The 144,179-nt window shown below is 34.9% G+C and overlaps 2 protein-coding genes across 2 annotated transcripts in view; both read right to left on the bottom strand.

Moving 5' to 3' along the window:
• Nucleotides 1-32,662: 32,662 nt before the first annotated feature.
• LOC129228330 (uncharacterized) lies at nucleotides 32,663-93,398 on the bottom strand. The gene is made up of 12 exons (XM_054863007.1): nucleotides 93,205-93,398; nucleotides 90,638-90,779; nucleotides 86,768-86,895; nucleotides 85,230-85,348; nucleotides 80,410-80,600; nucleotides 78,653-78,751; nucleotides 76,872-76,993; nucleotides 54,205-54,255; nucleotides 51,857-51,914; nucleotides 50,995-51,021; nucleotides 44,455-44,613; nucleotides 32,663-32,881 (listed from the first exon to the last, which is right to left on the bottom strand). Exons 1-12 carry the CDS (start codon nucleotides 93,396-93,398, stop codon nucleotides 32,663-32,665), a joined length of 1,509 nt encoding a protein of 502 aa, XP_054718982.1.
• A 37,427-nt stretch (nucleotides 93,399-130,825) lies between these two features.
• Nucleotides 130,826-144,179, bottom strand: part of LOC129228331 (uncharacterized) — a 38,408-nt gene continuing 25,054 nt past the window's right edge. Inside the window, exons 4-6 of the mRNA XM_054863008.1 lie at nucleotides 143,820-143,854; nucleotides 136,736-136,811; nucleotides 130,826-131,053 (exon numbers count right to left, since the gene is read on the bottom strand). Coding sequence (XP_054718983.1) covers nucleotides 130,826-131,053; nucleotides 136,736-136,811; nucleotides 143,820-143,854 — 339 coding nt within the window. The remainder of the gene's footprint in view (nucleotides 131,054-136,735; nucleotides 136,812-143,819; nucleotides 143,855-144,179) is intronic.

Consider the following 144,179-nt stretch of genomic DNA (forward strand, 5'->3'; position numbering starts at 1 on the left):
TTAGTGGTCCGGCAATTATTCGAAAAGGAAGTTCCAGAAAAACAATTTTAGACCATCTTCAATGAAATAAAGCACAAGGTGTTTCATGATTCTCCTCAAATTGGGGACAATCAGTATTTTTATTTATTTATTTATTTATTTTATTTTATTCATTTTATTTATTTATTTATTTATTTTTTGAGAGGTGAGAGGCATCCAAGACTAGTTATTTTGAAGATTTTCTTATTTGAACACAAATTAAGAAGGGTTTAAAAAAAATGGATTGAAATAAAGACAAATAAATTGTCTATAGTTCTTTTATTATTTTATGCGCAAATAGTTAAAGAAAAGGGGAGAGGGGAGGGGAATAATCGAGTAATTGTGGTTAAGTCGTTACTTTTCGTAACTAAAAAGTTAACCTTTTTTTTTTTTTTTTTTTCAATATGTAAATATTACGCATAAGTAAATAATATGTAAATGGGCTTACCTTATTTTTTATGTATGATAACATGAAACAGCATATTTATCAGGAACAATAGTTAAAATCACAAAAAGACATATTGTACAAATTATAATACAACATATTCATCGCAATAACCAAAATGGGGGGTAGCAAAATTTGCTGCGCCTCGTGTGCTCAGCCTTAGGTATGGGACAGACTACCTTAATAGCACTCACGGTTCGCATTAGGAAGAAAAATGCTAAAGTATGCATTAATCAGTATTACGTGTTTTTAGTGTAAAAGATTACGCTTCTAAATAGCATGTTTAGACACAACAAGGTAATATTTTTTTCCTTTTATATAGACAGTGAGACGGATTGCTTGTTTCAATGAGCAGTTTAAGTTCACCGTCACCATTAGGTTTTTTGAAATAATTGCTTATTGTTCTCACTTGACGGTTTTGAATTGCTATGATTTTATTTTCCCACCTTCTCCCTCTGTAGCACCGCCGTCAGCCGGCCTCACGATGCTGCTCCTCTAGCAAAAACAGTCTCCAGGTTGTGTCAATATCCTACACTTACACGCATACATACGCGCACCTACACACACGCACACATACAGACACCTACACATACACACACACACCTACACATACCCACAATTACCCAAACACTCATGCCTGCACACAAGCATACATGTCTACATACATACTCATACACACCCTACACAAACACACATACACACAACTACCCACACACAAATACACATGCCTACATACACATACCCTCCCACACACACAAACGTACCCCCCCCCACACAAACGTACCCCCTCTCCACACACACAAACACACACGCCTACATACACACACACTTGTGATTGCGAAAAACATAATTTGAATTCGAGATGTCAAAGTTCAAATTAAGTTTTTTTTTCCTTTATTTTGAGCCTTTTTGAACGGTAGGGCTCGGAGCCTTTTTCACTCTGGCACCGTCATGGGCCGCACGACCTTGCACATAGGGACGGCGCGGGCCTGCGCTGTTCCTAGTATTTATAAATACGTTATAACATTTGGTGGTTGCTATGTCGTAAAAAAATTGATGTTCTGTTGAGTAAAATCTCGCTTTAAGGAAATCTAGAACAATAATTTAATTCACAAGTTCAACAAAAATGTTTCGGGAAATGTTAACTATAATGAACATTATTTCCACACCTGATTTGTTTTTTAACTTGTATTAATTAAATCTTTTTCATTTATAGAAGAAAATAATCAACCATCAATCGGACAACTCAGCTAAAGCTTGGCCACTAGTTTTCTGCAAAGAGGATTTTTTTTATAAAAACTAATTTTGTGCACCTGCAATTTTGGAACCAAAATATCGGATACGTCAGCTCCCCTTAGTGGCCTAATCCGTGATCACTCATACGACGGGCTGTCTCTCTTTCATTTTGAGCTGCATATGTGTCCATAGCTTTGGTTGCTACGTTCCAATACCCAAACATACGGCAGAGATTAATAACAATGTGTTTTCAACTAACATTTTCCTACTGTTTTCATGCAACACAAGTGTACAAAAATCAATATTGTCGCATATCGGTCAAATTTGCCGAGTTTTATTTATTTATTTATTTATTTTATTTTATTTTATTTTTTTTTTTTTTTTTTTGCTCCAATTTCAAGTAGATGTAGTTTCGAATAAACACGAAAGAAAATAACCTGGTAAAACCATAAGTCAGCACTTAAAACACTAATTCTGTTGAAAATCTACGAGGAAAGAAACTCGCAAAAAACGCATTCATCATTAAAAAATGGCAAGCGTCGAGAAATAATTAGAACATAGATTAAAACATCAATATCTGGCGTTAGCGTAAACAAAGAATTTCAAAGAGTCGTTGTTTTTCGAGAAAATTCTTTTCTAAGACAAGAAGGTGATACAAGAAATTCCAAAAAGGATTGATTACTTAGTCCTAATAAATATTCGAAACAAACTAGAACACGTGCCTTCAAAAACAGGAAATTTTCTCAGAAGCAGAGAAATGGTCAACACGTTACTCTGAATAAGTTCTATTTGTTTCCGTGACCACATTAATATTCAAGTTTGTCACGATTATTTAAACAAAGGACATTCCAGAATAACTTTCATGTTGTAAATGCAGTCAAATCGTCAAATGTCCTTCCAGTTTTATGTAACAAGTTTCGAATTTAGTTACAAAAATATTGGAAATTCATATTGCAAATAAAAATTTCTTTTTAGTAAATAGTAAATTTTAAATATTTATATCCCCAGTAAACAGATTTTTTTCTATAGTTTGCGGCGCAGTTTTAAAAACCCAAAAATAGTCTGCAAGCTAAGCTAGCATTAGATTAATCACCATGAAATGCCTGAAAACAATATTCTATTTTTTATTACGAATAAAACAAAGGTTAAAGGCTTCAAAAATGAATGGGAAAACTGGCAGGTTGCTGCGGACCAAGTGCTTTTGAGCGCTCAGCCATTGAGGCTCCCGTAAAGACTTAAACACCTTTTCTGCTTTTACTCTGTTTCATTCTCTACTGTATTTTTCTACTTGTGATTTGACGGATTTGTGCAGAAAGGGGAAAAGAATATTTGAAATTCAGAAATATCAGACTGCAGAATCCTCCAGAACCTGCGACGGGCGTCGTAGCGCCACGCTGTTTCTGCTACCAGGGTTTAAAATACATATTTCTCCCATTGTATGATTATTTCTATAGTGTCTCATAAATTGTGCAAAAACGCTTTTCTTTCATACCATGTTCCATTATAGCATGCCTTTGATATGCATTTTTTTTTGGTTGGTTGATTTGGTGCATTTGATTTTACTGGTACAAGAGCCCATGAGGACTATACTATACGCCAAACGATTCCTTATATCACATCATTTATTTTTATTTAGTATAAAAGCAGGAGATGTGAAAAATTAAAAGTAAATGTATTTTCAAGTGAAACGATTTTTTTTATGCACGTAAAAATAAATTTGAGTCCATTTCAAGCGAAAATTATGGCTATTGCAAGCATAACTGCATTGTATAACTTTCCTACCTTTATCCATTCTTTAAATATTCTTGATAGAAGAATAATCAAACTTGCCACTTACATCGAAAAGAGAGAACGACTAATAGAGAGAGAGAGAGAACAAACTTTTTTAAAAAATAATAATAATAAGTAGATAAAATAATAATAATTAAAACAATTTACGCAAAAAATCTTGTGAATTTTTTAACTCCCAATTAGTGAGGCATAACTGTTTCTTTTGAGACTGAATTTGATTAATAGAATAGTGAAACAACGACGATATTGGTTTAGCTACCTACGATACCTGTATCGGATTTCCCCGCAGCTGAAATAAACTGAAAATAAGACTGAAAGGGAGGCTCCCCCCGCCTCCCTCCTGTGTGGCTTCGTTCCCCCCCCCCACCCCCCGCTCTCAAACCTAACTCAAGAGTCAAGGTTAGCGCCCTCTTGGGGAACCCACTCTACCCTTGCTAAGAACTATAAATTAGAGTAAATCTATGAAAATTTCATACACAAGCAAATGTCCATATGAAGAAAAGTTTTTACTCTACAGTAGCTGCGCAAAGGACAGGCCCATCATTTCTAATTTTCCCAGGGTGGGGGGCAAAAGGTACACACTCAATGTAAATCAAGGGCGGATACAGGAATTCTTCAATGGAGGGGCGAAATTGCAATTTTAAAACTTCAATTTAAAAATAAATTAGAGAATTTCCGAACCCTCTCCCCCTAACATAATCGAATATCGTTTAAAATTGCATTTCCTAGAACTGTAGTTTCGAAAAATTAGCATTGGAAAGTGCTTGAAACTCTTTCCTTTCTCTAACGTTAACAAAGATGGTTTCAAATCACGTCTTCAAGACGTCAAGTTTGAAAATCTCCAAAACACTTCTGGTTGAGAGCCCCAATAAATTCATTACAGGTTGTCTAAAATATACTCAGGGCCCATTAACATCTGAAGTTAGGGGAAACTAAGTCTCATTTCAGGTCCCTATCTTTTGTTTTCAGTATATATTTTCTAAAAATGTTATCAACATTGAAATAAAACTCACTAATGCTATATGTATTATTTCCAAAATCAGCCAAGCAGACTTCTAAATAAAGTTTATCCCCCCCCCCCCCCGATGTATTGAACTTTTGTACACTACTTATTTTCACTCCTATTTGCAGCAGATAAGTTGGTGTTTCAGATTTATCACTTCATAAAATTGATCAAGTGACAAAAAGTATATTGTAGCACATTGGAGCAAATTCCACAGATGAAAATTGTTTACTACCACAGATGAAAATCTTGTCATGAACTGTATCCTCACTTTTAAAATTCTTCCAAAATCTTCATTCAACGAGTTCCAAGGTTTGAATACATTAAAAAATACATCCAAAATCAGAAACTGAGAATTTTAAGTCATTTTTGAGCCTCTGTTAATTCTGAGGAGAAGCTTCCTGAGCCGTTTGGGTAATCAGGCCCTGAATATACTTTTGCAATTTCAATAATTTTGAAATATTGTCGATAGAGTCCCTCAAGGGAGAAGTGATTGCTCCCCTCCCCCCGTTGTATCCGTCCATGATATAAATTATACAAAAAAAAAAAAAAAACAGCAAAAACTAAGGCCACTTACATGTAAACTCATTAATATCTGAAAGCCAGGGGAGAGAGCAACTGTCCCCTCCATATGACGGGCAAAATAATCATACGATATACCACATGTATGCTGCCGTGTGCAGGTAAACGGTAGTATCTGCAGAAATGAGTTTTATAGGGAAATCTTGGAATTAGATGTTTTTTTCGCGCTTTTTTTTTCAGCGGAAACCAAATAAGCAAGCTATACAATAAAGCTAAAGTACAATAGATGACAAAAATGCAAAAAAAAAAAAATAAATAAATAAATAAATAAATAAAATAAAAATAAAAATAAAAGTTTGCAGTTACCGCCCGTTATCTGCACATGGCAGTATGTGACAGGTGACCTATGCGTTCCGTTTTGAACGCGATAATTATGTGTTCATGTAGGCTGTCCCGTTGTCCCCACACATGATTTCGGGACATTAGATCGCCTTTATTTTCAATAAACACTTCCTCAGGGATGCCCCAAACATACATTTTTGGGAGGGGGGAAACTCTCAATTTGCCAAAGGAACTCCAAATTTTGCCGAATAATGATAATTTCGCCTCATCGTCAGACAAAATTTGCCGAATAGGGAAATTTTTGGAAGGTAGCAGTGACCTCCCATTGGAGCGCCCCATGCATTTACTGTATTTGTTCCCCCTTCCAAGATTTGATAAGCAGTTCTAGAAGAATTTTACTGCATTCGAAAATGCAAAAGGAACAGTTATTTCATCATCGCGCAGTCAGGAAACGAGCCACCTGTTTCTCTGTGAGGAAAACATGCCTCCAGCTAGCATATAAAAATCAGATATTAATAACAACTTCCTTTTCCATCCGATATGCCTCGAGCCGAGCTTTTGATAGAAACAGAAACGAGGCCACGAATTCGAATTCCGAGGAGAGTGCCGCCGCTTTTGTCGCACATCGGTAACCCGAACAACAAAAGAAAGTTAGACAAATCTCTCATCGGAGAAGGAATCGAAAAAGAAACACTTCTACTTCTTCCAATTCAAGGTCGGCGTGCGGTCATCTTTCCTCTCGAAAGCTTCCAGTGGTGGCGCTAGGAAATCCCCGACGGAGGGGCAAGCTTTCCCGACAGGGGGGCATAGCCAAATTTTAGTTTGCAAGATTCCCCCACCCCCTACAATTTAGGTGATAAAGAAACTAATCATTCTTGGCGTCTAACAACACGAATTCCCCATAAAAATAAAAGCAAACAGTAAAAGTTTTAATAAAGATAAAATAAAACAATTAGAAAAATAAAATTAAATTTAAAATTAAAAACATGAAACTAGACTTTTGTGAGCAGGTTCATATCGCGAGATCAATAAACTAGAACACTGTAAGAAGCAAAATTTGACGAAAAATCTGAATATGATGTAAAATCATTAAAAATGTGTGCTCTACATAATTTATGCAGAGAAAGAAACTTAACAACATTAATGTAGTTGTGAATGTAATGTTGCTCTTACAGAAATAAGGAGGGTCGGGGGGGGGGGAGTCCTCCCCCGGAAAATTTTCGAAATTGTAGCTCTGAAAACGCAATTTTAAATGATCTTCAGTGATTTCATGCAGACAAGGGTTTTGGATGCTCACCTCCAAATAATTTTAAGAAATTGAAGTCCAATAAACGAGATTTTAGTCGATCTGTAATGGTATTTTGTAGGGAGTGAGAGTCGAGGTGCACAACCGAAAAAGTTCCAAAATTAAAGAAACAAAATTGTAGGCCATGTTTTGTAACGTTAGGGTGATGGGGTTAATGACCAATTAAGATATTCAGTGTTCCTCCCCCTCCTTCTTCCGTAATCAAACCTTATAAACACACAAATTTACGGGATGGAAACTCTAGGGCTCAAGAGTATAGTGGTGCTCATCCACTAGCTCATCAACATATTTATTGGGGAGCAGAGAAATCCACATCTTAAGTAAGCAGAAGAACAGTAACTAATATTAAGTTAAAAAATTCAAAAGAAACTTGAGCCCGATGCTTAGCTTTATATTAAGATAAACCTCGCGAGTCAGAACATGTATAAAATTAAATTTATTTATATTTTCTTTCATTATTTTATTTTTCCGAGATAACTTGGGAAAGCACGAAAAAGGGAATACAATCACAACTACTAAGTTTTGCTATTGCAAAAGCAGAATCAAGAGAAAAAAAATGAATATCTTTTGAAGAGCCTTGCTTGCTAAAACCAATTACAAGTATTTTATTTGATAACAAATAGAAACTGGAAACGGATAAAAATTTTGCGCTAAAAAAATTAGAAAAGATGCAAATTTTTACGGATTTTAATTATTTTCTATGGTAATAATAGGTCTACATCGATTAGGCCTAGCTGGTGGTGGATGGAACCGGCGGACCGCATTGGATTTTGCAATTAAATAGTATAAAAATAAATCCATGATTTTTCCTTCCTTTCTTTCTTTTGATCATATGAATAATCATGATAGTTTCATAGGGGCCGCCAACATATTTCATTCCTAGATTTTTAAAATTATCATCCTGCAAATCACAGATTATTTGGAAGAAAATGTGTGGGCCGCCGAAGCATGTTTGAAATAGAAAATAAAAGTTAAAATGTAGTGAGCGAGATTCAAATTATACAAATGAATAGTCACACCATAGTTCTGAGCAGGACTGAGGAGTCGGAAGAAAAATGACCGACTCCAACTTCGGGAATTTTAAAGCCTTCGACTCCGATTCCACAAGAACTGGCAGGGTTGCAGATTTTAATTGAAAATGATCGACCCCGACTCTTGAAGTTTTAAACTTTCGACTCCTGACTCCGACTTCTTTACCTCAAAATCAGTCCGACTCCAACTTCTCAGACTTGGTTCTAAGTTTTGAATGCACAAAACGAAAGTAATGTGTGTGTGTTGTGCAATCAAAAAAAAAAAAATAATAATAATAATAATAATAATAATTAAAAAAAAAAAAAGATACGAAACTTAATAGTATGGTCAGCACCATGCTAAACTTAATAAACAAACGAAGGTGAAAAATCGCGAATCTCGTTTTTTAAATTCAATGGTTTGCCGCAGTACTGAAAAAAGGCTATTACTACTTCGAACAATAAATTTTACTTAAAGTTATCTATAAAAATTAATACATTGAAAATAACTAAACGCGTCTAATGGACAAAATTTTGTTTTGGCTCTCCTGAAAAGAGCCAATTTTCAGATTCGTTAGTTCAGCATGGTGCCGACGATATTACGCAATCAACAAATTTATTAAGTATCAAAGTGATTAACATTAATTGCACCAATTTTATCTTGTGTAAGGTTTTTTTTCTTTTTTTTTTTTTAATTTACTATATATCTACCTTATTTTATTTTTAAAATTTTTTGAAGCACTTTTCATAATTCGAAAATGCATAACCATTAGTTTCAAACTTTTTATTGATCATGTCAGTTGAAATCTGTCACACTTTCAAATTTTAAGTTTGCACTCACTTTCCAGACCAAGAGGAAAAAGTGTAAATTCTAAGTCTTACCCCAAAATTTCCAAACATGGAGCTTTTTTGCAGATCTACGGAGTCGGAGGGAAAATGGTCGACTCCAACTTCAAAAATTTTAGAGCATTCAACTCCGACTCCTTTACCCTAACGTCAGTTCGATTCCAACTCTCACTCCGACCCAGCAATCACTGGCAGTGTTACGGGCATTGAGGGAAAATGACTCCAACTCTTGTCATTATTAACCAACAAATTCCGATTCAGACTCCTTCTCTCCAAAATCAGTCCGACTCCGACTTCGCAGCACTGCTTTTTTTACACTATTTTAGCACTTGAAAAAAACCGTATTAAAAAAAAAAAAAAATAGAACATAACTTGCAAAAAAAAAAAAAAAAACTTAAACAAGACTGAGTCTGGTACTAGTTTGTAAGTTGGTTTGATCGATTTCGAAGGAGCAATGTTGACTTTTGAATTAGACCTGGTCCAATCAAATAATTACAGCTGTATGGACTAAGCGCAGCTTATTGCAGGCTTTACTTTAAGTTAGAAACATGAGTTTCGACTACATGATAACATCTGAAAAAATGAAATTTGGAAGCAAAATGTATATTTTCAATTGCCTTTATCACATGATTTATTTATTTATTTAATTTGGCCTTTTCCAAAAGGTTCGCCCCTCCCCCTCCTCCAGACATTTTTCTCAAAAAGTACCCAAACCCGATGCAATACCACCAACCCGACGCTTAATAATCCAATGATTGTTTAGTTGTGTCAAACCCGATGTTTAGTAAATCATTCTCATTTCTTCTTCATTCCCAGCAAAACTATTATGCCCCCTAGTATGCAGCCCCCTAGTATGATCCCCTTATCCCCCAGTATGCAGCCTACAAACAAGATCAATATAAGTTTTTGAGAAAGTATTTAAAATGTTAAACATGTATTTGCTTTTATTACATTAGTCAAAAGAATTTTTTTCTTGCGTTTAGCATTTGCCGACAAGACATCATTACACTAAAAAATTAAATCTACTTTAGTACACTTCCTTGTATGAGGTAAAAGGATCGTTTACTCATCGATATGTTTTGTTGTTGAATAATCCAACAATAATCAGATAAATTGTAAATAACTATAGTAATAACTTACTTGTAACTACAGAGTGAAAATGAAAGATAATATTGCAGTTATTTACCCAGAGAAGTATTTTAAAACGCATCAATAGTGTGTCTGCACACTTGACATGCTGAAGGGCTGTTTAGCAAATGTAATAGAAAAGGAAAAATCTCCGAAGCATGTTTTTTCTCTGATGACCCCCCCCCCCCCCCCCGTCTCATCCTGGCTGTTGTCATTCGGTACGTATTTGTCTCGTAACCCGATAACCAGAACCAGATGACGACGCCTTAGGTCTGACCGGAAATCACCACTACATTCGGCAGGGACGTGGATAGTCAAAGGGAGATTGTACTCTTTTATTAGTCGTCGTCACCCTGAGGTGTCGAAACCAGCTCATCGATAAATAGAAATTTCAAGGATGAAAAACACACCATTTCCCCCGTAGCAATAGCTATCCCTTATTTTATCACCATCTGGGCGACAAGGGGACTTACGGACTCGGGCTAAATTGCGAGTGTCAAGGTGGGTGGCCCCGAAGGGAATTGATTATTTTTTTTCCTGTTTTTTAATATTTAAGATACTTCTACTTTTTTCTACTAATGTTTTTCGAGTTCATATCCGAGAAAAAAAATTTTCATTTACGATAAACGCCAAAGCAAACAGATTCCCCGACGAAATACAAAATTTTCCCCGACCGGGGGGCAAGACGTTTCCGACAGGGGGGCAATTGCCCCCCCTGCCCCTCCCTTGGAGCCACGTCTGTATATTGAAAAAACCGTCTAGTCCTTAATTTTTGCACACCTGTGTATATTAACTACCAGTTTGTTTCGCTCTCTTGGCTTTCTTAAGAGGTTTTCCACCTCCAGCTCAGTTATTTCCTATTCCGGGCTGACGAGTGCTAGTAAGCACGAAACTGCAGTCCTCGGATGGAATAACTTGAGCTGGCGGTGTATTTTTTGTATGTCGTTCTTGTTTAAATATGAGTTTATGATAGTTAAAATTTAAATTTTTCATTTATGTTTACTTCATTATGATATTGATAATTATTTTTCGAATCTACTAAGAAATCATTCGGATATGATACAATGAGCTGAAAATTTTGGTTACTGTAATCTTGTTATTCCCCACATTCTTTCTTATATATTTACTCAATTTAAAGAAAAAACAGAGCGTTAACTTAGAAAATAAACTTTTGATTTCTCCTTTCATCAATGTTAATATGTTTGGTGATCTACTTTCTCAAAATAATAGCTTTAGTATGTTAAGAGACATAAATTTAAGCGATTTTCATCGGGAAGTTTCCTCTGAGTCAGGCCCTTTCGGTCACGTGACGAAACAAGTGATAGGGCTTTCTATGTAGGAGGTGAGCCTCTCAAGAACGGTTTTTTGACGTAGCAAAAAAGTTTTTTCTCTCTCAAGTTACAGCTTTTAAAAATTGAAAGCGCACGATTTGATCAACATCTCTTTGTTAAACATTAAAGGGGAGCTATTTAATTCTTTTTATTTTTTTAAAATAGGATTTTTAAGTTATATCAGTTTGAAAATCGTAACAATTGAAAATTTTGATTTTCAAATTGAATTTCCAACATTGTATGCACCTTAAGTTTAGAATAAAATACAACGCGAAAACTTCAGGAAAAAAAGGAGTTTATTTCAATCTCTGTTTTGAGGTTTCCCCCCTCCGATGAGGAATTAAAATTGAAAAATATAACTAATTAATTAAATAGGCTGGAGTCGGAGTCGGACGTTTCAGAATCCAGGAGTCGAAGTCGGCTATTTTCCTACCGACTTCGCAATCCTGGTAAAATTACCGGGGAAAAAGTTAGGAGCATTTTTAAGCCTAAAAGGAACAGCATTTTCATCATTTACGATTTTCAATAAAATACGCCATTATCCATTCGTTAAAATTACTATTTTGGAATGGGTATTTAATTATAAGATCTATGATCTATTTTCAATAAAACTACATCAACAACAGCTTTTAAACGTCTGGGAGTAGATTTCATTTTTTTTCTTTCTGTTTTAGTGCAATTTCTGAGTAAGTGTTCAGCCGCAGTTCGCTTTTCGTTTCAATGGTGTACTTTCGTAATCTAGCCACCAGATATCTCCAAATATGTTCTATTAAGTTTAAATCTAACGATTGAGGAGATATTTCGAAGCTTAAGGGCAATTTTTGAGGCACCAAACGCAAACATGTGCTTCTTATCATGCAACACAAAGTTGTTTCCGATTGCCAAATTTCGTACTTCTCCGATTACCAAATTTCGTACTGATAGTATAAAATTGTTTTTTTAAACATTTAAATGAACAGCATGATTCTTTATTTCATCAAAAAATTCCAAACCTCCTAGTCCTGATGCTGATGTGCACCTTCACACAAAAACACCTTCGCCGTCCTGATTAACTGATCCAACTAAGTTCTTAAGATTAAATTCCTCATTTCTTTTTCTTTTTATACAACAATTTAACCCAAAATATTGAATTTATTTTCATTTATAAGTAAGATGTTGTTCCAAAACGTTTTGAGCTTATTTATCATTGATTTTACGACAAAAAGCGCAAAAACTTTCTGTTTTTCCCACAAACAAGAAAATTTCTGCGGGAAGAGGTCCATTTAATCCAGCTAATCAGAGAACTTGGCAAACAATTTTAGGTAAAAAATTAAAGGTAAAATGTTTCATTCAATTCTGCAGAAAAATTTTCAGCACGCAAATGTGTATTTTTCATGATTTTTTTAACTATAAATCTCCGATCACACTTGGTTAACTTTGCCAGTTGACATCTTCTTACCTTGCTTTCGATCCGATTCTTGTCTTTAAAGCATTTTATCAAGCACTTCACTATAGAATGCTATAAATTTACGAATTTAGAGACATTTCAAACCAATTTACGGCTACTGTGAGGGAAAAATAAATAAATTTCGAATCATGTTTTTTTGTTTTTTACACATACCTGCCATTTTAAAACAATAAGCAGATTAGTAGGGAATAAATGAACAAAAAACTGAAGCCAAATGACTTCACAGTGTCATCACAATGAAAAAATAATTTAAAAAATGATGATTTTAGTCAAGAATTTATTCGAAAATATTTCAGTGTACGATGATTTTGTGGCGTATTTTTTATCTGTCGCTTCGTTTTTTGACAAATTTCAAAAATAAAATCTGGCAATATTGTGAAAAAAAACTATAGGGCGGTAACTTACTGAATATACTGGGTTTGGTTTTATTCAGAATGGCATAGGAATTGTGTGGAAAGAATTTGAACTTCATATTCGAATTCAGTTTCGCGTTATTTTGGTTTTACTACGAAATTTCAAGGTGTACGAACACTTTTGGGAACCACTGTATGTGTTCTTTCCTGGGAGACTCAACACAGTGTAAGATGTGGCCCCTGAGAAAAAAAAGGTTCGACACCATTTGGTCAATTTATTTTTCACTTATAGAATAATAAGCATGACTGTCAAAAATTATCACATTTAATATATAATGTCAATAAAGTTAACTAGTGGTGCACAACCTACTGACTGTTTGCAAACCCCGATTAGAATGCTGTCACAAATTTGGAGGTGCATACTCATAAATTGGTTCCTGGAAAACAGTTGGAATTAATAAAATAAGCATCAAGACATGACAATTCTTGGTTTATAATTTTCTTTTCTTGTCCATATTTTGAAATTTTATTTACGCTCCAACCGATACCGTCTCTCTGGCGACGGTAATACTCAAATCCGTGAGGATTATTTTAGTATGAGGTGCGGCCCTCTGATACATAAAACAAAAGATTGGGCACCTACTGAACTTAACGAACACTACTTGTAATGTGAATAAAGTTTATCAAAACTCCGATTTAAAAAACAACTTTTAAAAACGAAAGTAGCAATTGAGTGCTTTCAAGCAGTAAATACTTTATTTGTAGAGGTAATAATTTTAAATTTAAGTCTCAAAATGTACTTACGAGTTTATTTTTCGGGAAAATATCCCACACAATTCGACAATATTCAAGAACATTTTCTACCGTACAAGTCCAAATAGATTTTCTTAATGGAGCCAGTGGAATAACGCCATCTTGATCTTTGCAAACATCGAATTCAAAAAGCTCAGGTGATGATTCTACAAAATTTGAGCTGTGATCCAACACAAAAACAGTTTTATGGTTGATATTAAACGACATTTTGTTGTTTGTTTTCCAACGAATTAATTTTACTCCAATTGAAAAACTTCGGGCAGGGTTGCCAGATCGTTACGAAAATAAGCCAAAAGAAGAAGGGGGCCAAGGGGGAAGAAAACAAATCGTCAATCTATACATAAAGATGACCATTATTTGCCCCTTCAAAACGAGACATTTCTATTTTCAGACATTTGCAGGTGTATAGTTTTTAAAAATAACAATAAACTAGTTAAAACAAGAAAAGAAAATTTTTAAGAAATGCATACAAAACAGAAGAAAACAAAAAATTAATTTGAATTTTTGGCATCTTGAATTTGAATTATGTTTTTCGCAATCACGAGCGTGTGTGTTTGTGTAGGCGCATGTGTGTGGGTGCGTAAATGTATGTATGCATGTGTGTGAGTGAGTGTTGTGTACGTGCGTGTGCGTGTAGGTGTTCGTGTGTGTGTGTGTGTGTGGGCGTTCGTGTGTGTGTGTGTGTAGGCGTTCGTGTGTGTGTGTGTGTAGGCGTTCGTGTGTGTGTGTGTGTAGGCGTTCGTGTGTGTGGGACATGGACGCCACCGCCCAGCAAAAGTGGATTTCGGGGGACAGTGCTCAGGACCAGCCGCGCCGCCGCCGGTGGACAGTGGTGCTGCAGCCCTGGTCCAAGCTGAAAAAGGCACGGACGCCAAAAACGGTCAAGTGAGAACAATAAGCAATCGTGATTGCTCAAAAAAGATGTGTTCCTTACAAACACACGATAGAAGTGAATTTTTTATCTTTTCTCTTTCTTTACATCCTGAGCGGTCAGTTAACTAAGCCGCACGTTTTCTCTCACGCCACGCTCTTGTTCTTTTTGCGCCTGACTTAGACATATTCACAACAAAATTACATATTAATGAAGAAAGTAGATTATAAACAATAAGGAAACAACACCGTACTGGAAATAAAACTTTTTAATTAATGCCAGAAGCAATGAAAAAGAATTATATGGCGCTATGCAAGTTAACAAACAAATTTCTGAATTGAACTTAAACAATACGGATTACGCTTTCAAATTGATTCACGCTTTCCTAAGTTCAGTCCTGAAATTAATTTGTTAAATTTATTAACAAAACTAACTTTATAATTGCTAATATGTTTTCTTGTTTATGGCAACAATTTAACCGCGGAGGTATTTTAACTTTATAATTGCTACTATTTTTCATTGTTTTTGGCAATAATTAAAAAACAACTACATAGTGATGTGAACTGTGTGAATTGGGTAAATATCCAGTGGGAAAGAAACAATTTTTTGAGGCCCGGGTAATTACCCCAAAACTGGGTATTTGTAAAAAAACAGTAAAAGAGGTGAATAAGTGATAAATTTTTATCTAAAACGAAATAAAATGTGAAAAATTGAATAATACATATGCAGTATACAGTTATACTATTTTTATTGAAAAATTTGATGGGTTTATTGAAAAATAAATTGTGACTCTATTCACTTGCAGTGTAAAAAAAATGTTTGTATTTGAATTCACCTTGCCGATTTTAAATTCAATGCATGCTACCTATTTGATGTTTTGCCTTTTGTTATTAAAGGACAGAAGCATTTGAAATTATATATTGTTCAGCTGAAGACATTATAGTTTTGTTCATAAGATTGTGGGAAAATTAAGAGAGCATGAGTTTATTTGTATGGTGGAGAAGTTTGTGAGGAACAAGATTTATAAAGTAGCTTAGCACATTTTAAATGCATCAGTTACATCTACTGCAGAAGATAGAAAGCACTTTCAGTCAGGGCGGACTGGTCCGTCGGACTATCGGTCCACTGACCGATGCGCCTTCGAACGTCATCTGCCCGCCTTCGTTCCCCCCCCCCCCCCCCCGCCTTTGAACTTGAGTGCCTTTTTTTTTTTTTTTTGAGCAATCACGATTGCTTATTGTTCTCATTTGACCGTTTTTGGTGTCTGTGCCTTTTTCAAATTGAACCAGAAGCCTTTGCAGCACCACTGCCCACCGTCCTCTGCTGGCGGCGCGGCTGCTCCGGTTTTGAGCTATCCGCTTCTCCTGGTCGGAGGCATCCATGTCCTAAACACACGCACGTTCACACACATACACACACACGACTTCACACACATACACTCACACACGCCTACGTGCATACACACAGGTCTACGCACACACACAACTATGCACAAGTAACCGCCCAGGCGGAGAGGCAGACTTGGGGGGGACAGTAGCTGTTTCTAGAAACAATAACTCCAATGAGTAGGGTCCTGTCTCAGTTCGTGATTGCGAAAAAACATAATTTGAATTCAAAATTTCAGAGTTCAAATTAATTTTCTTTTTTTATTTTTTATTTTTTTTACCCCTCCCTCTAACGTGTGGGTCTTCATTTTTGTTCTTTTTTTTCTTTTTTTTGCGCCCTTGATCCTGAGTTCCCCCCCCCCCCTTTTTTCCCCCCCGCCCTCAAGCTTGTGCGACTTCGTTTTTTTTTTCTTGCGGTCTCAAACCGGAGTATCTTTGGTTTTTTTTGTTTTGTTTTTTTGGTGCCTCGAATCTTCACCTTTTTTTTTTCTTTTACCTCTCTCTTAAACTGAACGTCTCTGCTTTTTTTTTTTTTTTTTTTTTTTTTTGTAGCCTCCACACCTGTTCTTTTTCTCTTTTGCACCTTAGAACCTGAGCTCCTTCGGTTTTCTTTTGCGCCTTCAGGAGTGTGGACCTTCCCCCCCCCCCCCGCTCTCGAGTCTTTTTTCAATTTTAAATTCTATTTTATTTTACTTTATCGTTGTCTTCGAAAGTGTGGGCCTCCGTTTTTTATGCGCTCTCAAGCCTGTGCGGTATCGTTGTTTTTTTTTTTTTTTTTTGCTTTTCGGGTTTATGCGCCTTTTGTGTTTTTGTGTCGTCGTAGGTTTCTTTTTTTTTTTAATGCGCCTTCATTTTTTTTAAATTGTTCATTTCATTTTATTTTATTTATATTTATTTATATTTTTTCACTTTGTTTTTTTTTTTAAATTTATTTATTTATTTTATTTTATTTATTTTTTTTTTTGTTGTTGCGCTTTTGTTTTTTTTTTTTCTTTTTTTTTTCGCTCCCATTGGGAGTCAAGATTGGCGCCCTCTTGGGGGACCCAGTCCGCCCCTGCTTTCAGTTAGATTCACAATAAAAAAGGTTTTCAAAAATCTGACGCAGTTGGAAGTAGCGAAAAAATTATGAAATGGGAAACAAAACATAAGGAATAAGAACTAGAAATGAATGAAAGAGCTATTACACAAAAAAAAGAGCAATTATTTATAAGTGGCGAATTTCTTAGCCTAAAAATAGATAACTTGCGCAATTCAGATCACGATTCAAAATCAAAATTTGACTCTGAAATGTTTGATTGAATCCATAGTTTTCTCTTAAAGTGAGCAAAAACTAGTAAGTTTCATTTTCTTTCAGAACGATACATTTTAATATAAGATACAAACTTCCCTGCATTTACTTTATTTGCATCTTAGCTTTTTTAATGTTGTTTTAAGAATTTTTCAAACAGGGTTGTTCTTGCAATGTTTTCAGGTACTTGTGAAACAGCATCACATTTCCCTCTTTAGTTCTTGTTTTATTGATTCTGGTTTTCAATATCAATTATCCCCATTGAAAAGCCAAACTTAACATTCTTTCATTTTGAATTGACCACAACTGTTCTTATTTTTGAAGTTGGCAATTATATATTGACAAAAAAGAGTAGATATTTAAATCAAGTACTGCATGACGGGCATGATCCATTACTGATAAGGGCATTTTACATTACTGATTGGGAGCTTAGTCAATCTGCATGGCCCGATATACTTAATAAATAAGCTTAATCAATTTTTAAACTGGTACCCAAAAATATTTTTCACACCAGTGTGATGTGTGCATTCGTGCTACTTGTAGCAATTCAGGAATTTTTTTCGCTAGGATTTTTTTTAGTATAGCATGGAAATGTTGACACTTGACGCTTTTTTCGCTCTTTATTTTCAGCGGAAAGCAAAATGAACAAGCTCGTGCAATAAAGCTAAAGGACAATAAATGACAGAACTGAAAAATAAAAGAAGTATTTGCACATACTATCTGACCACGGATTGTATGGAAAGACAAACATCCGTTTTATAGCCGAAAATGGACAAATCTATTATTTTTAGCGATGTCAGCTTTTGAGGAAGCAGAGTCTCATTCTAATGAGCGGAATACACGCATCAAATTTTTACTTTTCCCCCTCATTCAGATATATTCGTCTCATCTGGACTTTTGAAAATTCCATACAATCCGTGGTTGGACAGTACTGCCCTTTACCTTCCCACGGCAGTGTGACTTTCAGCAAGTTTATGACATGAGTAGGTTCTCTCATTAAATTAATTTTTGTGTTATATTGTGACAGCATATTAATGAGTGCAATTTTAGTATGTTTCTAACAAGTGAACCAATTCAACAATAACAAAATAAATAAATAAATAAAATAATATCTCATAAGTATGTTTCAGTGTGCTTACAGCAAAAGCAGATCCTGTTACTAGAATACCTTCTGCCCTATATTGCTATAGGATGTTCAAGAAAAGCAATTTTTATTATTTTTGCAACCAAATAAGAATATTTCATTAGAACAACGAATTCCAATTTAGGCCCAAATTTCACGTAAATTGCCTATTATTGGCTATTAAAGAGGTGAAAAATTTCTTGCACATATTAATATAATATATCGTTGAAAAGGGTAGAATTTTCCGCGTTCTAAGCAATTTGTTTCGATGCTCTAACTTCATTACGCCGGGAATAATTTGCGTTTTTATCTCGAACTTTTTTAAGCTTAGCTGAAATTTAGGCACTACTTTCTTCATTAATTCTATCAATAAAAAGTGAAGGAATTGTCCCACAGTTTTCTTTTTGACACCATTGAAAAAAGCGAAATTTTGTACACCAGAAATATTTCGACCTATGGTCGAAAAAATTAGTTTCTATCTTCAAAGGAAAAAAAGTTACAAGCGTTTTTAAATCAATTTCGAAATATGTCATTTTGATTCAGGTTGTCAACTATTTTATACTATAGCGTAACGTTTCCACGGTTACGCTTTTTGAATCCATTGTTTATTTCCTCAGTTTGCATTTAATATCTTAAACTTATTTTATTTCATGTTTCCATGGTTACGCTTTCAAAACCAATCTTTCGCATTTTAATTTCTTAAAAGTATTTTAATACCTGTTTGGAAGGGTAATTTTGCATGTTGTTTTTTTTTTCCTTTTATTTAAGCCTGATTGTTGAATATATGTCACTTGACACAATTTTTATTCTCAAGGTAGACCGGGCAAAGCCGGGAAACGCAGCTCTTAATATATAAAGATGTGAAAGCTACTGTTAATGTGATCATATACCTTTTTGTTTGATCAAGGTTTCACTCCATGCGCGTCTTATCAGGCTCAGTCATTTCTCAAAAGATCAAAGGCGCCGACTTGCCCACATGAGTGCGCTGTAGTATAACCGGGCGATCCTTTGTTTACATTAGTTAACGTATTATTTCTGCTGTTAAAAGGGACGTTTTTTCTATCTTTAACGTAAAATTTCATTGATATGATTAACAGATGAGTAGTACAGGGGGAATTGATGCCGGAACGGCGTATCAGTCCTGTTTTTCCAGGGGAATTTTCTTTTTCTTTTCAGGTAAAGCTGATCCCAACTCAATATTCAACTATTTCTCATTGGCTTTCGCTTTTGGGAAAAGATACGGATTCATCCCTGAAGCTTATGTCTTATTTTAAATTAAACTAACTAAATACTATTTGCATTTTTTGGGATTACGCAGGGCCTGATTACCGCACAGGCATCCTAGGCCTGGGTCTGGGGCCCCCTCGTCCTTAGGTGTCCAAATGTTTTTAAAAACTTATGCATCGCAATGAAAAATCATGTATTTTTGTGAAAATAATCAAATTCCTCTTTTGGATAAATGTTAAACATTATGTTATCATTATTTCGCTTTAACTGAAAGTGATGAATACAAGGGCGCCTTCAAAGCATTGTGAGCCTTGGGCCTCACGTTTAGTTAGTCGGGCCCTGGGATTACGTCTAACATTTTTGAGACATTTAATGTGAGTTAATATCGAGAACGGTTTAAACATTACTCTTCTAGGAAGTAATCCTTGCTGTTTATAAATTATACTAGCAAAAATACCCGGCGTTGCCTGGGTCAGTAATAATTATTAGAAAAAATCGTTACTTGCTTTTGTTTTCTGTTTTAAGTGAAAGAATTTAAAACACATCTTTTTGACGTGATTAAAAATCGAGTTTCTTCCTTACCCATAAAACTAAAATAGCAATAAGTATAAAGAACAAAGTAGTATTGATTTAGAAACGAAAGCACTATATTTAAGCATATACAAATTTAAAAAACATGAAATTAATCTTCTCATGTTTAAAAAGATTAATCTGTTGATACTTTTTTTTTAACATGGAGTCTAAAACCTTCTCTGTATGGCTAATGAAGTACGAAGTGATTAAAAAAAAGTAGCTGCGCTCGTAATCCCTTTATACTTGCTTTAGTTATTTCGGGAAATTTCAATCATTGTGGCTCTTGGTGCGATTTTACCGAATTTGCGAAAGTCGTTTCGGGGTACCTTCGATGATGCTCCCCCATTCTTTCCTTAGTTTGTAAAACGATATGATATTAATTTTCGTTACAGAGATATCGTCGCCAGATGCTGAGATATTTTTGGTCACCATAAAATGGCGCTAAACGGTTTCATCCGAAATGTTACCAAAATAAGTAATAAAATTTGGTGATTGTTTGAAATTGTGCTAAAAGGAAAATTAATGGAAGTTTTTGTGCTATTTATGGATTTGCCTAATTTAGTTGCTGGATTATTTAACACAGTAAAAAAAGTCTTTTGAAAATTCTTTGATTGGCGATATTTTGTTTACATGGTGAAAGCTGAGAAACATTATGACGTAGTCTTCGGCTTCAAAAACAGCAACGTTGAAAAAACTGCCAAATGCATCAGCTACGGAAATCTTTCTGCAAAAATTTTGGCGATCTGCTGGTTGTTTGGATAATGAGTAAGTGTTCAATCAGCATAAATAATAATAAAAACCATTAATTACATTAAAGTTCCGTTTAAATGGAAAATCATCAGCCAAATCATGTATTATTTGCCAATCTTGTGCAAAACTCTTACTTCAAGATTTGACTTGAGAAAAGCCTTGAACAATCACGAAAAGCAAAGAAAGTCAACAATACAACAATTGTCGCTGTCGACTGGGAGTTGAGATGATACACTAAATACTGTATTGAGTTGAGGAAAGCCTTCGAACATGGATCTAAAAAGCTCATAACTCGTTTTTTATTCTACTTAGAAATTTCGAACAGGTGCCATCTTCAGCAGAAAAATCAGAGCTTTCGATGGACATATAATGTAAATATGTGCAAGTATTTTTTCATCCCAATATTAGAGAATTTATACAAAAATTGTGTCTTATTGCCCCTTAGGGGGTTTTGCCCCCCATAACGGGACGAAAACTACCCTATGTGTTATTCTGATGCATAAGCTATATTATTGTAAAGTTTCATCAAAATCCGTTCAGTAGTTTTTGCGTGAAAGAGTAACAAACATCCATACATCCATCCATACATCCATCCATACATCCATACAGACAAACTTTCGCATATATATTAGTAAGATTGTCTTTTACTGCATATTTAAAAGAGGTATTTAATTTCACAATCCCCAAGATTTTGACAATAATAATTTTATTTCACAATATCGGTATGAATGCAATACATATTTTCTCTTTGGATATTATTTCGTTTTAGACACGTCACTTGACTTGGTGAGTTTTCTCTGTACCTTGGCGAAAACTGAAAAAAATTACACTTACATCATCGTCGGCGAAAATTAAAAAGTAAAGCTTGCATAGTCATTCCCATGTTATGAATGCTCCTTTTTCTAATTTTAAAAATGTACACACTTTTAATTTCTATTTATGACTCGGTTAACTTATTCAGCTGGTTATGTCACATAATGATGGAGAACTTAAATTGATTTGGCGAAATATTTTAACGAGATTTCTGATGTTATTTTAAAAGCTCGTTTTTTATTTGGCGAATTATTTTACTTCGTTTTGATTAAAGATCCAAGAAAAAGACAAAATAGCATATTGTTCCGACAAATAAATAAATTAAATCATCAAAAAGCATTCGAAGTTTTATTACATAATAATCCCAACAAATGAAACGAGACACGAAACGACAAAAAGTAACGACATTTCAGTAAAATGTAGAATAATCCGCTAAACAATGTTTGACAATAAAAAAAAAGCTTCATTTTATTGAAACCAAAAAACCAAATACGGAGGCAACAAATAAAATGAAAAATAATCGCCAAGATTTGAAATGCATCGTGACGTACATTTACATATGTAATTCTTTGGCGTCACAAAATTTGACAGCATTATATTTCTTGCCATTTAATATTCACATTAAAATCATGCGGAATTATTTCCTCGCGGAACATGTGAAATTGGCGTAAACTTTTTCTATTGCTTAAATTGCTGCCGCCAATGTTAGTTCTTCTGATACTTTGATGGAACTTTTACTGTTTTGTAATTAATTGATATTTCCCGTTTGTTCTAGATGGGTAGTTAGTTTGTTACACTTAATATCTGAGGACGCTTTTTATCCTTTGAATATGGCTGAAGGAACAAACCACCAAATACAGGAGAAAAAATAGTTAATAAAACAACTTCTCAGTGGGCATTAGATAAATCAAGTTGTAATAAATATACGCATTCTGACACCAAGAGCTTAAAACATTTTCTGTTTACTTTTTTCTTTTCAACAAAACGGTTCAAACACTTGATAGTTGATAGCAGAACAGCGTCTGCCGGGTCTTCTAGTTACTCAAATAATTTTGGAAATGCTTCATTTCGAAGAGTTGGAATAATTTATCACAAAATTTTTTCATACACGGAATTTACATTGATTTAACTAGATGAACGTTCTCCTCAGCTTCTATTCATGTGATTTTGTTTCAAACATTTTTCTTGAAAACAAAGTTTCATATTTTTTCACTTTTAACCTAAAATATCTTTTCAAACACTTTTCTTCAGGAAGAAAAAATCCGCTTTTAAATTAACTCAAATCTTTTGAACTCAATTTTGAATATCTATTCTGTTTAAAAAATAAACTATCTGATGTTTTATACGTTAAAAGTTGCTACAAAATTCAACAGATGTCGCGGGAGTCTGACCGGGTTTTTTGTTTGATTGATTGATTATTATACTACAACTTTTATTGAAATGACTGAGCCTGATAAGACGCGTCGAGTGAAGCCTTGGTTTGTTTGGAGAAACATTTATTATTGCTAAAGAAAAATGATCCGCTCCATTCGCAAAAGGACTGACTTCCGGTAGCGTGGTCGCTTGGCGCGTTATGCCCTGAGCAGTTCAGTCTAGGATTATTGTTTTAAGGCAACCTAACCGTTAATGAAATTCATTGTTTTGGCGATTTGTTTTGAAATAAAAGAAACTTTTGATTTGTTTTTATCCGAGTGAAATGTACGACATTTCCTTTTTTTCTGACGATGATTTTTGAATGGTCCACGGCATGTTTTTTTTTTCGTTAGACGGATGGATTATGATAGCGTGGTTCCTGGACAAGTTTGGCGACAAACAATAGAGTTGTGGAATTATTGTTACATTTGAAAGATATTATTTGATGTCTTTTTTTGTTTATTTGGCGAAATATTTTATATTGCAGTAAAAACCGCTTCACTCGCTTAATAGAGTTTTAAAGCAAATGTAAGTCTAATTTAATCATTTAACGAAACGTTTTAAATCCCAAAGAAACTTAATTTTTTTTTTTTTTTTGAAAAGGTGAGTACGCATTTTATACAAAGAAAAATGATCATTTCACATCAGAGGGGGAGGAGGCGTCAATTTTGTTTTTATTCAACGAACCTCCATTACATTTTTAGCACGGGCATAGCTGTGCGGGTACTGCTAGTATGTTATAAAAATAATATCCGTGCTACGGAATACCAACATTTTCAATAAGTACAATTGTCATTTTATTCACAATCAAAGTAGAATATTTCATTAGAAAAATCTCCTTGATATGCTATGAAAGTCTACATAATAAATGGAGTTTTTATCCTGGTCACAATATAAGAGGAATATATAATTACGCTGATCTTCTATTCTATCGTATGTCAGCATGATCAGCAGGTGAAATACCATGTTAAGCATCAATCAAACAATTTTTTTTTTGGTTCATCTTCATTTGCATGTCCTGCATGTGCATTGTCTAAAGGTGATGCTTTCGGTATTGGTAACCTTAGTTGATATGACTGTCCCCTGAGTGTCTTACACATGCGCTACTTGTGCGTCGTCCGAAGATGATGCTCTCAGCATTGGTAGCCTCTGTTGATGTGACAATCATCCGAGTGCCTTACTACATATCCTACATGCGCATTGTCTAAAGGTGATGCTTTCAGCTTTGGTAACCTTGGGTGATGTGCCTACCACATGATATTACGAAATGTCCTTATGCGTTGTCTGAAAAGGATGTTCTAAGCTTTGGTAGCCTCGGTTCACGTTACTGTCATCTCAGCATCTTACTACAGGTTCTACATGCACATTGTCTAAAGATCATGCTTTCAGCTTTGGTGAGTCTCGGTTGATGTGCTCGTCATATGGCAGTACTATATGTCCTTACATGTGCATTGTTTGAAGATGATGCTCTCAGCTTTGGTAACCTCGATTGATGTGACTGTCATCTGAGTGTGTTACTATTAGTGATGTTCCGGATATCCGTATCCGCGGATATCCGAGGGAAAATAAAGATCAGTATCCGTTAATTTTTTGACGAATCTTAAACGGATCATTTCTATTCTAAAATTTTTTAAATATTTGAATGAAAGACTCTTAAATTCCGTTTAAATTAGGTTTTAATCCCCATTTAAATTATAAGGTATCGTTTCAGAAGCCAATTTGTATCCCCCCCCCCGTTGCAAAATGGAAGGGGAAATAAATTTTAAAAGTGTGTATCAGTGTGTTTTTTTGTGGCATCGTAGCTCCTAAACAGATGAACCGATTTTGAGAGTTCATTTTTCGTTCAAAAGTTGACTTGATCGAAAGTGTTCTTAGCTTGGCCTCGTTTTTATGGAACTTTAACTACCGGAGGTATTAATTAAAAACCGACTTAACGTTTTTCACAATTATGGTAGTAAAAATTTACCCGTACGTTAAAAATGTTGGCCCTAATTGAAAGAACGAAGTTTTCTGCGTTTGATATTTATTTGAAACTTTCAACCTATATACAGTAGGAGCTATAATCTTGTTAAGGCCATATCACACGTAACGAAATTCGCTCAACCTACCCGTTCAACTTCAAGCTTTCATTCAACTTTCTCTTGGAGAAGTTGAACAGGGTTTCCAGGCTCTCAAACGAAGGGTTGATCCTAAACGTGGCTTCTGTCTACCACTTTAGGCGACTTAGCACAATGTACTCTGAGCGATGTTTTTTGGATTTAATGGGGGTTTTTTTCTCAATTTATTTCAAAACTGTAAATAAATTTCAGTTTTGAAAGTTGCAATCATTCGAAATTATGAAAAAGTGATTTATAAACATGTTAATTTTACTAGCTCAATACAGCGATAACAGCCTTTTTACCTAATAACAATGAGTAAAAGCAGGCCTGGATCTGTAAGTTTTGATCCCCCCTCCCCCGATAAGAATTGAATAAAAACATGGAAGCTTTTCTTCACTATTTTTTTTAAATTCAATATTATTATTTGTTTATGTTTTAAACGGCTATTTTAATTATCAGACAAAGTTTTTTTTTGACTTATTTTGTTTTTGAGGGAGTTTGAAATTCTTAACTCCTGATTTTTTTCCTCTCATTTTACGTATAAGTTCATTACAAAATCAATGGACCATAAGAAACTTTTTACAATAAAAAATTTTGTTTTATCCATCTTTCTGGGTCTAATAGCAAGTTTTTTTTTTTTTTGCAAAGGTTGGTAACTCTTATGTAACTATTACGTTTTTTACACTTTGATTAGTCTTGCTGCTTTTCATAATATATTTAAAGTTTTTTTTTTAATAATTTTATTTGAAACGGACATTTTCGTGGCTCATATTAAGGTAATTCTATGTATTTATTTCACATTTGCTGATTTTCCCAAATAAAATCTTTTAATTATCCTGATACTTTACAGAAATTCCCAAATGTGTTTGCAACGTTGAAGGTTTAAGTGTATTCGTTTATCTAAAAAGTTTTCCAATTTCTTGGGTCGTTGCCCTGACTCCCCAACTGCGGGCATGTAGATCTGGACCTGAGTAAGAGTCGATATTTATAAATAACTTGTCTAATTATGTAAAAGCTGTGATTTTTAAACCAGTAAACTTGTCTACCACTTTAAAATATGTGACAAAATTTAATAACAGCAGTTATAAATCAAGTAAATGGACATTTCTGAGTTATTACTTTTAAACACTTATCTGCCCAAAACCTGACTAAAAAAGTTGTATTTAGTATGAAATTGCTACAACAAATGATTCTCAGTTTAAAGTATTTTGATTTCATACACTAGAGGAAACTTTTCGACTCTTTTGGATTTAAAAAAAATATATGTTTAGTAAAAAATCCCAAACAGAATGTTGATTCAACAAGCTGCTTGTCTGTAGAATGAGAGAGATGAATAAAAGAGCTACTATTAGTATAGGATAACAAGTAATGGAAATAGCAGTATATTGAATAGTAACAATAATAATGACTATTTATTCCTTAATTTTTTTTTAAGCTGAAAGTGAAAGGCAATGCATACATTTGTCTAGTTTAATTTTCAAACTTTAATAAAACTTGGATCTTTAGTCAACATTTACATTTATTCCCACTCTAAATCTTTTCTCCTCAAACCATGCAGTGATAAAATACTAATTTCAAATCCTTTTGCACACCATGTCTATTTCTAAGTTTGGAATGGATCAATTCAAAACTGGAGAATATCCTCTCTATTGATGCTGAACAGGGGTATATTGTTTTGTCTAAAACTTTCCCATCATACTTTTGCTGGGACATCCTGAATTGAGAGATAACCGCTACAAAAGCTATTAGAGTTGGTATTTAAGTTTTTGACACTTATGTCTTTGGTTGTATCAAGCAACTATTAGTTCCTCTATAAACAGAGAATATTTATATTAGAGAAAAAATTAATAACATAAAAAAAGTAAATATCACCATTCAAAATATTTAGATACTATTATACTTAACTATTGAGTTCTGATCAACTTAGTTTCATTTTTACTCAAAAGAAAAGAGACATTGCATAAATCCTTTCCCGGAAAGCCTTTTTGATTGATAAAATTAATTGTATCTAATTGTTACAAATGAATTAAGTTATTAAAAAGTTTAAAACAAAACTACTTTGAAAACAAGCTGTATCTGTTATCCACAACTACTTTTACAGTGTAACAAATTTACAAGAAAATTTATCAATTAATTTTAATCAAACTTATTAATTGAATTATTAATTTTAATGATATAATGTGAAATAATTTTTCAGCATCAGGAAACCATATGTGTTTATAAAAACTATCAATGTCAGTATTGGAGTTTTTAACAGGTCATTTCAAAAACAGGTTTTTTTTTTTTTTTTTTTGGCAAAAACCCAACCTCGTCTAAGTATTATTATTTTGCTATTGAATGTACACCAAGTTTAGTTGTTAAAATAGAAATCTTTTTAGCAATGCACAAAAAGTGGAATAACAAAATTTTCTACTTTTATATATACATGCTACTGTTTTCATATGAAACCTCTGTACATGACCCATTCTATTTTATCTTTCCAACACATGCACATAAAATTTATTACTTTTAAAAAAAATCAAAACTTAAATTTTTAAATAGTGAAGAGTATAAAGTACTTATTGCATAGTTTACAAGTTACATAGAACGCAAGAGTACCAACTTTTCTACTGATTTAGGCAGGTTTGTACTACTTTTCATAGTTTGAAAAATTGGACTTAAAATGGTTCTATTGATTTAATTGAGTCATGCAGGTACATTCAATTAAGTAAGAAATTGTGAGTTGTTTTACTTTTGTTCTCTGAGAAGAACAATGCTTCATAGATGTTTTTACAGTGCATACTGAAAGAACATTATCTTTTATAATATATACCAAGAAAGAAAAAAAAATTAAAAAATGGTTCATTTTTTCTAGTATTCTTTAGAGAAACTGACACATAAAATTTATACATAAACTTTATTTACAATAAATTCCATACACACACACACACACTCATATGTATTAATACATAATTTCAATTACATTTCAAAGTTCAACAATAATTAACTTCGCCCTGGAACAAACAGTTTTTGACTGCAACCTCTATAACTGCATCTGTAAACAATAACTTGAAATTCTTTCTCACATAATCTAAAATTAAGAAAACAAATTAGACAAGTATATATAACATGAATATTATACAGGGAGGAGGACAGGCAAAGTACCCCCTAGCTTTTATGAAATGTAAAATCAATGTATTTCCGTAAAGTATAGACATGGTGTGTGTGCTGTTTTTAAACAATAAACATGTTATACCAGACAGCCCGATTATCATATCCAGAGACTACAGTTTCGTTTTTATTGGAACTCATCAGTCCAGAAGAGCGAATAACCGAGCTGGAGGCAGATGTCATCTCAGCGATAACATCTGCCTCCAGCCTCTGAATGTGATAACCGGGTGTCTGGTATTTTATATACAGAAGAAAACTTAAGTAAAAGATGATAAATTGTAGCAAAAAAAAAATGTGTTGTTATTAATAACAATTGATTTATGATGTGTATATACTTAAATGTTTAGGACAAAGGAGCTAAACATTTAATTCATTTATTCATTTGCTTATTTTTTGTGCATAATTCTATTGCATGAATTTAATTTGCTAAAGAAGATGAACTTTTGTTTCTATTAAATGTTTGGAAAGTGAAGCTTATCTATGAATTAATATTTAACTTTGTGTATGTGTAATGCAATATTTGGCCAATTTTGATGCACTATAACTCTAACACCAGTTGAATCTCAGTCACCAAATTGCAATCATAGGTTCATATAATAAAACGGTGCTACCTGCTACCTGTATCAATTTCATTGTTTTTCACTCGGTCCCACTTGAAATAATTTGCTTTAAACTTTGCGAAAATGCAATATTTGGCCAACTTTAATGCTCTATAACTCTAGTACCAGTTGAGTCTCAGTCATCAAATTGTAATCATATTTTCATGTCATAAAAAAGGTGTTACCTGTATCAATTTCATAATTTTTCACTAGTCCCTTTTGAGATATTTTACTTTAAACTTAGTCAAAATTCGATTTTTTCCATTTTTGAAAAAGTTTGCAAAAATAAAAAAAAAGGACAAAGTTCTTAAGTTTAAAATTCCTACAACAAGTAGTCCTATATTATATCTACAGAAGAAAAAAAATATAGCTGAGACTCTCCTCCTTTTACTAATTTTGTTGCACTAAAACTCGTATTTTATGCTAATTTTCAGTTTGTAATTGTTATTTTTTTTTCTTCACCTTTCTCACCATTTAAATAATATTTTGCAAGCAAATCGTATCTGGGGCATCCTTCTGGTGATGGATTTTGTTTTGTCCTGATAACTGTAAAATTGACCGAGTTAGATGCATTTACGTAAAACTTGTTTTTGGTCCAAAAACGGCAACTAAGCAAACTTAAAGTAGTGGGTTAAAAAAAAGTATGAGCTTAAAAAATTTTCTTTTAACACTTTTGAACTCACCTAGTAGTGAGAATTAACTAGTAAAAAAATTAGGAAAATCAAAAATGTCGAGCAACACGGCCTGGGTGATTTCTACGGATTGACCCATTACCGTTGCTCTTGCTTCAGATTGTTTATAAACATTCATTGATTTGGCAAGATTGCACACTACGAGATTGGCGAATTTGGCAAGGAAATTCTTACGACGACTTTGAACTAGAAATTAACCTTTTAACACAATAATAAGGTGGAGATTTATAAAATATTACGTTTTATATTTGTTTTTGACGAAAATATAGTACTAATAACTCACCTGAAGTTATTCTAGCAGTTTATTCCATTCCTTGCACACGCTGTTGATGTTGTTACAGGCGGCCATGTTGTATTTTGACGTAACAGGTCAGAGGATTGCTTCCTCCTGATTGGCTGAAAGTTGAGGTTGATCCAACTTTTTTGCCGAGAAGATAAAAAGTTGAATGGAATACGTTCAACCTCGGAAAGCATAGCACACGGGGATTTTCCGGTCGGAATTCGCTCTCGCGGTTGAGTCGAACCGAAGTTGATCGTCAGGTTGAACGAATTTCGCTACGTGTGATATGGCCTTTAAGTGAATTTTAAATGCAATTCTAAGCCTTTATACGCGTGACTGTAGCGATTTCATAGTCGGAAGATCAGGAGAAAAAGCTCAATGATTAAAAATTTTTATCTGCTGTCAGTTCATATTTGTTAACAAATGTGTAATCTGACCCGCGAAATTCATCTTAATATGAGGTCGGCTCTCTGGGACATGTTTTGTTTTTTTAATTTTTAATTTTAGTTTTTGTTATGGATTTGGGGTTTCTGATATTCTTCATTTTTGTTTTTTTCGGCATCCTTCAAAAAAATGAGACTAAATTCTCTATTTACTGTTTGTAAAGGTGTTCCCGGCTCTGTATTTCGACGGTCGGAGTAAGTTCGGTGGAATGGGCCAGCGCTGCATTTATGCTGAAATAAAATGCGAAAAAATATTTCTAGCCTGTCCAGTAGCAGCTTTACACTCTTGCTCCTGTATCCTACATTTACCGAGTAAGCTAGAAGTAATTTTTCACATTCCATCTAAGCATTAATGCAACGCTAGCCCATTCCTTCCAAATCTACTTCAATTTTAACGGAGATTTCTTTAAAGAGTAAATCATAGTCTTGATTATATTTTTGCCGCAGTTAACATTTTTTGAAGAAACTGCCATTATTCTGACGGTAATACCTTCCGTAACAAATTTTACACTTGGATAGTTGAATTGGGTTTAAAAAAAATGAGATCCGTATCCGTATCCGCGGATCTTGACACTAATGATCCGGATCCGCATCCGTATCCGCGGATCTACTTTTTTAACCATCCGGCACATCACTAGTTACTATGTCCTACTTGTGCATTGTCTGAAGATGATGCTGACTTTGGTAATCTCGGTTGATGTAGCTGTCATCTGAGTGTGTTACTATTAGTGATGTTCCGGATATCCGTATCCGCGGATATCCGAGGGAAAATAAAGATCAGTATCCGTTAATTTTTTGACGAATCTTAAACGGATCATTTCTATTCTAAAATTTTTTAAATATTTGAATGAAAGACTCTTAAATTCCGTTTAAATTAGGTTTTAATCCCCATTTAAATTATAAGGTATCGTTTCAGAAGCCAATTTGTATCCCCCCCCCCGTTGCAAAATGGAAGGGGAAATAAGTTTTAAAAGTGTGTATCAGTGTGTTTTTTTGTGGCATCGTAGCTCCTAAACAGATGAACCGATTTTGAGAGTTCATTTTTCGTTCAAAAGTTGACTTGATCGAAAGTGTTCTTAGCTTGGCCTCGTTTTTATGGAACTTTAACTACCGGAGGTATTAATTAAAAACCGACTTAACGTTTTTCACAATTATGGTAGTAAAAATTTACCCGTACGTTAAAAATGTTGGCCCTAATTGAAAGAACGAAGTTTTCTGCGTTTGATATTTATTTGAAACTTTCAACCTATATACAGTAGGAGCTATAATCTTGTTAAGTGAATTTTAAATGCAATTCTAAGCCTTTATACGCGTGACTGTAGCGATTTCATAGTCGGAAGATCAGGAGAAAAAGCTCAATGATTAAAAATTTTTATCTGCTGTCAGTTCATATTTGTTAACAAATGTGTAATCTGACCCGCGAAATTCATCTTAATATGAGGTCGGCTCTCTGGGACATGTTTTGTTTTTTTAATTTTTAATTTTAGTTTTTGTTATGGATTTGGGGTTTCTGATATTCTTCATTTTTGTTTTTTTCGGCATCCTTCAAAAAAATGAGACTAAATTCTCTATTTACTGTTTGTAAAGGTGTTCCCGGCTCTGTATTTCGACGGTCGGAGTAAGTTCGGTGGAATGGGCCAGCGCTGCATTTATGCTGAAATAAAATGCGAAAAAATATTTCTAGCCTGTCCAGTAGCAGCTTTACACTCTTGCTCCTGTATCCTACATTTACCGAGTAAGCTAGAAGTAATTTTTCACATTCCATCTAAGCATTAATGCAACGCTAGCCCATTCCTTCCAAATCTCCTTCAATTTTAACGGAGATTTCTTTAAAGAGTAAATCATAGTCTTGATTATATTTTTGCCGCAGTTAACATTTTTTGAAGAAACTGCCATTATTCTGACGGTAATACCTTCCGTAACAAATTTTACACTTGGATAGTTGAATTGGGTTTAAAAAAAATGAGATCCGTATCCGTATCCGCGGATCTTGACACTAATGATCCGGATCCGCATCCGTATCCGCGGATCTACTTTTTTAACCATCCGGCACATCACTAGTTACTATGTCCTACTTGTGCATTGTCTGAAGATGATGCTGACTTTGGTAATCTCGGTTGATGTAGCTGTCATCCGAGTGTGTTACCTCCGTATATCCATCCTACTTGTGCATTGCTTGCAAATGACGCTTTCAGCTTTGGTAACCTCGGGTCTCGGATGATGTGCTTGTCATGTGATAATACTATGTGTCCTACATGTGCATTGTTTGAAGATGATGCTCTTAGTTTTGGTAACCTCGATTGATGTGACTGTTATCTGAGTGTTTTATTATGTCCTGCGTGTTCATTGTGTAAAGCTGATGTTTTCAGTTTTGGTAACTTCGGTTGATGTGACTGTACCGGACCCTCGAACGCCGCTTTCGTTTCGATTCCGGATGCAACCTGGCTTCTCTCAATTCCCTTTTTCTTTTGAAGTACACGTTGATGAATCTTATGGTGGAACCAACGAAATCGTAGACGGTCAAGAACGAAATTCCCAGCCACATGCCCATGTATCCACCAATGACACTGAAGACTTCCAGACTCTGGAAATAAGTAAGAAGGTATTTATACGCTTTTATTTGGCGGGGAACGGACTATAATCTTACTTTTTTTACATTAAGTGCAAATAAATAAATTGAACGTTATTATTTTTAACCCAAGCGGCAATCGCTTTCACTGAACGAATCACCACCAGGTTCGCTTCATGAGAGCCCACAAAACCAGCTAGTTAGAAGCTGGAGCCCAATGAAAGAATGGATGCCAGTCGGTGGGGAATGCACTAGATCTGCAAATAGTGGGGAACTAAAACATAGCCCTCATTACAATCAAAGAAAAGAGCATTTCGTCGCCTCAGAGCAACAGTGGGATAGCTTAATTCTGTTCCTGGGATTAAATGTGTTACTCTTGTTCTGAGGCGACGATTTGTGGAAAAGCAGCAGTTCATCATTCTAGAGTCCAGCGAAAAGTTATGCTTTTTTCTTTGAAAGTTATTTTTCCTAGGGATACATACAATATAATGCTTTCAGGAATGATTAAGGTGATATACTTCGAATGGGACAGCCCCGTTTTAGATATCCTGTCTCGTTGCCTCGCCCTTACTGAAGTTTCTCATTTTCTGAAGTGACAGAACAGAACCCTGAATGTTTCAACCATAAGTCATTGGATAGTGCTGTCTAGTTATTTTCGTACCAATAAAGTAAATCATGCATAATCTTCATATATGTAATAGCCGATGATCGACTAACGCGCGTGTTTCAACTCGCGCCACGGCATGATAATTTGATGATGTGTTTTGGTAGTGTTTAACGTGCAGGGAAAGGCTTTATTGTGACAAAGCGGAACTCGATCCGGTCACTTAACTGTTTTACTGGTAAGACTGTCATTTTAGGGGAATGAAAAAAACGAAAAAGCGGTCAACTACGAACGCCATCTACTGGAGTTTAGGGTTAATCCACTGGAGTTTGGGGTAAAATTTCAACTATCAAAATATCACCAAACATTGAATTGCTTCGTTAAAATGTAGAAAAGCAATTTTCACCCGTCATACCTTGACGGGCGACTTTCTAGTTATTTAATAAATTTCATGTTTGTTATCCCTTATGCACTGCTTTTTTTTCAAATAGTATTTTTGCTGCTGACTATTTTGTAGGTAAGAGAAAAAGCTCAGTTGCAAATCGTAGCTCTTATATCAATGTTGATTTTAAAAGTAAATTGCATGAATTCTTCCAAGAATTTCCTTTTGACATAAAATTAGCGCCAAATGTATTCAAGCAAAATTCATTCAAATTACGTACATTAAAAAAATACACCAACTCTTCATTTTCAAGTGTTCATTTCTGTTTTTATCTGTCATTAAGTATTTCAAAAAAGCTTTTTAATAAATACATTTACACTTGCTGATGCCTACAGTTGGTAAATGCCCCGTTTTGAGGAAAAACATAAATGTTCACCTAAGGAATGATGTACTTAATAAAATACTGTCACAATTTTTGTTGAGATGTACTTCATATTGAAAAACTTAGGTACATACATAGATACATTACCTCAGTTTTTAATTATATAAGATTTTTATAAATAAAAACACTACCTCAAATTTTGGATTATAAGTAAGATTGGTGATTTGAAATCGATCAAACAGGACATCGATGTGCAAAGAAAGACAACTGCAAATAGACAATTTTAAACAATTAGAGCAGATTATTTGTTAATAAACTAATAGCTAATAAGTAATCTTTCTAATATAGTAGAAAATGAAAATAGAGAAATATAGAAGAATTCTGGAAAATTTGAAGTTATATTCGCTTTTTCATTGCTAGATTAGGAATCAACTTTCACAAGAAACTAGAAAATGTTTTTAAAACATATTATTTGTAAGGAAATAAAGAACTATCTTTTTCAATCTAGCGTTGTGATATTTTACTTTTCTTTCACTATCATTGAATTCTGTAAACGCCCATTGTTGCATTACAAAAACGAGTTTTCTGTATGTTCATTTTTAATTAAAAGCATTGTTGAAGCATTATGATTTCGACTAATTTTTTTTAATGCTAAGCTCATTTTTGTAATATCTCGTCCGCATTTGTGTTTCACACTTGTCCTTTTATTCTGTAGTTTTTAAGTGTTTTAAAGCCGCCTGCCTTGTCTATTGGTCAGAAACGTCTGACTGCGACAGGAAGGTCCGGGTTCGAATCCCAGCGCGGGCACGGACGTGCTTTCTCTCTCCTGTCCTTGCTTTGTGTAAATGTGTTGTTATGCAGTGAATGGTTGCCCAAACTGGCCTATAAATTCCATTTTAGAGTTACTCCTTCAACGTGCTTAATATGCTGTTTCTGTTTTTCAGCATATGTTTCTATATTTAGTAACATAAATATGAAAAACTTAAATAGAGCGTACCGTTTACCAATCTTGCAATGGCTGGCGCTACTAAAACTACGAATAAAAAAAAAAATTGAAATTTTGTTCCAACAACTACATTTGTGTTAAAACGAAATTTTATGTAGACTAATGTACAAAAGTAATGTAATGTTCATTTTACACGATTTTCTATTTTTAAACAAAATGCGAAATAGAAAAATCATAAGTTTATATTACTGATAATATACATTTAAAAATACTTTTAGGAATTCAAATTTTTCAGTCAATGCATTCCAAATTTTAATTCAAAACAATCACATCAACTACAAAATCGTAACCTTATAACTCAGTGTAATTGTTTCAAGATGAAGAATAAAAACAATACTTACTCTTCTCTCCAAATTGTATTTCCTTCACAGTCATACTATTAAGAAATAATGGAGCATTATAACTTAGTCTAAGCAGTTCATAAAAAATAAAAATGTATCAGATTCGGGTAACTGACATTCACGATGCAAAACGATAGGTATTTTGAAACATAAACCTCAAAATATAAACTTTTAAAAAGATATTTTCTCCTCGCTTATTGTACTTTTTAAGCTGAATTTTATGCTAAAATTGAATTTCCAAAATACATATTGGGTGATTTTAGAAAAATTGTTAAAAGCTTGGTAACTGACTGACATGAATGCGACCTACTTGAAAAGTAATACTGATTCTATAAGAGATTTTTCTGAAAGTAAAAGGAAGTTTTATTAAATTCAAATCAGGATCAAAGAACAATGAACAAAATTTAGGCCTATAGCATTTGAGTTGGAAAATATTGCTACAATAAAGAATTAGAGTAATTAGAACTGCTTGGTAACTGACTGACATCCCGGTAACTGACTAACATTTCTGAAATTTTCTAAGTATACTGATGCAAATGTTTAAAATTAAGCAGCAAAACAAATAAGTCGACATAAAAGGCAAGCAATGAAAATACATTTGTTAGATTTGATAGTAGACTCCGGTTATTGAATCAGTGAAAAATTGAATCAACCGCTTCAATGGATAAAATTGCCAAAAACAGAACAAAATCCAGCTTTATTGAACTAGCCGCTTTATTGAATCAGCCTTTTTATGGAATCAAAACTGTTTAGAAAAATGGGATTCATATACTTGGTGACCAGTGTATTGCTAAAATAAAGATTTGTAGTTGGTAAGTGAAGTTGGTAATTCACTGACAGATTAGCAACTGACTGATATTACAACCGTGCAACAAAAAAAAAAAATCTATTTAAAAAAATACATTTTCTCCCAGTTTATTGATTTCTTTAAACTGAATTTAATGGTATAATTGAATTTTCAAAATGCATTTTAGTTGATTAAAAAAATGTTAAAAGCATGGTAATTGACTGACATTAATGCAACCTGCGGGAAAAGTAATATAGATTCAATAAAATATTCTCCTCTGAAAGCAAAAGGAAGTATTCATAAATTTCAACTGGGATCAAAGAAAAATTAATAACCTTGCGGCATACAGCATTTGATTTCAAAAATATCACTAAAATAACAAAATTAGAGTAATTAGAACAGCTTCGTGAGCGAACTGACTAACATTTGTAAATTTCCTACATATCCTGACATAAAAATTTCAGAATTAGGCAGTGAAACATACAAATAAGTGTACACAAAAGACAAAAGCAGAGCTTACTTTGTCTTTAGGGCTAGACCAGGAGACCCTCTGCCTATGAGGACCCCCAAAATAATAGACCATATAGAAAATTAATACAAAATATAGTTTTAATATGCTAATTATGACGTTTCAAAGCAAGGGCGATACAAAATGTATATAAAAAAGGTTGATTTTTAGCATAAAAATAACAATTTTGTGCAGCCTAGTATTTTGTTAAAGTAGTTTACACGTGTACACTAGCTGTAGTCAGTGTACAAAAACTGTAGGCGATTGCAACTCTACAGCACTTCCTTCGATAGTATTTTTTTGTAACCTCTATAAATGTAACTCTACGCAAAAGAAAAGCAATTATAATAAAATTTTATTTTTTTCTATCAATAACCTCTTTTCCCTCATATTTTTTAAAATTGCTATAGGATTTGAAAATCTTTTATTTTTCTTCAATATTTAAAAATAGATCACAACCTTGTAAAATTATTGAGCTATAAAAAGTAAACTATTTTTATTTCCTCTAAGTCATCTTAGTCACCCATATGATTGAACAAGTCTTTTTTTTTTAAAGAATTTCACCTTAGCCTTTCCCTTATTACCATCTATCACTCTTGCTAAAAAATATTGGAGATCACAAAAAACTCCATAGAAATGTTCTTTACTAGCAGTCACTTCCTATATTTCTGAATTTTAATCCCCTCTGTGAAAGTTGTGATATTGTAAATTTGTCATTTGGCTGTACTAACTGTAAAATGCTTTCCTATTTTGCTTTGAATAGATGTATTTTTCGAATACTAGGCAGTTATTTTTGAAATTAAGGCTCAAGCATTACTAAATTATGTAAAAATGAATAATGAATAAAATCAATAAAATATGTAATCATTCTTAAAAATTAAGAGAGTTAGGTTGTTTAATATCACTTAAAGGGCTAAAAATAAAATAATTCTGTTTTCAGGAGTACTAAATTAAATACATTGCAGCCATTTTCAAATTAAACAGAATGTCAGTCAGTTACCGTATCAAGTGTGTCAGTCAGGTACCAAGGAATTTTCGGTGTTCCAGATGTAAACTCCCAATTCTACGTATTCAGCATTTAAATACTTCTGATGTAGGCAGAGAATATGAATTTTGGAAAATTTCCAACAATAATTTTCATGCTGAGGGGAAAAAGTTGATTTTTTATGGTAACTGACTGACATTTATAAACTGATTATAAGATTGCTTCCGAACGAAACACTATAAAGATATTTATTGATATAAGCTTCCAGTATAAAACAATGTTATGAGTATAACAAAATACACTAACCTTGTTTAGTTAGATTTTTTTTTAGAAAAAAATTTGATTACTACATGTCAAATTTTTCCTAAAAAACCCGCAAAAGATATAGGCATCTCTTACGGCTTATTTTCAATACGAAAAATTATAAATTAAAATTTAGTTTGGTACACTTTAAAAATATATATTTCAAGCTTTTAAATGATAAACAATACTTATAGTTTTGTTAATATTGAAATTTTGATGCTCAAGTTTCGTAGAATTGCCTTGCTATAACACTAAAGTTCATTTAAAAATCATTTAGTTCGACGCAAACTTCTAATTCGAATGCTAACATGAGCTAGCACCTTCCACATCCAGTTGATCCCAATTCCAATTTAATTAAAAACAATTCTGTCTACATATAAAGCTAATCTATGTGCATACTCTTCTTCTCTACTATACATTTTAGCCTGAAGCCTAATCAAATAGAATTTCTATCATAATTTAACACAAAGCATATTTTACCCCCTTCCTTTTTAACCCCCACGCACAAAAAGGAGGAGGAGTTATAAGTTTGACGTGTCTGTGTATCTGTCTGTGGCACTCTAGCGCCTAAACAGATGGACGGATTTTGACAAAAAAAAAAAAAAATTGTTCGAAAGGAGATTTGATCGAGGGTGTTCTGAGCTAGGTTGCGTCTTTGGATGACATTAATTAACGAAGATATTAATTGAATACCTCTAAAAGGTTTTTCGCAATTTTTGCAGTTAAAACAGTTTTAAAAATTTAAAAATTTAGTACCAAAACAAAGAGTATTTTTTCTGCGTCTGATAGAATGTGTTTGGAACTTCCATGTTGCAAAGAATTCGAACTATAACGTTTTTAAAAGCAGATTTTAAATACGACTAAGCCTTTATTCACGCGATTGATAACCGAATCCATTGTTAGCCGACAAGGAAATCAAACGCAATGATTTAAAATTTTTATCTGCTGCCAGTTTATATTTGTTAGCAGATAAAATACTTATAATTGATTTTTAATAGTATAAGACTTTTAAAAGGATGTTCAGTTTTCCCTCTTGATTCTACATATGCGACTCAGTGGGGGGTTTTTAAAATTTTTAATTTTAGTTACTTGTAAGTAGTTAAATTATTGCCAATATTTTATTAGAAATTTTAAGCGAAAATGAGTCAGAAAAATTTCATTCGCTTATTCGTGTTGCATAATGAAGAAGCAGTTTTTGAGCACTCACATTGCTTATTGTTCTCACTTCACTGTTTTGAATTCCTATGATTTTATTTTCTCCTCGCCTCCCTCTGCAGCACTATTCTCGACCGGCCTCACGATGCTGCTCCTCTAGCGAAAACAGTCTCCAGGTTGCGTCCATGTCCTACACACACGCGCATACATACACTCACACACGTACACACACACACACACATACGCGCATACCTACACACACATACACACACACGCATACCTACACACTCACACACATACACACTCTCCTACATACACACTCCTACACACACACAAATACACATACACACACTCATGCCTGCACACAGACACAAACACACACGCCTACATACACACACACACACTCGTGATTGCGAAAACCATAATTTGAATTCCAAATGTCAAAATTCAAATTATTATTATTATTATTATGGTTTTTTTTTTTTTTGCTTATACAGTTAGTTGCTAGACTTGTGATTTAATTCTGTTTGTACATCACCTGCCCACATATATCTCCTCTTCAACTCCCTACCTTTTTGCATGAAGCCTCAGGAGTCTAAAACGTATCTAGTCCTCAAGACACTAAAAAAGTACTTTCCCGTACCGGTGATTTGTCTTTAGCACCTACGTGAAGCAGTAGACCTAATCAATAGGCTGCGTGGGATAATATGTATGAATAGGGTGATCACAAAGTAAAATGAGATGAATAAATGAACGGGTGAATAAATGTTTCATACGTTCCTTGAATGAACGCAAATGATTTGTAGCCATGAAGACGAAAATGTCTCCTCTTAACAAACATTGAAGCAACGAGCTAAACGTATTTTCGTTGTTATGGTAATCTGAAAAATCAGAGCAACATGACCCTTGATCAAGTGATGATGATAAATTATTCATGATTGCCTCCCCCCCCCCAAAAAAAAAAATCACACATTAATACCAACGGCATCCAAATTTGAACTCTCCCTAAGTCCAGAACAGGATTTAAGCCTTACCATTTCTTTGCGACGAACTTCTCCTACAATATTCCTCATTTCCACGTTTTGGTAAACATCGTTATTTCTTACTTGCTTTCTTGGAGAACTCTCTACTTTTTTCTTCAAGAATCATTTCCCTTTTTACACACTTTCCTTCTTAATATATGTGATTTGATTTGAAAAATAAGCCATATTTTGCATTCCCAGTTTTCTCATTTCTTTGCTTACCAATTTGACATCATTTAATTTTTAGCAATAAACAGTTTCATATGCGTATCACTTAAACAATTGGAGTATATGATAGTTAGGAATCGTATTCTGTTCATTAGTGTACAATGTTTGCTTCTCACTCTATTAAAATTAGAGAAAAAAAGAGAAAGTTACTTACTGCCATAAACCTTGTTCGTGCTCCCTGTTAATGTAAAGCAAAAAATAATTAATATTAAATAGAAAAAGAAAAAGGACAATGCAAACTTTTCAGGATAAAATATTGTGTTAACGAAGTGATTACAATTGCGAGTGTTTCGTACAGCGAGAACAAAAAAAAAAAAAAAGGGAAGAGGAAAAGAAAATCCGCTGTTTGGCTTCACGCCTGATTATTATTTTTTCTCAATATGATTACCGTGAAGTCTAAATGCTAAAACGTTTTACTCCGTGGTGTTTGTTCTCAATTTAATTTACATAATTTCTTTATAAGGTTGTGGCAATAATCTAAAAAATACTTCGACTTTGATTAATATTCGAAAGTTGCTTTCGACAAACCTCACCGGTTAACCGGTGAGTAACCAGTTACTAACCGCAGCGTTCTATGATCAATTCGCAACTCCAGCGCTCGAATACGCTACCTTGCGGTGATTTATAAAACTGCCGGGAAAACTAAAACATTGCCACGTTGCGTTCCACGTATATCTGCTGACGTAAACACAGGAAGTTTGTTCTGAATATTTATTAAAGCAATCGATGTGTCTTAGTGTGCTTTCAGCTACAGAAATTAATTCGTCCCTTAGTAGTATTCTCGAGCTTTTCAAAATAATGTTAAGTTTTCATTATTTCCTTCTAAAATATGAGTTGATTGAGAAATGGTGAAAGCGAAAATTCTGGATGAACAAACTTGGATAACGTTATACAAGGTAAAAATTTTTATTGTTTTGTATGAATTTGTAAGACTATGGGGTTTTTTTTAACCTTAAATTAATTAAACTAACCATATTTTACAGCAGCATTTAGTTGGAATTAACAGTATGCAAAATATTTTCTTGAATATATTATCGTAGAACAAAATGAAAAATGTTTAACCGAGAAAGAATTTACTTTATTCCTTTTATTCTCAGCTAAAAGGTTTCGCCAAATTTGTTTAGGGTTATAGTTTTAGTATTGTGCGAGCAAAGTAGCCTTGGCGAGATTTCGCGTTTTTAGTTAAACCATTTTGAATTTTTATCATGAGTGGAATAAAATGGTAGTAAGATTACAGAATTTGATAAGTAAAAAGAAATAATGGTCAATCAACTGAAAAGAAAACTACCACCATATATCCGTGAGAATTTTGTTGATGATTTGCATAACATGACATAATTAAATCGTAACTCAGAAATTAGAAAAATCGAAACGGAAAAATTTTAAATTAACCGATTCGGGAATTCGAGAGAAATAACGCAGCTACAAGTGCAAAACAATAAGCGCTAGCCTAGCAAGGCAAAAAAGTATCATCTTCTTTCGATAATAATTTGTAATGTCATATTGAATTTTCTAGCATTAATTGTTATTCTTGTCAGGCCAAAATTATTATTTACTTTTATCAAGAATTGATAAACATCGAATTCAACATCGTGGAAATAGCTGCTTAGAACTACGAACTACGTAGTTTGCATTAATCTTTGACGTTTAGTAATGCTTCTTGAATTCTCATTTCTTTTTACGTGGGCCAGAATATCCACAAGACTTTGAAAATTAATTTAAAAAGAATAAAGCGAAAAAATTATACATACGAACAAAAATCACAACACTTTTAGCATTTTCTTCTTTACCACGTGCGTTTGTTTTAGTTTTTTCGTCCGCCATTAGACAGTGACTGCAGTGCCCCCTATAGTTGCGATTCGCATCATTGATCAACCGGTTACCGCATCGGTTACCAATCTAAGCTTTTGATTGGTTGATTGGAGCACGTGATCATTAGCTATCACGTGATTAACTAACCGGGCGCTATCGGTCGTAAGCGAATTGATTGTGTTGTGTTCTGTGTGCGAGTTGTTCTGAGCTTTTCCTTACGAGTTGTGTGAACCTATTCTTGAGTTTGTGTTTCTGAGTTCTTTTGTGGGAATTTACAGTTCACTATTAAAATCAAATTTTGTGATCTACGAACGAGTCAGCATTTTGAATTCTGTGTTTCATTTATGATTCGTATTCATTTTTATTTATGGACCGATGGAGCCGAAGAATTTATGCATCAACGAGGGTGAGTTTGCTCCATTTATTTGTGTGTGACAATGGATCTTAAAGCCTTGAAAAAAAGAAAAACTGCAGTTTAAGTCAGTTTAACAAAATTAAGGGAGAAAATTAACAGTTGTATTGATTGCGCAGATTAAACAGAATTGGAATTCTTCAAAATAAAAATTCAAAAATCTAGTGAAGATATTACTTGTGTGTTCAATAATATTTTTGATTTGTCTGAAGAATTGGAACTTGATTCTTATATTACTGAGCTACATAGGTCAATGTGATATAATTGACGAATTAGTTCTTGTAGTCTCTAGAGCCAGTTCTAAGAAAAGTACTGTTGTAAAAAATGAAAGTAAATGTTCCGACGCAGCTGATATAAAACTACCAAAATAAACTCTGCCGAGTTTTGGTGGTAATCTTGAAGAATGGTTGTCATTTAGTTACCTTTTTAACGCTGCGATTTCGAATAATGAGAAATTATCTCTGACGGGCAGAAATTACAGTATTTGAAGTATTCTTTAAAAGATGAAGCGTTAAAAATTGTGCAATCACTTCCGATTTCTGATGCAAATTTTACTATAGCGTGGGAGTTACTTTCACAAAGATTTTCGCATAAAAGAGAACTTATGAGTGCTTTAGTAAGGAAATTGTTGTAATTACCTTCATTGCAATCAGAAAATTCTTCACAAATTTTAAGTTTGGTGATAGTATAAGAGAATGTATTCGGTCTTTCGAGACTTTACAGTTCAAATTAGAGAACTTTTCTGACACTCTATTAATGTTTATCGTGCAATTCAAATTAGATCTAGATACAAGAGGTTGGTGGGAACGTTCAATGGAAGGAGATAGTATTCCAAAACTGGATGAATTATTAGAATTTTTAAAATTTCTTTCAAGAACACTGAAAACTAGTAAACATTAGGGCAGTAAACACCTAATTGTTCATCAAAAAGTGTCAACATTCACATCAGAGATTCATTCACTTTGTGTTTATTGCATTCTTTAATTAAGTGTAATGAATTTTTCAATTTAAGTGTTCAAGACCGTGTTAGTTTTGTGAAGAAAAATAATGTGTAGTAGAGTATCGCAGTGTAAGAGTGTTTATAAATGTAAAAAATGTGCTAAAAATCATCACACCTTCCTTCATTATAATCAGTCTGAGAACAACTCCGAAGTTAATTATCAAAGTGCGAGTAATTCAAATACATTATCAGCTAGTGCTAAGGTATTTGTTCCACAATCAACAGCAGTATCATACAGTGATCGAAACAAAATCGGAGATTCATCGATTCATGAAAATATTTCTGCGCCTATAACTTCTTGTGTTTATGACTTTAACTATCATGGGCAGGTATTATTGTGTACTGCAATCATCTAGGTAGTAGATTCTTTTGGAGAGTTGCAACTTTGTCGAGCGTTACTCGACCCTGGTAGCCAAGTCAGCTTCATAACTGAGGATTGTTTACAGAGGTTAGGCTTATCTAGAAAAAGAGCTAAATTTCTCATATCGTGCCTTGGATCAACAGATGCTAAAACTAATGGAATTTCAGAAATCAAATTTGTCCCACATTTCACTAATAAGTTGTCATTCACCACTCCCGTGTTTGTGATAAACAAAACTATTGGAGAATTACCACATATAACTTTGAGTAAAGAGTTTGTTGAACAATTTAGCGATCTCACTTTGGCAGATCCAGCATTTTTCAAAACTGGACCAATTGCTATTCTATTAGGAGTAGACATTTCCATGCCAATGTTCAGAGAAGAAACCATCAAGGGAGGCGAAAATATACCATATGCATCTCGCTCTGATTTAGGATGGATTATTTCAGGTAGTGTTAGCTTTCATGCAACGGGGAATCATAGTATTCAAGTGAATAGTATTCAATTAGAAACACAAGAGATGCTAACTAATTTTTGGAAATTAGACTCTGTGCCAGAAATTTCTAGTTTAACTAAACTAGAACAAGACTGTGAGAATCATTTTTTATTTACATTTTCGAGAGATAAAAACGGTATTTATACAGTAAAATTTCCCTTCCATTCATCACCAGAGTTGCTTGGTGAGTCTAGACAAGCAACAGTTTGCAGATTTAAATCGTTGGAGAAATCATTATCATCTAAGCCTGAGGTGCACCAGCAGTACAAGAACTTTATGAGTGAATACTATAACTTAGGACACATGAAAATGGTCCCTAATAATGAGGTGTTTAGTGATTCATCCTATTATTTACCCCCATCATGGTGTAGTAAAAGAATCGAGTTCTACTACCAAATTAAGAGTCGTTTTTGATGCTTCTGCGGAATCAACCTCAGGCCTTTCTTTGAATGATCTTTTGATGACAGGGCCAAGAATTCAACAAGAACTCTGTCCTATTCTCCTTCGGTTTAGAACGTATGAAGTAGTCTTTTGCGCTGATGTAGAAAAAATGTTTCGGCAAATTAGAGTGCATCCAGAAGATAGGAACTGGCAAAGAGTTTTGTGGCGAGAAAATTCAAATGAATCTTTAAAGTCTTACAGATTAGTAACGGTTACATATGGAACTGCGAGCGCCCCATTTTTACCTACAAGAGTAATGAAACAGTTAGCTTTAGATGAAAAGGACGCCTTTCCCTTAGTGGCTGACGTTGCTATTCGTGATTTTTACGTTGACGACCTTCTTTCAAGAGCCCAAAGTGAAGAAACAGCCAAACTCGTGGCCAAACAAATGTTTGAGATGATGTCGAAGAGAGGTTTTACGCTGAGAAAATGGCTTTCAAACGTGCCAAATGTTTTAGAAGACATTCCAGAAAGGTTTAGAGCAAATAACACTTCTGTAGAGATCAATTGTGACACAAGAGTTAAGGTTTTAGTAATTCAGTGGCAACCATCTACAGATACGTTTCATTTCACTGATTCCATTGATATGGAGAAGCCATGCACTAAAAAAAATATTCTTTCTGAGATTGCCAAAATTTTTGATCCTATGGGATGGTTAGAACCTGTAATTGTGTACGCCAAGATCTTGATTCAAGAGTTATGGAGTTACAATATTGGTTGGGATGAACCTATTGGTAAAAAATGTGAAGAAAAGTGGAGAAGATTTAATTTAGAACTACCACAGCTATCAACTTTTCAAATTCCGCGTTTTGTTTCGTGTTCCAGTCCATCTCTTATAGAAATTCATGGATTTTCTGACGCTTCCGAGAAGTCCTATTGTGCAGTGATATATGTAAAATCTTCAACTGATCAAGAAGTGCAAGTAAATATTTTAGCTGCAAAAACTAGAGTAGCACCGCTGAAGTCCCAGTCTCTTCCGCGGCTTGAGCTTTGTGCTGCTTTACTGTTATCAAACCTTTTACAAGTTGTTTGTACCCATATTGAAATTTCTTTTGATCATGTCTATGCTTGGACAGATTCGCGTGTCGTATTGTCATGGATTAACTCTGAACCACGTCGCTGGCAACCATTTGTTGCAAATCGTGTAGCCAAAATTCAAGAGGCCAATCCTAGTGTTTCGTGGAAATTCGTTGCTGGAGCAGAGAATCCAGCCGACTGTGAAACTAGAGGAAAGCTACCATCAGAGTTTTTGAGGAGTACATTGCGGTTGCACGGACCTCAATGGCTCAAACAATCTATTGAAATTACTGAACCAAAGGTAGTGATTAACTCAAACCTAAGTGAAACTGTGCTCAAAGAGGAGAAGAAAGGCTACAATTCTTGTGTGTCAAAATTTCAAGAGCCAGAATTAATTCCAAAATATTCATCGTGGTTAAAGCTATGCAGAGTGGTAGCATGGTGTATGAGATTCAAAAATAATTGTTCCACTCTACCTGAGAATCGTCTTCAGAGCCATTTATCAACAGAGGAAGTCTTGAAGAGTACATCAGCAATTATTAAAATTGTTCAGCTATCAGCATTTTCCGAGGAGTTGAACTGTTTAAAATCTGCGAAACCTCTAAAATCAAGTAGTAAGCTTTTAAGTTTAACACCTTTTTTAGATTCAACTGGAATTATGCGTGTAGGTGGAATACTTAAAAATTCAAACTTATCAGAAGACAGAAAATATCCCATGATTCTCCCTAAGAGTCATCATATCAAAATTTGATCATTAACTACAATCATCAAGTTTATCTTCACGCTGGCCCACAATTACTGTTTTCGGTTATACAACAAAGGTTTTGGATTCTTAGTGCTAGAGATGCTATTAGAAAGTGTACTCATCAATGTGTTATTTGCTGCAGAATTCGCGCTCAAACTGCGAATCAGATGATGGCTGATCTTCCAGTTTCAAGAGTTACTGCAAGTAGAGCATTTACTCGTGTAGGAGTAGATTTCGCCCGACCATTAAATATCAAAAATTGAACTGGCAGAGGAGTGAAAATTACAAAGTGTTACGTGTGTCTATTTGTTTGCTTCTCTACGAGAGCAGTACATTTAGAAATAGTAGGAGATCTTACGACAAAATCCTTCATAGCAACATTGAAGAGGTTCATAGCACGTCGAGGCAAGCCCATAGAAATCCACAGTGATTGTGGCACAAATTTCAAGGGTGCCAGTAAAAAGTTGAGAAAGGCGCTCGATATGTTACGAAATGATCATCTTCATGGCTATCTGTCATCTGAAAGCATCAAATGGATCTTCAACCCTCCCGCTGCGCCTCACTTTGGAGGCCTGTGGGAAGCAGGAATTAAATCTGTCAGGTATCATCTAAAGAGATGCCTTGGGAACGTTGTACCAACGTTTGAAGAATTCTTAACGCTTATTACGCAAATCGAGGCATGTTTAAATTCGCGTCCACTAACACCAGCTTTACCTGATCCGAATGAGTTAGAAGCTCTGACTCCCGGACACTTCTTGATTGGAACATCTATCAGCGCCATTCCAGAACCGGACTTGACTGCAGAAAAAATTAGCCACATTGACCGTTGGAGAAACACGCAAAAGATACTTCAACATTTTTGGAGACGTTGGAGTAAGGAATACTTGTGTAGATTTCAACAGAGGCGTAAGTGGTGTAAATTACAACGTGACTTTCAACCAGGTGACTTAGTGTTAGCCAAAAACGAGAACCTTCTTCCTCTACGCTGGAGTCTAGGTAGGATTCAACATGTTTTCCCAGGAAAAGACAGTAGAGTGCGTGTTGTAAAGCTACTAACTGCAAATGGTGTACTAAAGAGACCAGTTTCTAAACTTTGTGCTTTACCTCTTAACTGACCATGTGATTTTCATTAGAGACTGCATTTTGAATTTTTCTACTTTAGTTTCTTTGTTGTATTTACGTGTTCTCTTTTCAGGTGCTTGCCTTTCATGAGTTTTGAACCCCCCTGGGGTTTCAAACAGGGTTGGCAAAAACCCGGGTTTTTTTAAAAAAGCCCATGGACCCAGGGTTTTTTTGGGGTTTTTTTAAATAAAACCCAAAAAACCCAACTAAAGTTGGGTTTTTTAAAAGAAATGTGGGGGTTTTTTTTGTCTTTTTTTAGGGAAAATGTGGGGGTACTTGTAGCATATTGTAGCGTAAGTATATGGACAAAGTGCAAAAATTGTCTTCGGGTAAAAAAAGCTGGAAAACTAGTTAAATTCAGCGTTTTCCGAAGAAAAGTATAAAAGACGAAAAAACCCAAGAATGGTGATTTTTCAGATTTTTTAATTTTCATTATTATTAACAGTTAAGGCAAAGTTACTTCTCGAGTGATAAAATCAATTGTTCGTTTTTAATTACTACATTTTTTTTTTTTTTTTGCATTTTACTTTATTGTATTTCATTTTGTTATGCAAAACTACTGTAGAATCTCAAGTAGTTTAAATCCCTTTTTACTGAATTCCAGCTTAATCAAGACATTTCTTTGAATTTTATGTTGCCTGTTTTTCTATTTCTGTGTACAGAGTAAGAAATATTAAACTTTTAAGTAAGATAATGAAAATACTGTACCTGTTCTGTTTTCTGTCGACCGTTTGAAAAATCTGTTTATTTCTAAAAAAATATACCTTGTGTTTATTCGAGATTTGTGACATGTTGGTTAGCAGAAAATAATTCACATGAGAGCCTTTTAACTTAGATAAGTTCCTCTGTACAATCTACAAACATTGAGAAAATCAGACGTGACAGGACTTGGTCAAGATAATTTGAGTTATTTATTGACCAGTTAAAGAAAAAAGTTATATATATTTATTTAAAATCTTTGAAGTATTTTTTTAATGCCGTTAAGAGTTAACAAATACTATTACAGTTCAAAATTCATTTTTTTATGTTCATTGTCTGTGGTGAAGAACAAATAAAAAAGAAGTTTAAATTGTAAAAGTATTTAAATTAATTAATTTTTTTTAAACTTCTCAGAAAATTTAAAAAAAACCCAAAAGTGGGCTAAATAATGGGTTTTTTTAAATGGGTTTTTTCATAGAAACCCATTGGGTCCAACCCAATTGGGTACAATTCAGCCAACCCTGGTTTCAAGGCTGGGGATATGTTTGGTACAGCGAGAACAAAAAAAAAGGGAAGAGGAAAAGAAAATCCGCTGTTTGGCTTCACGCCTGATTATTATTTTTTCTCAATGTGATTACCTTGAAGTCTGTTAATTTTTTTCTTTATGCTAAAACGTTTTACTCCGTGGTTTTTGTTCCCAATTTAATTTACATAATTTCTTTATAAGGTTGTGGCAACAATCTAAAAAATACTTCGACTTTGATTAATATTCTAATTGATTGTGTTGTGTTCTGTGTGCGAGTTGTTCTGTGCTTTTCCTTACGGGTTGTGTGAACCTATTCTTGAGTTTGTGTTTCTGAGTTCTTTTGTTCGAATTTACAGTTCACTATTAAAATCGAATTTTGTGATCTATGAACGAGTCATCATTTCGAATTCATTTATGATTCGTATTCTAATTGTTTCATTTATGATTCGTATTCATCAGCGAGTTTCCTAATTACAATTACGTGTATAATGAAATCATGGCACATAACACGTTGCTTCTTAAAATGTGGATTTTAAATAGGCAGTCGTATTAGAGAAAATTTAAGATAACGGATTTAGTTATTCTTAGTTAATTTTGGGTAGGATAGTAGGACAAGGGTATTGCTAATAACGCGATGGTCGGGGGATCTGTTCCTATGGGGGCAGAAAATGGCGCTATTGAATAACTTATGGTGAATTCTCATCTGAATTTTCATGAATATACGAAGACTTTCCGAAAGTAAAGAACGTTTCTGCCTCACGCCGCCATAAGTGCGCAGATCACGTAAATCTTGGTGTTTGCTTGCTCAGCATCTCAGTCGGCATCCAGCCATCACAACGGAAACAGCTCCGCGCAGCCCGTTTTTCGATATTCAAATTAAACAATATACGCTGCAATGAAAAAACCCGCGAGTTGTTAGGTGCGATCTGTGATTCGGTTTTTGTTGGCAAAAAATCAAAACTTATAGAAAACTATAAGCAAGTGTATGGAGTGTATGGAAACCACGTAATGAACGAAAGTTCCGTCCGGAAATGGTGCAATCAGTTTAAAAATTGAAGAGCTGACATTCACGATGAAGGGAGGTTGATGATGAGAGATTTTCTCCCATTGGGCCCTATAGTAGCGATTTTGCACCAAGTGGTTTTTACTTGTTTCTAAGAATGAAAAACTGGCTAGCTACACAGTGCTTTGACGGCAACGACGAGAATCTTCCGGTGCGCATCACTGAGTGGCTGAGATAGCTGATGACAGAACTCTACGACAGAAAAATTTCAAGCTTGTTCACCGCTATAAGTGCCTCAATTTGTATTGTGACTATGTAGTCACAACACAAATTGAGGCACTTATCACAGAATTTTAATCGTAGTTTTAGTCATATATTATCTTGTAGAATTTTAGTCGCTCTTTCAGATGTATACTTTTTTTTTTCTTGTGCTTAGTTTTTTTTTTTTAATTCAAAAAAAGTTCCTTACTTTCTAAATAGATCTCGAAAAATCATACTTCATTGCAGACCACAGTTTTGTTGTTGCAATAAAATCAGAATATAAAACCTTTTTTTCTTAATATATTAAATTGGACAGTATCATACAGCATGCAATTCCTCAAGGATGTTTTCCGTGGGTACGCCATCTTTGACATATGCGTGCCTTAATGAGCTACGAAAGTAGGCTATGTATATTTTTTCCATCTTGGAGAAATCAATAGAAAGAAAGCGAAAATGATAAGCATGCTGTTTACATTTTTTTGAAATCTTTATAGTTCGAAAAGCATGAAATGAGAATCAAGGACACTTACCTCATTGTTTCCGAGGAAATTGGAATCCTTAAAAGATAAAAATAAAGTGTTACTTACAAAGATTAACACTATCTAATGACGCAAAAACACTGACATAGGTTACATTAAGGGGCTTCGGTCTGAGCCCTGGATCGTAGCGATCTAGGGCTTTGGGTTTAGACAACCTTACGCTATAACTATGCCCAGCGCTGTCTGATCAAGTGCATTCCTAGCAGGGGCACAACGAAATAATTTTTTTTTGGGGGGGGGGGGGATTCTCAATTTATGCCGAATGAATTTTCAAGGTTATCGAATGATAAAATACAAGTATGCACGCATATCATAGAGACATAACATACAATGGGAAGGAACATCACGCATCATTAAAAAACAATTTAAAAATCTTTAAAAAGAAAAAAAAAAAAACCTCAATGTTGCAATATTGTCCCAAATTTGACGAATCGTCAGCAAAATTTGCTGAAAAAGGAAATTTTTTGGAAGGTCACAGTGAACTCCCTTCGGGGCACCACTAAACCCTGAGAATTACGTTAATTACGTTACCGGAGGTCCTTCGAGGTGTTTGATTTTTAATGATAAAAGTAATGCAAAAATAATGTAATTTGGTTTTAAACCACCTTTTCTTTTGGTGAGTCCCCCAAACCCCAAGATGAGTTCCGCCAAATTTTTTTTCCCAACAACAGCATTGCAACATTGATGTCTCAGAGATGTCAAAGAATCTATCACGGCATATTTGTAAGGAATGAATGACGTCTTGGTGACGTCAGTCTACAGGCTCTACTGTATTAACCCAGTTCATTCAGATAATTATGTATATACTATATACATTTTGAAAAAAATAATGTGTGTAAAAATATGTACTTACAATGGTCTTATATTTTATGATTTCTTTATCTTCTTTAGTAGTATGGTAGGTAATTGAACTAAAAAAGGAAAAAAATGAATAGTATTACTATTCATTCTGTTTCATTTTAGTATGAGACCGGTGAAATGGCACACTGTCAAATTTATGCTAATGAAACATTTTAACAAATGGCACTTTAAAGCAGACTATATTGAAATTGCTTTCTTTTAATGCACAAGAAAAGAATTGCTTTATTTTTTAATCTATACCAAACAAATACGAACGAAAAATATTCACATTGAAAGTCAAGAATAAAGAAGAAAAAAATAAATTCCAGTTCTTATTTGAATCAAAAATGAAATAGTTCGCTCCTTCTTGTACTTAAAAAAATAAAGAATTTTGCATTTCTAGAATTCCTAAATAAAAACAGTTCGTCCAATCAACCAATCAATCAGATAACTTTGCAATGCTCAATCTATGCAAAAATGTATCACATTTCTTACTAATACTTTTTACTTATCAGAACAAAAAATTAAAAATCCAGTTGTCAAAAGCATCGCTGTTGTTTTAGATAATATGGTTTGTGTTCTTCCATGAACGATAAGATTCAAAATTCTAAAATTTAAACTGTCCAAGTACAGCTTTAAGGCTGTACGCAAATGATGCCGCACTTTAGTTTTCAGTGTTTTCAACCCCTCCCCTCATTTCTTCCTTTGTCACAAAGTGTCACACTTTACCATACCCTCCGCCCTCTCACGTGTAACGCTACGGGTCATTAACTGCTAATGGAATTATTCAAAATTTCCGGAGAAACCAAAACGATTTAAGATTAAAGAAACAATCGTTTGGACCTGGCGAATACCTCTGGGGCAAAGAAGTTTTTTTCGAATCAGAATAGAAGAATGGAATTCTATACACCTTAAGTCCAGAACAATAAATTCCAGAGATTCTCATTTCCAGCGTTTTTTTTTTTTTTTTTCCTTTATTCTTTCATGTAAGATCAATAGGGGCAAGAGAAAAAGAATATCAGTGCTTGAACTTTAAATCCGTCCCTTCATTCAGGATGAATTGAGAAATAAATTTTTGATCATAGTCAAAACTCTGAGAGTAACTGGGTATGAAAAATTTGACTTTGTGACTGTTCGTTAGAGAATGATATCGTTTCCTTTTACCCCAGAGAATAGGTGTAGGTGGAAACACCCCATTCATTTCCCCATGAGGTTGATGTAGGTAGATAATCACAATGTACACAATTGCTTCTGAAGTTATTTCTTACAATAACCAATCTTCGTCCCGTAGGTCTAATGCGCCCGATAAATTCTCCAAATATAATCTAACATCGTTTGAATCGAAAAATCAAGCAAGAAATTCAGTTATGAATTTATGTAAAATACACATAAAGGTGTACTTTGTATCAAACTTTTATCTTCCAAAACATCGAAAGAATGAAAAACTCAAATTAGTCTCGACGGTCCCGCCAGAGTATAGCATTTATTGGGAAAATGGACAACCTAACCTGCACATCAAAAGTAGCTGGGATGGTGTAATTCATTATTAAGTATTGGGTAGTCCAAAAGTCAGAACCAGCTTTAAAAATAAATAGTTCGAAAACGAATAATGATAAAAAGATGCGGTTTGCACTAAACGGATAGAAAAGAAGCCAGGTTCTGTCTGGAAACGATCCAAAAATAGTTCTGTTCACGACCAAAAGATGGCGCTGTCAAATTTCTTATCTAGGATCATGCAAAACAACAAACGATATGAAAGGAGCAACGGCAGCAGGTAATGGTTGTGGAAGTTATTATGCATCAAAATTCTTTCAATAGTTGAAAAAGCCCGTTTAGTTAAACTGTATTATAAGAATTACGAAGAAATAAAAAGTATAGCGCCATCTGTTGGTCGAAAACAGAACTATTTCTTTCTTGTTGCCACACAAAACCCGGGCTCTTTTCGATTCGTTCTGTACAAACGCATCTTTTTATCTTTATTTCAAAATCATTCATTTTAAAAGTTGGTCCTGACTTTTGGATAACCTTAAAATTTTAGAAACTTTTTATATGACGCGTAAAAATAGCTGAATCAAATTAATTCGCACTGCTAGACCTGCTGGAATGGAGAAGGTAAGATCACTAAATTTTGAAAAACAACTTTTTCCACAGTGTCATCTACAAATGGTAATGACGCCTTCACAATTGTTTAGAAACATGCTGATCTTCAGAAAGTCTTATATATATGTTGCTTAGCCTTCACTCACCAACAGGTTAGTTTCAAAAATCACCATGACTGTGATGGTAGTTTATTTCCATTACCCCATGGCTTCCTTTTACCCGAAGAACTGACCCTATTTATATGATGTTTTGGTTACTTACTAGCATGGTTGGTTGTAACTATCGGCCAAAAAAGTACATTCGTCTGCTGAACTCGATCCTGTATAAAATAAGGTTGAACACAAGGTTAAAATGATTGGAATGACCTGAATATTTATACATATGTATCAATAGTAAAGAAGGTCCCAAAATTAACGCAAGATTTGAATTAAATAGAATAGGGTCTGGTGGGGTAAAGTGGTCATAAAATCGTAGATTTTCAACTTAGGTGGATATTAAATACAATGAATTCTTTAAACACTTCAACTTTTTTTGTTGTTATTTTACATTGCATTATTAAAGAACACTATACATAGAATTACGGGGAAAAAATATTGATTTAATTAGTGTTATAACAGTTTCATTTCCCTATGTATTTATGACCACTTTACCCCCTTGGGGTGGGGGAAAGTGGTCATAGTGTGGGGTAAAGTGGTCATAAATAACGAATAAATACCTTTGTGCTGAAAATTCAAAAAATCAGTAATCCAACGTCAGAAAGCACAAATATTGCAAAATATTGCAGACACGTGTTTCGGTGTTAGAAGGAACACCTTTTTCAATGCAAAGAAATGTGAGCTTCTGGATGAAAAGTCCATCCGAGAAAAGCAACACGGTGGAACAGGAGATAGTATAAATATCAAAAACTAGAAATTAAACAAAACAAAAAAGATAAAATGACACCTGGAGGCAAAATTTATTATATAATTTCATCAGGAAAAAAAACCGTTAAGTAATACATTTTCCAATAAAACCCATAAACAATGCAAAAAGTCCAAAAATGAAACCACTCTGAATAAATTAGCAATAAATTTACCAGCGGGAAAAACTATGTATGAAAGCAATGTATCAAATGGAGAAATGCATTTAAGAACAAAGTGAAGGATAAACATAGTGGAATTAGTTAATCATAAAACGAAATAAGAAAGCAAAAAATGAAAAAAAATAAAAGTAAGAAATGTACAACGTTTACATAAAAAATTATATAAAAACTAAACCAATTTTAACAAAAGGAGTCCACACAGAAGAAAAATAGGGAATTGCAGTAAGATCATTGACTAAATTAGAACGGTTCCTCAGGATGTGGAAAGATTCCCAAAAATCAAGATCCACCGAATTGAGGCATTTTTGAATAATTTGATAAGAGTTAGAATCAAAAGAATGATTTGATTCCCAACAGTGTTGGGCAATACTGGATTTATTCAGCTGTTGTTTCGTCACATAGTTTTGATGTTCTTTTAACCGAAATTTCAAAGAACGGCGGGTCTGTCCGATGTATCCGAGTCCGCAATTGCAAACAATTTTATAGATCCCACAACAATTAAGAGGATGAATAGGATCTTTAAGAGAAGAGAAAGGAAGTTTATTAATAGGAGAAAATACCACTTGAAATGGGAATCGCTTCAGAATCTTAGCAACCTGAAAACTAATACCAGGGAAGAAAGGCAGAACAACTAAATTCTTAGTGTTAAAAGTTCTATTAAGAGCAATATTTTGAGATTTTTTGTAAAGTTTTTTATAAATGGAATCAACTAAGGTGGGCGGATAATCTCTATCAACAGCCACAGCTCTTAAATAGTTGAGTTTCGCATTAAGAAGCTCAGGTGAAGAACAAATATTCATTGCACGATAAACAAATGTGTTGAAAGCTGAATATTTTTGATTAGGAGGGTGGGACGATAATCTATGTGGGGGGTAATGAAACAGCAAAAGGTTTGCGATAAAACTGTAGTTTCAAAACCGGACTCAGTTCGAGAAACGAGAACATCCAGAAATGGAAGGCAATTATTCTGTTCTTTTTCACAAGAGAATTGAATATGAGGATCAATAGAATTTAAAATAGATAAAGCATCATCAATGCTTAGTTGATCGTGATTCATAAGAACAAAACAGTCATCAACATAGCGAACATAGAATGGAAACTGTAGTTTCTGAAACAACTTGAGCTCAAAGTAATGCATGTAAATATCACTAAGGATGGGGCTAAGTGGGTTTCCCATTGCCAAACCATCCGACATTGTATAAAATTTAGCATTAAAAACAAAGGAACATTGCTTTAGACAAGTATGAGTAAGGAAAACTAAATCCTCAATTTCCTTAGAAGTGAAATGAAATTCAGACAGTCTACTCTGAAGGCATAACAATGAACCCTCGACCGGAACGTTCGTAAATAATGAGTTCACATCAAAATAAGCCATAAAAGAATTATTTGGAACGCAATTCTGAATTTTTTTTGACAAAATCGATAGAGATTTTTACAGTGAATACATTATGACTCATAAGAGGAGAAAACACAGAGACTAAATATTTTGCAAGTTTATAAGAAGCCCGTACCAATATTGGAAACAATCGGCCTGAAAGGAATGCCAGCTTTATGTACCTTAGGTAAAGCATAAAATCTAGCGCAATTAGCAATAGAAGGAATAACAGAGCGTTTAACATTTAATGGAATAGACTGAACAGACTTGACAGCAGAAGAAATAGCCTTTAACTCATTTTCACTCGGATCTTTAGAAATCTCTAAGTATGGACCAGAAGAAATCAAACCATTAGTTTTGTCAACATAAGATGATTTGTCAAGAACAACAATTTGACCACCCTTGTCAGCTTTGGTAACAACAATATCTGAATTAGAAATTAAATTCTTTACAGTACGACTAACAGTATTAGTAAAGACGGGATTGGAAATTCTATAATTAAAGTCCACATTAGAAGCAATAAGATGCCTAACGCAATCTTTTTGATTGGATGATAAGGCACTAAATTTAAAAGCTTTCTCAATAAGAGCAATAAGCTTAGAAAAAGAAGGTTTTGCTGGCCAGAGCAAAGTTATCATTGCATTTCAGAGCATTAATTTGAGAAGTGTTTAAAGGAACACTTGAAATATTAACGACAACATTTTTATTTACCACAGGTAAATTTTCCGAAGGAACAACTCTCGAATTTCTACAAAGTTTAGCTAATTTCTTTTTCAAAACAACTTGATGATTCTCCGAAGAACGAAGGGTTCTAGACCAAGAAGTTCTATTAACATAATCAAAATCAGAAATAGAATTTGAAATAGAGAGATGCAAATCATAGAGCTCACGTTCAATAAACGAGAGGCGTTTCCTAGTTTCTTGGATCGAAGCTCTATGTAGAGCCAATTTCGACCGAAAATTAACTTTATCAATTTTTACAGACTGTGGTAAATTACATTTCAAAGAAATAAAATTTGGAATAACTTTCCTGCGCCTACATTCTTGAAGAAATTTTAAGTGGTTCAAAAAGCGAAACTTCTTAATACGAAGATTGCAAAACCTATTAATATAAGACATTCCAAAAACAAAATATCAAAGCACATAAGAACAAATTATTATCAAAAATACAAATCAAATTAAAACAGTAACATGGCAAAATAAGAAAAATGAAGCAAAATTCAAAAACTACCAGATATAACAAATACAACCAAAAATTCAAGGCAAGAAGAAAGAAAAAAGAAAGTAGAATGCAAACGTACGGCCCGTTTAAGCCAACTAAATAACAAATAAATACCTTTGTAAAGTAAGACAAAACAACGTAAGTAGAAGCACAAATTTGTAAATTACAGCAGACACGTGTTTCGGCGTTACAGGGAACGCCTTTTTCAATGCAAAAAATAATGAGCTTATGGATGAAAAGACTTTGTCGGATGTCTTTTCATCCATAAGCTCATTATTTTTTGCATTGAAAAAGGCGTTCCCTATAACGCCGAAACACGTGTCTGCTGTAATTTACAAATTTGTGCTTCTACTTACGTTGTTTTGTCTTACTTTACTGTTCAGCACAAAGGTATTTATTTATCTCAAATACCTTTGTGCTGAAAATTCAAAAAATCAGTAATCCAACGTCAGAAAGCACAAATATTGCAAAATATTGCAGACACGTGTTTCGGTGTTACAAGGAACACCTTTTTCAATGCAAAGAAATGTGAGCTTCTGGATGAAAAGTCATCCGAGAAAAGCAACACGGTGGAACAGGAGATAGTATAAATATCAAAAACTAGAAATTAAACAAAACAAAAAAGATAAAATGACACCTCGAGGCAAAATTTATTATAAAATTCCATCAGGAAAAAAACCGTCCTTCACTTTGTTCTTAAATGCATTTCTCCATTTGATACATTGCTTTCATACATAGTTTTTCCCGCTGGTAAATTTATTGCTAATTTATTCAGAGTGGTTTCATTTTTGGACTTTTTGCATTGTTTATGGGTTTTCTTGGAAAATGTATTACTTAACGGTTTTTTTCCTGATGGAATTATATAATAAATTTTGCCTCCAGGTATCATTTTATCTTTTTTGTTTTGTTTAATTTCTAGTTTTTGATATTTATACTATCTCCTGTTCCACCGTGTTGCTTTTCTCGGATGACTTTTCATCCAGAAGCTCACATTTCTTTGCATTGAAAAAGGTGTTCCTTATAACACCGAAACACGTGTCTGCAATATTTTGCAATATTTGTGCTTTCTGACGTTGGATTACTGATTTTTTGAAAGTGGTCATAGTTAAAAATAGATGCAAAACCGTTACAAATAACCGCAATATTTGTATATTTCGGTTTTTTTTATAGTTACAAGTATATGCGCGAGTGTATGCGGGTATACATAAGCATGTATACGTGATTACGTACAGTATACGTGTCTACACGAGTATATACGCTTGTGAACGAACATCATATGTGTGTATGCACTTGTATCTCGAGTATATACATGCATACCTGAGTATATGCGAGTATAGTAGACATATATACGCATATATAGGTATACATACTATACGGGTATACACGAGTTATTTCGAGGATACACCCATTTTGTGTTTGGTACATGCCTACTCACGTACATACACATGGAAATAACGAGTATTACACGTATGTTTACGTGTAAACACGATTATGTATCAGTATAGACGTATATATGTACATTTATGTGTATATCAGTACATGTATGTATACACGGGTATATCCCCTAATGCACATGTATGCTTACAGAGTGAATCCAAGCTCTGGGGCAAAAATCAAAGGGGTGTGAGAATGGAGGATACGAAGCAAAGAATCATTATGAACTTATTGTCGCTGACGCACTACATGCACAGTAAGCCAGAAACTGATGGATGCAAAACAGGCCACAAATTTGTTGCACAAAGATGATTTTACCTGACCGGCTGGTGGCGTGATGGTTAGGCGCTGTCCTTGTACGTCTGTGGACCCGGTTTCTGACCTGGGGATGCCGGTCAGTGGATTTTCGAGACGCAGAAAATCATCAGCGCCCATGTCGTGTGATTATGCGGCATGTAAAAGATCCTTAGGGTATTCGTTTGGCTTAAAATTCCCTAGGCAAAATTAAAGTCCTAGTGCAATTTCGCATCAAAGAGAGCCCAGGTGCCTCCCCCTGGTGAAAACTGGGCGTCAAAAAAAAAAAAAAAAATACTGTGTCATGCATCAGCGCCTTAATGGTGACACATGAAAGACTGATACATTGTAGGGGAGCGCACTAGGTTTGGTTATGGCCCAGACGCTTCTTCAGGTGGAACTCTTATATTGTGCATTCATGAGCACACAATATAAGAGCTAATTTTAGCACGGGGGTGATCGCTACCGCCTATCTTCTATATCTAATATATAGAAGAAAGTATTGGATTTTCGAGTGCAAATTTTCGAATTTCGAATTTTTACGGATTTGTACGTTTTGAGGTGTGCTGAGTCCATTTCGACCATTTTTGGAAAATGTCTGTTTATCTTTGTGTGTGTGTGTGTCACGTATGAGTGTGACCAGTTTTTTGTGGCCGCTGTGCAGCAAAAACTACCGCATGAAATCGAAAGAAATTTGGTGCACATATGTGCCCTATGGGAACTAGTGCCCATTGGTTTTTGGCGCGAATTCCTCCAAAGGGAGTGGAGCAATGGGTTGTTTCTTGAGTTATGCGTGCCTGCTATTCCCCAAGAAGTAACTGCCAGAATCAAAAAAAAAAAAAAAAAAGAAAGAAAAAAAATTGGTCCATATGTTGCCTTTAACAGGTAAAGGTGCTGATTCAATTTTGGTGTCAATAGCTCAAACGGGGGTTGAGCTATAGAACGTTTTTTGTCATCGGTTGTGACTGCTGTATCTCAAGAAATAATGAACGGAATCAAACAAAAAATTTATCGACAAGTAACCTTTAGAGGGTATGAGAGCTGATTCTATTTGGCGTCAACAGCTGAAAAGGGGGTGGCGCTGTCGAACGTTCTTTTTTTTTTTTGTCATTTTGAGTGGAATATCTAAAGAAGTAATGCTACGTTCTGGTTGAAATTTTGAATAAATGTGAATCCATATGTAAACAGGCCTTGATTCAATTTTGGCGCCAATCGCTCCATGGGGGCTGATTTTTTTTTTTTTTTTTTTTTTTGAATCATAAAAATAGCTTTATAATTGCAACAATAAGAAAGATAAATCGTAATAGACTGTCGTCTGCGTATTTCGCGTGATTTTAATTGTTTGAAAAATGACCAAAAAATTGCGATGATTTAAACTTTTTAACTGTTGCCTTCTTGTGTTTGTTAACAAATAAATGTTGGTAATTATTTTAAGCAAGGCTTTTAAAATAATTTTCAATTTTCATTCTTTGCTTTGCTTTTGAGATAAATCGGGAATTGGGATGGTCGTCAAGTTTTGGCGTGTGTAATTTTGTTTTTGCTGGGAATATTGCTTTCTCGTCAAGCAAGGGGAGGGATCAGAATTATAAGAAATATATAGAAGAATGTTTCGTAATGGCCACAACATACTAGTTTTTTTTTTTAGTTTGAAAAAGTTCCAATTCATCATAAAAAAATTATTACAGCCTGTTTCTGTAATGAACTTCAAAAACACAAGAAGGGCTTCAGTAGCATATCATATCATATCACACTCCAGGGTCCCCGTAACTACCACTTTTTACCGGTTGCATGGGTCACTGAAGACAGCTCTTTTTTTTTATCCAGACCAGAAGCTGAGCACCCCCGGAGGTTTTGATTCACTTGGAGGAATTTGTGACCACGACATATTTAACATGCCCCAATCAACATTAACGAACACCGAGGATCTTCGTCCAGCTGGCTTCCTGCCCGTGACCCTTCGGTTACGGGTCCCACGTCTTACCGATCAGGGTGAGGTCACCACTGCCTCGGTCTCAGAGTGGTCAAAGCGTTTCATTAGTACAAGATGCCACGGGTTCGACTCTTGCCCTAGCACTGAATGTACTTTCCCTTCCTATTATCTTATATAATTAAAAACTGAGCGTATTTATGTATATACCTATCTATGTCTAAGTTACTTCGCCCGAACGCCAGTCAACAGACCATCGAACCAGGTATCGATGGACTCGTAATTTTCCCGTTTTTATGTTTGGCTATTTAACAAAATCATCCGACAATAATTAGCGGAGATATCAATTAAAAACTATTAATTATAATACTTAGATTTCGACATAAAATTCCTATTTTTCGAAGACTTTCCTCCATTCAAATTGTTATTCAGTGCTTCATATTAACTTTCCGTAACAATGCTTTTATTAATATTTGAAGCGTAATGAAAATCATTGAGTTGAAAGATCTGATGCCATTTTTTTTCTCGAATATGAACAAATAAAATTCTGGCTTTTGCTTCAAAGGCTTTTACTTTTGGGCTGCGTTTGGAAACGATCCACCGGTTACACCGCGTGGTTAGTCCGGTGTGGTTATGACGTATTTGGAATTTCTCTGGAGCATTCCGGTAGAACAGCTGTGTTTCCGAACGCTCGTGGTTTAAACCGCGGTAGTTCTAGTTCAGCAGCAAACGACACCCCAATCAACGCGTAACTTTCATAATAGGCAAGTCACGTGCGTTACGATCAAAACATGAAACACGACCCGGATTGGCCAACACAGACTTTGTGACGTTTTTGATCTCGCTAACCCGCTTTCAGACAGCGGTGCCACAGGTTGCTACCAAGTCGACCGCCAGAAAACAACCGCAGTGTTTCCGAACGCGGTTAAGGGACGTCACCGGTTCCACCGCAAGCGTTTCCGAACGCTTGCGGTTGCATCGAGGCGATCGATCCGCGTTTCCGAATGCACCCTTAAATTGTTTACTGTTTTGGTTATTTTTCCATAATCTGCCGCAAAATTTGACTTTTTTTTTTTTTTGAAGCCTGATTGTTGAACACGCGTCAATTGACATAACTTTTATTTTCGACGTAGATCGTGCAAAGCCGGGTGATGCAGCTAGTATGTTGTACATTTTCCCATACTTTTTGTAATAATCTGCATCAATAAATTGGTAATACCATATGCAACGAAAGTGAAGCGCATAGTTCGTGGTTCTGATCAAAATTTGAGCAGCAGCTCCGAATGGGAACGTAAAAGTACAAGATAATTTTAAAACTTGTTTTGGCAACAACAAAAAGCACGAGTTGTTTTGCACCTATTCGTTTACAATGGCGAATGATAATTTTTTTGTGATTCGTTAGTGTATTCTTTTGCCTTATTGTTTTTGATAACTAATTAGAGAAGAAAATAAGTTTGAGCTGAGAGAAAGATTCGAGAGTGAATGATGTATATGCAAATCAAACATGAAAGTTGCTAAACTTGATGGTGTTTTAAAAGACTTAAAATTTCAACGTTGGCAGTATAATTAGGATTCGAAATTGGATGATCAAATGATAATCGTAGCTCTGCTTTGTTTTTCAATGTACCATCTCCATTTCAAGTACTTAATGTATGGAATCGAACAGTGTGGTATTTCTTCGTTGACTTAAATTAGCTAGAGTTTCTTTTTACAATATAGTGCAAAGTAAAAAGCATCAAAAAAATTTTGGAAATAAAAGATTTTCATTTATCATGGCTATTGTTCATTCGCATGTTTAGAAATGCTTAGCTGCAACTAGAAAACGTCATGTTCAGTGGAATTAATTGCTCATTCTTGAAAATGGAGAAAATTCTTCGTTGCTGCGATGGAATGACCTTACCAGCACGGTTCAGACATTTCGCTACTGTCAAATCATTTCTACTGATAATTCTGCACTGAACCTGGTTAAGACATTTTGTTCGTGTCAATGTATTTCTACTGATGATTCTTGCACTGAACCTGATTAAGACATTTCGCTTCTGTCAAGTCATTTCTACTGATGATTCTGCATTGAACGAGGTTAAGACATTTCGCTTCTGTCAAGTCATTTCTACTGATGATTCTGCATTGAACTTGGTTAAGACATTTCGCTTCTGTCAAGTCATTTCTACTGATGATTCTGCACTGAACCTGATTAAGACATTCCGCTACTACTGTCAAGTCATTTCTACTGAATGATTCTGCATTGAACTGGTACTTTTCAAGGTGAGCTCTGAAATTTTCTTGAACAATATTAAAGACTGTCTATTATTGATAGCCTTCTATGGGATCTCTGTTTTATTTTATAGTTAGACTAGCATTCCCGTTACCGGCATTGCTCGGGTAATAGAATTAGCAGGGGTTAACAGTGCTTGGTGCACCTAGTTTCGAAATTCCCCTATAATACTAATTACTTATTACCTATAACTTTTTCTAATTTGGGGAGGATCCCGGGGCCCCTGGACTCCTTACATATATACCCTTGTCCTTAACCGATCTTTAACTGTTATTAACGATCCTTTTAAAGTATTGATTATCTTTGCAAGCACAGCCATCCACATTTTATTGATATACCTATGTTTAAGCAAAAATTTCTTTGTATACAACATTTTTAGTTTTTCTTTCTGGTGCTAAAATTATTAAGCTGCTTGATGAACTGACTTTGGAGCAAGCTACATAACATTGGCCGTGTGAAAAAAAGTCTTCTCTTAAATGGATCCCTGCTACTTTTAATGTGTGCCTTTGTGACTTATTAATGGTTATTGCAAAGCAAACTTTAACAGGAAACTGCACTCTTCTAAATTCAAAAGGATAGTCCGCCTGTGATGATGTTCTTAAAAACTTCGTTTCTAGTTTTGAAAAAATAAAAGCAATAGACAGAAACATTATGATTTGACTTGAGAAAAGCATCGAAGAATCACGTGAGAAACAAAAACAATATCAAATTTATAGTTCGCTATCGACCAAAAGTTGAGATGAAGTATTGAATAATGATTTGAATGGAGGAAAGCCTTCGAAAATAAGGGATTCGAATTTCAATGACAGGTTTTAATTTCGCAGAAATTAATGGGTTTTAATTCTCCCGAACTAATTGAGATTTCGAAAAATCCTTTCTTAGTGGTTACTTTCGTAATCATGCGGACATGCCTGCCAAATTTCAAGTCTGAAGCTTCAGTGGTTTTGGCTGTGCGTATATATATATATATATATATATATATATATATATATATATATATATATATATATATGTATATATATATGTTATCTCAGGACATTGATTTTTATATATTAAAATTTTACAAAAAAGGTGCCAATCCGTAATCATTTCAATTCAAAGTAATCCCAAATTGAATTTTGTTTGATTTAATGCATTGTGTTGCGTACTTGAATGGAGTTCAGTGGCCCTATTAAGCTATAGTTGGACTCTGGGCCTTGAGTTCATGTGGGTCTTTCCCTCTCTTGTTAGTGGTATGAATAAAACTAGAAGTGCTCGGGAAAAAGTTTTAATTATTTAAAACAAAATATTTACTCTGCTATTAAAAACTGCAACTTAACTTTAATGCAATATTATTGTAAGAAATTTTGTTACGCAAATACACTGAATGTTTAATTTAAACCACAAATGATAGAGAAATTAAAGATAAAAAGCCCCATAAATTATTTTTACAGAAACTTTGATTTTAAAATTTTTTTATTTAAAACGTTAAATGATAGTGGTTATAAAACCTTTAAAATATGTAGTTCTATTACATGTGAAGAGCCGTGATTACAAACGGGCGCCCTAAAACTTGGTGACTCCTGGGCCCAGACTCAAATTCATCAGGCCTTAATCAGGGCCCAGGGGCGGCATTTCAGCATTTCATTTGGGGGGTCGAGTTTCTTAAATATGAATTACCACAGTATGGAACCAAAACACATATTGGCTAACAGCAAGTAGTCATGATATGGGTTTAGAATTAATAAAAATAAGTGTTCAAAAGCAAGTTAAATTTTTATGACAAAATTTGTAGTTCGTTTTAGAATATGTTATCATACCAAGTGTTTTAGTACTACAGTTTTCACCTTTTAATAAAGTTTTTATGCTTGATTTTTAAAATACAGAAGAACATGAAATCTTGTTACTAATCCAGCAATGCCCATCGTCATGCTCTTTTTTTCAGCTAAATTTTCTTCCCCATTGTGCTTCGAAAATAATTCTCTAACCTCCTAAAACACGAAAATGATTTTTCTCTACGAACTGAACTGATTGGAAAGTTGAAAAATAATTGAAGTAACAAAGTTACGTACGAAAACACACCTTTCACATCTTGCTCTTCAAAATCACCCTAGTAACTTAAAAAATTGTGATGATCTTCATTTTTCATTATTAAATAGTCTATTCTAGGCTAGTCTCTGAACGATTTTTCTTGCCTCATGCGATAAATTTTACTCATAATTGAAACAATTCATTTTTTGCTTTTAACATCCAATCCAGAAAATAAAGAGCCAACAATGCAGAAAAATATTTATCATCAAATCTTGTGTTAATTTCATTAGAAGCTGAATCTATTATTTTATACAATATGTTAAATCAAGGTTTGACTTTACATCATCACGTGCATTTTGGTTACCTCTTCTAAATTCATTTGAATATTCTTTGCACTTTTTAAAAATTCTCTGGAGTAAGAATTTTTTTGAAAAGATCCACGCTTGGTTGGAATAATTTATTTTAGTTTAATATTTTTAAAAAATTACTTAAATCGGTGCGCTTTCGTTGTTTACACTTCTGTCGTGTGACATCACAAATGATGGAATGTCATTCAATGTTGCCATTCACAGAACAAAATATTTAATTCGCATCTTTACTCACGTGTATTGGCAACGATATGGTTGATAGCAAGCGTAGAGCGCAATATTCAATTCGCTTCTTGATTATCATAACGTGGAAACGTGATAGAAAGATGCGCCACAAAGTGCATCATTTGTGGCGTCATCAAGACCACGCCTTGTTTGAAAAATCGGACACTTTAAAAAATTAATTTAAAAAAAACTGTTTGAAAAATGAAAGTATTTTCTGGGTCCATGTATTTTTTTTTTTTTTTTTTTTGCTCATTCTATCTATTTCAATGACTAAAAGTAGTACTTTTGACTGAAGGAAGCCACACCATTGTAGCTTAAACTGTAGCTTGAACAGTCCAAAAGTTCATGTTAGCTGATTGAAGATGTTTTGATATAGTAAAGCACTGTTCAAAGACTCTCCGCAATACAAACAAAACGAATAAAAATTCATATGAAGACATGGTAAAGGATATTAGCTTCTTCATTATTCAAAGAGTTGTTTTTCAAAATCACTGCTTTGAAGTTATCGAGAGGAGTTTTTACGGTTTAAAAGACCATCTTGTGTTGTGTCTTAAAGACCCTCTTGTGTCACCTTGATATTGCATTGTTAAAGAGGCCACAGAAAAGAGATATTTTTTTCAAAAATAGCATGTATTTTTAAGACGTAGCTATGAAAGTAGTAGTAGCGTATTCATTGAGCAGTTGAAATGAGTTTTCAGAAGAAAGTGATGAACACTCATTAAATGTACACACTCAAAATATGAGCGTAACAATGGATGTAAAATACCAAGGCATTTAGTGAAAATCATGCAGCCACACCACTACACGAGCCTCTCATAACCGTCCTTACACAGAGCACACAGGAATGAAATATTTAGCCTATATGAGGTTTACGTCTTTAATTAAAATTCACCTTAATTCTTTATCAGTTTTTTTTTCTGTTCTGAAAAGGCCGGTAAAGTCTTGATGGATTTCTAATTATTTAAAAACATAGAAAACACTAGCTCAAATCTAAAAATAAGTCGAGTTTCTTCAACCATTACGGAGAACCAGCAAGATTCCTTTTCCATGAACATTGGTTTGCGATTTACGTAAATTGAATTTGCTCGTTTTTTTTATCATTCCTCTCAAAAAATTTGGGGGTGCGACCGCCCCCTTTTGACCCCCCCCCTATTTGCCGCCCCTATCAGGGCCTAATGGATTTAGAGACTATGAAAACAGTAGCATTATTGTCGTAAATTCATCTTTTTAGTAGTGATATGGATAAGAGTTAACAGAATTTTTTTCTTCATATAAATTTCGAATACTTAAATTTTTGGAAATAGTTGAAAGTGTTAAATGGTTTGAATATAATGTGAAACACATTCGAATAAAAAACGTCCACATCAACGACATACAAGCTCTACATAATTTCAGATATTAAAGAGGTGATCTGAAGATAATAAATATGATTTGTGTAGTACAAGGTAATAGATTTATCTTTCAAAGTGTCTACGATATTTTAACGATTGGTAGGCCTCGGTGCAAGGTGGGGAGAGCTCCACATTAAAAAACGTTTTCAAAAATCACAATCGTTTTTAAGAAAACAGTTTTAAAAATTCCCTCTTAAAATGTTTATATTTAATATTATGCTTAACTTTGCCTGTAAAAAATCAAATTCAATGGGATTTTAATAAAATATGCTGTAACCTCTAAATACAGTGAAATCCCGGTGCAACGAATACCAATGCAACGAAATAAAGTTTCAGTCCAGATTAAGTTGCCATAACATTGCCTGAGATCCATCACAATTAAGTTCCCTTTACAACGAACTAAATTTGCGGCCACTTCAAGTTCGTTGTAACGGGATTTCACTGTATTTGATAAGTATTGGAGCTAAGGGGCCATTCATTGATTACGTAAAGGTCCTGAGGTGGAGGGGGGTGGAAAATTTTCTACATAACCTTACTTGGGGGGGGGGGTCAAACCCATTCCTACGCAATATTTTCTAAGTCGATATTTTACATCAGAAATCGCGCAGTCAAATGGTTTAGCAGGGATCATGTTTCATTTACGTCAGGAAGATAAAAAAAGTATTGGGAGGAACTGTTTTTTATTTGTTTTACAAAGAGTGAATAGTGTAAAATGTAGTAAAAGAATCGAACTTTGTACGGCATGTTTTATTTTTAATTAGTATCGCATCATATACAAAAAAAAAGTAAAAAAAAAAAAAAAACGATAAGTCTAGGTTCCAACTTCATAGTAAATACTATTTCTTTACACAAAAACGTTTAATTTAATAATACTGAATTTAATAATGATTCCAGTCATGCAAGATTCGTTATTTTATTATTTTGAAAAACGAAATAAAATCTTACGTAAGAATAGGGGAGAGGAGTTTCAAAAATCTTACGTACCCTTACATGGGGGAAGGGAGGTCAAAAATTGCCAAAATCATCCTTACGTAATTAAGGAATGGCCCCTAAACAGTCATCAAAAAGTGGAGCTTCTTCTTACACTGAGGTTTTCATTGATTTAGTAACCTGATGTTTTCATCAACGTATTAGCCATTCTTCGAATGGTTGTAAAGTGAAACGATAGGAAACTAATGCGTACTGAGATGTAAAAAAAAATTGTACAATTTTAGTTGCAAAATATAATGACGTGCAAATGATCCAAAAAGTTTTTTTTCATCGCATGCAGTTTTAAACTTCGCAATTGATCTTTTTGAGCTAACTCAGTGGTGCTTAACCTAGGGCCCGCAGACTTCATGCGGAATGCGAAGCTGATCTGTGTGGCCCGTTGTTTTGCTTAATGTTACAGATAGAAGGCTGCGATTAGTCACATACGATGTCACGAATTTGAAACCAAATGTTCAGAAATTAGGTTTCTGGAAAACATATGCAATCCTCATGGATATAATAGCCATTGATGGAGTAACGCTGACGTCACCGACAATGAAACTCGTGCCACGGCATGATAATTTGATAATATTTTTTGGAAAAGTTTGACATGCAGGGAAATGCTTTATTTTGACAAGGCTGAACTGGATTCGGTAACTTAATTGTTTTACTGGTTGGACTGTCATTTTAGGGGAATGAAGAAACGAAAAAGTGGTCTGCAGTAAACGCTATCTTCGAGAGTTTACGGTAAAATCCACTGGAGTTAGGGTTAAAATTTCAACTATCAAAATATCACCAAACACGCAATTTGCTTAGTTCAAATATAGAAACAATTTCTACCCGTCATATCATGACGGGCGAATATGTAGTAAATAAAATAAACATCAATTACTGATAATGAGTTACTGGTTTGCAATTTTCGCTCCTTCTCCGTGCTGTCTCATGTTATTTGGAAAATTTTCAAATATTTTGAAATTTTATGTGTGCTCTGGCCCGCGAGAACATTTTAGTATGAGGTGCGGTCCTCGGGTGAAAAAAAAAAAGGCTTGACACCACTGCGTTACCCGATTAATAAGTACCATACCGGTAGAAAAAACAAAGCGATAGTCTTTGCATCTTGTACTGTACAGTGCAGACCAAATGTTTATCAAATAATGTATTCAGGGGTTCCCACCCCTCTTAGGGCAAGGGCACACCCCCTCAATACCGCAGAGATCCCCCCCCCAAAAGCAAGAGTCCCCTTCTAAATGAAAAAAATACCCCTCAAAACAACCTCCCTAAAAATTTCGATGGTGCAGTCTGCTCCATGACCCCCCCCCCCCAGATGGGCACCCCTGGTGTATTTCAACTTTTAATTAAACAAAATTATTTCAAATTTTGTATTTGGTAAATGTTTTCATCTTAATAATGCATTTGGGTTGCTTTACATTGTTAAGCTAAATCGTGGTATTCTTTATGCACGTGAGAAAATTGTTTACTGTTTTTCCAAATGAGAACAAAAAAAAAGATTTAAAAAGTCGCTTTAATAGCGCACAAGGAAATGAAATGGTTCAAATTTATATTGAAACATTAAGATACATTCGCATCTCCAAGCCCAAAACTCAAAGAAAGTAAAATGGCAGTAAATTCAGAATTAAATGCGTTTTGCCGAGTTTTTCTTTCTGTGCTCAAGTCATGTTTTTATTTGTGTTTTTATTTTTTTAGAAATCATTCAAGATTATTCAAATAATAGCCGGAATTGAATCATCAGATCATCCCAATATTATTGCGAAAAAATGTGTATTAGGGTGGTTTAAAAAAACTTTTTTTTGAGCTAGAGTGCAGGCACTCGCTTTTTTTTTTTTTAGAAAAAGACTTACGAATAGTATTATGCTGTAAAATTTTTAGCTTCTTACTCAAATTTTAAGAATGTACTCAATGACCTCTCAATTTAACATTAGCCGTAGCATAGAACATTCACAAATTTAGAAACATTTAATTTCCCCCGCCGGTTTTTTTTTTGTAAATAACTATTTTATTGCAATGTATATGCATATTACTCGTGTACGTTATTACATGTTGCATTGTTTTTTCAGTTCAATTTATTTTTTAACCCCCCTCGCCATACGTATGAAGTTTAGGAGAGGGAGTTGAGCACCCTCTTTCAATTGAAATAGGAAGCTAAAATTCTCTAAAATTCTTCCAGTATATTACTATCCACAAGTCTAAAAACATTGAGGGGTGTCCTGTTATCTAGGAGAAACTTTTTTACGTGTATTTTTTGAACCACCCTAGTGTACATGTTAAAAGAAAAAAAAACGTAATACCCACAGAAGATGATAACAATCCAAAACGCTATTTATCCTCAAACGAATGCAGACTAAAACAAAAACTGGATTTAAAAATATTGGTTAGAAATTTTCAATAGCCTCTCCTGAGATAGTACTCAATTTGAGTTGTGTCCTTCTTAGGTACGAGAAGGTATATAATTCTCTCGTACGAGGGAGGTTCTCACCAATTACATCAGATTTCTTACATATCTTCTTTTCCAAATATTTGCGTCTTATCAAAACTTGGCCCACAATCTTAAATCATTTACCAAAACCAGGGTTGCCCACCTGGAGGTGGTCATGGCGCAGACTGCACCATTTTGGGGGGGGGGGGGGTTGAGGGGTTATTTTTGCTTTGGGGGAGGGTCTTGCTTTTGGGGGATCTTCTTGATATTACTCTTAGGGGCGTGAGCACCCCTGCCAAAACACACGTTTGTTTCTTGTTGAATATCATTGACAAACATTTTTTAAAAATAACAAACTGGTGAAAATAGCGTGTTGAACAACATCTGATTAATCCATCTGGGATATCGATTAGAGATGTTTTGGAAAGTGAATCTAACTTATGTCTAAAGCATATTTAGTATTGTATGTAACACTAGCTGTACCCGACGGGCGTTGCTACGCCGACAAAAAAAAAAAAAAAAACATTATACAGTAAAACCTGTAAAGTTGACCACCTTTGTAAGTTGACCACCTGTCTATGTTGACCGCTTTTGTCGGGAACGGAATTAGTCCTATCTTCTATAATGAAGGAAAACCTCTGTAACTTGACCACCTTTCTATCTTGACCACCTGTCTATCTTGACCACTAATGTACCCCAAATTTGGTTTGCAGTATTGTAAAAAACCCTTTGTAAGTTGACCACTTGGTTTATTTTTTAAAACTTAATTTAGCAAATTATTTTATTTTATTATTATTTTTTTATAGTTTTCCAAGAATATTTTTGATGCCAGACCAGCATTTTACCAACTAAATAAAACAGCAGCATAACTAAACCTCCTTGTAAGTTAATTGGAAAACTACTACGAACCTTTTTATTCTCCAAACTTGTTTTTCTTTTGTTGTTCTACCTTTTGTACTCTCTGTTCAATGATAACATGTGTCAGTAGAAAAGTACAAAGTATTTTTTTCCAGTTGCAATATTTTGTAGCAACACTGGAATTGTGCTAGAGCAAAAGTTACTTGCATTGTAGTATTTCTGGTGCAAGGGATTAAGAAATAGGACAGTTTCATTCTCAACTGCCTTTTAGAACTATGAGAGTGCAGTTTGTAGCTCTTTGTGTTATAGTTTTACATAAAATGGCTTCAAAAAGAAAGTTAGTTGAACTTGAGACTGGTAAAAAGTATGAAATATTAAAATTAATTGAAAAGGGGGAAATCCAGAGAAAATTAGCTGGCACATATGGATATTCCAAAACTAGTGTCTAATAAGTGCGCCAAACTTCAATAAGTAGTTATTTTGTAGAAAAGTTGATCATCATGGTTATTAATGTATTAAATGTATATGAGAAAAAAAAATAAGCGAAAAATTTGATATTTTTGATTAGCTATGAATTTTTAGGAACAATTAATATCAAATAACTTTTTATAAACAATGATTTTTTTTTCGATCAATTTACTGTAATTTTAAATTTACATGACACATTATACTTCATTCTGAGAAAATAACCTCTAAAAATATTTGAATAACATTTTAAATTATTGTTTCAAAGTAATGTTAAACAATGAAAGTGAGTTGAACGGAAAGAGTAGGAGTCAATTATTCAAAAAATGAATACATGGTGCAAGAAATGACAAAAAAAAAAAAAAAAAAAAAAAAAAGAATCATTACCCCTTTTATAAGTTGACCACCTGTCTAAGTTGACCACCAAAGTACTGCACCGCAAGTGGTCAACTTACACAGGTTTCACTGTACTGATTTTCATGACAATCGGCTGAACGGGGCAGAAGTTGCTACTCTGCAGTGCCACCTGGTGGCGAGTGGCTTCAATGAGCATATTATACACCTTTTCCGTGGAAAAATACATATATATAGCAATTTTCATAATAATCGGTCCAGGTATCAAGTGAAGCCGTGACTATACTCAAATTTTGTACTCACGCAGTTTGCAAGATCAATCAATCGCTAAAAATATCAAATAGAAAAAGTTTTAAATCCCCCCGTTGCATGAAAAGCCATAAAACAATAAAGAAAGAATTTATTTGTTCAAACTCAAGAAAAATGGCAACAGCTAACTTCTTATCAATGAGATCTTTCACGCGAATCAATTTCTGCAGCCGATAATTTTATTCGTATTTATCCAATGGATTGTGACTTAAATTGGATAAAAAAGGAACTATCGATCGGATTTTTTTCGAACTGGTCAATAAACATTCCCAGTACCAAAAATAACAAACGGTGAAAGTTTCAGCCAAATCTGCCGGGTAGTTTTTGAGTTCATGGATGACATACAGACAAACATTCATTTTTATATACAGTGACTCCCAAGAGTGTTCGTACACCTACGACTTTCAATGAAATAGGCCCTTATCCATTGGTTAGAATTAATGTTTCGGAATAGGTATTTTATTATAAGATCTATGATCTATTTTTAACAAAACTACTTGAAAATTTTTAATAAAACATTAAAACTTATTTTTTTTAAAAATCAAAAACCAAAAAGTGCCGGAAATTTTATCTTACAAAAGTCTTCGTACACTTTGAAAAAAATTTCAAAAAAATAGTAAATAATCTAACTTTTTACTAAGTTATTATTTAGTAGGATATCATGCAGTAACAACAACAGCTTTTAAACGTCTGGGAATAGATTTCATTGTTTTTTTTTTTTTCTTTTTTTGTGAAATTTCTGAGTAAGTGTTCAGCCGTACTACGAGTCTTACTGTTTCTATTTCGATTTTTGTTTCAATGGTGTATTTTCGTAATCTAGCCACCAGATATCTCCAAATATGTTCCATTAAGTTTAAATCTAGCGATTGAGGAGATATTTCTAAGCTTAAGGACAAATTCTGAGGCACCAAACGCGAACGTGTGCTTCTTATCGTTATCGTGATAAAAAACAAAGTTGTTTCCGATTGCCAAATTTTGGAGTAATAGTTTAAATTGCTTTTTAAAATATTTAAATGAACAGCATAATTCATTATTTCATCAAAAAGTTCCAAATTTCCAAGTCCTGATGCTGAGATGCACCCTCACACAAGAACACCTTCACCGTCCTGATTAACCAATCCAACTAAGTTCTTAAGATTAAATTCCTCATTTTTTTCTTTCATTTACAATTATACAACAATTTAACCCAAAATGTTGAATTTATTTTCGTCTATAAGTAAGACGTTGTTCCAAAACGTTTTGAGCTTATTTATCATTGATTTTACGACGGAAAGTGTAAGCTTACTTTGTTTCGTATGAACAAGAAAATTTCTGCGGGACGAGGTCCCATTTAATCTAGCTAATCAGAGAACTTGGCGAACAATTTTAGGTAAAAAATAAACGTAAAATGTTTCATTCAATTCTGCAGAAACTTTTTCAGTTCTGAAATGTGTATTTTTCATATTTTTTTTTAACTGTAAACCTCCGATCACGCTTTGTTAACTTTGCCAGTTGACCTTTTCTTACCTTGCTTTCGATCCGATTCTTGTCTTTAAAGCATTTTATCAAGCCCTTCACTGTATAATGGTATAAATTAACCAATTTAGAGACATTTCAAACCAATTTACGGCTACTGTGAGTTAAAAAATCAAATTTCGAATCGTGTTTGTTGCTTTTTGTGCACACCTGCCATTTTTAAAATATTAAGCAGAATATTGGGGAATAAATGCACAAAAAATTAAAGGCAAATGACTTTACAGTATCATTACAATGCAAAAATAATAAAAAAACCACATATGATAATTTTAATTATGAATTTATTCGAAACTATTTCAGTGTACGATGACTTTTGTGGCGTATTTTTTCTCTGTCTCTTCGTTTTTTGACAAATTTCAAAAATAAAATCTGGTAATATTCTAAAAAAACTACTGGGTTTTATTCAGAATGGCATAGGAATGGTGTGAAAAAAAATTGGACTTCAAATTCTAATTCAGTTTTGCGTTATTTTGGTTTTACTACAAAATCTCAAGGTGTACGAACACTTTTGGGAGCCACTGTATATAGATTATCCAATGGATTGTGACTTAAATTGGAATAAAAAAGGAACTATCAATCGATTTTTTTCGAACTGGTCTTTAAACATTCCCAGTACCAAAAATAACAAACGGTGAAAGTTTCAGCCAAATCTGCCGGGTAGTTTTTGAGTTCATGGATGACATACAGACAAACATTCATTTTTATATATATAGATCAGAGGGTCCGTTTGAAAACTTATTGAAGGTAAACATTAGAGGCGACTCAAAACCAATATGAATGGTAACTTCTTGAAAATGCAAAATGTAAATAAAGAGATGAGATTGTAGATACAGTAAACCACTTTGCGGCTTATTCCAGAACCAGTCAATAATCAAGACAATGTATTTTCGTGCATAAGATACAAAAACCAGTGGCCGATTATTTAAAGAAAAAGACCTCAAGTTCATTGTTTTGGTTTCATTCATTTCTTTTTTTGTTGCTCTATGTTCTATGCTAGTGAAAAAGTACGATTTTTTTTTAAAACTGTGCTGTACATACTTTCAGTTTTACTGTTTTATGTACCAATGCAGTGAAGTTTTTCAGTCAACTTTTTTAAACCTTATTCACCCCTAATTTCAACCCTTTTTGTGGGTTACCTGCTCTTTTTTACTACCCGCGGTACCCATTCCACCCCGTTCCGCTGTTATTCATGAGTATACTGTAACTTAAAATATACAATTTTCAAAGACGATTCATGGTTGTCTAAAACAGGGGTTCCTAATCTTTTTTTATATCCGAAACCGATCCAAGATCTAATAAATTTGGGACACCACTAGTTCCACAAGTTTAGGAAGGAGAACAAAATTGAAGAGTTTTTTTCTCTATGCTGCACAACAGCAAGAAACGAAAGCGCATTTGCAACAATCTAAATGCAAACATTGATATAAATTAAAATGATAGCTACAAAAGAAAATAAGTGCACAGTTATTTCAACGAACGAAGTGATTCTTCGAGAATACGGTAAAATCTCCTTTAATTGACACTCCCAAAGAGCGGACATCTCTAATTAGCGGATATTTTTTTTGCGAGTCGATTAATATAGGTCGTTTCACGTAATGGGGTTGTTTCCTTCAGTCAAAACTAGTACTTTTTGTCACTGAAATTGATAGAATAAACAAAAAAAAAAAAATAAATAAATAAATAAATAAATAACATGAACCCAGAAAATACTTTCATTTTCCCAACAGTTATTTTTTAAGTAATTTTTTTAAAATGTCTGATTTTTGAAACAAGGCGTGGTCTTGATGACGTCACAAATGATTCACTTTGCCGCATCTTTCTACCGCGATTCCACGTTAGGATAATCAAGCAGTGAATTAAAATTGCTCGCTATACGCTTGCTATCAACCATATCGTTGCCAATACACGTGAGTAAAAATGCGAATTAAATATTTTGCTCTGTGAATGGCAACACAGTGTGGTATTTCATCATTTGTGATGTCATCGGACAGACGATAAACATTGAAAGTGCGCCGACTTAAGTAATTTTTTTAAAATATTAAACTTAAACAAATTATTTAAAAAATGGTCAGATCCTATGTTTTTAAGCATGCTCTTTCAGAAAAAAAAATACTTTTTTAAAATTTTGGAAACGATCACATTCACTCCGAATAATGGACAGTAATTTGAACAAAAAATGTTTCTTTTGAATGATTTCATATATTTTTTTTTTTTTGTAATCTATTCAATGTACAAAGTTGTTTTAAGAAATATCTTTTCCATCTACACATTCATATCTATAAAACAAGATCTAATTTTTAAGTTCACCAGGAGCGTATTTTTTTTTAAAGTGACAAATTGTCTTAGAAGGGTCTACGAATTGTGACGATCATTATTATAATAGATTTTTAATTTGATCTAAGTCCACTGCGCATAAAATAACTTACCATTACACACCGAAGAACATGTCTCACAAGTGTCATACTGATGAGGATAATCCAGATACAATGGAACGCAGCCCAGTTTCTCATAAGTTATGTTCAACCGACATTCCTGAACAACAGCCTGAAAATACATTTATGGTAATCAAGTCGAAGACGAAATAAATATTTTTAGAAGCAACTTCTTTTCTACTAGTAGTAAACTGATATACGAAAAAAAATAAATTATCCATTTCATTTAGCATTTATTTCGCACTGCAACTGATGAATTTAGCTCATCCAATGAAGTTCCAGTATTTTCCATTATCATCTTTAAGTGTCACACTCGGCGAGAACGTAACTAAGACCTTCTTCACACAAGGCAACTTAGTTGAATCAACTTTCGAACGGGCGGTATCGGCTGACCGTTCTCTCCATCACGAAACAGGTTTTCTTTGCTGGTTGCCATGACAGCAAGCCATCTTGGACCGGACCGGTTTCGATCAGAAGAACCTTGATATCTGACGGCAGTCAAAAGTGATACGGCATTTCATTGGTTTCCGCCAAGCAGCGCGCTTTTCTCTCTGGCGGGTGAATTCAGTCACGTGATTGATGTACGGCGACCGTATGTGAATGCTACTCTGCTTTCGTCGGCAGACCGTCACGTCTAAAAACGGGATGGACGGGACGGACGGCCGATGAGTGAACAACCCTGAACCAGGTAGGAAAGTGAAGCAATCGTCTATCATGCTTCACACGATTGTTAACTGTGCCTGATGTTCCCGGTACAATAGGCACCTCTACCTTTCTCATCCCGATGAATGTAATGATTTTTTTAGCTGATTCAACTCATCGAGACATTGCAAGTGTTTTCTCCACACAACGAGTAAATTATTTGGGAGTCAACTCGTTCCGCTTTAACAGCTTTGTGGAGCAGTTGCTTGAATAAATTTAACTTATTAGAAGAAACGTTTATTCCACTAACTGCCTCGTGTGTAGAAAGCCTAAAACTTCATTAAAAAAAAAGTGATGCGTATGCAATGGAAATAATGCTGTTGCGAAAGCAGTCGTAGCACTACAATTAATCTACTTTACCATCCAACTGGTTTTCACCAAATCGACATCAAAATCATGTGCAATCTCCATTTAGAATGTTAGACTGGACTAAAATTAGCTCAAAACCGGAGATACTGTCTGACCACGGATTGTATGGAAAGGCAAACATCCGGTTTACAAGCGGAAATGGACGAATCTATTTGATTTTAGGTATGTCAGTGTTTTGAGATGTATGTAAGGCTCTAAAGTAAGCAGGGTCTCATTCAAATGAACAGAACACGCGAATCAAAAATTTTTACTTTTCCCCCTCATTCATATAGACTCGTCTAAACTGGACGTTTGCCAATTCCATACAGTCCGTGGTCAAACAGTATTTTGAACGCATTCACTAGCTTGTTTCACTCGTTGAAAATCGGAAATTATCCTCAAAAATGTACGCAATGCTTTGTATTGTTAAAGAAAAAAAATAGTATCAAGGAAAACGGGAAAAACCTTCAAATTTTATCTTTCATTTTTTTAAATCTAATTCTCAGATGAAGAACTTTGATACGCCTCCTTGCGGCCATTTAGGAAATCAGCTAAGAGGTTGCAATTCGGTGCGGGCAAAGCAGATGTCTGGTTGGACATGTGAACGTGGGTGGGTCTTTGCTTCACCTCTTTCAGCAGCCATTGGTCTGAGGCAGCAGTACCTCCAAAAGTTTAATGGAAAACAGAATACGTACGAGAATGTATTCTGTCTAATACTTACGAGTTGGTTGATGGGGGCCTTGCCTTGTCTTTCTCTCCACACGGTCATATAATCCGTGCAGTTCGTCTGATACGGGAAGGGCAGAAGATGTGTCTCACTCTGCGAACAAAAAATAAGAATTTAATATGAACTTTATTATTTTTTTTACGGAATTACGATTAGTTGCAACAGGCTCTTAAGATTTAAACATGAGATAGAAAAGCTGTTTATAGGTACTACGTAGTAATAATCAGGACTGCAGAGTCGGGGGGGGGGGGAGGGGAATGACCGACTGCGACAATTTTAGAGCCGTTGACTCTGGCTCCGACTCAAGGACGGATATAAGGGAGGGGCGATCGCTCCTTCCTTGAGGGATCCTCGACAATTTTTTCTAAATTGAAGTTCTAAAAACGCAAGTGCATCTTTGACTACATGAAGGGAAGGAAACTCCCGGAAACTTTTTCGAATTGAAATTTTAAAAGGGCTATATAAATCAGACGGTCTTTGGTGATGTTGGGAGGATGAGTTTGCAGGCCTTCCCCCGGGTATTTTGCAAAAATTTAATGATGCAATTGTAAACATTTCAGATAGTGCTAAGGAAAAGAATGGGTTCAGTGACTTTCCTCCTGTGATTTTTTGAAACTGAAATTCCAAAAAAATAGGTAATTTTAGACGTTTTTTGATCATGTTAGAGAAAGGGGAAAGGGTTGAAACATTTCCCAGGAATCACTACGAAATTGAAGTCCTAAAATTCAATTTTAGAATAACTCTTCCAATGGAAAAAGAAAAGAATAGATTCGGGTTCCGCCTTGGATAAATCTATATATTTTAAACGTGTCAGATAAAAATTACGTCGCCCTCCCCCCCGAGCATGTGTAAATTAGGTACGTAATAGAGAAAAATCAATCGCCTTCTCCTTGAATAATTTCTGGATCCGTCCTCCGACTCTGCAAGCAGTCGAAGAGTTGCGAACTTCAAGAGAAAATGTCCGACTCCGACTCTTGAAATTTTAAACCTTCGACTCCTTCTCCTTTACCCTAAAATCAATTGGAAACCAAAAAGTCCTTTTTTTTGTGTTGTTCACTTCATTAAAGCGATGAAATTTCGATTGTTTCATACAGCCTGGGAGCTAACCAGACTTGTTTTGAGAGGGGAGGGGGTGGGGGTACCAAATTAATTTTTCGTGAAATCAATATGATTATTCAAATTTGTGCTCATTCGTATGTTCTTTTTTTTTACAGTAGGCTATTTAAAGGGGGGGGGGGCTTTAGGAACGTTAACATGATCATGTAAAGAGAAAAGTGTATGCAAAAGATGACGTATCTATTTAATGAAGGGAAAAAAAATCCGATTTATACCTTAGGAAACTTTAACCTTGTTTTAAATATTTGATGTTTTTTTTTATTAACTCAGAAGATCGATGTGTGTTCATTTCTTTTTAAATTCGTATTTTTTAACTTATAAAATATAGAGTTTGGCACTTTTAATTTTAAATAGTTTTGATGTTTTTGTGAGCATTAGATATTCCAAACCTGAAGGAAAATGTTGTACTGTTTTGCAAGAAATGATGCTCGTAATGACAATAAAAAATAAATACTGCGGATAAAGCCCCGAGTTTATACAATTTTTCAATAATAATTTAAATTTTCAAAAAATTGAAAAAAGTAAATCAATGAATAGTAATTTCAGAAAAGCTATTTCATATTAACAGAAGTAGCTATAGTTGGTGCAAACCGAACCTGGCAGAACTGCGAAGAATACGCAGATTCATTCCTTACCATTGTGAGTCTTAATTCATATGCTCTCCCACCTAAGTAGTTGCTCCCTTCCAAGTAAGGACTGGGAAGGAAATATGGAGAATGAACAGCAATTTGAATGCTCGGAGAGCTCGGGAGGCTGTATTCCGGCTTCATAGTACCATCCTTTTTGTATTTCACCGACTGATTCATGAAGAAATGCAGCTTCATAACTAAAAAAAAAGTAACAAGTTTTATTATTTTGAATAATTGAAACACAAAATAATATTTGTCTTAACCCCATATTCTGAAGTTGTTTGTCTAAATAGCTCTAAGTTGTAGTCTTTCGCGCGAACCGTGCGCGGCCGGCAGTAACGATGGCTAGAGACGGGAAACTTGTTTCTAGAAATATGAATGTCGTTGATAGCATATTCACACATTATAAATATTTTCGAGAAATATGAATGTCGTAGGCAGCGTATTCACACATTATAAATGTTTTCAAAAAATATGTATGTTGAAGGCAGAGTATTCATCTATATAAATAAAAATGAATGTTTATCTGTATGTCATTCATGGACTCAAAAACTACCCGGCAGATTTGGCTGAAACTTTCACCGTTTGTTATTTTTGGTACTGAGAATGTTTATAGACCAGTTCGAAAAAAATCCGATCGATAGTTCCTTTTTTATTCCAATTTAAGTCACAATCCATTGGATAAATACGAATAAAATTATCGGCTGCAGAAATTAATTCGCGTGAAAGATCTCATTGATAAGAAGTTAGCTGTTGCTATTTTTCTTGAGTTTGAACAAATAAATTCTTTCGTTATTGTTTTATGGCTTTTCATGCAACGGGGGGATTTAAAACTTTTTCTATTTGATATTTTTAGGGATTGATTGATCTTGCAAACTGCGTGAGCACAAAATTTGAGTATAGTCACGGCTTCACTTGATACCTGGACCGATTATTATGAAAATTGCTATATATATGTATTTTTCCACGGAGAAGGTGCATAATATGCTCATTGAAGCCACTCGCCACCAGGTGGCACTGCAGAGTAGCAACTTCTGCTCCGTTCAACCGATTGTCATGAAAATCAGTATAATGATGTTTTTTTTTTGTTGGCGTAGCAACGCGCGTCGGGTACAGCTAGTACATTTAAAGTTTTTTGAAAAATATGAATGTCGTAGGCAGCGTATTCGCACATTATAAACTTTTTTGAGAAATATGAATGTCGTATTTAGCGTATTTATAGAATATAAACTTTATCGAGAAGGTAATTTTTCGAGAAATTCGGATGTCATAGCAGGATATTCATACATTATAATATAATGCACAATCTAACTATCGTTTTTTTTTTTTTTTTTTTTCAGTTCTAACATTATTTTTTTTCTTTCAATATCCACAATCACAAATGATAGACCTGATTCCAAAAATCATGTTTCTGAAACTATTGCACGTATTACAATGAATTTGCAACTAAGAGACATGTTCCAAGTTTTTTTTTTCTGATTAAGTATAAATATGCAAATGTGCAGTATGTGTGCTCTTTGCGCGAAATGTTCAGTTACAAAATGCTCAGTGTGAGCCTTTTGTATCACAACAGCATCTAAACTGTAATCCAGTTTGTTTTGCACATTTTGAAGTATCACATTGTAAAATGTTCGTAATGCTGCACAAATGTGTTTCTGAAGGTCTTTTAGTATTTTTGGCATCGGTAGATGATAAACAGCGTCTTTCACGTAACCCCATTAACTTTTAAATGAACCGTATTGTCATTTGGAAACATGCCCAATTAAGTATTCAAAATTACAATAAGAACACATTGAAACTCTGTCGTTGCCAATAATCCAGAAAATACTCCCTGAAGACGCTATTGAATCAATTTTAAACTTGTAAATGCACCAATCTGATGAGAAGCAAAAATAAATGTCTTTTTTTCAGAATTCGCAAATGTATTCCTTTTTTTATTTCCTGTTACAAAAAAAGAAGTATTGTATTGGCAAAAAAAATTTCATTCAAAAATCGACCTTAATTTCCATTTTACTCAGCCCCGAATGAATATTGAGGTTTTTTTCGACTCGACCACATGTGGATAAGTGCCTAAGAACGTATAGACACGCGAAATATCCATAATGACGGTTCCCGAGTTAATTACAACGAATTTTCTCGTGAGGTCTGTATGTATGTATGTATGTATGTGCGTATGTATGTCGCATAACTCAAGAACGGTAAGTCCTAGAAAGTTAAAATTTGGTACGTAAGCTCCTAGTGGGGTCTAGTTGTGCACCTCCTATTTTGGTTGCATTCGGGTGTTTCTAAAGGGGTCTTTTGCTCTTTTTTGGGGGGAAATCATTGTTAATTTCGTTATGAACTCAAGTGGTGTTATAATTTGGCGGACACTTGGCGATATATTGCCAGTATTTTGGTCACCAAGTTTTGTAGCCAGTTTGGCGATTTTTTTTTTTTAAATCTGGTTTTAATTTGGCCACTGTTGGTGATATTTAGAGAATAAACTATTGAATCACATTAAAAATGCCAATAATGGGGAAATGACATTAAATTGGAGTAAAAGGAAGTCATGTGATGCACACATCAGCTCGTTTTAAAATATTTTCTTTTATAGTTTAGTGCGCTTGAAATGGCCTACTTATAGTTCTGAGAGGAGATAATTTTACTACTTATAAATAGTATTTCTTATAATTTTTATCTACGTTTTGGGACATTTGATGGTTATTTATTTGTTGCTTTTTTAGTCAAGTAAAACCGATTGCTAAGTGGCAATTTAACCGTAAAACATACATAGGTTAAACTATGATTTTTTTAAGGTATTTTTAAATTGAGAGATCTGAGCACAAGTTTAGAACCAAAGAACATACTTTGAAGTTTTTTTTTCTTTTTAATTATGCATTTAATGGTTAAAAAAATATTTAGTGTGTGGAACAACCTGGATTACATATTAGACGTTTGTAGTGTAAGAAAAGCCCACACATCGAACATTCGTAAATATATGTTTTAAAAAAAAAAACTTGTATTTTTCTTTTTATTTATGTATCAGTTATTGTCAGTGTAGTTTCGAAAGTATGGTTCTTTGAAAAACCGCCGTTCTATCATTTGTTCTCACCAAGTTTATTTTGTTTGCTCATGCATGGTAAATTTTAAATACTAATAATTTGATAGTTTTTCTAAACGCTCATTTGCAATACGGGCGCTTAATTTTTTTGTATAGCACGACCAATTACTTCTTTCATATCCTTATATAAGTAAAAGCCGATGATCGAGTAACCCGCAAATTTCAACAATGAAACTCGCGCTACGGCATGATAATTCGATAATATGTTTTGGTAATGTTTAACATGCAGGGAAAGGCATTATTGTGACAAGACTAAACTCGATCCAGTAACTTAACTGTTTTACTGGTCAGACAGTCATTTGAGGGGAATGAAGAATCAAAAACGTGGTTGAAAATTAACGCTATCCACTGGAGTTTATGTTAATTCACTGGAGTTAGGGTTACAATTTCAACTCTCAAAATATCACCAAACAAGCAATAGCTTCGTTCAAATGTAGAAGAATAGAAGCAATTTTCACCCGTCATACCTTGACGGGCGACTTTCTAGTTAAAAATAAATAAATAAGTAATAATAAGCTGCAACGAACGTGTATATGTTTATACAGACACATACAAGTTAGGGTGAATTCGTAAATTTTCTAGCACGAGAAATAATTAAATCGTGGTTCGTGAGCAATTTTATGGGAAAGACAATTCGTTTTTCCAGGCAAGCAGTACCAGGACGAAGTGCTGGTGCGTTCCAGTACCAATTCAGCAATGCCACACACATACAGGACATACATGAGATTATTAGATTAGCGGTCAATCATTTTTCCTTGCCGAACCGATCTTTCACCAATACAATTATCATCCCTGCAATTAAAGAAATTCAGTTCCAAAAAAGTCTTATTTTCATTTGATTCTGTTAAAAGTACGCAGTGGTGGCGATTCGGGGGGGGGGGGGGGAAGGTAAGTGCCCCCCTCTTCTTTTTATGGTTCATTTAGTTATTTTATTTTTCAATTTAGAAACCAAAACTAGAAGTTATAAAAAAAAAAAAAGCAGAAATGTCAAAATTTTCAGAACATAATTGCTTGCTTTACTTTGTTGTGTATCCATTTACGAAACATTATTTAGCACAAGAGCAGTAACTTTTAGTTTCTTTATTCATTGCTTAAATATTAGTAAATCAATTGTTTTACTTCAAAACTAGCCACGTTTCTTCAACGAAATTATTACCAAGTGTTTGTGACATCTCAAAATCTTTTGGGGTAAATAATGTAAGTCTAAACTAAGTGTTTCTTTGGGGATAGTTATTGTGTACAAAATTCATAAAAATCTTAATAAAAACCTGAGTTAAGTTGCTGAATTTACATCAATTACTACTCATCTCTGCTCTCAACCAGCCTTAGCAAAACTTTGTACTTTTTCTCTTTTTTTTCGTTTTTTTTTTCGCTGCCGTGTTAAAAATCATATGGCTGTTAGTTGTCATTTTTTGCCACCCCCCCCCCTCATTTTTCAGTCCCAATCGCCGTCTCTGAAAGTATGGGTAGCTTATTTATAGGGTCATTTTACGGTACTTTTGACATTTATGTCGAGTCCGTAACGTAAGCTTTTTTTGCCATAACTTTTTAATTTGAGTTGAGGAAAAGCTCAAAATGAAATAATATGCTAATCAAACAGTAAATTAAAAAGCTATGGCAAAAACAGGTCACGTTAGGAACTCTACATAAATTACCGTGAAATGACCCTCTATAGTTGATAAACTTTTTACTTAAGAAAACTGAGGGAAAAATATATGATACGTACTTGCTCCTTTCGACAGTAACGTTCTTTTTTTCTCAGGATTTCCCCACAAAGAATAAATTGTGTAACAATATTGCGGAAGATCATCTTTGCTGTACAAAGATCCCAGAACATTTTCCATACTGAAAATTATAATAGAAAATCATTAAAGTTGTAATTGATAAGCAACGAAACAACAAAACGATATTTGATAATGTTGGAGGGGGAAAAATGACAATACTTTCATTCAAAACTTTTAAAAGCTTTGGCAGAAAACGACGAAATTTGCTTTCAATTATCTCTTCTCGATGCTAATCCCCCCCTCCCCGTCCCTAAAAAATAGGTTTCTAAGTGAAGTAGCTTGTCGTAATCGAGGGTTTTAATCGCTGCGACAACACATTAGCTGGTTTTTAGTTTTATTCATTCAAATTCACATTTAAACACATCTAGAGCCCCTAACGCTCATGAATGTTTAAGAATTTCTGATTGCAAGATACTAGAGAAAGGGTTGTCCTTCCCCATCGAAAACGAGGCTTTGAATAAGGAGGATCTTTCCCATCAAAGAGTCAGAGGAAGGTACAAATACTGAAAAACTCGGTGTCAAATGCATAGAACATTTACAGCGGATGACTGAAATGTAAAAACACAAACTTTTTTTATAGTAGAAAATAAAATTGGTATTTGTGTGTAAATTATGGAATTTGACTGTGCGTAACAGGATAAAATTTGCTAGAAAAACAGTCAATAATGTATTAATTATTAATTAACTACGTTGCTACAAAGTGCAGGAACTTGTAGTTGCGCTGTGTCTAGCGATCTATAATTTTTTGCTGCTTTAAGATTGATTTATGATGTTTCCAGTCACAAGAAGAGCGCTCAATCTTGGAACTTGAAAATGAAAAAAAATATGTTTTTACATTTCAGTCATCCGCTGTAAATGTTCTTTGCATTTGACACCGAGTTTTTCAGTATTTGTACCTTCCTCTGACTCTTTGAAGGGAAAGATCCTCCTTATCCAAAGCCTCGTTTTCGATGGGGAAGGACAACCCTTTCTCTAGTATCTTGCAATCAGAAATTTTTAAATATTCATGAGCGTTAGGGGCTCTAGATGTGTTTAAATGTGAATTTGAATGAATAAAACTAAAAACCAGCTAATGTGTTGTGGCAGCGATTAAAACCCTCGATTACGACAAGCTACTTCACTTAGAAACCTATCTTTTAGGGACGGGGGGGGGGGAATTAGGTGGTATCTAGCATCGAGAAGAGATAAAACAGAGGGAGTGAAGACTTTCTTTAGTGAAGCAAAAATCCCAAGTCACGTGACAGATTGTAAAGCAACATTGAGAAATCGGGTTTCTTTCGCTAATTTCACGCAAAACGTGGGTCAACCATTCGTCGTTGAGTCACGTTACTTGGAGTCTTTGCCTCAGCTTTTGTTAAGCCAATGATTGAATCTGCTCCCTCTATCTACTAATTCCAACTCTAGGGCATCTAACGTGACACGGTTGATAGCTCAGGGTTTGGAAATGGGCTACTTTATATAACTATTGATATCTACTTACTCGCAAGGCAATTTCTTTTCGGCAATTTCGATCTCACATTGCATGAAATCTCTCAACTCCACCCTCAGTCTATCATGATCTTCAGCAGTGAGTTGAACTCCTTGCATGAATTCCTTGTATTTAATTATCTGAAACAATTCCAAAGTGAAGCAAATGAAGCCATTTTGTCACAAATATTCATTGGAATAAGCAAGCCATACATTAAAGACAGCTCGGATATCACATAACAGCAAGAAGATAGCAAAATACAAAAACAATTTTAATGAGAACTAGAATAAATCAAGAAAAGCATATCAGATAAAAACAAAATAAGAATTAAACAACAAAAAAGAAACCTAAGAAATGTAGACTTAATTAAGAGTTCATGCAAGTTCTAGCGTTCCAGTATACTAGTTCGTTTGTGTTGCCACGTTTCTGGAACTCTTTATAAGGTTATTTTATAATGTTAATTTTTGTTTATGCTTGAGTTATTATTTTCTCATGAAATTTAACGTCTGCTGTCATAAAAACTCAAACGAGCACTTGTGTAAGCATACGTATACTGATGGCAGAAGTACCCATGGAGTTGGGGAGGAGGGTCCATGGTGCAAACTGTGACATTGAAATTTTTAGGGGGGTGTTTTCAGGATTTTTTTTTCCTTTGAAGGACTGTCTTTCGGGGGATACTTAGAAGCATTGAGAGGGGGGTGCCATAACTCTTGGCGGGGGGAGGACACCCTTGCTATGTGTTCTCGATGAGAAAAACTTTGTATGAATCATGATTGTCCAACATGCATACTTTCATGTCTGAAAGTATGCATGTATCTCTATATATTAAAAAAATCAAGTAACGTCAAAGAAATTGCTTAAAGAATGTATGTGGTGGGCCTGCGTGCAGGAGACCCCATAGCACCAACAGTCTTGAATTTTTGTACAAAATTACTTCGAGTCTCGGAAGTTTGCGCCTGAGGCTTGTTTTTTTTTTTTTTTTTTTTTTTTTTTTTTTTGTAATTAAGTTTTTAAGCTAAAATTACACATAAATTGCCTATTTCCCACACTTCTTAACATTCTATGTCGTCCGACAGAATTTTTTTTCTACTTCAGATAAAGCGTGTTCCTATTTTCTCATTTAATTAGAACAGTAGATATAAGGATTTCTCTTTTAGCAATAAGTCCTCCTAGGCTCAACTCAATTTAAACCCGGAACTAAAGGTGAAAATGTTACTAGAGACAAGGAGTTTGAAAACGACTTTTAAAAAGTTAACAGCGACCATTTTGCTATTCTCAGAAATACCTTCTGCGAAATTTTGTATAAGTTAGTTTCTTCCCAACGGGAGAGGTGCTCTTTAAAACGTCCACGCTCCCCTCCGCCCATTCTTTGGCAGCTGTTCTCATCTGGATCAAGGCTAAAATAGATTCATTGTTTCTTGTTGATGATTATTCCCCTAACGTACGGCATGTTCTGATTTGGGTTACAGGAATCAAAGGTCTCAAAGGATATCATAAAAATTACAATATCATTCGAAAAATAATAAATTAAAACAAATTGCTAAGTCTTTTCCCTAGACAAGGTGGTTGCACCCATAGATATCGTTTATCGGAATACTAATAGAAAGTCGCCCGTCAAGGTATGACGGGTGAAAATTGCTTCTTCATTTGAACGAAGCCATTGCCTGTTTGGTGATAGTTTGATAGTTGAAATTGTAACCCTAACTCCAGGGAATTAACCCTAAACTCCAGTAGGTAGCGTTCATTGTTGACCATTTTTTCGTTTCTTCATTCCCCTGAAATGACACCGTCTTACCAGTAAAACAGTTAAGCTACCAGATCCAGTTCAGCCTTGTCACAATAAAGCTTTTTCCTGCATGTTTAAACATTATCAAAACATATTATCAAATTATCATGAGTTTCATTGTTGAATCACGCGGGTTATTCGATCATCGGCTATTATTTATATGAAGTTTCACCCTAATACGGGCTTCTGGAAGATTTCCAGGTTCATAAATGAATCGATTATTTCAGAAAGGGCATAAGTCCAACTAATGCAACTTCTCGGGAATCAATAAAAAGTGATTATTTTATTCAGAAATGAACTAAATTCTACGAAAATTTTTATGACTAATCTAGCCACAAGTAGGATCATTACCTCACCTTAAATTACGTTTCATTTCGTCACTGAAAATAATAAAAAAAATTTTAATTTGGACTTATGCCCTTTCTGCAATAAATATCCAAAAGACTAGCTTACAGTGATGAAAATATAAATCAAGTAAAACAAATTTGTTTCAAACTGATTTATGATAGCAAAAAAAAAATAACATTACAAAGTGACAAAAATAATTTGTGAAATCTATATTCATAAATTCATTATCGTAAGAAAATACATTGTGTATATTCTTCTTTCTCTCGTCCTGTTTTAGTGAAATAATAAAGTCTGGTGTAAAAAAATAAAAAAACTAACAAACTGAAACAAAAAGCAAAAGTTTTACTTGTGTGTATAAAACTATATTCATATTCATCAAATACATCCTCTATGGAAATATTTTTTTCTATATTTCTCTTGTCTAGTTTTGTGTACCAAATTCAATGTACAAATTAATATGACTATGTTCAAATTGCACTGAATAACCATCTTGATATTTGTTATTTTTTTCAACAATATGAAAATTTTCCCTTTATACTCAGTTATTGGCAAAGGTAGTTCAGCCGACAAGCGTTGCTTTGCAATATTCTCTTGAAAACCGTCTATAAAATAACTAGCCGAAACCGTTCCTTTGATGTTCTATCGAATATTTAAACATCATGAATGTTGATAATTGAAAACATTTGTAGCCCACTAGAATCTTTTTCCATAATCTCAATTTGGGAGATAAGCCCTCATATAAAATGTGCTCCTGTTTAAGCAGATTTCATTGTTTTCAACAGATCTGATCTTGATGTAATTTCAGGATTTCACTTATAAGAGATTGGATTTCACATGGTTGCAATCTGTCATGTCTGTTTAACATTCGCTTTACTGTCCCAAAATCCTGGTCACAAAGGACAAACGAATGTCCTCTCAGAGGAAAGTCATCAGCAATCTTGTTAAATTTCTTCAGTGTTATTTCTAGAAAAAGTCACCTGCAGCGTTGTTCTTATTTTGACCAGCGTATTTCTCACTGAAAGCATACAGTTTTTTGGCAGTTCCTAGAGTGATGTTAATAAAACCCCTGAGAAATTAGCGAATTTCATTCGGATTCCGTGATTTCGAATTCCTCCCCCCCCCCCCCCCCAACTCCACGAACCTACCATTACCGAAATTATGTTAGATCAAAGGAGTTATTTGTGTTTACTTCATTACGCCAAAACATCTAGTTCTTCTATAATCTTGCCATTAAGTCTTACTATTTCTTCCTTCGCGTTTAGTGCAGAAAGGGCATAAATTCGGGACTTATGTTATTATCCCTTTCTGCACTAAACGAAAAATGTAACCCCTAAATAAAGTGCTTTGTTGTTCAACAAGGATTGACTTCCCTGCTACACTAGTCGATGTCTTTTCATACATGCATGAGAAAACTACAGCTACTCATTTTTGAAAAAAAAATGTGCCTTATGCCCTTTCTACAATAATCGATTTAAATGAGTGTTCAAGTTATGTTTTAAGTGTCTTGTTAATAGTTTTGTTTTGCATATTTTCATCAAGTTCCATTTCGTTCGGGTGTGGAGCGCGAGGAGGAGTAGGATTATCATGTTCATCTAATCGCAATACGTATTCTAATCTCATTCTTCCTAAAACATGATATAAATGTTCGTGAACTAAATAAGATTGCGCAGCAATTTTCCGGGCTTGGTGATAGTCAGCGAGCAGGGGGCGGGTTCCCTTATTGCTGTTTAAAAAGATAAGTCTCTTACCGTAAAGTTTTCGGCAAACTTTCCATCAAAACAGACAGCTGGAAATCGCTTGCACGCGACTTCTTCTGCTAGTGGAGAATTGAAAACTGGAGGTGTACATGGGTTTATGGGAAACCCACTGCAGAATTCTGGATATTTGTATCTGAAACAGATAAAATAAATAAAAAATAAGGACTTCTTTTGGCTAACCCAGAGGCTACGGGGTGAATTGGAGTACCCCATTTGTATGATTTTCCATGAGGTTGGTGTAGGTAGATGATCCCAGTATACACAAACAGCTCAGGAAGGTCTGCGCCAACAATACTCAATCTGTGGCATGCAGCTGGTCGTGAATAAATGGTTACTAATTATGAACCTAAACCAGGAGTAATAAATAAATGTCACAAGCAGATAAATTCACTCATTTTATTTCTTACATATTAATATATAACTTAAGTAAGAAGAAACACTTTGAACGAGGAACAATATTTTCATTACCTTGGTCTTTTTTTGGAAAATCTCTTTTGGTTTTAATCTTTTAAGAATCTTCAGAAGCTAATCTGATATTAATTTTACACGTCAATGTTACAAATGACCAAGTAATTATCTTAAATAATCCTTCACAGTCCATTAATTTAAAACTTTTTTGGTCTTTCTATATTCACATTTACTGTCTGACCATCGATTACATGGAAAGGCTAATATCCGATTTATAGGCGGAAATGGACGTATCTATTATTTTATAGGGGTGTTAGTTGGTTTGTTACAGATATGCACTTTTACCTCTCTGTTATTTAGCCTTAGTTTTGTAAAAATGAAAATTTGCTCTCAGCAACATTTTTTTAACCTAAAGTATATTCGATCTATATTCTCACGGCAAAAATTGATTTATTTTATCATAACAAAGTTTTGAGCTTACCATTTTGCTTTTCCGTTCCTGAACGAAATGAAAATCTTTTCTTTTTGTTGTTTCCATGGTAGTTATTTTTGTTTTCCCTTATTTTATTTTAGAGAATGCAATAAATGAATAAGGCACTAGTGACATTATAAAACCGTGCATCAAAATCCCATCTTTATTTTCCCTTCTCCCCTGCTAGATTCATTCAGATGGAATAGTCGTTACTTGACAGATTGCCAAATTACATACAAGGACGGATACAAGGGAGGGGCGATGGAGGCGATCGCCCCTCCCTTGAGGGACCTTGCACCGGTAATTTTTCCGAATTGAAGTCTTAAAATGCAAATGCATGCCCTTTTTAATGGCGTTAAGAAAGGAAATAGGGTTTGAATCAACCTTAAGCAAAGTTTTGGGGAATTAAAGTTTCAAAAAGACAATTTTAAACGATATTTGACGGTGTTTGAAAAAGAAGTTTGGAAGTCTTCCAAGGGTATTTTGCAAAATTTAACTCTTAAAGCACATTTTAGACGATGTTAGGGGGAGGGAGGTTCGAAACTTTCCCCAGAAATTATTACGAAATTGAAGTTCTAAAATACAGTTTTGGAGTACCTCTTTCAATAGTAAAGGAAAGGAATAATTTCGAGACTTCTTGGGCTAAATCTTTATATTTTAGTTGTTTTAGATAACTGTGCCCCCCCTCCTTGAAAAATGTATAAATCAGATACGTAGTAAGAGGTCAGTTAAAAAATCAACCGCCCCCTCCTTGAAAACTTTCTGGATCCGCCCTTGATTACATACAATCCGCGGTCGGTCAAATAGTATCTGTTACCGGGACGTGTAGCAAACCGACCGGGACACCGGGATTTTGACTGATAACTGGGACGTCGGGCAATCAAAAATATAAGGCACTATTATATTGCTTTTTTTTTCCTTCATAGACGTTATAATTTCTGTGTGTCAGATCTCAGACAAAAGCAGCAGCTCCGTCTATCTTTAAAAAGTGCTATTGTTGCTTGCCTCACTTTCTAGAAAAGTGCTGAAAAAGTTACGCGTTTAAGAAGTATTACTTTTAAAGCTCGTACATGATTGCATTCCCTCGTTGTTTTAAGTTATTAAACACATCTATTGTTTAATAAGTGTACATGGAAGCAGTGTGGGAGTTCACATCCATTTTTTTAAAACTCTCTGTTATTGGAATTTATAAAAGGATCTTCAAAACTAGGAATCCTGCCTAGAGACAATTTCTAAACCTTGATATTTTTGTTTCCGAAAATCGCGAAAATTATAGTGAAGTATCACAAAGTTGTTTTTTCCCCTCTAAATTCCCATGAAAATAGGCATAAATATAATGCATATGTATAAATTTTTTTTTATTTTACTTTTTATTTTACTTTGAAACGACAAAAGATGTTTTTTTACAAAATAAAAAAAAGATTAAAAAAGACGAAAGAATATAAAAAAAAGTAGGTGAAGAAGGACAACAGTTTTAGAAGGAACAGAATACGTTACCAAATTAAACGGTAACAATAAGGACAAACTTAAATTGATGAAATAATCATGAGTTTTGTGAGTGTTTATCGACATTGTTGAACTACTAGTTTGAATGCGCTGAATTACAAGACATTTAAAAAGTTGTTTTTATTGAACTTATTAATTTTAAACTAGTTTAAAGAAAGAAATCGTTCTTTACCCCACGGAATTACAAAACGTGAAGGCAGGCACTTCCAGGTTGGACGGAGCAATCTGCTGTATATCGACAACAGTCGGATACGTCCAGTACAGCAGCATGAACTCCGTGCTTTGGAACAGAAATCCACCCATGCATACGAAGACGAAAGATATTCGCAAGACTTGGAGAAAATTTTCTCGTTTTGATTTAGTCATGTTCGATTTCAAAATAACGAAAGGGGCCGGTGGTACGCAGCACTCAGAGTGAAAGCAATTATTGATTTATTGGGGCTCGACGGCAGACACGCTTTTGCTTTTGAAAAGGTGCTTTTGTAAAGAATAGAATTCGGTAATTCACGATACTTTAATGAATACAGTGAAAGCGCCATTCAGTAGCTGTGAATTATATGTCTAAGAACATACATTTTCACTTTAATAGCACAAAGTTTTCAGGAACTTAAACCTTTTACTGGATAGTTCTGAAATTCAAAGATTTTTCGTTCTACTTGATTGTTACTGAAACAGCACGAGTTTTCATTTGTTGTTGTTGTTGTTGTTTTGTGCCAGCTTGGCTGGCAATTTGGGGTGCGCTGCTTCACTTTTCCAATTGTACCGTAATTTGGTGTGATGTCCGACTTCCACAGTACACACATGACATGAGGACCCGTTTATAGGCAATCATTCACAGAATAACAACCCGTTCACTTCACACAAAGAAAGGACAAGAGAGAGTAAGTACATCCATGCACAAGTTCGAACGCGCTTTGCCCAGTTTTAATTCTAAGTTTCTACTCTTAAAAATAGTACATCAAGACTCCGCTTTGAGGCGCTATGATAGTGCGATATCATCTCTGCTTTGTGTACATGGAATGCACGAAGAAGAAACAGAATGATTCTATATAAGTTATAAGTAAAATAGGTTGTTTTGTTGTCTGTAAGGCTATACAAGTAGGGATTGCAATACCGGTATACCGAATACCGGTATTTCGAGCAATTTCGCAATTTCGTAATACCGGTATTTGCTGAGGAAAATACCAGTATTTTCGGTATTGGCGGAAAATAATAAATAGTTTTAATTCAAGGAATTTTCTCATTTTAACTTATTAAATATCTACTTATATTTTAAATGTACATTTATTTTCCCATGATACAGAACCGAAATCAATCTATTGATGTAAAAATTTAGCTTCAAAAGCATGAGTTAACTATCATTAGACAAAAGTATTTTGTGCACCATGTATTTATTTTTTCCATTTCCCTGATCGTTCATTTTCCCTTTTGGGAAAGTTAATTTCGAGCGTAATTTTGAATGCCCCCCCCCCCCCCCTTTGTCCAACGAACAATTTATTCAAACCATCAATTGCCGGAATGCTTTGGTTTTTTTAAAAATATTTCTCGCAACCGTACTAAATTTTGACAAAAACGGTTTCTTGTTGGCATTACAAATGGCAATTTGTTGGCACCAGTATTGGTTTGTTGTGCCATCTCGCTACTTGGCTTCACACTTGGCACGAAAATATTTAGAAATTATATATTGCCTTGAAAATTTGAATAGAGGAAAAGCATAAATATGTTCCACGAATTCAAAGATATTTTCAGATATTTACATAATTATAATTGCAACGAATTTTGAAAAGAAAGCTAAAACGTATAAGAGAAACCGACAAGATCAAATTCATCGTAAATTTCAAACCAAAGTGCTAATGAAAAGTAAACACAACCCCTCCTGTTCAAGAGGAAATTATGTTAATATTGGAAAAATATCGTCTCTTAGGAAAGAAATTTCAACTAGCTTTTAATTAAAAAAATAATAGAAATACACACAATACGAAAGACACACACGCAAAAGGGTTTATCCAAAAATGACATGCAACAGACCGAATTTTTTTGAAGATAAAATACTTTTGGGCAATTAAATTAGAGGAGGAGTATCATGCATTGTTAACAGTACCACCGACCTCCGTGAATTCAGAAAGAGTAGTTTCTACTGTAGGAAAGTTGAGCACTAAAATGAATTCCAGGCTTCGAGACAATTCAATAGATGCATTATGTTTTTTACTAATACTGATTTTTCATTATGACATTTGTTCCTTCATTTTATATTTGTTCACAATACGTTTTCATAATAATACAATTTTTGTGCAAAATTTTGAAATTTTGGCAACGAAACAATATGTTTTCAAGCAATTTTTGAGAAATTTCAAATACCGGTATTAATACCGGTCTTCCGGTATCACGTTTCAAAAATACCGAATACCGGTATTGAATTTTTGGTCCGGTATTGCAATCCCTATATACAAGGAAATTTTAGTGTTCTCCGAATTGCATCTGCGCTGTCCACGTGTTGAGTCAGTACTGCTTCTTTTATTTTCCAATTATTCTTATAATAAGGAAGAAGAAGCTTTTTCATTTTCTTTTCAAAACCATACACACTAGGTGGGGACTCTCTCTATTCTGAACACTCATGGGACAAAACAAAAGTGTTCAGATTATGGGGGTGTTCCTTATAGAGGGAGACTGGATAATGCATGTACATGTATTCTATTGCGTTAGTGGACTATGCTCAGTACTTTACCTAGTGAACTATACCAGTAACTGAGGTAGAGGTGTTGAATTTTGGATTGACGGCTAGTGCAATGTCTAATTCAACTCGGTAGGATCTAAACTCTTGCATTTGTTTATTTCATTTTTAGTTTTAAAAGTTCAAAGTAACATTCCACAATAAAATTTATAATACAGCTATCGGTACAATACCTGAAAAAAAAAGTTATTTTTAATATGTTTTTGCATTGTGCATCCTCATGCAAGGTATGCTATCAACCAAGGAAAATGTTTCTGGGCGATTCTCAGCCACATTTTGCTTAAAGGTAATCATACTTTAAAGGTCTTGAAAACAACTTGATACAATAGTTGAATTCTTAAAATATAGTTCAGTGGCAGAAATTTCTGGCTCATATTACTCAGCTGAATGATTTCATGCGATGCAGTAATATCCAGGAAAATAATTTTTCTTCTTCCTCTATCCATTTTCTCTTTAGTGCCATTTAATCAGTGATAAAATCATGAATGTATTTTAGACTTTCCAATTAGATTCATAGGAATTCCCGAGTACCGCTTGTGAACATGTTTAGTATATAGAGAGGTAATGATTGAAGGGGATTGAAAATGGTGTTCATAATACTGGGGTGTTCATATTATAGGGTTTCACAGTACATGGAGGTCAGCCTATGTTAAGTCTATGGAGTTTTGTCGAGACCATTAAAATGTGTTCAGAAAATCGGGGTGTTCACATTAGAGAGTGTTCAGATAGAGGGAGTCCACTGTGTAGGCCCCGTGGGCAATTTCACCCCGGTTTTTACAAGAAATTTGGAGTCACTTTGCTCACTTAATCCGTACAAAAAATGAATCCTTACTTGAAAATGTAGGAATGAATAAGGATTTTCATTAATGTATGTCTGTGTTATTATTTGTTTCAAACAATCTTAGCAAAATGCCACGCACATATAAAGGAAAACTGGGGCACTGCCATTATGTCTCATTCACAAATGCTGTGTTCGACAATGCATTTGTGATGGTTTCGACCTAGGGTTGTCGATTTGGTAAGGCTGTCTATTAGACCAAAAAAAATGGGGTTTTCCGAGTAACTTTAGGAAATCTCAAGGTAAAAACATTAAACAACATGGGGAGAAAATAGCCTATCACTACCATAGGAAAGTTAAATAATCAAACAAATTTGGGTGTGCGCTGATTAGGATATGCCGCTGTCATCAATGGAAATGCGGCTGCTGCTCATCCTCATATATATAATAATAAATGATCGAGTAACGCTCCTGACGTCGCCAACAATGAAACTCGCGCTAGGGCATGATAATTTGATAATATTTGACATGCAGAGAGATGCTTTATTTTGACAAGACTGATCTGGGTCAGGTAACTTAACTGTTTTACTGGTAAGACTGCCATTTCAGGGGAATGAAGAAACGAAAAAGCGGTCAACTATGAACGTTATCTACTGTAGTTTAGGGTTCATCCACTGGAGTTGGGGTTAAAATTTCAACCATCAAAATGTCACCAAACAGGCAATGGCTTCGTTCAAATGCAGAAGCAATTTTCACCCGTCATACCTTGACGGGCAATTTTCTAGTTGCTAAAGATTACTTGTCTCGAGCTCGCAGAGTATGCGTAAAGTTCAAGAATAATCTTCTTGGGCAAGATTGGTTTAAGTTATTTTGGAATCGTCGTAAAAAAGAGCTCTCATAGAGTAAATGTCAAAATATATCCCTATCAAGAGCCGAGAGGAGTTCCTGAATCTATATCTTTTTATTTTGATCATCAGTATGAATCCTTGCATGCCATTGAACCTGAAAACACCCTAAACCACGATGAAACTGATCTCAATGATAACCTTGGTTCCAAATTAATGATATTTCGACGTGGGGTGATGCATTCTGAAAGCAGTATGATTAGCACTAAAGGGAGTATTTCTCTCATATGTGCTAATACTATTGCTGATGAACTACTACCTTACTTTGTAGTGTATAAAAGAGAATGGTTTTCTTTTCCCCCCGATTTTCCTGTACATTTCAATTTCAATATTCATATTCATTTCTTGCATTCCTTTATTCAATACATATTTTTAACTAATAGACAGTGTGGTTTTATTTACCCCTGATAAAGTAGACACTGCTAACCAAAATTTTTGAAGGCGTTTTCCTGTGAAAGGTATAAGTGAGCAAAGTCATCCGTCCCTTTATTCAATAAATATTTTTCTATTTATTTTTATCAAAAGTCCCCCTTTATTCAATAAATATTTTTAACTAATAGACAGTGTTGTTTTATTTACCCCTGATAAAGTAGACACTGCCCACCAAAATTTTTGAAAGCGTTTTCCTGTGAAAAGTATAAGTGAGCAAAATCATCCGTCCCTTTATTCAATAAATATTTTTCTATTTATTTTTATCAAAAGTCCCCCTTTATTCAATAAATATTTTTAACTAATAGACAGTGTGGTTTTATTTACCCCTGATAAAGTAGACACTGCCCTACAAAATATTTGAAGGCGTTTTTCTATGAAAAGTATAAGTGAGCAAAGTCACCCGTTTTAGCAGGTTGACTTTGCCCACCCAGTTTTTCATTGTTTAAAAATACAGTAAAACCCCTCTGATGCGGATACTAATGGGACAATTTTTTTTGTCTGCAATAGAGGAGTGTCCGCAGGAGAGGGGTTTAATAATGTTATTTGCCTTGGAATCGGGGAATTAAAAATTGTCCGCATTTGAAGAGTGTCCGTTAGGAGGGGTTTTACTGTATATTAAGTGAGTCAAAATGAAATGCCCTAGCGATATCGATTTCTTTTGTGTTCCCCCAAACCACAAAATTTTAATTAATCCAATATTCTTGCAGCAAATGACAAAAAAAAAAAAAAAAAAAAAAAAAGACTCTAAACTTGAAAACTGGGCAATGTCTCCTCGGTTTAGGGTGATGCTCAATCTACAGCCCGTTGTTATATTTAATGTTAAAATCAAAATCTATGTTCTAGAATAGGAGTCACCAAACTCTGGCCCAGCGGGCCAAAAGTGGCCCGCGAGTATCTGCAGTCTGGGCCACTACCGCGAGCCAGATTGATTAAAAATTTTTCCACTTTTTTCTTCTTTTATTTAAGCCTGATTGTTGAATATGAGATATTTGACGCAACTTTTATTTTCGAGGTAGACTGTGCAACGTCGGGCAACGCGGCTAGTATTAAATAAATAGCGTAGGTCAAGCTACCTCGCAATCAAGTTGGCACGAGGGACTGGTTGGCATTCTTTGCCTCTTAATATTGATATTTGTAATTGGTTGCCTCACTTGCCAAATCGATTAAATCCATAAAACAAAACGTAGAGAAAAGTTTTGAAGAAGATGGTGTTATCCATAGGAGTATATAGACCCTCGTGTTACATTTTCTGCCATCACATGGTCAGAAATGAGCCAAAATTTTAGTATAAATTCGCATGCTAAGTATTGAAAAGGTTATATTAAAGCAGAAATGAGGATTTTTTTTCTAAAGTGGAGTTAACCGATTTTGCAACTGACGCATCCAATAAATACTTTAAAATTTGACAGTCGAAACTTTATCCTGAATATGGACTGATATTTTCAACTCAAAAAATTTTCCACAATGCTGAATTTCTGTTATTTATTTATTTATTTTATCATAGAAGAAAGAATTGGCTAACTGGTTTCGGTCTACCGTATTTCACTAGACTTCGCATTTCCACTTGAGCCCTTTTAAAAAACCCCACGCTTGTATCAAATAACTTTAAAATAATAATTTGTCAAATTAAAATTTTGTTGTTGATATCAACGCATCGATACTGTTTATTATAATCAATGGAGCCTGAAAGTAGAGATGAGCGATTATCGTTCTTTTTAATGGGGGGGGGGGGGATTCGTTCATTAGAGGATCGTTCTCTTTGTTTATCTGTTCATTTGACTCGTTCCTTTAAAAAGTTGCAGGTGATTTCTCTGAGAGTAACTCACGTATTGAAAATGTTTCTTTTTGTCATTTTAAGGAAAATTAACTATAGTTAGCTTACAACTAGAAATTATGCTGATAAAAATTTAGTTTAAAAATATTTCACTTAGGTTTAGATACATAAGGGTCATTCTCCAGAAAACGTAACTTTTGAACGCAAATATTTTTCAATTTCGAAACCTTTTGTTTTATTTTTTTCCCCATTCTTACATGAAAGTGTTACCTACTAGAAGTAACCATAAACAATGACTCAGCTAAGTTCCAATTATTTTACTTATAAATAAAAATAATTAAAAAATGCCATGTTCACGGAAATAAAAAAAAAAGATAAAACTTTTAATGTTTAAAAATCGAGACCAATTTAATATCAAAGGAGCAATTTTGTTAATTGGGTAAACAGTCAATTATTTTAATGATTAGTGGGAATATAATATTAAGCTCTCTTAATTTAAGTACGGCTTAATTAGTAGTTTCAAATGTATGTCAAAAATAGTATTTAGTAAATTTGAATCTATACTGGCAATTTATAATTTTGGTAGAATGTCTATTGTTGATGTATTTCCCTCAATCATTTATTTTCACCTCAGAAATAATGACATTGATAAGGTCTGTCACGAAGGTGAGATTCACGGAGGTGAGGAATTTTTCTTCTTTCGTTGCTACAATCTGCACATGTTAAGCATATGAAAATATGTTCATTTCTTTTTCTACATTAATTTACGTCCCTGAAGTTCAAGTTCATGGACGTGAGAAGTCAGAATAACCACTCTAAGTTTTTAAAGAAAAATCTATCTTCTTGTTTTTCGACAAAAATCTCACAACTTCAACTATAGCTCAAAATAAACAAGTGAGCTCCCTTGTATCATGAAAAATAAAATTTGATGTCATTAGTGCCACGTGTTAATGAGGAATGGCATTTTGTGATTAGGTAACGGAGGTGAGAGTTTATTCCGTGACATGACTCTTTGTCTTTCTAAAACAAACTGGAACACAATATTAAAAAATTAAATATACTTAAAGAGTTAGTATTTGAGACACTTGTGAAGGGAATAATAAATAAATAAGTCTATACTCTTAATTAAACAAGTTATTAAGCAACATAACTCCGTGACATGTCACACTCAAGGTGTGTGACATACCACGGAGGTGAGAATTCACATGTTGTGGACTAAAAATATACTAAAAGAAAAATTATTATTAAAAATAGTTGGTAGGTTTAAATAGATACATTTTTGATGAAATTAAAAAGCATTGGTAAATGAATTGTTCCTTAAAATTTTTTCTGTAAAAGGCATGTGACAGAAAAATTACACTTTTTGAAGAATGACCCATGAAGAAACGATACTAGTTAATTAGGTAAGATATTTTTCGGTGACCTAGGAGTAAGCTATCTACTTTCCATTTCAAACGTCGCAGTTTAATTCTAGCTTGGTGCAAAATTGAATAAATATATTTTATTTTATGAAAAAATAAATAAATGAAATTAACCTGCGGTCAGAAAATTCACAAAATTAATCTTTAAAAAAACTTTCCGAATACCGTCCCCTAAATGACTTTTTATGTTGTAAAAATAGTGATACAAATAACGAACAAAATGTATGAACTTACAAGAAACATTGCACTAATTCTAAATCGAAGTAACGCATCTCCAAGTGAAGTATGGTGAAAATGAAACAAAAAATGATTTTGAATGTGTGAAAAATGGAAGCAATATGAAAAGTTAAAAAAAAATCAAAGAAATAAAAATAGAAAGAGAGAGAAATAGACAGAACTATAAAATAAATATCGTTCAAAGGAATGGTAATTTATTTATTAGGAGATGGAATTGCACCGTTCATTTTAAAGAGTCGGCCATACAAACCCATTCGGGTTCATGAACACACATCCCTTGTGAACAGTAATATTAATTTATTCCTATATATAAAAGGGTGTTATTCCATTGAAGTTAACGTAGGGGAAAATTACAATAATTTGGTTTGTGAAAAAATGCGTTAACAACATACTGAAAATACAGTAACACTCATAAATATCTTCAATACTTATTGATAAGCTTACAGCACATTATGTAGTCATCGAGATTTTCTTCAAACGAGATCAGCTTGGTAATTTGTCAGAGCATCATCTGAGTTGCGATTCATGAAAGCAATTTTTCGCCGTAAAAAGTCTTATTTTAGTTCTATCAGCATGCCTAAAACGAAACAGGAAGGAAACAACTATTTTAAGAAATGCAACACAGTTGCAATACACTGAGTTGACAAAAGTCATGGGATACCTTCTTATATTATTGTGGCTATAGTGAGTTGCCGTTGCATGATATTTTTTTCCCACGGGCAGATTTTTCGTTTATGCTCCATAAATGATTCATGTAATTCATGTCGGGTAAATCTAAGGGGAAAAATCATTTGTTGAAACAGTCGAAAATGTTTTTCTAGCCAGTTGAAATTGTTTGTGACAGGAGGTCAGGACGCCTTGCTATCCCTAAAAGTTCCATTGCTGTTTCGGTAGATAAAGTCCATAAATGGCTACATGTGGTCTTAAATTAGCTGACATAACCATTTTCCGTCATTCACATGTTCAATTCAACCAGAGGACGCAGTCCATGCCAAGTAAACGCAGCCCCTACCGTTATGGAGTCAACGCCAGGTTTCAGTGCCTCATTGACAACTTGAGTTCATGGCTTCGTGGGATCTGCGTCACACTCAAACATTGCCACAACCTATTATCAAATAAATCGTGACTCCACTGACTAACCCACGGTTTTTCAGTTGTATGGTCTAAAGCCGTAGATTGTAGCTTAAGTTGCGACACGTCCGCCATCTTGGGGCTAAATGCTGCTCTCTTCCGATGTCTGCTATGATGAAGTAGCGTGTTTTCCTTCTTGACTGTGGTGCTAATTGGCTTGGTAGATTGACATACAAATAATCAGAAATTATAATCAAGAAGCAATGCACGCGACTTCACCATAGCACACATTGGCAAAAAAGCGGCATTTCGCTTCAAGATGATGGACGTGCTGAATCGTAATGGATCGTAATTTCTAAGTTACGATCCTGTTCTTTAGTCCAGTCTCCATCCAATATAGTCACGAGCCCAAGAGAAGCATTACAGGAGACGTTGTGCTGGTTTTGAAGGCACTCGAGATCGTCTTTTTGTTGCCATAGCCCATTAAAACCTGATTTTGCTACACTGTTGTCCAGAAAATGCCCGTCGTATGTCCCACATTGATTCCTGGGGTTAATTTACGCAGTGCTGCTTATCTATTAACCGTGACAATCTATATGCACATGTCGCTAGTCTCGTTCAAGCAGTACAAGCGACTGGTTGCCAGGGAAAAGGGGGGGGGGGAGGTTTTGCCTGAAATTGAGTATTTTCGGATATCTTATGACACCGAGAATCTTAGATTATTGGATTCCTTACAGAATTCCAGAATGGAATTTCTCATGCTTTTAAATTCACGTCGTGCAACCATATTCAGATTAGAAAACTTTTCACAAGAAACACCTGAGTCCTAGACGCTATTACTAGCTGCATATTTGAATATTGCTATCCCATTACTTTTTTCACCTCAGTGTATGTCTACACAGTAGATAATAATTTGATGACTACAAGCTTAAAAATCACTGTAGGAAAATTTCTTAATCATGTTCTACTATACACATTTGAAACTTTGGAATAGTACCGGTGTGAGCCTTCTGAAAACCCCTTTTCCTAACATCACTGAAGGTCAACAAAAATTTCGTTTTTGGACCTTAACTTTCGAGTAACTGCCGGAGCCCTAGTCTTTACCAAAAAGACTTGAATTTGAAAATTTTCTGGTGGATGGCTTCGGAATCTATCTTCACTTAAAATCACCAAACATCTTCTAAAACTACGTTTTCAGAGCTAATTAAAAATTTCAGAGGCGAGCTCCCGGAATCGCTCTTCATACCATATACTCGAAGATAATTTAAAATTCGGTTTTTGGATTTCCACTTCTGAAAAATTGCAGCAGGAGAAACCCTGAACCTACGATCCCCTAACATCACCAAATATTGTCTAAAATTGAGTTTTTAAGACTTCAATTTCGAAATGTGAATAAATCAATTTTAAATAAAAGCATTTATCAAATTGTCAAAGTAATATCACGGGACGCGGGAGCGTCCCGGGACAGTTTACACGACAGAACAAGTTGGGGTTTTCACCCCTCTGTATCTCAGCCCCATGAAGACTCCCGGAGTTGATTTTTGGTATACTCCATCTCTAGTGGCCCCTGACGACGTATACCAAAATACAATCCCCAGGATCATCAGGGGAAGGAGGAATTTAAGTTAGAAAGCCGCTATTCAAAAACCTTTCAATGTTCTTTGACAGGGCTTCAGCCCAGACGAAACGAGGGATCGAGCGGAAATTTCGCAGACATATTCCTTGTGCCCTACTGATGTGCATTTTGTGCCATTTAACCTCCCTCTCCCCTCATTTCTATCCCCCAAATCATACCTTCCGAGGTTCTGTAACAACCCCCCGGGGGTTTTTGTAAATGATTTTTTTATACATATTCTTGGGGGGCTATTGAGGACCTATAGAAAAATTCAGCCCCTGGTGACATCATGGGCTGGAGTAATTAAAGTTTGAAAATCACTAATTTCCCCTAAATTCTTGTGTACTTACTCTCAGCTCATAGGTTTTGTTAATCTCTGACTGAAATTCCAAGGCTGAAACAGATCTAACAGTTATTCAAAAGTTGTCTTAGGAAATGAAATTCAATTCGCAACTCCAGAGCTCGAATACGCTACCTTGCGGTGATTAACAATACTAAAGAAAAAAGTAAAACATTTCATTCCACGTGTTTTCTTTGGGGTAAATTACAGGCTTCAGACAGTTTATGATGTAATGTAATTTCAGAATAACAAAAAAGAAAGCTTCCCACAAACACGATGAATAATTACTTTTATTCACTAAGCGTCGAAGCAAGTTATAAGTTAAGGCATTTGCTTGCTTTACCTTTTTCATCCGCCATTAAACAGTGGCTGCAGCGCCTCCTATAGTTCATTGGAGTTGCGAATCAAGACTAAAACAGATCCAACAGTTCATGTTCACACTAGTTGGCGCTATAAGCTTAAGCGAAATTTAGTGGGGCCATAAACAGTTGCATAGATTTTCTGATGCATCCAAGTTTAATGTATTTAATGGCTTAGGGTTTTTTTTTTTTTTTTTTTTTTTGTTTGGCGATACGATACGTTATTTCGTCTTTTTAATGAACTTTTAAACAAAACAAGGTATTAAACACGACAAAGAGTTCTATTAAAACGAAAAATAATTCGCCAAATAATTGATATAAGCAGTTAAAATGCAAAATCTCAACTAAAATAGCCCTCGCTAGTATGAAGACTGCTTTGTACTTTTCCGCTACAGGTACATGATGTGGCTTATTTTTAACATTTTGGAGACGATTTTTATTTTATTCATTGCCACCATTACTTGTTTAGAGATACCATACGTTATTTTGAGTATAATTACAGTAACCGGGTCGTGTTGCCGTATTTTCTCAAAAACTGCCAAATTTGACATCTACAACTCAATGTAAACAAAGTACTACAATGTAAACAAAGGAAATCATCCAATGAGAGCTGACCCAAAGAAAAGGGGCGGAATTTCGGATTGCTCAAACTATCACCTTGGTAACTACAACTGTTCATTAACTTTTTACTTTCTCTGGTCACAACAGTAAAAAAACAAACAAAAAAAAAATAATAATATTAATAATAATTTGAATTTTGACATCTTGAATTCAAACTATGTTTTTCGCAATCACGAGTGTGTGTATGTAGGCGTGTGTGTTTGTGTGTGTGGAGGGGGGTATGTGTGTTTGTATGTAGGGGGTATGTGTATGTGTGTAGGCATATGTGTTTGTGTCTGTGTGCCTGCATGAATGTGTGGGTAGTTGTGTGTATGTGTTTGTGTATGTATGTGTGCGTGTGTGTAGTTGTGTATGTATGTGTGCGTGTGTGTAGTTGTGTATGTATGTGTGCGTGTGTGTAGTTGTGTATGTGTGCGCGTGTGTGTAGGACATGGATGCAACCTGCAGACGGCTTTCGCTATAGGAGTAGCATCGTGAGGAGCCGGTCGACGGTGGTGGTGCAGAGGGTGGCGGGGGGAAAATAAAATCATAGGACATCAAAACAGTCAAATGAAAGCAATAAGCAATCGTGATTGCTCAAAAAAAAAAGCAATAAAATTCTTTTTTCCTTTTAAAAATATTGCAAAATATGGAAAGAAACAAATGATTAAGCCTTTTTTTTTTACAAAACTATGTTATTTTTCTTACTTTAAAATTAAGTTTGCAGAAAAGGCAAATGAGAGGTAACTTTTCTCAAGATGTTAACATAAACGTGGGAAGATAAAGCGCAATATCTCCAGAGATGAACTTTTGAGACATTAAAAGAAACGTGTTTTGGATTCGATGCTAATAGAGTAAGAGCCCATGGGTGCCAGACATACGTCATAGTATAAAGGCCCAAAATTTTACTGCGTAAGCGCACTGGAGCAGGTATGAAGGGTTCGCTATTAGTTAAGCTGACTCGCGCTGGCTTTGGCGGGCAAGAGGTAGCAAAGGCGCGAAAAAATGGTGAACAAAAACATCATAGTATAACGCGTGATTTTTTAATATTTTATTAGGGGTACTATTACGAGTTACACCTTACAAAGTCAGACACTTAGCACGCTGGCTTTGCGCAGCTAGACACTTCAAAGCAGGGAAAAAATGGTGCACAAAAACATCATAGTATAAAGCGTGATTTTTTTATATTTTGTAAGGGGCGCTACTAGGAGTTACGCCTTACAATGCCAGACACTTCGCACGCTGGCCTTGCGCAGCCAGACACTTCAAAGTTGGGAAAAATCGTGTCCAAAAACATCATAGTATAAAGCGTGATTTTTTTATATTTTGTAAGGGGTGCTACTAGGAGTTATGCCTTACAATGCCAGACACTTAGCACGCTGGCTTTGCGCAGCCAGCCATTTATTTTTGTATTTTTTTGCGCTATTTAATTAAATGAATTAAGCTCCTAATAGCACCATTTACAAAATATAAAAAAATCATGCTTTATACTATGATGTTTTTGGACACCATTTATTTTAAGTGTCTGGCTGCGCAAGGCCAGCGTGCGAAGTGTCTGGCATTGTAAGGCGTAACTCCTAGTAGCACCCCTTACAAAATATTAAAAAAATCACGCTTTATACTATGATGTTTTTGGACACGATTTTTCCCAACTTTGAAGTGTCTGGCTGCGCAAGGCCAGCGTGCGAAGTGTCTGGCATTGTAAGGCGTAACTCCTAGTAGCACCCCTTACAAAATATAAAAAAATCACGCTTTATACTATGATGTTTTTGGACACGATTTTTCCCAACTTTGAAGTGTCTGGTTGCGCAAGGCCAGCGTGCGAAATGTCTGGCATTGTAAGGCGTAACTCCTAGTAGCACCCCTTACAAAATATAAAAAAAATCACGCTTTATACTATGATGTTTTTGTGCACCATTTTTTCCCTGCTTTGAAGTGTCTGGCTGCGCAAAGCCAGCGTGCTAAGTGTCTGGCTTTGTAAGGTTTAACTCGTAATAGTACCCCTAATAAAATATTAAAAAATCACGCGTTATACTATGATGTTTTTGTTCACCATTTTTTCGCGCCTTTGCTACCTCTTGCCCGCCAAAGCCAGCGCGAGTCAGCTTAACTAATAGCGAACCCTTCATACCTGCCCCAGTGCGCTTACGCAGGAAAATTTTGGGCCTTTATACTATGACGTATGTCTGGCTATCATGGGCTCTTGGACTATAACGATAGCAAAATGATTGAATTTGACGTTTCTTTTTCAGTGGAAAGCAAATAAGCAAGCTTGTACAAGAAAGCTTAAGTACAACGCATTACAAAAATGCAAAAATAATTTTAAAATAAAAATTTGCCGATACTGCTCTTTAAGTTCCCATTGCAGTGTAACGAAAAGGTTCATGACGTGTTATCAACATGTTTAATTTCCTAAGGAACATTAAAATGAAACAAATTTCTACCGAAAAAAACAACAGCAAAATTTGGATAGAACACGACATTAGTCTGAAATAATCTGAGAAATAGCCATTAAAAATACTTACTGCTAAATTATAAGACTTAAAAGGATCTACGAAATAAGTCAAATCGCATCAAAAGATCTATTCAGATGACGTTATCATAACTAAAATTATAATTCTAACTTACTGAATAAGTTATTACGATAATTAATACATTTTCAATTTAAGAGAGAACAATAAAACATGAAGGAAATAACTTACTGCGAACACATTCTAAAAAAATATCCAAAGCGTATGAATAACTAATTTTTAAATCTATAACTTAAAAAAAATAAAAGTAACAAACATTAGGAGCTGTAAAATTTTATAAAATGTTTCCAAGCTCTAAAAATTGAAAAAAAAAAAAAAAAACACTATGTTGCCAATTTACAAAAAAAAATCACCTTTGAGAAAAATTAAAAATATTACGAAAGTATTTTAAAAAAAAAAGATTTATTGGACAAATAAATTACAATTCTGTAAAAGTGAATTATGAAATGATTGATTGGCCAAACGAATAGCAAATCAGCTTTGGTGTAGGGTTACCAAAATTGCTCCATCACCAAGGTAAAGTAACGGGTTACCAGAGTGAAATATTTATCGCTGCGACGTGGTTACTGTAATTCTACCTTATTTTGTCTTGAACTTAAAAAATAAATAAATAAATAAATTTGAATTTTGACCTCTTGAATTCAAATTTTGTTTTTCGCAATCACGAGTGTGTGTGTGTATGTAGGCGTGTGTTTATGTGTGTGTGTGGGGGGGGGGGTATGTGTGTTTGTGTGGGGGCTGTGGGGGTATGTCTGTGTGTGTGTAGGTATGTGTGTTTGTGTCTGTGGGCAGGTATGAGTGTGTGGGTAGTTGTGTGTATAGGTTTCTGTATGTATGCGTGTGTATGTGTTTGTGTGTGTAGGTGTATGTGTTAGTGTAGGCAAGTAAGTGACGCAACCAGGAGACGGTTTTCGCTAGAGGAGCAGCATCGTGAAGCCGTTCGACGGTGGTGCTGCAGGGGGAGGCGGGGGGGGGGGAGTAAAATCATATTGGGCATCAAAACAGTCAAGTGAGAACAATATGCAAAAAAAATAAAAAAGACGTTAAATAAGACTAAGAGCTGCATTAAATCTTTACTAATATTATAAAGAGAGAGGACGAGTTTTTGTGTGTTTACATGTTCGAGGTAATCTCCAGGACTACTGCACCTACTTGAAAAATTCTTTCACTGTATGAAAGGTGCCTTCTCACTGAGTAACATAGGCCATAATTCGAAAAAAATCCGATAAATAGTTCTTTTTTTATTCCAATTTAGGCGCAAATTTCACGTAAACTGCCTATTATTGGCTATTAAAGGGGTGAAAAATTACTTGCACATATTAATATTATATATCGTTGAAAAGGGTAGAATTTTCCGCGTTCTAAACAATTTGTTTCGATGCTCTAACTTCATTACGACGAGAGTAATTTGCGTTTTTAGCTCGAACTTCTTTAGGCTTAGCTGAAATTTAGACACTACTTTCGTCATTAAATCTATCAATAAAAAGTGAAGGAATTGTCCCACAGCTTTCTTTTTAGCAGCATTGGAAAAAGCGAGATTTTTTACTCCAGGTCTCTTTCGACCCAGTGTTGCCAGATTGGGGGAAATTTCCCCATTTTGGGGAAATCTGGTGCTCTATGGGGAAATGGGTTTTGAGGGGAATTCTTTGGGGAAAATGTTTTTCCTTGGGGAAAACCTGGGGGAAAAAAACCTCGGGAAAAAAAGATTTTTTTCGTATTTAAATTCGCGTAGTGGGAACGTTGTTTGTATCAAACAGCGTTGGGTTAGCTTTGCTCAACTTTATGGAATTCGCATTTCGCATTATGTGGAATATTATGCTATGGAATTCGCATTAATGTTCTGCGTGAGTAACTAATTGATACAAGAAACAGGTAAAAATAAGTGTGAAGAGTGTTCTTGGATAAATATATACAAAAATCGTAGTTTAAATGTACATACAGAAGCAGAGTAGTAAATGCGAGTAGATAAAAAATATTTGGTTATTTCTTATCTCTCAGTCAGGCGCTTGTATTTATGACTAGTGGCACTCGCACGGCTTTGCCCGTAGTAGAAAATTAAAAGGTCTATGGTCCCCCTGTATATTTACAAATAATGCATGATGAATTTCTCGCCAATTGGCTTGCCCACGTTACGGTTCCACGTTATGATAACTTGGTAATTTACTCGTTCATCTTATGATAATTTTGCTCGGGAAAATGTTCTTAAAATTGGAATAGAAAAAGAACAAAATCAAATTTTCAAAAAATCGCTTAAAGGTGCACACCCTCATGCTACAAACTAATTCTTTGTCAAATTTCATGAAAATCAGCCGATTGGTCTTGACGCTATATGCGCGTTAGAGATCATGACAGACAGAAAGAGATCCGGACAGAGAGATATCCAGACAGAGAGAGACTTTCAGCTTTATTAATTAGTAAAGATAAAGAAAAATAAAAATAAAGAAGACAAAAAAAAAGCGAAAATGTGAAGAAAAAAAAAGTTGGGGAATTTTATAAGAAAATTTGGCTATTTGGGGGGGAAAAAATTTCAAGTGACCAAAATATCAGAGGAAAGTCGATTCATTTTATGAAAATACTAGAGGACCCGACAGACGTTGTTCTGTTCAAACTTTGTAAATTGAAAAGTTAAAAAAATTCGATAAACTATCAAGTGTTTGAACCGTTCTGTTAAAAAAAATTTCAGTGACTAAAAGTACTTCTTTTGACTGAAGGAAACAACCCAATTTTGTTTGCTTCTGCCACTATGAGCAAGCCCATGACCGAAGAACTTTTGCCCTTGGTCTTTGGCGTCCACAAATTTGGCGACAATTGGGAAAATTGCAAAGACTCTTAATTTTCAAACTCTTCCCGCAATTTCTACATTGTCTGCGGGAATTATCATAACGTAGATCGTAAAATATGCGGAATTAACGAAAACATTTCCCCATTGCTTAAATTCCATGGGGCCAAGTTTGTGGACCTTTAAGATATTAAAATGAAGCGAAGCTAAAAGACGTAACCATGGCAATTCGAAACAAAACATCAGTAATTTTATAATGGAGATTAGATTTATTCAAACTTTATTTTTAACGGCTTGTAACTTTTTTTCCTTTGGAGATAAAAGGTTACTTTTTCGACCATAGGTCGAAATATTTCTGGAGTAAAAAATTTTGCTTTTTCGAACGGTGTCAAAAAGAAAACTCCGGGACAATTCCTTCATTTTTTATTGATAGATTTAATGAAGAAAGTATTGCCAAAATTTCAGCTAAGCCTAAAAAAGTTCGAGATTAAAATGCAAATTGCTCCCGTCGTAATGAAGTTAGAGCATCGAAACAAATTGCTTAGAACGCGGAAAATTCTACCCTTTTCAACGATATAAAATATTAATATGTGCAAGTAATTTTTCACTCCTTTATCAGCCAATAATAGGCAATTTACGTGAAATTTTGGGCCTAAATTGGAATAAAAAAAGAACTATATATCGGATTTTCCCGAATTATAGCCTATGTTACTCAGTAAGAAAGCCCCTTTCATGCAGTGAAGGAATTTTTCAAATAGGTGCAGTGGTTCCGGAGATTACCTCGAACATATAAACACACAAAAATCCGCCCTCTCTCTTTATAATATTAGTAAAGATTAGTGGAAAAATAATTTTTGCATTTGGAGAATTTTGGTAGAAAACATCACTTTTTGGGGAAAAGTTGGAAGGGAATTTTGGAAATCTGGATTTGACCATCTGGCAACACTGTCTCGACCTATGGTCGAAAAAGTTAGCTTCTATCTTCAAAGGAAAAAAAGTTACAAGCGTTTTTAAATCAATTTCGAAATATGTCATTTTGATTCAGGTTGTCAACTATTTTGTTTTCACGTTTCCACGGTTACGCTTTTTGAATACATTTTGAATTCATTTCATGTTTCCATGGTTACTCTTTCAAAATCAATCTTTCGCATTTTAATTTCTTTAAAGTATTTTAATATCTGTCGTCAATGTTTGGAAGGGTAATTTTGCATGGTGTTTTATTTTTCCTTTTATTTAAGCCTGATTGTTGAATATATGTCACTCGATACAATTTTTATTCTCAAGGTAGACCGGGCAAAGCCGGGAAACGCAGCTCTTAATATATAAAGATGTGAAAGCTACTGTTAATGTGATCATATACCTTTTTGTTTGTTTGGCAAAACATTGATTATTTCCAAAGAAAAAACATCCGCTTCACTCGCAAAAGGGCCTGGTTCCGGTAGCGTGGTCGCTTGGCACGTTAGGCCCTGAGCTGTTCAGTCTAGGATTATTGTTTTAAGGCAACCGTTAACGAAATTCATTGTTTTGGAGATTTGTTTGGAAATAAAAGAAACTTTTGATTTGTTTTTATCCGTGTGAAATGTACGACATTTTCTTTTTTTCTGACGAAGATTTTTGAATGGTCCACGGCATGTTTTTTTTTTCGTTAGACGGATAGATTATGATAGCGTGGTTGCTGGGCAAGTTTGGCGATAAACAATAGAGTTATAGAATTATTTTTACATTTGAAAGATATTATTTGATGTCTTTTTTTGTTTATTTGGCGAAATATTTTATATTGCAGTAAAAACCGCTTCACTCGCTAAATAGAGTTTTAAAGCAAATGTAAATCTAATTTAATCATTTGACGAAAAGTTTTAAATTCCAAAGAAACTTATTATTATTATTATTTTTTTTTCGAAAAGGTGAGTACGCATTTTATACAAAGAAAAATGATCATTTCACATCAGAGGGGGGGGGGGGGGCGTCACTTTTTTTTTAATTCCACGGACCTCCATTAAATTTTTAGCACGGGTGTGAACTATCTTTGGTAATAATATCTATGCAAAAAGATGTGATATCTTGTCAAAAACAACCCTGTTGTAAAAATTTCCCCGCCAAGAAAACCTCCAAGAAAACCTTTACCTGTTCCCTACAAAAAAGAAGGCCTTCATCCTAAACCCAAAAATTCTTAGCCTTAAAAAGTTATGATATCGAGTTTTCCCGCCAAGTATCTGCCAAACTACCATCCTCCCTGAAATACACCGCCAGCTCAGTCATTTCCAGCCGAGGACTGCAGTTTCGTGCTTATTAGCACTCATCAGCCCGGCATAGGAAAGTGACTGAGCTGGAGATGGAAAACCTCTTAAGGAAGCCAGGAGTGCCAAACAAACTGGTAGCTAATACAGAATTAGCGCAGATCATACGAGTGACCGAAGCAATGGTTCGGTTCAACTCGAGAATTGAAGGCAAGGCATGGTTGAATATACTCTGCCACTGTGAGGCCCCTCTATAACAATTGAATCTTATATTATTAAAAACTGAGCGTATGTACCTATGTATGCAACTATGTTTTGTAGCGAGGTATGTATGTCCAAGTTACTACTTCTGAATTCAGGCGCGGATCTAGAGAGGGGCGATGGGGGCCATGGCCCCTCCCAATGCCTTGTGATTGTAGGATTTTTTTTTTTTTTTTTTTAAAGGAGAAAAAAACGAAAATATTGTAACGGATTCGGTGCGACTTCCACTTTCTTGAAATGAAAACACAGTTCTTGATAAAAACACAGGAAATTTATTTACACTATGTACAGGAAAGATCTTCAACAACTGCTAAATTATTCATCAGCAATAAAGCAATTATCACACAACACCGTAAACTCAACGTTTACACACGTATTTACTTCCAAATACGAAAACAACACAGCGAAATGCCTCGCTATAAACAGAGCTAATACAAACTCACAGTTCGAAATCTGAATCGAAACTAACTGTTTATCCATCGCTAACGGCTTAAATACACCGAAAAGAATTTTCCACAACATTCTTACCTCTTCGCGAAATGCGTAGACCGTTATCAAATTTTATCAATGAAAAGAAAAAAGAATAGGGGTTGTATACTTTAGCCATATGTTAAGGGGTTGTATATTCATTACGGGAAACTATTTACAGGTTACGTTACTACAATAATTACTATTTACAGAATTTGTAACATTGCCCCCTTCCTAAGGACTGCACGTCCCGGGCAGTACAATCCCCAGAAAGGGTGCCAAACTTCTATCACAAGTTCAAAATTACACACATTAAAAAAATAACCAATAATGCATAGGAAACACAATAATAACAAGAAATATTACTAAACATTAAAAGCAAAAAATTATCTACAACTTTTATCTTATCAACCATGGTTGCTTACGTAATACTCATGAACTATGGCCATAGTATGGGGCTAACCGATCATAATGTACAACCCTAGGTTTTGCATTAGGTGATTTTTGGATCCTCACTACGACGTCATTTAGTCGGTTAACGACTTTGTAGGGTCCATCCCAATGCGACTGCAATTTGGGTGAAAGACCTTTCCGTCGGATGGGATTCCATAACCAAACCTTGTCGCCTTCGTTGAATTTATGTCCAGTAGACCTTGTGTCATATCGGGTCTTCATCTTCTCCGCCGCGATGTTGATTCGCTCTCGTGCGAAGTTATGAACGTCTTCCAACCGGGCCTGGAGATCCTGGATGTACTCCTCAGGCGATGAAGGCGCATCCGGAGGACGACCGAAGACGAGATCACAAGGTAGCCGAAGCTCTCGTCCGAAGAGCATCTGGGATGGGGCAAATCCGGTAGTCTCGTGGACAGCACTGCGGTAGGCCAGCAGGAACAAAGGTAGCTTCTTGTCCCAATCCTGTTGATTTCTGGATACCATAAGTGAGAGATTGTTCAGGATTGTGCGGTTAAATCTCTCCACCATGCCGTCCGATTGTGGGTGTAGTGGTGTTGTCCTAGTTTTCTCAATTCCAAAAATTTGACATAGGCCCTTAAACACAGCAGAGATGAAATTCCTCCCTTGATCGGAATGAATCTGCAAAGGTGTTCCGTATCTCGAGATCCAATGTTGGACTAGAGTCTCTGCTACGGTGGTAGCCTCTTGATCTGGAATGGGATATGCTTCCGGCCATTTGGTGAAGTAGTCGATGGAAACAAGAATGTATTTGTTCCCATCAGCAGTTCTTGGTAGAGGACCCAGGATGTCGATCCCAATTCGTTCGAAAGGAGCTCCAACGTTGTACAGATGTAGCTTCCCTCTGCTTCTCTTCTTCGGTCCTTTACGAGCAGCACAGGCGTCACAAGAATGGCACCACTTCTCCACGTCATCCTTCGCCTTGCTCCAGAAAAAGCGCTCTCGAACTTTATTGAGGGTTTTCAAGACACCAAAATGTCCTCCAGTCGCACTACTATGTATTTCTTTAAGAACATCTGAAATCCTTGATCGGGGAAGTAGTAACTGCCACCTAGATGTTTTGCCGTCATCAGATTCCCATTTTCGGTACAGCACGCCGTTCCGTAAATGGAGTGAGTTCCATAAAGCCCAGTATCTTTTTGTTGCAGGACTGAAGATGGAAACGTCCTGCCAGCTAGGGCGTCGACTGTCACTTTCCATGAACTCCAAAATTGGTTTTATGTCCGGGTCTTCAAGTTGATCTTTTCGAACTTGGTCATCACTCCATGGATCAGGTTCTGATGAAGTTGGAGTCACTGTCACCTGATAGGCAGTATTGCTAGTCGTTCCATAATGTTTCTCGATTCGGGAACAATAATTGCAGTTCTCAGGACAGGGTCTCCTTGATAAAGCGTCAGCATTACCGTGAGATAACCCTTTTCGATGCTTGATCTCCATGTCATATTCCTGGAGCCGCTGTATCCATCTGGCTATCTGGCCTTTCGGATTTTTGAAGTTCAAAAGCCAAGTTAATGAGGCATGATCTGTCCGAAGCAGAAATTTTCGGCCGTAGAGGTAATGATGGAAGTGTTCTACAGCTTTCACTATGGCCAGTAACTCCTTTCTGGTGACGCAGTAATTTCGCTCCGACTTTGATAAGCATTTGCTCCAGTAAGCGATGACATGTTCATTTCCGTCAATTTCTTGGGATAAAACAGCTCCGATGCCCTCGTTGCTCGCATCAGTGTCTAGGATGAAGGATTTTTCAGGCTGAGGATAGGCGAGGATAGGCGTTGATGTTAAAGCCTCCTTCAGTCGTAGAAATGCATCTTCGCATTCTTTGGACCATTCAAACTTTTGCTTGCTCTCCGTCAGCTTATGCAAAGGTCGTGCAATGTTGGAAAAACCCTTCACAAACTTCCTGTAGTACGTGCAGAGCCCCAGGAAACTTCGCAGCTGATGGATGTTTTCGGGACGACTCCAACTCTTGACAGCAGACACCTTTTCTGGATCGGTTTGTACACCTTCAGAAGAGATGATGTGACCAAGGTAGTTCACTTCCCGGCGGAACAAATTACATTTGGACGGGCTTAACTTCAGATTGGCTTCCTTAAGCTTTTGCAGCACCTTCGTAAGATTTGCCAGATGTTCTTCGAAGCTGCGTCCCACGATGATGATATCGTCTAAGTAGACCAGACAGGATTCGTAAGAGAGTCCTCTTAACACTGTCTCCATAAGACGCTCGAACGTAGCTGGTGCATTGCAGAGGCCGAAGGGCATCACTTTGAACTGCCATAAGCCTTGTCCAGTTGTAAACGCTGTCTTCTCTCGGTCATCAGGGTGTATCTCAACCTGCCAGTAGCCGCTCTTCAAGTCCAGGGTCGAAAACCACTTGTGTCCGGAAAGAGTGTCCAAGGTGTCGTCTATCCGTGGAAGAGGGTAACTGTCTTTCTTGGTGATTTCATTCAGTCGTCGGTAATCGACACAAAATCTGGTGGAGCCATCTTTCTTTCGGACCAAGACGATGGGAGAGGCCCAAGGACTGGATGAGGGTTCGATTACATCATTCTCCTTCATCTCTTTCAGAAGGGTTTCAACCTCTTCCTTCTTAGCGAATGGTAGTCGTCTTGGATGCTGTTTAATAGGGGGGTGTTCTCCAGTGTAAATCCTATGCTGCGTTAAATTCGTACGGCCAACATCCTCCGATGCAGATGAAAACAGATGCTTGAAGTCGTCCACCAATTGTTCCGCAGCAGTTCTTTGATCCTTCGATAAGGGTGCACTCCCAATTAACTTCGATGTCAAGGACTCAGAAGACACAGTCTCGGGGGAATTGATTCTTCTAGTGATGCAGTTTACGGGAGTACAAGTTGCTAACACTTCGCCTTTCCGGATATTCCTTGGCCTTTCACTCACGTTGGCGACTCTCACAGGAATTACATCCTTAGAAAGGTCCACAAGCGTAGATGCTACCAGTACTCCTTTTAGGCTATTGCTTAGGTTAGGGTATTCAATGAGTCCAAATCGAAAACTATTGCTTTCTTCAAGGGAGCCAGGTATTAATGATTCTGACCTTGAGGGAATCGATAAATCTGTTTGAGCTATTATTTGATGAGCGGATTTTACATCACTCTCTGCAGGGAAAACGGCTATGTCTTCTCTCATCGAGTGCAGCTCATTAGTCTTGAAGTCAAGAGTGAAGTCATATTTCTTCAAAAAGTCCAATCCGAGAATGAAGGGGTCCGTGATATTAGCGACGAATGCCGTATGATGGTAGGTGGCATTCCCAAACACTATTTCCAAGTCCACTTTACCGTCAATCTCAATTTTGTCACCTGTCACAGTCCGGAGACTTACGCGTGGCGATGTCCACAGCAGTTTCAATCCAAATTCACGAGCCACATCTGTCCTAATGATTGTCACATTGGCTCCAGTGTCAACAATCAGTCTGCAGGGGGTTCCCATTTACATGTGCGTAAATGAAAAGTCCATCACTGCCACTACTAGAAGAGGAAATCTGCAGAGCTTTAGTGGTGGTGATTTCCTTCCCTCGCGTAGCTTGGCGAGCCGGACAACTCCTTCGCAGGTGTCCTTCACTACCGCATTTCCAGCACTTCTGCTCTTGTTTCTTTTGGGCTGTTATGCTGCTCAACTGTCTTGTCAAGTCACCGAGTTGTCTCTCAAGTTCAGCGACTTGGGACGACCTGGAATCAGACTCATCAGCTTCCAGAGTTCGGATGGGATGGCGATTCACACGGGTTGCTTGCTGGGCGGCCTCGTATCTCATCGCATACACAACAGCAGAATTCAGGTCTTTGACATCCGCCATCCGTAGAGCTTTCTGGATTTCAGGATCTCGAACCCCGTCGATGTAATAGTTGAGTGCCAGGTTGTCTCGAACATCCGCAGGACAGTCGCAAAAAGCAAGATGAGACAGTCTCTCGATGTCCGCCGCAAGCTCTTGCAGGGTTTCCCCAGTTTTCTGGAAACGGGACTTCAACTGGAGTCGGCTCAAATCTTTCTGGCACTTCTCACCGAAGCGAAGCTCCAACGCAGATGTGAGGGCGGCGAAATCCAGGCGCTGGCCGTCCGGAAGGGTCTGAAGAATGTCCGCTGCATCACCTCTCAGGGATGCTGCAAGATGGCAGGCCTTGGTAGCAGAGTCCCATCCGTTCGCTTCCGCCACTATCATGAACTGAGTTTTGTAAACCTGCCACGAAGTTTTCCCATCAAAGGTGGCAAGTTTAATGGACGGTCGAGCAACCGATGTGGGAGCGCCAAACTGTACAGAGCTGCTTTTCGCGGTCGCCAATCTCCTTTCCAGGTCTTTAAAGATGTCTTCTTTAAGTTGATGAAATTTTCTATCTTCTTCTTCCAGTTTATTTTCTACAGCATTGCATCGGCCTTCAACGGAACTTAATTTTTCTTCAAATTTCTCTTCGATTTTATTTTCCACTGCGATGAATCGGCCTTCAACTGCCTCAAACTTTCCTTCAATAGCATCAACTCGATGCTCTATCTCATTAAATTTATTTTCCATCACAGTCTTTACCGAAGTAAGATCGTTTTTAATTTCCTCTTGGTTAGAAACTAGGTCATTTTTCAGCACCGTTAAATCACTTTTCAATTGGTTTTGATTAGCCGCCATATCATTCTTTAATTGTTCTTGATTAGCTGCCATATCATTTTTTAATTGTTCTTGATTAGCTGTAAAACTTGCAGTCAAGTCACTTTTTAATTGTTCTTGATTAGCTGTAAAACTTGCAGTCAAGTCACTTTTTAATTGTTCTTGATTAGTAGCCATATCACTCTTCACAGAGGTGATTGCGTCAAGAAGCTGTTTTAATTGTTCATCCATTGCGCGAGTAATCACCATAAAAAAATAAAGTCCTAATTCAAAAAAAGTCTTTATGAAAAAATGTCCAAAGTCACACTTACTCCAAGAAAGTCCAGAAGATGCCCCACGTTGGGCGCCAAATTGTAACGGATTCGGTGCGACTTCCACTTTCTTGAAATGAAAACACAGTTCTTGATAAAAACACAGGAAATTTATTTACACTATGTACAGGAAAGATCTTCAACAACTGCTAAATTATTCATCAGCAATAAAGCAATTATCACACAACACCGTAAACTCAACGTTTACACACGTATTTACTTCCAAATACGAAAACAACACAGCGAAATGCCTCGCTATAAACAGAGCTAATACAAACTCACAGTTCGAAATCTGAATCGAAACTAACTGTTTATCCATCGCTAACGGCTTAAATACACCGAAAAGAATTTTCCACAACATTCTTACCTCTTCGCGAAATGCGTAGACCGTTATCAAATTTTATCAATGAAAAGAAAAAAGAATAGGGGTTGTATACTTTAGCCATATGTTAAGGGGTTGTATATTCATTACGGGAAACTATTTACAGGTTACGTTACTACAATAATTACTATTTACAGAATTTATAACATTATTATGAAAAATAACAAAATTTAACACATGTTTTTTACGTTAAAAGAAATTTCGGCCTTAATTGGGAGAGAAATTATATCTCTCTCCTCGAAAAAGAACTATTATTCCTAAAATTTTTCTCCTTCGTTTGCATCATATCTTGATTCCAACTTTAGACACTTGGACGTTCTCTAAATGCTCTTGTCCTCAGAGTCACCTATTGCTCTCGAGACCAAAGAGAGCCTAAATTTGCCTATTTATGGCTTTAATTTCGAAATGTTTCGTTGGGAGAGCTCACGAATCCTCATCGCTTTATTAATACGTGTAAAAATAGCTTAAAATTAGATTTTCAGAGCCTCTAAGGTAAAATATTTCTAGGAATGTTGGATTCCAAACACACACACTCAATCTCCCTTTAGAATCATTCATTTTAATAAAGTTTCTTGAGAGTTTGTTCAAAAATTTTGGATGGCCCCTCCCGAAATGATCGGCTAGATCCGCCCACTGTCCGAATTCGAATGAACTGACCATCGAACCAGGTATTGATGGATTCGTAATTTTCTTGTCTTCATGTTTGGCTATTTAACATAATCCTCCGATAATAATTAACGGAGATATCAATTAAAAAGTAATTATTATCACATTTAGATTTACACATAAAATCCCTATTTTTCGAAGGCTTTCCTCCATTCAAATTATTATTCACTGTTTCATCTCAACTTTCCGTAGCAATGCTTTTTTTTAAATTTGTAGCGTGAAGAAAATCATTAAATGAAAGATCTGCTGCCATTTTTTTTCTCTAATATGAAGAAATAAAATTCCGGCTTTTGTTTTAAAGGCTTTTCCTGTAATTGGGAGATTCAAAATTACTTTTTGGTTATTTTTCCGCAGTCTGTCGCAAAATTTCACTGCTCCTTTTTTGTTCAAACCTGATAGTTAAACACGCGTCACTTGACATATCTTTTTTTTTTTTTCGAGGCAGGCCGTGCAAAGCCGGGCGACGCAGCTAGTTTCTAATTGAAATTTGATCAGCTGAGGGCCATCTGGTTCAGTGACCAGAGAAGCCTGACTGCGATGGGAAGATCTAGTGTTCGAATCCCGGCTCGGGCATAGTAAACTCCCGATGATCGGCAGTCGGATTATCCGCGGGTCCTTTCACAATTTTTTTTTAAACTTGTGATTGTGTTGTTGTTCGCTTTTAGATTTTACACATATTTTTTTTTATATTCAATATTAGTAGATGCAATGTAGCAATGTTTTTAATTATAATTTGAATGAATGTGTGAGTGTCAATAATGTTTTTTAACTATTCAATGCACTAAGTATCGTTTTTTACCTATTGTTCAGATTATCCGCGGTTTCGCTTATCCGCGGTTACCATGCCACCCTATTCTGCGGATAATCGGGAGTTTACTGTACTTTCTCTCTTTTGTCCTTTCTTTGCGTAAAAGTGTTGTGCTGTGGGTGATGGCCGTTTCTCTTGGAAACAGGGTCTTTAGGGCTGTGTGTACTGTAGAAATCGAATTTCACGCAAAATTACGGTAAAGTTGGAAAAAGTGAATTAGCGCACCCTAAAATAAGACACCAACATTTGATCAGCTATGTACATAGGTAATGCGAGACGTTTTATCCCCAGCCGAAGCGGTTTGTTGAATATTGATTAGCTTCGAGGGTCACCTGTTTTTTAAAGGCACGTGTTAGTATTAATACAGCTTTTCTACCTTCAGCATGCATCTACACATACTCAACTTTCATCTCTAATTTGAGGTTTACAGACTATTTTTTAGTACGACGATGTAATCTTTATTTTTACTAATAATAAAGCTGAAAGTCTCTCTGTCTGGATCTCTCTCTGTCAGGATCTCTGTGACGCGCATAGCGCCTAGACCAGCAGTTCCCAACCTCTTTGATTGTGCGGCCTACCAGTTTTGTAGAAAACACAATTGAGGCCCACTAACTGCTATACATTACTTGCACAGCCAAAATTTACTTTCTGGGGGGGGGGGGGCACCTGTTCACAACCGTCCCCTTAAATGTAAACAATATACCGTATTCGGACTGAAAGACCGTTAAAAACAAGAGTTCTGAAGATGTTAATCCGCTTCTCCCCTTATGTTGCACCACATATAAATGTACTGTACAAGAACAATTTTCAAAATAATATTTAAGGAAGGAAATAACTTTAGAGCATTCACATTTGGCTGTCATAGCCTGTAAGGAAACTCAAAAACAAATCATCAAAGTTAAAGCTCCATGGGATTTTTGGAGCTGTGTTTCCTCTACGAGTGAGTTGATATCTGGATTGAAACCGCATAGTTTTAGTCACAAATAATTCGCAACATTTAATGCATTTCTATATTATTTCTTTTAAAACTGGAATGAAAAGTTTTCAAACTGGAATGAAAGAAGTTTCTGATTTATTAGATTTCATCTTCAATCATAGGGTCAAGTTCCTAAAAAATATCTTAATCCTAAAGTTCCTTATTGGCGATGAGCCAGGGAGAGTTTCTGAGTGACGGTATATCTAATAAGTGAATTTTCGCGAAAAAACATAAATTAATACTCCAAGATTTATCTTGGTTCAGATTTTTGACCAGTGTCCACGTCCCAGTAAAACGCTCTTCAAGGCCCACTTGTGGGCCGCGGTCCATCGGCTGGGAACCGCTGGCCTAGACCGTTCGGCCGATTTTCATGAAACTTGGCACAGAATTAGTTTGTAGCATGGTGGTGTGCACCTCGAAGCTATTTTTCGAAAATTCGATGTGGTTCTTTTTCTATTCCAATTTTAAGAACAAAATTATCAAAAGATGGATGAGTAAATTACGAAATTATCATAACGTGGAACCGTAACATGGGCACAAGCCAATTGAGGAGATACGAAATTATCATACGTGGAACCGTAACATGGGTACAAGTCAATTGGCAAGAAAATTCACCATACATTATTTGAAATATACAGGCAAACCAAAAGACCTTTTAATTTTTCTATTACGGGCAAAGCCGTGCGGATACCACTAGTCTCTCTCTCTCTCTCTCTCTCTCTCTCTCTCTCTCTCTCTCTCTCTCTATATATATATATATATATATATATATATATATATATATATATATATATATATATATATATATATATATATATATATATATATATATATATATAAAGGTGACGGTGTTTCTTTGTCCGTTTGTTTGTACCCGATGGCTAGAAGACCCCATAACACCTATAGCCCTGAAACTTGGCACAAAATTTGAACGTACCCCGGGGGTCTGCAACTCGAAGCCCGAATTCTAAATTTCTATTTAGTTTTTTCATAATTAACTAATTAAGCTGAAATTTCACGTTTTTTGCTTAATTAGGGGGTAAAACATCCCCCCCACCCCCTAACATTATGTGTCGCTGGGAAGAGCTTTCCTTTCCGAAAAAGATTGTGTTTGTTCCATTTCTCTCACTTAATTAGAACCGGAGATGTAAGCGATTCTAATTAAGCCAGTTTTCAAGGCTAAATTTGATTTATGTTTCTGCAGTGACGTCATCTTCGGTGGTTGCGTTCGAATAGTAGAACAGGTTAATTCTTGATTTGGTTATTGCGCTGTTGTCATTTTTGTTAAATTCATTGTGCGAATGTAAATTGATTTTCTTTTTAATTTGAAAGTCGCTTGGCGAATTTGGCGATAAACAATGTAGTTGCGGATTATTTGTTTATTTTGCAAATTGTTTTAGATTTCAAAGGATTGCATTTAAGTTCTCAAAGGGTGTTCACGCATTTTAGTTAAAAAATATTACTGATTATTTGACATCAGACGGGGGGGGGGGGGGTTCAATTCTATAGGTTTTTTTTTTCTCAGACATAGCTTTTCAAAATTACATTTTTCATACGGGGTGTGGGATTTCCTTTTTGTCCCAAATGTACCGTGATTTTTAATTGCAATTGCTTATCTGCCGGAGCTCGTTTCACTCGCTAATTGGGTGAATTTCTGCAGTGCGTTCACTTCCGCCGGACGTTTCACAGGGGGGAGGGGAGTGGATTTTTTTATTGAACGGACTTCCTTTAAATTCTTAGCATTGCCGTGCGGGTACAGCTAGTTTTTAATATTAGCTATCAGTGCACGTAAAGCCCTCCCCGTGGTAGAAAATCGAAAGACCATTTGGTTCACCGGTATAGTAACATTTGGTAACTAGATGTTAAATCGCGTATACCACAAGTTTGCTACAGCAGCTGCACTTACGCGCGGACTTAGCTCATTGGGCTTTTCTGTTTTAAGATCTGTTTTGTTTGTTTACATTTAAGCAGAGCATCAAATTAAAGACGATTAGACTATTTTCACAGTGATTACGTGATATATCATATGAAACTACGATATATATATATATATATATATATATATATAGAGAGAGAGAGAGAGAGAGAGAGAAATATGTATATATACTAGCTTTTACCCGCGGCTTCGCTCACGTTGATGTAGTTTTTAACACGCTTTTATTAGCTTCGCCTGTATGTATGTATGTATGTATGTATCTTGTAACGGAATCTTGCAGCTCAAATTTCACCCACTTCCTGCGATCGGATTCTTTTGAAATTTGATACGCGACCTCAGACCCGATGACAATGCAATATTCTATAATCAAATTAATTAATTAACTCTTTTAATTGTTAGTTTCCTCTAATTTTAATCAATATTTTGGTATAAATCCAACAATGTGAAAAAGGAAAAATTTCAAAAAATACATTCAAAAATGCTCGCAAAAATTATTTAAAAATATCTACGAAAACCTTTAATTTTTCTGCATCAGACAAAATTTGTTCCAATGTTCCAAGGTAATTAGAACATGAAATATAATTGTTTTTAACTAATTTCATGCCAAAATTTAGGTGAGCCTTCAATTGGGAAATTCATTGCTGATCAGACCATTGTTGAACAAAACTTTTATTCAAATGCGTCTCAAATTTTCAAAGTAATATAAATATGATTTCCGCAAACTACATCGATGACTCAGTAGCTTCCCACCGAGGTGCCCTTGTTTTAACTTTAAGATATTACCTCGCATTCGTTTTATGAATAATTTCGTCGCCTGATAATTCTCCAACATAAGACTAAAAAACAGAAAAATAAAATAATAGTTTAAAAAACTAAAAAAACACGCTTTCGTAGCGTAGTTGACCAATCACTTAATTTTAATGTAATACAAAAAAGCGTGGGGGGGGGGGGCGTCTTATCAGTTGTATTGAATTTCCACCATTTGTTGTCCAAGTAAAAATGTTAATAGACAGCAACCAACGCTTTTTTGTATTACATTAAAATTAACATTTTTGCTTGGACAACAAATGGTGGAAATTCAATACAACTGATAAGACGCCCCCCACGCTTTTTTGTATTACATTAAAATTAAGTGATTGGTCAACTGCTATCATCGAAAGATCATTTTTCACTTTTTAGTTCATTTTGCTACGAAAGCGTGTTTTTTTAGTTTTTTAAACTAATATTTTATTTTCAATCGATTCAAGTTAATGGTCAACACAGGGAGAGGTCAAATAGTTACCAATAAATGGTTTCTCCCCAGTTTCGCCGATATTTGAACGTAATGTTTCACCAATTTGGTGGATAAATTTTAACTGCAATATCATTAAATAATCCCTAAATCATAAAATATCATTAAATAATCCGTATTTAATGATATTTTTACCAAAATTAGTTCGGCGAAGTTTTTACATTTTAATGCAAATTTTGTAATGGCTGTAGCGCCAAGATTTTTGAACACTCGCTCCGACCGCGTTATCATAACTCTGCCAATCGAATAAGTTTTTAAAATGTCTTTTTCTTTTGCAATTAAATTCATTTTCTTCAACGAATGCAATCTAATTCATTATCTATTTTTGCAATTAAAAGCAGCGTAAAAATGTAAAATAATCCAAATCCATTATTTATCGGAAAAATGACCACAGTGCCATACATTCGCCAGAGACTTGCCAAGTTTATAAAACTGCGTAAAATGTTTGCATAATCTACATTCATGAAATATAAATTTTAATTCTTAAACGAAGATGCTACAAAGAAAATGTTTTGCATGTATTTGGCCTTTTCTGGTAAAAAATAAATATTTTTTTCGACGGTAACTGGAGGTAGGGGGCAGACTCTGTTTAATAACTTTCTTTATTTAGTTACTAGATGTGTGTTAGTACATAGCAAAAGTACCCGACTTACCTGGATGTGTAATAATTGTGAGAAACAATAGTTATTTTTATTCGTTTTCTTCTGTAATTGAAAAAACTCAAAACACACCGCTTTGACGTGATTAAAAATCGAGCTTTTTCCTTATATTACCCATAAAAGAAAAATAGCAATAAATACGACGGACAAAATAGCACTCTTTTAGAAACGCAAAAAACGACATCAAAGAATATACAAATTTGAGGAATTTCCAAAATATGAATTTAAACTTTACTTTACTTGTTTAAAACGATTTACCTTTTTTTTTTTTAACATATTCTAAAATCGTCTCTATATTGCTATTGAAGTACAAACTTCAGAAAAATGTAGTCGCCCTTACTACAATTTAAAACGTTACGAAATTTGCGGCAATCGTTTTGGGGTACCTTGGATATGTCTCCCCCTCCCTACTTTGTAAAACTGTGTGTTACTAATTTTATCGAAGAGATAGTGTCGCCAAATACTGAGATACTTCCAGTGACTATGAAATGATGCTATCCGAAATGTTTCCAAAATAAATAGTAAAGTTTCGAATTGTGTTTGATATTGTGCGCAAACTTGTGCTGTTTATGGATTTGATTAATTTAGTTGGCGGATCATTTTACATGTTAAAAAAATGATATAAAGAAAGAAATATTAAAGAAATGGCGATATTTTGGTTACATGGGGAAAACCGAGAAACAGTATTCGCGTAGTTTTTAGCTTCAAAAACAGCGACAATTGAAAAAATTGCCACATGCCTTAGCTATTGAAGAGATTCCGCAAAAAAAGTTTGCCGAGATTCCTGCTGATCGATCAAGCACCCAGTCAACACAAATAAATTAAAAAAAAAAAAAAACCATTAATTGCCTCAAAGTTGCGTAAAACTGGAAAATAATCAGTCAAATCCACGTATTATTTGCCTATCTTGTGCAAAATATCTTACTTTAAAATTTTACTTGAGAAAAGCCTTGAACAGTCAGACGAAAAGCAAAAATAGTCAACAATTGTCGCTACCGACAGGGAGTTGAGATGATACCCTAAATACTATATAAGGCCGTATCCAGAGGGGGGGGGGGCTGACGGGCCCGACCCCCCCCCCCCGAAACCCGAAATGTTTCGTACTGTAAAACAGAAGAAGGGGTTTTTTTTCCTTTTTTTTAAATTCCTAATGTCAGAAAAGGAAAAAAACCAATTTTTTTTTATTCTTAATTTTGCTACTATTCAAAATTTATAATATTTTGAAGAAATACAGAAAAAGGAGTTCTAGTTCTCATTAGCTGCAAGGCATACTTGAAATTTAGACCTTTAATTAGGACTTCCTGCTTTCTTTCCCAATTCAATTCAGGGCAGTCCAGGGTCAAGGCAGGCCCTTTGTCAGTTCGGTAGACTTTTAAGTCTACCAAACTGACTTCTGTGCACTTCCTCCTCCAGAGGCGTGCACAGAAATTTTGGGGCTGTCACAAATGCTCTTTTTGGGCCCCCTCCATATTGTTTACCCATATTTTCAACCCTAGGTTTAAAAATATTGGGCCCCATTTAAGCTCGGGCCCGGGTCAACAGGTGTCCCTTCTCCCCTCTGTGAACGACCCTGTCCTCCTCCTCCTAAAACTCTTATAAAACTTACACTGTACTGATTTCGAGCCGGGGACTCCCCAAAGGCTGGGCCCCTAGTTTCCGATTAGGCGAGTATCTTGTTACCAAGATGTGCCAAATTCAGCTCCTCGATACATCCTGAGTAAAAAATGCAAAAATACGATTCGCGCGTTTTTGTAGCATAATTTTCAAGATCATTTTTGTGACTGATATGTTTCTTGTCTTGCATTTATTTAATGCCGAATACAGTATCATGGAAGTTTTTTTTTATTGCTTGTGTTTTTTTTCTTACATCTACTGCATACTGTTAATACCTTAAGTATGAGAAAAAAAATAACACTTAGTCTACTCTCTTTCATTTTCTGCACTACTTGTGATTGAAAAAAGTTTGTTTCGAGAAATATTTCGCTGCATTTATTTTTAACTTAAAACGGGTGTGTCCTACAAAGTTATAATCATTTTGTAAGACTTTGCAATCAACTGCTGAAAAGTGTAAATAAAGAGCTTCAAATAATTTCGACGGTTCGAGAGTCTTTGAAAATTATTTAAGTTTTTGAAATTCCTTGAAAAGTTCTTCAATTTTGGATCTTATCAAGAAAATAAAGTATGAATTGTCCAAATGGCCAGAATATTACTCTTCCGTTCTTATTTTCTGAATGTCTACACCATTTCTTTTAAACTGTTTTGTACAATTTTCATACTGTAGGGCATTTATGAAAAAAAAAAAAAAAAATGGGGGTAGGGGGAGTGATCAAAAACAAACTTCACTAAAAGCCGATATGAGCAGATGGCGGGGTGCTTCTCTTATCTAATCTCTCGTTTTTCCTCTCTGTCCATTAAGTTCCACGATTTGTTGAGCAAGCAATTTTTATTTTGTTTGACTGATTTGCAAAAGAATGTATAACTTTTAAAAGACTTTGTTTGCATATTTTTTTTTCATATTTTTGTAGTCTCAATTACCTAATGTAAGGCCTTAAAATACAGATTTTTTTTTTCAAAAATTTCTCGGGGGAAGACCCCCGGACCCCCTGAAATTATGGATGTTCTACATCCGACTTAAAGGGACACTCTCCTGTTATCCTTACCACTACAAGGTGAATAAGAAATTAAAATAATAACAGTCCAAACAGTGGAATCATTAAAAATCGAGACAAAAAGTCCTCTATGTTAACATTTGTATGCGTTTGGTGTGTCTATATATACTATATGTGTGTGTGTGTTAGGGCAATGTACTAATCTGGGCCCCTCCCGAAAAAAATTTCTGGATACGGCCTTGATACTATATTGTGTTGAGGAAAGCCTTCGAATATGGAACTAAGAAGCTCATAACTCGTTTTTTATTCTACTTAGAAATTTGGAACAGGTGCCATCTTCAGCAGAAAAATCAGAGCTTTCGATGGACATATAATGTTAATATGTGCATCGAAAGCTCTGATTTTTAATGCACATATTAACATTATATGTTTTACATTTAATTATTTATTATTATTTATTATACATTTTTTCATCCTCATATTAGAGAATTTATACGAAAATTGGGTTTTATCGCCCCCTAGGTGGGTTTCGCCTCCCCCCCCCATAACGGGGTGAAAACTACCCTATGTGTTATTCTGATGCATAAACTATGTTATTGTAAAGTTTCTTCAAAATCCATTGAGTAGTTTTTGCGTGAAAGAGTAACAAACATCCACATCCATACAGACAAACTTCCGCATATATAATAGTAATAAAATATAACTGATAGGTTTTATAATTGAAAGAAAAAAATAAATACTTATTTGAGCACTATTTGAGTATATTTATTGGTAACTTCTGTTATGCCAGGGGTGCCCACGTAGGGGGGAGGTGTCATGGCACAGACTGCACCATTGAAATTTTTAGGAGGGGTGTTTTGATGGTATTTTCCACTTTTTGAGAGGGGCGGCTCTTTATTGGGGGATCTTTGCGACATTTAGGGGGTGGGGTGAACCGTTGCTCTCGGTGGGGGGGGGGGAGGCACCCCTGGTTATGCGTATATTGTTCGTAATTTGTGTATTAATGAGTAATTTCGTTTTTCAAGAACTCTACATATTTTCGGTAGATTTGAAAATTACCTATCTAACACTACCAGTTGATTAACTTCGTTTATTTCAACAGAAATATTTCTTGCGAGAAAAATGCAAAAGAAAAAAAAAACATATTTGCACGTAAAGTGTGGCTCAATATTGTTGGTGTTCGGTGGAAGTGTCAAAAACATTGAATTCGTAGGAAATGTGGAGGGCAGTAAACGCGATAAGCAAATCAAGAATCAAGATTTCCACCATGTGCACTGTTTTCAATTTAAATTTATTTCTTATAGTGGAACCCGCACGGCTTTGCCCGTAATAGAAAAATTAAAAGGTCTTTTGGTTCGCCTGTATATTTACAAATAATGTATGGTGAATTTTCTCGCCAATTGGCTTGTACCCACGTTACAGTTCCACGTTATGATAATTTCGTATTTTATCATAGTTTTTTTCTTAAAATTGGAATAGAAAAAGAACCACATAGAATTTTCGAAAAATCGCTTCGAGGTGCACACCCCCATGCTACAAACTAACTTTGTGCCAAATTTCATGAAAATCGGCCCAACGGTCTAGGCGCTATGCGCGTCACAGACATCCTACAGACATCCTACAGACATCCTACAGACACCCTCCGGACAGAGAGACTTTCAGCTTTATTATTAGTAAAAGACTGCAAGCCAAAAACGCCGCTTCATGGGAAAAAAAAATCTTGTGTCGCCTTCGCTTGAAAGCAGAAAGCCCTGCTTCTCTTGTTCTCAACTGGTTTTGACTTTATAATGACTATGAAATAATTTATTGTATTTATTGCTTCCACAAAATCATGAAAATTGCTAACATCAGACAACTACCATGCTGTGGCTGTCACGCGGAACTTTCTTTTATATCTATAGTATGAATTTTAGGACCTAACGCATAACCGCTCATTAATCGCTACTACAAAATTCTGCTAATCGCTAAAGCGGGAAGAGTTAGATAATTGGGAAACTGGTGATCTTAATTTATTGCGGTTGAATTTTTGGCCCCAGTGCCAGCGAGAGGAATGTTTTTCCTTTGCATACATAAACGGGCTGTTTATGTATGCAAAAGTTTTGGAACTGTCTCCAAAATCTAATGGGTAGCAAAATTCACATGGAGGCACATATGTGAAACGAATTTTGTTCAATTTTATGCAATAGTTTTTGCTCTAGAGCGGCCATTAAAAAAACCGGTCACACACATACAGACACACACACGCGCACAGGCATTTTCCAAAAATGGTCAAAAAAATTTCACCAATAGAAGAAAGTAAAAATGAATAAACACAACACAATTGTGCATTAATGAGTAATTTACTTTTAGTTTGCACGACAATTGCGAAAATTTACAACTTGTAAAGAAACACAAGAAGAATATTTATTTTAACACTGTCGTCGTGGTACTCATAGGGTGTTTCTTTGCGCTATGTGGACCTAACCATTTTATTTGACTTCGATTAAAAATAAATAAAAGCTCAATTTCGAGTTGCTTTTGACTACATATTCACAAAAATTCAAATTTTCCACACTGTGCGATAGTTGTTTTTTGAAAACTGATCTCTGATCTTAAAGTTCTGGTAGATGTTCATTTTCTTCGAAATGTGCTGCCTCCTTTTCCGTCTTTTCCGACCGTATGCCAGAAGGAGAGTTACAACAGTTCCTATGAAGTCATAAACAGCCACCAGAGATATACCGAGCCACATCCCCATGTATCCACCGATGACGCTGAATAGCTCCAAACTCTGAAAATAAAAGAAGTGGTAATGCGAGAAATTTTCAAGTCAAACAATTCATTTTCGAAAGGGAATTTCCCGGAACTGATACAAAATGGCTTTACAACAACAGCAGGGAAAAGGGAATAAATTGAATTTCCTCTCCAGTTTTTTTTTTCTGCCGGTGTGGAACAACACCCCCTAGATGGGGGTTGTGTTGTACCACAAGACCTCCGTGCTGATTTCCAATCTTTGGCATGTATGTTAGGGGCCATTCATTAATTACATAAGGGTCCCCAGGGGGAGGGGTTGAAAAATCTCTACATACCCTTACTTGGGGGGGGGGGGGGTCAAACCCATTCTTACGTAATACTTTCCCAGTCGATATTTTATATTAAAAATCGCGTGGTTTGGCAGGGATCATATTTCATTTGCATCTGGAAGGTAAAAAACGTAAAAAGATGAGCTGTTTTTTACTTATTCAAAAAAATGAATAATTTAAAATAAAATGAAATAATCGCTCTATGTATGGCATGGTTGATTTTTAATTAGTAACGCATCCAGGGGCGTGCAAAAAAATTTTGCGACCCATCACAAATGACTTTTCCGGGGACCCCCTCCATATCGTTCACTCCAATATTTCACTCCTAGTTTTAAAAATATTGGGCTTCCTTCAGGCTCGGCCCGGGCCAACAGGTGTCCCTTCTGCCCCCCCCCCCCTTGTGCACGTTCATGATCGCATCACATATTATATTTGAAAAATAAAAATCTTTGATTTACGTTAAACTGGGAGTTTTAGTGTAACACTGATCCCTTTCTAACAACATTTAAAAATCTGAAATGGAATCTTATGTAAGAATGGGGGGAGGAGTTTGAAAAATCTTACGTACTCTTATATGGGTGTAAGGGAGGGGGGGGGGGGAATTGCCAAATTCACCTTACGTATTTGGCCCCTTGCTGTAAGAACGATTTCACTGGTCCGGAATAATTTAACTCGGTTTGCCAAACCTAAATTTTTATCTCATTTGGTGATCAAAATAATGTAAAACATCTGCAGAAAAAATGTAAACATTGCTGTTAAAGGCATATTTAGGACTGAGTTCCTGGGAGGGGGGGGGGGGCAGGTTTTTTTCAAAAACAAAATTAGTTGTAATCAGGGCTGGATTTAGACTTAACGGGGGCCCTAAGCCGTTCCAGGTATGAGGTCCCTTTTTCACTTTTGACCACATTTCAGTCGGTGGCGACAAAGGTCATTTTCAATGTCCCCCACCTTCCCCGTGTTTTTGTCTTTTCCCTGTGATAAATAAGGTCTTTCTTTACTTTTTTTGCGTCTTTTTTATGTGCTGCCTGCTGTTTCTTTTAAAGTGACCCTAAGAGGGGGAATGGTATCAAGAGAGTAATGCAAGGCTCCCTCTTTTAAGTGGGGTATATAATATCTGAAATTTTAGGGGGGTTAGGGGTTTTTCCTAGAGAAAATTTGGTAAAATACATACATATTCTGTATTTTGAAGCCTTATAAAGGGTGATTGGCTTGACAAAAATCTCCGGAAAATAACTCAGGGGTGCCCCCCTCCCTAAAGGCAACGATGCACTCCCCCCTCTAAATATCGTGAAGACCTCTCCCCCAAAAGCAAGAGCACCCTAAAAAAAGTAAAAAATACCACTCAAAACACCCCCTAAAAATTGCCCCCCCCCCCAAGGTGGGCAACCCTGTCTAACTGTTAGTTTCGTTGACATACTTTTGTCCTTAAAAAAATTAAGAAAATACAATTTTAAAAACATTTCATCAGGTAATAAAGCGATCTTATAAGAAATCTGCAAAATTTGCGTGCCAGCAGTGCACCTCCTTCACCTTTTTTTTTATTCAGACGTTTTCTCTACAACGTGTGATTCTGGAAAATCTGAGATTTAGCTTTGAACTACTAGGGATTATGATTCCTATTTTCCCGTAAAAAATCAATGCATCGTTTATAGTGCTTTTCCTTTCTGTTTGTGGAGTGTTTGGGCTATTTTCCCCCATTTTTTCTTTCATTGTTTCATAAATTTGTTCAGTATAGTGTAAACTGTTACATTCAAAAGTATTTTGCTCACAAAAAGTACAAAAGCCTTTTAGCCCTGTACTTTCTTTTGCAATAGCATTCACTTCAATTCAGCAAATTTCGTTTCAACAAAAGAAACCAGAAAATTCTTCAAAATATTTCTTCTATTAAAACCCAAAATATCTCACTTTTGAAATCATGCAAATTAGAAATAAACATTTTGAAAAGAAAGAAAAAAAATTGGAACGAGTAGATCGTTCTGTTAGCGCAGGGGGGGGGGAGTATTCTTTTCAGCTCCTAATATGTTAAAATAGTCTTCGTTTATTTTAAGTATTGCAGCTGAAGGCATAGCTCGTTTAGCCTATATTTACATTTATATACTTGCCCTAATGGTTTTCAGTCCAAAAATTGTCGTTTTAGACACATTTTCAGTGACATATTTACTATTTGTACTTAATATGCGGAGTGTTTTTAACGTGCACTTCTGAACTATTCAAAAACGGAAAAAAAAAAAAAAAAAGGTTTTTTGTTTCAAGATTTTGGAAGGTTGTTGTTTCTATATAAAATCCTCCCAAAACTGAGGGAACATTGCCCCCATCTGCCCTCCCCCCTCTTAAATACGCCCAAGATTGCTGTTTTATTTTTGCTTTCCTTGCCATTGCGCTGCCGGTTTCCTATTTAGTACAGTGGGAGAATAGTGTTAGAGAATTTTTTTTCCCCATAAAATTTCTAAGGGGGCGTGTTTTGGGATATTTAAGGTCAAAAGTCACGGTGAGTGACCTAGAAACTTAAATGTATCTCAAGAAACCCGTGTAATGTATTGGTACAAAGCTCTAGTCCTTAGCATTCAAATGATATTTGAAGTTTCATTCTACTAGTTAGGAGCAAACCCATAACAGTCATTTGATAGAACTTTCTTTTCCTTTTTCCCGTACATTTTGAGTTTTTTACACGTCTATATGTTTTGAGCAATTTTCAAAAGAGAAATCTAAAAATTGGTAGTACTACTCATTTCTCATATCGTCGCCACCATGCTAAACTAACGAGTTTGAAAATTGGCGCTTTTACGGAGAGCCAAAACACTGAATATATGTTTTTTTCACCTGACGCTATTAGTTATTTTCAATGTTTTAATTTTTGTAGAAAGCTTTAAGAGTAAAAAAATCTCTAGTTTGAAGTACAGTAGACCCTCGTTTTACGCAGTTTCTATTACACGCGGTTTAAGATTTGACACCTTTATTTTATTTTACGCGGATGAGTTTCGGTGTTACGTGGATGCGGCAATGCAAACAGATAAAATTTTCCTCTCTTTCAAAATCCAAACTCCCCTAAAGATTGCAGATTACGCGTAATCAACTGCATTTTGGGGTGCTAATAATCGAGCTTGGGCCACTGGAGACATTTTATGCGATTGGTTCCAGAGCTCTTTCCAGAAGTAGAGTTATTAAACTCACACAGTTCAGAACTCACTCTAAGAAGAGCTTTTAGGAGTGACAAAGGAGGCCAAAACCAACGAAGATACCGACGTTGGTGACACACAACCAAAAATGTTCACATTGAAAATTTTGAGCATTCCTAGACAATACAAATGATCTTTCCTATTTGTTAATTGATTTGTTAGTGAAGGAAGATTCTATCATTTAAATGATGCACGTGATCATGGATGCGTTAATGCTCTGCCAAGAATTACAGAGAAAAATTCTTAATGACTGCCAAAAGACTATCATAGCCAGCTCCTCTTTATAAACAGAACACAAAATTAATTTATGTTTTCTTTATACATGTTGTGCATAAGAGTCGATATAACTACACATTAAACTTATTATATACAATTAGTCACTAGAATGAAGTATTTTGTTATCTACGGAACCAAACCCCAATTTTAACACTAGTATTAGGTCTCAATTTTCGCGGATTCGACTTACGCGGCATTTTCGTGGAACGTAACCCCCGCGTAAAACGAGGGTCTAGTGTAGTTATAACCAGTAGCGTTTTTTGAATACTACGGAAAACATCGAATTTGAAAAACGTGATTTTTCACATTCGTTGGTTTAGCGTGGTGTCGACGATATGTGTCATTTATGCCAAATTATGCTAAAATCGGAGATGTTGAGGTCAAGAAGGTTATCGATCTGACATGAAATTGCTCATGAGTACTTTAGCGATAAAATTCTACATTACAGTGCTGGTAAAAAAAAATTGCACTACCCTCGCATTTTCACATCAATGGGATTATGGAGAAGTTTCGGTCGACCGATTAACGATGAATGTATGTGAAATTCTGCAAAACTTATGAAATAAACATTTAACAGCAGGAATCCGATAATTGTTTACGTGGATCCGGGCTGTTTCTGGGCCAAGGCAAACTGCTGACCCCATGCTCAGTTTTCCATTTCTGAACCTGCGTGTCAGTTTAGAGAAAAAAAATTACATAACCCCATGCCAATTTAAGTTTAATGGCAGGGTAAATGTTTTTAAATTGTTACTTACCAGTTTTGCGCTATGGCACGGAGCAGAATCATCCTGGAAAATGACATCTGGAACTGAAGTAAAGTGATCCCGGATAGTAGGAAGCAATTTCTCCTCCAAAATGCCAATATACACCTGAGCGTTTACTGTTCCTTGCACAAAGAGTAGCCCACCAACTCATTGATCAAATACACCCCCAAATCATCTGGGATACGGGATGCTTGACTGTGGGTTGAATGAAGTCGGGATGATATTCCTCTCCTTTGCGGCGCGGGTGATGCAATTTTTTTTTTTACCACCACTGTACAATTACTGAAAAAGCTTTCCTTAAAATTTTTCATTCTCAAAGTGTGGTATTACCTTTCTTAATTTTTTTTTTTTTTTTATTCGTGGCCATTGAAAGCAAAAATTTGTATTGCTGATCCCCTTATAGACTCCTAGACCAAGTCCAAGAGATCATGTCGCGCTAAAAGATTAAAGATAATTCCACTCTCATCCGACAGTTGCCCCACAGAGGCACCGCGATACAGCAAATAATATGAGAGGGAGAGGCAATAGCCGAGCATGGGCAAGTACAAAAAGTCTTGGTGGAACCGTTGAAGACAAGACTTCCAATGTGGCCATACCTTAGCCTAGCTAAAGCAGTTTGGGCAAGTCTTGGCAAAAATTTGTTCGAGAGACAATATTTTTGCTAAACAAGTGTTGTCAACAAATTGTAAATAGCGTCAACTCTTGACAAACTTTGCAAGTCACCCAGTGGCATAGGTTGTAGGGCATAAGTAACCATGGTTCAGCGTTTAAATATTGACTAGAGAGCATTCTTATTATTCTTATATCCTGATAGGCTTCCCCCCCCCCTATCCGTCCCTAGTGGTTTATAATCTAATTTAAGCTTCAAATTACGCAGCGAACTTTAGATGCATTTTGTAATTGGCCTGATAGGTGAAATTATATGCACACAATGTTCTTGGACTACAACCAAGGTAAAGAAGTAGCAATCTACAACAGAAGAGGTGAAAGTACCAATCCTTAACTTCGCTGGATTGGAACTGGTAGAAATGTGGTTTGAAATAATTGTAGTAAAACGGAACTATTTCTTTATTTACCCGTGAGTTAGATGATTTTCAAATCAGGTAGAATAAGTTTGCTAATCACCGACATGAACAATGAAACAAATGTTCCCAACTTCAGAAAACAGAATTACCTCAAACTTTGGATTGTATGTGAGGTTGGTAATTTGAAATCTGTCAAATAGAACGTCTATCTCGATTTCTGAGCACCTAGAAAATGAAAACAAAATTTAAAAAATTGACATAAAATTACATGCAAACATTTAATCAAAAAATTGCTGGCTTATGAACTAAACAATTAGCTTCACATATTTTTAAATGTCACAAAATATTTCAAAATTAAAAAAAAAAAGTTTTTTGTTAGTCTTCTAAGAAAATTTAGTCAGGCAGAATGTCTATGTGCCGAATGGAACACCTAATTTTGCTGTATGCAAAAATACTGGTTGAAAAGCAATTTTTAACCTATATAAGTGTTGTTTGTTAAAGGACTAATAAACAATATTATTGTAATTATGTTTTAAAATTTGCCGAATTTTTAGACAAAATGCCGAATAAGGACATTCTTGGGAGGTTGTAAGCCTTCCCGTCACCTCCCATTGGGGAGTCCCTAAATACGTTCTAAAACCTCCGCCGCAAATTAATTGCGACACTTGAACACTCTGATTATTGATACTGATGATATTTTATGCTTTTGTTTGTGTTGAGTTTTTAGAGATTTATTCAGTTTGTAATGTTGTCAGTTAACATTTAATTACCAAGTATTCCCTCCTTAAGTCCAGCATCAAATTAGGCTCAAGAATCCTGAGCTAGCACACCCTTAAGCCACACCCCACTTTGTAAAGACTCACACTTGAATATCCTTTTATTGAGTAGTGATTCTGATGATTTTATACTTTTGTTTTTTCTTTTGAGATTTCAGGTTGTAGGGTAGAGCGGGCACGTTTACGCGGATTTTTTTCAATGAATTTTCTAATATTTATGTTTTAACTTAGGAAATATTAGATATTGCGGTTTTATGAAGCTGTTAATAGAGTCAAACTTGGTATATTCAGTTGTTGCTCAGTTTGAGTTTTAACCGTTAAAAAAATTATTTTAAAGTCCAAGTCGGTTGCGCACATTTGCCCCGGACACGGGGCACGTTTACGCATATTCATTTTGACACCTATCGTGGTTTCTATTAGTGTTTTGAACATAGTGTCTTACCATCGTTAAAATAAAGCAAATTTATTACTGACTGAATAGCGCATAAAGTTAAATCTGAAGGGGCATGAAGACAGCACTATATGATTGTAAGTCTTAAGATACGAATTTGTAACTTAAATAACAGTTAAATTTTTTATTTTTAAAACTTAATAGCCTGAAAATACTAAAAAAAAAATTGAGACAGTTTGGAGCAAAAAAAAAAAAAATGTCAGGGGCACGTTTAAGTAAGACACAGTAAGAACGTGCGTAAAGGTGCTCCGACGACAACGCGTAAACTTACCCCGTCGCCAAGTCTGAAATTATTTTTAACGTGCAAAAAAAAAAAAATTAATAACATTTCAGTTTATGCAAATAGAATTCTCAAAAACGGATAAAATTCTGCTAATTTTTAAATGTTTGTTCTTTCTTAACTAAATATTATTTATTTACAATAATCTTCAAAACGTTCAACACAACATTTACTCAACTTGGTAAAAAACAGATTGTTCTTTCTGCATGCTAGACTGAAACTCGACTGATGCTAGACTATTTAAATCCTTTTTTTTTTATTTTAAATTTCAACGCAAGTGGTAAATATCTTTATTAATGCCATACTTTTTTTTTATTAATGTAATGTAAAATTAGAGTCTCGAAAATCCGAGGTAATTAAGGCTCAAGACATCTCAGATTACTGAAAACTCAGATCATCCGGAAAATTCTTAGTGTTTAAAATTTTACACTATTCAAACGATGTAGGTTCGAGCACCTTTTGCTTCCTAGCACAATAAAAAGCATGTGGGTCATTCCATAGTGACTAACGTAACATTCGCAGCTGATTTTCAAACTCTTTTTACTTACACCGGGAGTAAAAATAAATGTGTTTTGGTTTAATACGCAGATCTAAAATGTACAATGTGACTATTTTTTATTTCTACCAAGAATTTGAAGCAAAATAAACGCTGGCAGGTGTTTTTTCACCAAAAAAGGCATCGTGACTAACGTAACATTCTTGCAACTCTCAGAAACAATGCTTATGTTACGAGCTAAATTTTTCTGAAACTTACGCAGACATTTAAAACTGGCAGATATATTTGTAAGAGGTAAACAATCTATTTTTAAAATCGTACTACATATTTGTTACAGAAGAATCTTTTTTGGCCCTAAATGGTACTTTTCTGAAAAACTGTGTGTGACTAACGTAACGTGACTAACGTAACCATCGAATAACAAGCAATGAATGCATATAAAAAACTTTTTATAATTAATTTCTTGCTCTTATATTACTTTTACACTTTTTAGGAACCTTCTTTGTGTTGTATTATGGTTCTTTCTTTACGTTTTTTCTATATTAGTGTAAGAAATTGAATGGGAGGATTCAGTTCAATTGACTCAATTTGAATGCGCGAAAAAATATAAACAAATAAAAAAAACTGCTTTTACAAACTGAATAACATCATTCTTGGCCTAATTAAATCCTAAATATCTCTCTTTTAAAAAATTAACTTTTTGAAAGTTGGTAGTTTCACTGAATTCTAGTATTCTGCTGATATACTAGTTATCGTTATAAGAAACTCCGTAGTACTTTTCAATGGCATATTATTTTTTAAGGTTTACTGATTCATCGAACGAATAGTGTTGTGCATCCTTTTGAATTAAAATGTAATAATGAAAAAAGTATTCGAACGTTTTATCAGAATGCCTTTTAATTCCAGATATCACCGCAAAGGTTTGAATTTCTAAATGATCATTCTTGCATTTTCTGAAATATATGACAGCAGCGCTTATTGTCACTGTATCATGTAACATCTTCAAATGTTTTCCAACAAGCAGCCGTTACTTCATTTTAATAATAGGTGAAAATGTATTTACTAAAAAATAGAGACGTTCTTTGTTAGGACTGTATTTCTATTATCTTAACTCTTAAGCTTGGATTCTTGTGTTGAATGCACATTCAGCAGAGTACTCATTTTGCTTTACTCACTTTTTTTCTTTTTTAATAATTCTTTAAATTGGAAGTATCTTCATAAAGACCTTTAAAAAAGTATTTTTCTAAGTAAACAGAAGGTCTACAATGCAATATTACTGGTATTTTTCACCCTTTATTTTTGTAATCAATATAGAATGCCTACATATTCAAAATTGTTTATGAAAATGTACATTAAATTAAATAAGTTTTAAATATTAGCAGTTATTTTTAAAATGTTACATTAGTCACATGCAAATTGTTACTTTAGTCACACTAATTATTTTATATCTACTGATACTAAAATAAATATTTTGCACTTTTTAAGTAGATATGACACAGATGTAAGAAAATAAAAAGTAGTGTTTGGTTCAACCATCTGATTTAGTTTTTAAGCAGAAAATAGTACATTTTCGTAACTAACGTAACGTAAATATTTTCAGTGAAATAACCAAACTAATTAAAAGACTTATCTTATAATGTATGCAAAAAGAACAGTCAATTTTATTGGGTCAACATCTATTCATTTAGAATAAACATAGTTCTTTTAAAAATTTGCAAAAACTTTTACATTACACAAGAAAACGTAGACGCATGTTTTTTGCACATGTTAAGATTTTTCTACAACCTCGCACGTTTAGAGCCAGTAGAAAAACACCGAATGAAAATTTTGCAAACTGTTATTGGATTTATGTACTAGAAAGTATGCTGAATGAAATGATAGGTCACAGTTAAGGCTTTGTGGAAAAAAAATTTCTGAGGTTGAGGTTGACATTTCTATGGAATGACCCATGTGTTGTCTCTACAAAGAGTTTCACTCAAATTGTTACATGAATTTCCTTCTTTAATTTCCTCTAAACGAATTTCGATAAGTTTTTCTAATGATGTATAAAATTACGTAATTTTGTATATGTTTGTAATATTTTTATATAATGTATATATAAAATAAATAATAATAATTAGAGACGTACCGAGTAGCACTTTGGCCGAGTAGCCGAGTACCGAGTACTCGGCCTTTCACTACTCGGCCGAGTACCGAGTTACCGAGTACTCGGCCTTTCAATACTCGGCCGAGTTACCAAGTACCAATTATGTTTTAAGAAGAACCACCGACACACATGTGATGAACTTTGAACTTATTGGAATAGTAGTATAGACCTCCTTGTCCATATAATAGTTTTTAAAACTAAATTCCTGCTGAAATTCAATTGCGCATTATATAAACAATTGTTTGTGTCAAAAATTTTACAAAAAAATTATTTTTAAAATTAAAAATAAATAAATAAAAGGTATGATTAATCAAGTTAGAATTAAAACAAATTACAGTAAAATCCCTCTAATGCGGACACTAACAGGACTTTTTTTTTTGTCCGCAATAGAGAGGTGTTCGCAGGATAGGGGTTTAATAATGTTATTTGCATTGGAACTGGGGAATTAAAAATTGTCGGCAGAGGGGTGTCCGTTAGGAGGGGTTTCAATGTATACCAATCAATTATAGTTTTAACCCACCAAACATAATTTTTTAATGCAACAAATGTGCAGGAACACTGCAGACACGTGTTTCTGCCCCCCCCCCCTTACAAGGAACGTCTTTTTCAGCGCATAACATGTGAGCTAAAGAATGTAAAGATATTCGACAAAAAAATCTGACTGTTGTCGGATGCCTTTAAATCCACGAGCTACCATTTTGTGAATCGAAAAAGAATTCCTTGTAACGCCAAAACACGTGTCTGCAGTGTTCCTGCCCTGTACTTTTAACGTTGTTATATTTCCTTTTATTTTTTAAGCAAAGGTATTTTTATATTTTTTATAACTAATTTTTGTTTGTAGCAAAAATCCATTTTTTAATATAAAAACTCCATATTTTCTATACTTACCTTGTTTGCATAATTTTTAATAAATAAGTTTTATTAACTTTGGGGACATTAAAATAAAGATTTATTCTATTGAAGCATTACAAACTTCATTATTCTCAAAATTTAAATCTGACTTATAAATTTTAATTGTAAATGATTGCAGAATATAATGCTTGCTCTTTTTTTTATAAATTTTAGGGACAATTTTTACCTTGGACAATATTCAATTTTTTGCAAATACTCGGTATTGGCCGAGTATCTGATCAGATTTTGGCCGAGTACCGAGTACTCGGCAAATTGGCCGAGTAGGCCGAGTACCGAGTAGTTACCGAGTACTCGGTACGTCTCTAATAATAATATAATTTTTTTCATATAATTATAATAATATTTTGTATGTAAATTTGTATTCAACCAACAAAATGCAGTTCGTCTGTCCCCGAATTCATTTTGATATGTTTTGTCATGACATTTGAATGTATGTGTGGACGTGTGTATGTACATCATATAGCACAAAAGCAGTTAGTCAAAGAAAATTAAAATAGCGTGTATACGACTCACACACGACATCAAATTGTGTATTCCTCTTGTTGATTGAAATCGTACATTCCAAAAGCGCTGCTTCTTTGTTCTTTGTGGAAAAACAAAATTAATTTTAAGTCCTTTTTTGTATTAAGTTAGTAGCTCCGGGGCATCTGGGATAGAAGATTAACCCATCTCTAGTAGTTAATGAGTATTTATTGCCACTTGCATTATTGTTGATACACACCTCTCAACCATTGAGAAGGAATACTAATGGAGGGAGCCATAGCAAATGTCTCAGTGAAATAAGCTTGGAACCCAATGTTTCCCAGGTCAGGTGACTTGTTTGGCTGGGAAGTTGTCGCGTTTTGGCACGCAATCGCTCTTTTGGCATTAAATATTTTTCAGACGACGCGACGGCGCTTATTATGAAGTCGGGGCTACAAATCAGAGCAACTCTGGCTCCAACTCCTTTACCGCATAATAATAAATAAATAAATAAATAACGGACACAAATACAGGCCTATCATTCAAACTCCCTCTCCCCACTTCTTCCGGATTTTAAAATATAATGTAACTGCATTTTTCGTGTATTTTGATGTTTATTCCCTGAAATGTCGGGCCTGTACAAATAGTTTAAAGTGTTCTGTTATTGACTGAAAATTTATGGATTCATATGTATTGTAATCAATGTTTTGAAATGATTTCATACGCAGGCATACTAGTATTTAAATTGAAGCATAAAAATAGCAAATCTTTATTCTTGCGCATTTGCTGTTCACAGGAGCTTGGCGAGAAGATACTCGCCAACAAAGCAAATGTACACAAAATGCTTAAGAGCCGTTAAAATAATTACTAATTAAATGAAAAGTGTTTTTATGTAACTAAAATGTTATTTGCACTGAAGATATACAATGTTTTATAACTCTTATAGATAAAATAAGTACAAAAATGTAAAAATTATAGGCAACTGTGAAATATGTACTCGTTGAATGCATATAAATGTTATTTTTTCTTTATTTAGAAGTTAAAAACATTCGTACATGCTAGGGAAAAGTTACTGGACCTCCTGGTGTGGCTTTTTCCTCACAGTTTACAATGCTAGAATACTGCACTATTACTATAAATCTAATTTTTCCCTTCTACAGTTAAAGGTTGTTATCATGCATGGCTTCAGCTAATGAAAACTTCTTCAGCGGTTACGGTCAGCTCGAAATTGCTCCCCAAGTCACATGGTACTGTTGCCGTATCGGGATAGTAGGGTTGCACTCTCTATTCCTTCTCTATGCTCTCAACATCTTTATTTTTCTTTTTGCAGCTGAAAACACTTTACTACAGCGAAAAGGTTCCGATTTTTAGATTTTATTGCAATAATCTTTTAGCTGTTAAAAAAAAAAATTTACCCTAAAATACAAATAAATCACCTCGGATTACACGGAATGTCGGACTTATCGAGACTCTACTGTAACAACAGAAACGTTGAAGTTCTTTGATTTATTATCCACCTAAGTTGAGGAAAGTGAATTTTCTGACTACTTTACATCATCAGACCCTAATTATTTATTGGCTATAGGTTCGCATATTCTAAAAATGCAGTTTATAAATGGGGAGGGGGCGACTTTTTTTATTATCCAATAAGCTTTGAGAGCTCTTGAAAAAAAGGATGAAATGTGAAGTGGCATTTTTTTTCATACTTACTCTTTATTCCAGGCCCTATAGCCGGAACAATCGTGCTATGAAAAAGAAAATTAAATTAATTTACATCTTTACATAATTAGCTACTTTTAATAAATTTAAAAATTCGATCCCTTCATTCTATAACGATGGAAAGGGCAATGTCATTCCTTTTAATGATCCTTCCTCAGAGGACCGTTCATGTTTCTGACCCGTACTTTAAACTCGTTCATTTAGACGGATTCGGACAGTTAAAAATTGAAAAATGTTTCAATGGTTTCGTTACATTCTTTTAAATAGAAGGGAATAAACCTGCCTAAAATTTAGAAAATAAAGTAATTATAGTTAATTTCGTAAGCTATATCTCGGTAGTCGAGTGGTAAG

Source organism: Uloborus diversus, chromosome 8 (genome assembly GCF_026930045.1).
Source record: "Uloborus diversus isolate 005 chromosome 8, Udiv.v.3.1, whole genome shotgun sequence".
NCBI lineage: Eukaryota > Metazoa > Arthropoda > Arachnida > Araneae > Uloboridae > Uloborus > Uloborus diversus.

Coding starts and splice junctions, on each gene's coding strand:
- LOC129228330 (XM_054863007.1), bottom strand. CDS start 93,398: ATGACTAAATCAAAACGAGAAAATTTTCTCCAAGTCTTGCGAATATCT. Junction 76,994..78,652: donor AGGCCCCCATCAACCAACTC/GTAAGTATTAGA, acceptor ATGTATTTTCAG/GCTGTTGTTCAGGAATGTCG. Junction 51,915..54,204: donor AGTTACAACCAACCATGCTA/GTAAGTAACCAA, acceptor TTCCTTTTTTAG/TTCAATTACCTACCATACTA.